The 132,992-nt window shown below is 46.0% G+C and overlaps 1 protein-coding gene and 1 long non-coding RNA gene across 2 annotated transcripts; one reads left to right on the top strand and one right to left on the bottom strand.

Moving 5' to 3' along the window:
- Window positions 1-12,525: 12,525 nt before the first annotated feature.
- Iqgap1 (IQ motif containing GTPase activating protein 1) lies at window positions 12,526-105,329 on the bottom strand. Its single transcript, XM_021168910.2, has 38 exons — window positions 105,167-105,329; window positions 101,832-101,931; window positions 71,381-71,537; window positions 69,982-70,059; window positions 68,312-68,388; window positions 65,531-65,598; window positions 64,076-64,189; window positions 62,815-62,993; window positions 61,020-61,104; window positions 60,255-60,418; window positions 59,067-59,151; window positions 55,183-55,346; window positions 54,862-55,022; window positions 54,308-54,432; window positions 51,689-51,852; window positions 46,906-46,996; window positions 46,581-46,748; window positions 45,826-45,968; window positions 42,639-42,809; window positions 41,846-41,929; window positions 41,684-41,755; window positions 41,523-41,592; window positions 40,966-41,174; window positions 38,760-38,915; window positions 37,950-38,113; window positions 36,454-36,678; window positions 32,606-32,746; window positions 32,433-32,517; window positions 31,226-31,458; window positions 29,816-29,948; window positions 28,589-28,691; window positions 27,815-27,950; window positions 27,439-27,526; window positions 25,712-25,924; window positions 24,867-25,033; window positions 21,829-21,951; window positions 17,876-17,984; window positions 12,526-14,856 (listed from the first exon to the last, which is right to left on the bottom strand). Exons 1-38 carry the CDS (start codon window positions 105,219-105,221, stop codon window positions 14,743-14,745), a joined length of 4,974 nt encoding a protein of 1,657 aa, XP_021024569.1. The 5' UTR covers window positions 105,222-105,329; the 3' UTR covers window positions 12,526-14,742.
- Window positions 54,933-61,359, top strand: LOC110299258 (uncharacterized). The gene is made up of 3 exons (XR_002378442.3): window positions 54,933-54,996; window positions 59,525-59,615; window positions 61,095-61,359. It is a non-coding gene; the product is annotated as an uncharacterized LOC110299258 (long non-coding RNA).
- Window positions 105,330-132,992: the final 27,663 nt, after the last annotated feature.

Here is a 132,992-nt window from a genome sequence, read left to right as displayed (position 1 = left end):
AGTGCTCCCAACTGCTGAACCATCTCTCCAGCCCCCTTCTTTTTTTTTTTTCCCTTGCGTGTGTACACATGCATGGTTGCTCCTGTATATGTGGGTGTACAGTGTGTGGGCCTGTGGAGGTCAGAGGTCACCCAGGTCACCCAGTGTTTTCTTACCAGATAAACACTATCAACTGAGCTTCACGCCCAACCTTTCTGCCCTCCCCCCACCTCCGCTTTTGATAGTTGTTTCTTTTTCAACGATCTTATCTTCATCTGGTTACTTTGCAGTTTTGTTACTGTTTGCTAAGACACGGATCTTAGAATTTAGAGAAACTTAAATTTAAGGAGCTTGTGTACTTAAAAACATCTTTTAGCCAGGCGATGGTGGCTCACGCCTTTAATCCCAGCACTTGGGAGGCAGAGGTAGGTGGATTTCTGAGTTCGAGGCCAGTGTAGTCTACAAAGTGAGTTCCAGATCAGCCAGGGCTACACAGAAAAACCCTGTCTCGAAAAACCAAAAAACAAAAACACAACCATCTTTTAATCTAAAAATCTTGTTGTTTCAGACAGGATCTCCCACTGAGACCTGGAACTTTATGATTAGGCTCAGGGATCTGGCTGTCTCTGCTTCCAGCTCCAGAGCTGGTATTAGAAGCACAGGCTGGTACACGCTGCTCTGTTGCTGTTGAACAAGGGTACCGGGGACTGAGGCCAGGTGCTTCAAGCACTTAATGGACCAAGCTGTCTCTTTAACATCTGCATCTCTCTGCTTTTGGTCCAGATCCTCAGATCTTACACATAGACTCCAGTCAGGCAAGATAGCCCAGTGGGTAAAGGCACAGCCACCAAGCTTGACAACATGAGTGTAATCCCTGGGACTCACATGGCAGAAGGAGAGACCCGACTTTCCCAAGTTGAGCTCTTAGCTCCAAAGGCACATCCTGCACATACACTAAATTTAAAAAAAATTAAATTAAAGTAACTTCAGGTTAAGGAAAGGTCACTTTCCCACAGTTCAGTTCTCTGAGAAATCCCCACCTCCCTCTGGAAGTCTCAGTCCAGGAGGGGAACAGTTCCAGCTATACCATCTGCCTTCCTCATCTGTTCTTCTGAAAAGAACAGCTGCCACCAGTGAGCTGCCTCCCTCCGCTGTCCCCTTCCCACTAACAGAACAGCCTCTCTGGCAGTGAAGGTGTGTGGCCACGTTCTGATTTCTTGAGAGCTGAAGATGCAGAGTTGACCTTTTATAGATGTTATTATTTAATTCACATCAGGCTGCCCTTTCTGTGAGTCTGCCATTGCCTCTAGAGCTGGCTGCCACCATCGAGCTATGTGTATATCTGTAACAGTGTGTCTCTGTAACAGTGTGTATCTGTAACAATGTGTATCTCTAACAATGTGTATCTCTAACAATGTGGTTTTCTCCTGCAACAAAGGGCGGTTGAGTAAGTTTATCAAGCAAGCTTTCTTTTCCCCCAGGGCTGGGGATTGCAAGGCTAGGGCCTTGTCTGTGGTAGGTCAATACTCTACCACAAGTATATATTTTTTATATTTTCATATCAAAATTATTTTCTAGGAAGCAAAAGACAAAATTCAAGAAGAAAGGCTATACTTATTGTTTTGATGATGGTGATGATATGATAATGATGATGATATGATGATGTGTATCTCTGTATGTGTTTGTGCATGTAAGTGTTTGGGGAGGCCAGAAGAGGGCATCAGATCCCCGTGGCTGAAGTGACAGGTGGTTGTGGAGCTGCCCAATGTAAGTATAGGAAACTGAATTCTGTTCTTTCACAAGAGCAAAATGCTCCTAACCACTAAGCCATCTCCCAATCTCCCAAAGGCTATTTTACAGTTTGTTTAAGACAGGCTCTCATTTATCCTGCTGACAGCTCATGAGGTTTTGGAAAGAGTTAGAAAGCTAGAACTGTGGGGACAGAGAAGTCCGAGGAATGCTGAGCTGCGTGGGTGCAGTGGGCCTCAGGACAGTTCGAGTTCAGCTTCCCTCCCATTTTAATTGTTGTTGGTTTTATTCCTTATTTATTTACCTTAGCTAGAGGACAACTTTATTAAAGTTTGAGGGAAAACTGAAGGGTCTGCATGCTGTAAATGCGGGCAGCTGTTGGGAGGAGGGGTGTGGAAAAGAGGAAGAGAGCCGTGCCTTTGAGTTAGTGGCAAAGAAAGCAGGTAGGTTATCAATGGAGGTCAGTGAGCAGCTGCTGGGAAGCAATAGGGTGGTCTTTGGAGAAAGTGAGAAAGCCTAGAGTGCAACAGGATTGGTAAGGATTTGGGCAGGTATTCAAAGAAGAAAAAGAGAGAGGGGGAAGGGGGGGGAGAGAAAGCAAAGTTTGGGAACTAGAGGGATGGTTCAGTCCAGAGCATGCTCTGCCCTTGCATAGGGTGATAGTTCAGTTCGCAGGCCCCAGGTCAGACACCTGTCTGTCACTCCAGCTCCGGAGGATCCCACGCTCTCTTCTGACATCCTCAGGCAACTGAACACACGCATATATCCCGCCACCACTCCTCCTGCCCCTGCCCACAGATGCACATGCATACACATAGTTAAGGATAAAAAAAGGTCTTCCTAAAAATATCAGAGCCTCTTATGCATTCAACTTCTGTGTAGAGTGGTGGAGCGTTGTGCTTCCCAGCCTGCTCTGCAATAGATGGGAGAAATGCTAGCTGGGCAAGAATCCGGGCCCATTGTTCCTCCTACAAGGGCCAGCAATAGTTCTAATTCCCAAACATGCCTAGCACCCAAATCTTTCCATCCCAGCGCCCAGTGCAGGCCACCAAACCTCTCCCTAACTGAGACCTTAATTGGTCCACTTGTGTATCCTTCAGGAAACAGGTGCCTTACTCAAGCGGAGTAATTTGCTGAGAAGTCAATTAGGAGGCAAGGAGGAGCTCAGAGATACCATAGCTTCCCCGGGGGCTAGTTACAGCAAACAGCTGAGCCCAAGGGTCCTTGGGAGAGATTGTTTACTGCCCTGGGGAGAAGTTAGTGATTGGAAAAGCTGCCTGATAGGCGCCCTGGATAGAAAGGAGCCAGTTCAATGTGACCCGGCAGGACAAATTCTGTCCGCTCCGTAATGTGTCCCATTGGTCAAGCTCAGAAGCTCCAGGGGGAAAGTGGTGGGTGTCCAAGTACAGCCTGTGAGGGTGGCTTCCCAAGGCTCAAGAGAGGAAAGGTTGGGATCTGGATCCCAGAGCTACAGATAACCTGGAACAACTGCTCTCCAATCTAACTTCCCAGCCAGCATCCTCTCCCCCCTCCCCAACTAAAATCAGTCTCTGAGCTTTTCCTGTGCTTTGAACTCCTCCGTTGCTCCCCATCACCCTCAGAAGGGACTCCGTGTGCAGCACTAGCTCTGGAGAGATTTGTCTGCACGTCTTCCAACTCTGCATTCGCTCACCAGCAGACAGAGTTGGCCGCCCAGGGGAACCAGCTACAGGGAAGGTTCAGGAGAGTCTCAGGAGAGATGGGGCTGCGGAGGCAGAGAGGGCTGGTGAAAGCTAGGTGACATGAAGGTCAGCGGGAGCTGTACTTCTCAGAGGTGTAAACCCCCCACCCCCAACCCGACCCAGACCAAACCTACAGATGCTGTTTCCTGGTCAAGGTTCCCTGTTTTTCTTTCTTGAGCTACATCTATATAAAAATGTTTTTGATGAACTCACCAAGTGTTTTTCTTCTTAAAGTTGTTCCCCCTATTGGAACAGCTTAGAACTGGGTGTGCTGGCTCATGCCTGTAATCCTGCTGCTGGAGCCTAAGGAAGACTAGAATTCAAGGTCATCCCCCAATACGTAGTGAGTCCCTGGCCAGCCAAGGCTACAAGAGAGTGTCTTACCCCCACCTGCCCCTGCCCCAAATATATATATATATATATATATATATATATATATATATATATATATGTAGATATATATATGTGTGTATGTGTGTGTGTGTATTTATATATTCCAGATATTCCAGGAGTTTATAATGATACTTTGGATTTTAGACAGGGTCTTATTAGCCTGATCCTCGCATCAGCCTCCTAGACTCCTAGAACTGAGCACAGGCTTATGATAGTGCACTGCTGTATTCAGATATGTTCATGATGATTTATTGTTGTTCTGCTTTTGAGACAGGGCCTTACGTGCCCTAGCCCTCATACATACGTTTTTCAAATTTTTCATATATACAAGTGTAGAGAACACTCAAGTGTCATAGCACATGTGTGAAAATCAGGGGAGTTAGCCCTCCCCCCCTTTCTACCAGGTGGGTACCGAGTGTCAAACTTATTATCAGGGTGGTAGCAGGCACCTTTACACACCTGGCCATCTCGAAAGCCTTTATTTTAACCTTCCAGTTTTCCTGCCTTCTCTTCCCACATGCTATGATCACAGATATGTGCTATGGTGTCTGGTTTATGCAGTTCTGAGGGCTACACACATGCTAGGAAGCACTGTACCAAATGAGCTACATTTCAGCCCGTTCGTAATGATTTCATTTTACTAAAAAAGCTCATTAGTCACTCTGTGTGTGTGTGTGTGTGTGTGTGTGTGTGTGTACACGTGTGTATGCGTGCACGTGTGTATGTACAAGGATGATGGTACCTGAGGAGGACAGAGAGGCATCATATCCTCTCATTAGTTACTTTTAAAAGATGCTGATGGGGGAAGGTCTAGAGAGATGGCTCAGTGATTAAGAGCCTTTGCTTTTCTTCCAGAGGACCAGAGCTTGGCTCCTGTAATCCATATCAGTGACTCACAACCATCTGTGAGTCCAGCATCTCCAGGAGAGCTAATGGACTCTCCTGGCCTGCTCAAGCATCCTCCAGTGTGTGTGCCTTGCACATGTGTACATACACTTACACACACAGGCACAGGTACATAAATAAAAATAAAAAGCCAGGGAAGGTCAAAGTGGCAGAGGCAGGTGGATCTCTGAATTCAAGACCAAGCCAGCCAGGGTAGCACAGTAACACCACCACCACGAGGGAAAAAAAAATGTTAACTGATATTGTTAACTCCTGATAAGAAATCTAGTCAGCCAGTGTCTTGGCACACACCTTTAACCCAGCACTTAGGAGGCAGAGGCAGGCAGATTCTGTGAGTTCAAGGACAGCCTGGTCTACAAAGTGAATGTCAGGACATGCAGGGCTACATAGTAAGACCCTGTCTTAAAACAAAACAAGAACAAAACCCAACTAAACAGAAACCTATGCAGTCAGTCACTTCTTGGTCTTTTGGCTAAGATGATGTGAAAAAATGGAGCCAGTCCTAGTGGCTGCTCAGTCTTGTGGCTGCTCAGTCTTTGTGGCTGCTCGGTCCTCCTGTGGAGCTCTTCTCTCACTGTGCCATGGATCACACCCAGGGCCTCACAGGGGTAAGCGACTGCTCTTCCACTGAGGTCCACAAAGCTGCAACTCTCCTGGGAAACTTCATGACGACTGAGTCAAGCTGGCAACACCCGAATCCAACGCCCAGTGTTTCTGTTACCAGAAGATAAGCTCTGGTGTGCCCAGGGGAATTCTCAAAGATTCTTGCCAGAAGGTTGAAATTGAGTGGCACACAGAGGTGCTATAAAAGACCCATGATGGGATTCTATATCGAGGTCCACCCACCATCAGATATGTGTGAAGAAAAGAACCTAATCACAGAATTCATAGAGGGGGACCTCAGAAGCTTATGGAATTAGATGTGAGGGGGATCTATTTTGGCAAATATACAAGTACATAGACGTTATAAAATGAATGAGAGCGGGGAAGTTTAAACACTGTGTGTGTGTTGTATGCATTTGTTAGTGTAGGTATGTACATATGCCCGTGTGTGTGTGTGTGTGCGTGTATTGTATGTATTTGTTAATGTGTGTGTGCTGTATTTATTGGTGTGTGTTGCATGTATTTGTTAGTGTGGGTATGTACATATGTCCTGTGTGTGTGTTGTATGCATTTGTATGTTGTATATATTTGTTAGCGTGTATATGTTGTATGTATTTGTTAGTGTGTATGTATTGTATGTATTTGTTAGTGTGTGTGTGTGGTGTATGTATTTGTTAGGGTGGGTGTATGCTCATACCCATGGAGACCAGAAGTCAACATAAGGTTGTCTCCCCTCATTTGCTCTCCACCTTTTATTCTTTGAGACAGTCTCTCACTGAACTTTTCAGTCCATTGATTCAGCTAATTGTCTGGGGTTACGGGCACATCCTGCCATGCCTGGGTCCAGGGATCTGAACCCAATGCTCCTGCTTGCTTGGCAGGCACTCTACCAGCTGGGCCATCTCCTCAGACCATGTCTAGTGTTCGTTACTCTAGGTCTGATGATGCTGTAGGGATTCTTGCTTACTTTTGTTCAGTCTCTTCCTTATCAGTAAGAGCTGCTGATAGCTTGCTGTGGGGAGTTGTCCCGATGAAGTCCAAGGTGGTGAGCAGCACCCTGGGGCTCTGCCCACGAGATGCCAGGAGCACTCCTCGTAGACAGCCAGATTTGTCAAATATCTGCTGGAAAGTAAGACTGTTCCTGTTGAGAATCTGTGTCAGAGATACATCCTAAATATTTATATATCACGACTGCCAAAATCACCATGGGGATGGGGCTACCTGAAACTAGTTTGACATGACCAGGTACTGACAGCGTTTGAGGCCAGGTGGTGGACATATGGGAATTCATTAAATGGTTCCTTCTTGTACATTCATAGTTTTCCATAATCAAGTTTCAAAGATGTAATGCAGAATTTTGTGAGGATTACTGTTGCTGTGGTGAGACACCATGACTGAAGCAAGTCAGGGAAGAAAGGGTTTATTTGGCTTACCCTTCCACTTCACAGTTTATCGTCAAAAAGGAAGTCAGGACAGGAACTCAAGCAGGGTAGAAACCTGGAGGCAGGAGCCGATGCAGAAGCCATGGGGGTGGAGGTGGGGTGGGTGCGGCTCACTGGCTTGCTCTCCATGGCTTGCTAAACCAGGATCTCTAGGCCAGGAGTAGCACCACCCACAATGGGCTGGGCCCTTCCACATCAATTACTAATAAAGAAAGTCCACAAGTTTGCCTACAGCCTGATTTTATAGAAGCATTTTCTCAATTGAAGCCCCCTCTTCTGGGGACTCTATCTTGTGTCAAGTTGACAGAAGACCAGCCAGCACTAGAATATTGTTTCCATTTCCCAAAGCATCGATAGCATATTGGATTGTACAAGCTATCTTTAAGTCAAGAGTTATAATTATTATTATCTTGAGAATCTTGACAACCGCCCCCCCCCATGTATCTCCCAAGTCATCTCTAATATAATGACTGGATTATAAAACCTTTCCAAATCAGGTAATGTTATTTTGTACCAAACATTTTTCTGGGTAGAGGCAGAGTTGGGGGTAGAATCCAGGGCCTTGAGTATGTTGGGTAGCCAGCCTTCAGTAGAAACCTCCCCACCTTCCCAGCGGAACTGATGGGGCAGAACTGATGGGGCCGGGCTGGTGAGATGGCTCAGTGGGTAAGAGCACCCGACTGCTCTTCCGAAGGTCCAGAGTTCAAATCCCAGCAACCACATGGTGGCTCACAGCCATCTGTAACGAGATCTGGCGCCCTCTTCTGGAGTCTCTGAAGACAGATACAGTGTACTTACATATAATAAATAAATAAATCTTTAAAAAAAAAAAGAACTGATGGGGCCTAGGGTCCTAGAGAGGGGGCTTAGCCGTTAAGCACACTTGCTACATTCCTGACAGTGGTGAAGTGGTGATGTACACCTTTAGTCACAGCATGTGGGAAGCAGAGGCAGGCAGATCTCTGTGAATTGGAGGCCAGGCTGGTCTACAGAGAGAGTCCCTGGACACCCGGGGCTACAGGGAGAAACCGTCTCAAAAAACAAAGCAAAACAAACAAAAAAGAACTCTTGCAGAAGAGGTGGCAGTATTCATGTCCAGAGGTAACTCCAGCTTGAAGGGATAGATACCATGCCCTCTTCTGGTCTCCGTGGGTACTTGTGCACTCATGCATATAAATAAAAATATTTTCAAAAAACAATCTTTAAAAATTGGTGGAATGTAAGTAATCACATTATTTCTGTTATGAGCCACTGAGGTTTTTAAAAATAGAACTAAGGTGTCTTAGAGAACCTTCACTGACCTCAAGAAGTTAGTTCCAAATAGCTCTCAGAATTGTTAAAACTGTTTCCTTTGGGCTGGAGAGATGGCTCAGCCGTTAAGAGCACTGGCTGCTCTTCCTGAGTTCAGTTCCCAGCAACCACATGGTGGCTCACAACCATCCGTAATGGGATCTGATGCATAATGGGATCCTCTTCTGGTGTGTCTGAAGACAGCAACAATGTACTAACATACATAAATAAACCTTAAAAAAAACCAAAAGAACAAACCCCAGTCCTTTGGCTCTTGCCTGCCATTGTGATAAATATATATCACATCTCCCACACATTTCAGAGTCAAGTCGTCCCTGCCCGAGAAACAAAAGGACATTGTGTCAGTTCCCAGTGGATTTGGATGAAAACTGGTAACAAAGTGAGGTACAACTCCAAGCAGATGCTGGGGGTGGGGCTGGGGCTGGGGGTGGGGCAAGAGTACTCTGCTCAGCTATGGTGCTGAGTGACAGGCAACAAACAACCCTACCAGAGGGGGCTGAAGGTTTCTGCATCTGACGATTTGTACATTTAACTGGAATTCTGATTTGCTTTACAAGAGGGAGTTGGTTGACTCAGCCATAACTAAGAATAAAAATGTTATGTTACTGTGATCAAAAGATGCAGTAATAATTATGGTAATATGCAATGATTTCTCTGGCTGACTTAATAATTTTATGATTACACACACCCACACACTGTAATTTTGAAACCTTATTTATTTATGTGTGTTATGACACGGCACATACGTGAGGGGCAGAGCACAACTTTTGGAAGGTGGACTCTCCCTCTACCACGTGGGTCCTGAGGTGCAAATGAAGGCCATTAGGCTTGGTGGCAGGTGCCTGCTCCAGCTCAGCCATCTTGCCAACCCTGCTTTGTTGTCCTTACAAATAGCTGACCAAATAACTAAAAATAAGACATATTTTTAGTCAGGCATCACGGGCAGACCCCTAACTCTAGCTGCTTGAGTGACCGAGGCAAGCAGATACTAAGTCCAAAGTCTGCCCAGGCTATGGAACAAGTTCAAGGCTACTATGGTCAACTTAGTGGAAACTCTGCCTCAAAATAAAAACTGCTTAAATAAATAATAAAGAATGTTTGGTTTCTCTATCACATATATATACACACACATACATGTTTCGTTTTTTTTTTAAAAAAAGGTCTCACTATGTATTCCTGGCTGTCCTGGAATTCATGTAGATCGGGTTGACCTCGAACTCACAAAGATCTGCTTGCCTCTGCCTTCCAAGTGCTGGGATTAAAGGCTAAAGCCATACCTGGCAAATAAATAAGTTATTTTTAAAGGGCCAGAGATATAGTTCAATAGTAAGAGTGTTTGTCTACCATGCTCTGGGCCATTGGTTCACTCTCTAACATCATAAAAAATTATTAGGGGAAAAAAAAAACACTGTGAAAGATGCAGAACAGAAACAGGAGTCTAGAGCCACGGTGTCACTTGGTGGGAGAACGCTGGCACGGAGTTCTAGCCCCAGCATTGCAAACAAGAAAACAAAACCCATGATTTTCTTTCTTTTTTTTTTTTTTTTTTTTTTGGTTTTCGAGACAGGGTTTCTCTGTGTAGCCCTGGCTGTCCTGGAACTCACTTCATACACCATGCTGGCCTCGAACTCAGAAATCCTCCTGCCTCTGCCTCCCAAGTGCTGGGATTAAAGGCGTGCACCACCACTGCCTGGCTCAAAAACCCATAACTTTCAAGAGGAACAAAAGGGATTTAAACTCTCCCCAGAGTTCCATTTATTGCCTTTCAAACTGTATGATATGGTGGGACACATCTTTAATATCGTCATTGGAGAAGCAAAGGCAGGCAGAGCTCTGAGTTTCAGACCTGCCAGCACTCACAGTGAAACCCTGTATTAAGACAATAACAAAACACAACAAGCAAACAAACCCCAATGATACCTGTATACAGCAATTGTTACCTCAAAATCCACAACACACTGACAAAGCTCTATCACTGAGCTACACCCCAGCCCTCAGACTTTGCAATTTAAACATAAACACTTGGAAGTGAGCTGCGCATGGTGGCCAACATCTGTAATTCCATCGCCTTGTAGAGGTGGGGCAGATGATCTGAGTTCAAGCTGTCCTTGGTAATATGAATCCAATGCTAACTTGTGCTACTTGAGACCATCTAAAACCAACCAACAAAAACAAATCACCTGTCAAAGTTGAAATGAAAACGTGTGAAAGATAGAAGCTTTCCCAGATCTATTTAGGGTTAAGTTGGCAGCAGTGGGGTGGGGGTGAGGGGGGTGGGTTGATCCCCACCATTCCTGGGATGGCTCCTCTCAGCTGAGGGAGAGGGGAGACCTTCATTTTGACTAGTCAGCTCCATGGCAACTTCACTGACTGCATTTGGAATCACCTGGGAGACACAGCTCTTGTGTATGTCCCGTTTATTTCATGTGTGTGTTCTGCCCGCCTCTATGTCTGTATATCACATGCATGTCTCCTGCCCGTGGAGCCAGAAGAGGGCATTGGATCCCCCGGAACTGGAGCTACAGTTGGTTGTAAGCTGTTGTCTAGGTCCTGGGGATGGAACTCAGGTCCTTTGCATGAGCAACAAATGCTCTTAGGTGCTGAATTTGACTTTCCAGAGGGATTTAACTGATGCAAGACCCACCCTGGGGTCTGGCAGGACCTCCCTGTGGGCTGTGGTCCTGGACAAAAACAGACAGATGTCCCCTTCTCTCCTTCCTGGTTGGCACCACCAACTGTGCTGCTCCAGGCTGTCATGCCTTCTCTGCTATGGTGCAATGCACTCCACTGAGCCAAAATAAACCCTTCCTCTCTCTAGTTGCCTTTACTCAGGTCATTGCAGGGAGTGAAAGAGCATGCCTGCCAGCCCAATTCTACGTACTCAATGATTCCCCTTTTTAAATTCCCTTGTCTTCTTTGCAGAACAAAGTAGAGCCCAGCCTAACAGATGTCATAGTCCAATAACCAGCCAGTGCAGAGGCACCATGTGTTTCAGAATGAGAAAGCTGGGGCTCAGAGCAAGTGTGTGTCCCATAAGGCCCCCCGTCAGGAAAGCCATAGTCTGACCATGGCATTCTTCTTTGGGGGGTCACTGCAGCCACTCGCAGAAACCATCCCAGCTTGCTGCTTCCGCTTTCTGTAAGATTATTCTGTTTCTATCATATTGCCACTGGCTTCAGACATCTGGCTAGTGAACACACACAGTGAGATACTTGGAGACATGTATTCTTGTGTAAGGTGTGTGAGCATTGGTGTACATGTGTACCGGCACTCCTGTGAGGTCAGAGGGCTCAAAGGTGCCCGCCCTTGCCTTCTACCTTGGGACAGGGTCTTGTATTGCCTGGTATGCAGAGCTCACTGGCCCACTCGCCAGCTTTTGGGTCCTCTTGACCCCACATCCCATTTCACCATAGGAACACTGACTTATAGACATGTGCTACTGTGCCGAGTCTTATGTACATTCTGGGATTTGAACTCACGCTTGTGCCACGATGTTTCTTACATATTGAGACATTTCCCCAGCATCATTCCCAACTCCTTGTTTTTATTTCTTGCAATTGCTTACTTAACTTTTTCCATATCCAACTGACCCTAGTCACTTCTGGTGAGTTACATGTGACAGAAATCCCCCAAGAAACACTCCCCATGAACGCTTAACATCTGGTGGCAAATTTAAACCTTCATAGTCAATCAAAATTACATGGCAACAGTCTGTCCCTCACTACATTTTTCTTTTTTTGGGTTTTCAAGACAGGGCTTCTCTGTGCAGCCTTGGCTATCCTAGAACTCTGGAGAACACCCGGCCTCCAGCCCTGCCTGCCTCCCGAGTGCTGGGATTAAAGGCATGTGCCATCATGTCTGGCTTGTCACTGTATTTCTTATGTTGAGGCTACATTAAGCATAATACACTTTAAAAGGCTAAACACCATGTTAAAATGACTCACTAGTCCATAACTGGGGGCTGGAAAGATGGCTCAGCAATTAGAGCACTGACTGCTCCTCTAGTTGCTTTGAGTTCAATTCCCAGCAACTCCATGGTGGCTCACGGCCATGTACAATAGGATCTGATGCCCTCTTCTGACATGCACTGTATGAACACCCATATATGTAAAATAAATAAATCTTTAAAAAAAAAAACAAAAAACAAAAATGGCCCACAATCAGTGAGCTGTTAAACCCAACAACCTGAATTTGACCCCTGGACCTACATGGTGGGAGCAGAGCGCTGACTCCCAAATTGTCCTCTGACCTCCATATCCACACAATAAATAAAATGTGAAAGAGATAGTCTGTGATCCAAAGGCAGGCTTGGTTTGCTCTTCTTTTAAAAAGACTACAAAGGAGTGGGGGTGATTTAATCTTACTCTAGTTAACGCCGTCTAACAGGAACTAACAATAAAACCAAGAAAAATAAACACAAACAGGAACAAATGACCTTTTATTTCATACGAAGATACAAAGGCAATTGTATGTAGCAACGATCTGACGGCCAGTCCAAATTCTTGGGAGGAAGTAAATTCATAGTAAATGTCACTATGGCTGCTCAGAGGGAAGGGCAGAGGAGGTGAGAGCCAAGACAGAAATGGCTACAGCTAATAAATAATGTAAGCCCGGCACAACTTAGTGTGCCAGCCTGAGGCTCACCAGGTGACTCGGTGCTGCCTAAGCAGGGTCTCACAGCAGCCATGAAGATCTTCAAAGGGCATGTGGCACAGCTCTACTACATATTCACGGAAGGAGCATCCTTCCAGGGAACCGAGACATCGAAGGCACTATAACCTGGATTCATTACTGTCTTGCAGGAGGCCCCAGGACATTTGTGATGGCAGTCTTTTTAAGAAAACATACCTGAAAGCCAGGTATAATGGCTCACACCTTTAATCCCAGCACTAGGAGACAGATGCAGGCAGATCTCTGAGTTCTAGACCAGCGTGATCTACACAGAGTTCTGATCTCTGTGAGCTCTAGACCAGCGTGATCTACACAGAGTTCTAGGACAGCCAAGGCAACAGAGACCCCATCACCTCTGTCTTAAAAAAAAGAAAAAAAAAAGACTCACTTGATACCTCTGTTAACCTTGTTTTTGAGGTGATGATGGTTGTAACAGGATCTTTTTCTTTTTTTCCTTTTTCTTTCTCTTTTTTGGAGACAGGGTGGGGCTATGTAGCCCAGGCTGGCCGTGACTTAGTGATCTTTCTTCCTCAGCCTCTGAGGGCTGAGATTATAGGTGTTGACTACCATGCCAGACTTAGCATTTTCCTTTAACTTGAAAATGTTTTCTCAGAAAACTCTGTTCGAAAGCACAATGTCACGGTGGTGGCAGATCCTTTCTCGGCACCCACCGCTACCTGCGTCCACTCACTGAGACCTCTACCTAAACCTGCACATGTGGACACCACAGGAAGGACCCTTCTCCAAGACTTACATTTGTAATAGGGACATACCGCATGATCTGTCACCAATTAAAACAGCTTATTGGCCTTTTCTATACACCAGTAAACTCTGCAACGTTCATTTAATTTTTAAGTTTTATGCAAGAATACCAATGACATCACAGGCTCAGTAGCATGATTTAACCATCTTTTTGAATAAAGAGTTTTTTTTTTTTTTTTTTTTTTTTTTTTTAAGTTTATAACTTTTAATCCAAAGACAAAGGATTCCAAGTTCAGTGACTGGAGCTGAACTGTCTTTGTTAGTCAGAGCCTAAGGGTCCAGGTTTCTCAGGTTAAAAGCATGGCATGGATTGTCTCCTGTTGCTAAAATCAAGCAGGGTTACTCAGCAGCTCGGCAGATCGACCCTACTGTAGGCTAGAGAAAAGCTTCAAGAATTCAGATATACAGATTAACCCAATGAAAAAAAACAACCCTTTCTCAGAGTGTTCAAAAGCATTATATAAATCTTTAAAATTCCTATTACTCACATTTTAAGAAATAAATTTATACTTTGGTAAGGCACTCTTGGAATACAGTTTAGAAACAGTTACATTTTGAGCTGGGGAAGCTATCCTTTGTGGGAGGGATGGTAAGTGCCCCGCCCACTCAGTCTTTAAATGGCCTGCTCTGACCGTGGGTTCGCCTTCACCAGGAAGGGCTCTGCGCTAACGGTATTGTCCAGATTTATAGGAGAATTCAAAAGTAATTGCTCTTTTTCTCCTGAAGCTGCTTCATTTGAACAGAGAACAGTAACTTGGATTAGCTCTGCCCATCAGACGCCATCCTCTGACTGCGCTGATGGGTTGTACTTCTGGTGAATTTGATGTGCATGCTTGCTATCAACCTGACAGCTTTCACTTCTAAACGAGAATTTGAATTTCACCATTCTTATTGCTAAGTAAAACAAACACCAATGTCTACAAAGTAGTAATGACCACTTAGGAGGCTTTAACAGAAAGGGGTTGGGAGGGGATTCCACCCTTTCCTACATGATGAGAGAAAATGAGGGAGCAGGGTTGAGGGGAAGCCAGGCTTACGGCTTCACAAGGAGAAGGGAGAGGGCACTGACGTCCGTCAGAGGGAGTGTGAACTGAGGCGCCGCTGGACCAGGTCCTTGCTTCTAAGGAATAATGGAGGATCCTAGAAAGACAGCCGTGGGGTGCTGCCGTTTTGTTAGCTCTTCTGGGCGGCGGGCAAACGAGCCATCACTTCCCATAGAACTTTTTGTTGAGAAGGAAGATCAGGAGGTTGACGTTCACTTTGGCTCTATCAAATAATTTCATAACTGCAACTCCTTCATACTGTAGCTGCAGCAAGTCCTGTTTAAAAAACAAAGCAAAACAATTTCACCATCGAATCCAGAACAAGAAAAGGAAGGACCCCACGATCCAGGAGAGGCGAGGCAGGACTTCTGTGCCAGGTGTGAAATGGAGACACACTTCTCAGTGCGGAGCTTTACAGGGCACGACCGCCCTGGCGCCGGCTACCCTGGGTGCTGGAGCAACAGGGAGCCTACAACTTAGTCTTAGGGTATCGTTTAGTTTATAGTAAAAGATTCTAAACACAAAGGAAAATTAGGAGTTATGTTCAGTTAAAATACATTTAAAGCTTATTTCAAAAGTTACAACGGAAGGGGCCGCTGGAGCGGTGAGCAGGGCACGGGTGAGTGGGTGAAGAAGCATCCTCAAGAGGCAAAGGGGAGGGCGGAGAGGGGAGAGGGGAGGTGGGATGGGGTTTGTTGAGGGTAGCCGGGAAGGGGGATGATTTGAAATGTAAAGGGATGATTAATTAAAAAGAAGTTACGATGGCATTTCCCCATTGTTTCAGATGTAGGTTCGAGGTTTTAATACACATGGAAAAAGTAAAGGCATTTCAATTTATGAAATATGCCAATGAGAATGAGAAATGAAAATGAGAATGACCTGTAATGTCTCAGTACCTACCAGTTGCCCGCCCCCGCCCTGCCTCCACCCCTGGCACTTTTGCACAGGCTGACCGAATACTCCTGTCCCCATGGTGGGATGGCAGGTAGGTGCTGCCTGGCTCAGTTTCTACAGTGCTGAGATCAAACCCAGGGGTTTGTGCCTGCCAAACAAGCATTCTACCAACAGAACTACATCTCCAGCTCTGCAGTCTACTGGAGTCCTTTGTTTTCAGGAGACTGAACCCAGGGTCTCTTGTAAACTGAATATGACTCCAACTTCAACTTCGCATGAGAAAGGTTGTCTAATGTAAATGCAAGCAGAACAGGAGGAGCAGTCATCGGGCACCGAGCCTGTGTGTGGCCTCGGTTAGGCACCTTACACACTATCTTTTCAAGGCATTACAAAAACCTTATGAAGCATAATTATCTGAACTTTAGAGATGAGCTGCTGAGGCTCAAAGTGTTGGGTGGCAAGGCCATCAGGAAAGAGCTGGCTCTGGGGTGAGCAGGTATGATCGGCTGTTTTCTAATGTTCTCTGCAGTCCTGACGGCTTACGGCAGCACTGTCGTCGCTACCACTAAACTGGTGAGTGGTGATGAGGAAGGGCATGAAGGGACCGCAGTGTCCTCTCTGCCTAGCCTAACCCTAACCCCAGGCACCTATGAGGCAGACCAGTTCCTGAATCTGAGCAGCAGTGTACAGTCTCCTTAGCAGACTGGTTGGCCTGCACTGGCAGTGACACCAATGGAACAGGGACTGTATGCAGTTTGCTTAGTTATAGTGTGTGAAGAAATCCTTTCACAGTTACTGAGAGACTACTGGTTACCAACAGGGAGGTACAGATGACTAAGACATACTGTCTCAGGAGTTCCCAGTTTTGGGGGTGGCAGGGAAATGAGTCAGCTCGCACTGTCAACAGAGGATGTCTCAGGGCTGCTGAGTCAAGGGGAAGGGCCATCACTGTGGCTGCAGGGGGGCAGCGTGTGCCAGTGCTCACTGTTTCATGGAGGCAGGAGGCAGGTAGGGAGCAGAGGGAGGGAGGCTGATTCCACGAGGGGAGAGCATCCTGTGCAGAAGTCGGAACGCTTGCTCACAGACAGGCACCAGCCTGGTTTGCTAGACCACAGCAGTGGCAAGCAGGGCAGGGTGTGGTGAGACATGGAAGAGCAGTTTGGCAGTAGAGCATGTGTGAGGCTCAAAGTTTGATTCTCAGCATTGCAAAAGAAATGAGCCAACCAGGCTGAAGAGGTCACTCAGTGGGTTAGGAGCACTGACTGCTCTTCTAGAGGTCCTGAGTTCAATTCCCAGCAACCACATGGTGGCTCACAACCATCTGTAATAGGATCTGATGCCCTCTTCTGGTGTGTGTCTGAAGACAGCTACATACATAAATATATAAATCTTTAAAAAAAAAAAAAAAAGAAAAAGAAACCAACCAACAAAAACCGTAAGAGGCCTACTATGTGGTACACACATAGTTGGGTCTGGACACCGCTCATGAATCCTTTCAATTGTCTGATTATTTCTGGCTTTGGATTTTGAAGATCGCTTTCACTATACAGGCTGGCCTGGAATTACAATGAAGTCCAGGCTGGCCTCAAACTCTGAATTCTCTTGCCTCTGTCTCCTGAGAGCTGGATTACTGGTGCGTGTCACCATCCTTATTGGGTACATTTTTTAAAGTGCAAAAATAGATATTTAGGCAGTTAGGCATGGTGGCACATATCTATAATCCCAGCAATTGGGAGAAACAGGGGAATCACGTGTTCAAGACCAGACTCAACTACATAGTGGATTTGAGGATAGTTTGGGCTACGTAAGATTCCTCCCACTCCCCAAAATCAGGTATTTGGGATTGGAAATTGAGCTCAGTGGGAAACAGCCTGCCTAGCAAGCACAAGTGCTGAGGGTCAAACCTAAGCACCAGAAAAAAAAAAAAAAAAGAAACTTAAAAAAAAAAAATAGGGATAGTTACGTTATAAAATTGCTACAGAGTTAATTTTGAATTTAAAATGTGACTCAGAATTACAAAGAGGCAATGTATTCACAAATTTTTAGTAATATTCCTAACAAAAGGTATCCATATCAAATACAAATGAAAACAGAGAGATTTCAAGTACAGAGCAGCAAAGAACCTCTTACTGCTAACACTGGTGGTCAGGCACCTCCTTCAAGGCCAGGCACCAGCTCATCAGGGCGCAGGGAGTGAAGGTTCAGGTACCAGTGCACTCTAACACACGCACCAGATGACTCTCAGAGGACACAGACCACACCCAACTCCCCAAACCCTTGGCTTCTCCCAACTAGGCACCTGCCGAGCTCTCTGAATACACAAAGCTCTCCCCAAAGGCTTTCTCTTATCTCTTCTCCCACCTCATCGGAGAGCGTCAGGCCCGAGCCTGTGCACACCCACCTGATAGTGCAACATGAAAGTCTCCATCTGAACTCCCATGAACTTGGCCTTTACTTCAAAGTCTCCAACTTCTTCTGTTGGACCAATTTCGAAGATAACATTTTTAAATCTGTTGAAACACAACACCGTATGTGTGAGCTTTGAGTTTTTAGGTAATGAGATTCTGAGATGGGGGAGGGGGCACTAGGGGTGCCTGGAAGAAGGTTCTGGATCTAAGTTCGCCTGGAGCGGCAGTGCCATTGGCAAAGCATCCTGCTGTGGTGTCTGCTTTGACGCCTGGAGAGAGAAATGGTCACCCCTCCCTGAAGCACTTGCAATTTGTTCCAAGAGGGCCCATGAGAAGGCCACCAAAGCCTGAAATGGTGAGACCAGATGGCCCCGCCCTGAAGCAGCAAGTCAAAAGTCAGTGAGAAAAGGAGCAGGGTGTGGTGGTGCACACCTGCCATCCCAGCACTCAGGAGGCAGAGGCAGAGGCAGAGGCAGGGAGATCCCTGTGTCTTGAGACCAGCCTGGTCTACAGAGTGAGTTCCAGGATACTCAGGGCTACACAGAGAAACCCAGTTCTTGGGGAGGGGGAGGGTGTTTGAGGATTGTGAGAGATGAGTGAGGAAGCAGAGGGGGTCAGCAAGGTTGCTTTACTGGACTGAGAATGTATGTACTTAAGGATGAAGGAAGCCACACAGCACCAACAATAAGTATGATTATGCTGCTCCCCAGGAGAACAGAGCAATCACGCCATATCTCCAGAGCTGTGGCCCACTACAGACAGTGGAGAACGAGTTAGGGTGCCCAAGAGGTCTCCAAGGGGATAAAGGAGCGCTCACAGAATCTGTGCTCAGAAACGGGCTGGTTTCACCTTACCTGCTTGGAACGCCTCCTTCCTAAGGATAATTGCTTTGTGCAGTAATTAGTGTGAATGCACTTGGTTAGTCTTTTAGTTTCTATGCCCATAGCAGCAAATGAGAGAGAAGAGATGCAAACAGAGGGGCAGGGGAAGATTCGTGGGAAATGATGACAGACAGACGGGAAGAATCCAGGTCAGAGACTAGGGGACTGCAAATGTCAGAACAACCACACAAACCAAACACCACAACAGAATCAGTCGAAAAACTGACCGGGGGGGTGGGTGGGGGGATCACAAGCCATACTCAAATCACACCAAAATCAAACCTGCCAAAAACACAACCCCTCAATCAGAAACCTAAGAAACATAAACTTAAAAAAAAAAAAAAAGAGTATGTGTTTGTGTGTGTGTGTGTAGTCTGCGTGTGTGAGCATGTGTTTATATGGAGGCCAGAATCAGGCATCGGACCCCCCGGAGCTGGAGTTACAGATGATTGTCAGCTGTCTGGCCTGGGTGCTCTTAGTCACTGAGCATCTCTCCAGCCCTTATGGAGGTATTTTATACAATCATGGCTGGCAGGGAGCGGTAGCTTGGGCTCTTACCCACATTCACCAGTCCTGCTGGAACTATGGCAACAATGTATCAGAACGATTTGCAACCACAATGACAAACAGTACTGCAGAGCCTGTACAGCCAGAACGTGAGTTACCACGTGGCCCTCCCTCCACCCCACTTGTGGGCACACACAGGAAGAAAGCAGGCACGCAGGGAGAGGTCCACACCTGTTTGGTACAGCACTGCTCACAATAGCTTCGAGTCGGAAACAGCACCTGCCCATCAATGCATGAAGGGCTGAACAAAATGTGGTACACACAGACAATAGAATATTATTCAGCCTTAAAAATGAAGGAAATCCTGTCATGTGGTAAAATCTCTAGGACATTATGTTAAGTGAATGGCCAAGCCAGTGACAATAGATAAAAAGTCCACAGCTTCACTTATGTGAGGTAACTAATGCAGTCAGATGCAAGGCCCATAAAGAGCATGGTGGCTGCCGGAGGCTTTAAAAACCACTCTTGGATTAGAAATTCAACCGTAGGCATTTACTATTTTAAAAAGCAATCATGGCCCAGAGTGGCAGTGTATGCCTGTAATCCTAGCACAGAGAAGGCTCAGGGAAGAGGATATGAGTTGAAGGTCAGCTTGGGCTACACAGTGAGGCCTCATCACCACCACCACAAACCAAAAGCTGAGCGTGATGCTGTGTGCCTGTAGCCCTAGCTTTGCAGAAGACTGAGGGGAAGATAAGTTGAGGCCACATCAACCTAAGCAGCAGAGCCAGGCACTATCTCAAAAAAAAAAAAAAAAAAAAAAAAAAAAAAAAAAAAAAAAAGATGGCCCTCATTCAACTACTGCAAGCACTGGCTGACATATAAGTGTCATCACAGTTACAATAACATAGTCAAAAAGTAAAATTAAGAGTTTTAAGCCGGGCAGTGGTGGCGCACACCTTTAATCCTAGCACTTGGAAGGCAGAGGCAGGCAGATTTCTGAGTTCCACACCAGCCTGGTCTACAGAGTGAGCTCCAGGACAGCCAGGGCTACACAGAGAAACCCTGTCTCGAAAAACAAAACGAGAGAGAGAGAGAAAGAGAGAGAGAGAGAGAGAGAGAGAGAGAGAGAGAGAGAGAGAGAGAGAGAGAGAGAGAGAGAGAGAGAGAGAGAGATCTAAACCAGGTCAACATAGGAAATGTGTAATTATTATAAGAGACTTTTTAAATAATAGATATAATGTCTATTGCCCATAAATGAGGAAAAGAAATTCATTCTCAGGTGGCAAAGTCTTAGGGAATAAAGGCTCCTGTCCTCAACCCTGATAACCCGAGTTCTATCCCCGGGACCCATATGTCGGGAAGAGATAACCAACCCCGGCACCCAACCCCACGGATATATCACGGCACATGCGTGTGCACACATATAAAATAGATGCAATTTTAAAAAAGACATTTTCAGGGCTGGAGAGATGGCTCAGTGGTTAAGAGAACCGACTGCTCTTCCGAAGGTCCTGAGTTCAAATCCCAGCAACCACATGGTGGCTCACAACCACCTGTAATGTGATCTGATGCCCTCTTCTGGTGTGTCTGAAGATAGCTACAATGTACTTACATATAATAAATAAATAAATATATTTTTTTAATTTATTTATTTCATTTATATGAGTACACTGTAGTCTGTCTTCAGACACTCCAGAAGAGGGCATCGGATTCCATTACAGATGGTTGTGAGCCACCATGTGGTTGCTGGGAATTGAACTCAGGACCTCTCCAAGCGCAAGCAGTCATTGCTCTTATCCTCTGAGCCATCTCTCCAGCCCAAATAAATAAATCTTAAAAAAAAAAAAAAAAAAAAGACATTTTCAGCTGGGTGGTGGTGGCTCGTGCCTTTAATCCCAGGACTCAGAACTTTGTAAAATGTCACTCTGCACATTAAAAAACATATTTATATATAAATGTATAAAATACATAAAAGAGCCACCTAGAAAGAGAAATAAGAAAAATGAGATAATGATGTGATAAATTCAAATTTTAAAACCAGCTTCTAGAACAAAGTCAAAATGGACATATGAGAGGACACGGCTCTGCAGGTGAAGTCCACTCTGCTCAAGCATGAGGACCTCAGATCAGATGCCCAACATCCATGTAAACATCTGGGCACAGCAATGCAAGCCTGCAATCACAGCAGGGAGTGAGGCTGGTGAGCACTGGTAGACCCCAGGAGCTCGCTGGCCAGCCAGCCTAGCAGAACAGATGAGCTCCAGGTTCAGTGAGAGGCCGTGCCCTGAAAACAACGCAGTGGGAAGAGGAACAGCACGCCCAACAATGGTACACTTACACACAGACACTAGCACATGTGTGCACACACGATAAGGTGGAGTGTGAAGAGGAAAAGAGCACTTGACACTGGTCACCTGGCTTCATGTTCTCTCTCTCTCACACACACACACACACTCTCTCTCTCTCTCTCTCTCACACACACACACACACACACACACACACACACACACACACACACACAGAAACATTACGTAACATACAAAGCAGGCACTCACTGGTTTGCCTGAAGGTCTTCAATCTCCAGAAGGACGCCCTTCTCATGCAGCCTCGCTGCTGTGTACTTCAGAGAAATCTTTTTGCTTTTCTTGCCTTTCATTTCCCTAGGCTTTTTGGAGACCCTGTGAAAGGTAAAAACCACATTATGACAGTGTCTCTAAGTGATTAACTACTACAAGCCTTAGGCATCATGGGAGTGAAGTCAGAAACTCACACACAAGCATTCACGACACAACAATTCTAAAATGGCCGACGAACATGAGGACTGGCCCTAGCAACCTCCGCAAAACTGGGCAACATCATTAATTTACTTCCACCTTTATTTTAAATTATAGTGGAGAACAAGGCTATGCCAGCTTCAGAGTGTCTGTGCTTCCGTTGTTTGGAACCAAACCCCTAACAACCCCATGTGAGGGAGGGGCCAGGGAGAAGGCTCAGAGGGTAGAAGCACTTGCTACACAGCCAAATGATCCATGATTGATTTCCCAGAGCCCACGTAAAAAGCTGGACACGATGCTGTGCAACAGTGAGATGGGGAGGGACAGGCAGACGGCTGAAGAAACCTGTTGGCCAGTGAGTGGGGAGGATGCAGGGGAGAGGGAGAGGTAGAGGGAGAGAGAGAGGGAAAGGGAGAGAGAAAGAGAGACCCCACCTCTGCAAGGTGGAAGAAGAGCCTTAGAGCCTTGATTTCCAAAAGAAGCTCAAGCTCTCTGAGCGCCACACATGTGCAGTGACTCAAGCATGTACATGACATAGTCGTGCACACAAACACAGATACAGAGTAAAAACAAAAATGAATACTGTGAGCAGGAGTCATGAGGATCAGGTGCTCAGAGCCAGCCTTGGCTACATGGTGATTTCACCAGCCTAGTGAACTACATGAGACTCCCTCCAACACTTAAATAAATAGGGTCAGGAGGGTAATTGCACAGGCTTTTGGTCCTGGAATGGGATTCAGAGGCAGGTCTTGTAGGACAAAGACACTTCACATGCACAACTTGTAAAAGCTGAGGCAAAGCACAGGAGCGGTTGGGAAGATTAGGAAAAAGACAGGGATGTTAATGGGCATCAGGGACATCAAAGCTGGACGCTTGCTAAGAAAAGTAACCATGGGGAGAAGATGGGCCTCCACAGGGTGTCAGGGAAGTGGGCAGGGTGTGAGTGGGGGTGGTCCTCAGCAAAGACAACTGAAGACTGAAAGTGACAGACAACTTCTGTCGCCCATGCACTTCCAGTTTACTCTCAGAAAACGCCTACATTGGCAGAGCAGCACATCTTTAAGAAGCTGGTGCAGACATTTTAAGTAAAAATTTGAGATTTGTTATTTTGTGTGTGTAAGTGCTTTGTCTGCCTGTATGTGTGGACACCAGATGCATGTGTGGTGCCTGCGTAGGCATCAGAGTCCCTGGGATTTCAGTTACAGACAGCTGTGTGCCTCCACATGGGTGCTGACAATTGAAGCTAGTCGCCTTGGAAAAGCAGCCACGGCTTTTAACCACTGTGCCACTCTCCAATTCCATCCTTCGGTTTTGGTTTTTGTTTTGTTTGGTTTTGCTTTGCTTTGTTTTTAAAGATTAAACAAACATTCCTCAATATGACACAGTATTCAGCCATTCAAAGTGAAGACCTACTATGTCTGCCTAGAAGACCTAAATGTCAACGGGGGTAAGGAGGACAGCTAGACCTTGGTCTCTAAATGAAGTTAGGGCATCTTGGAGAGATCCTCACTCTAGGCCTGAGCAGAGCAAACTACAAATTAAACCTGACACAGCATTCATCAGAAAGCCAGAAAGCACAAAAGGCAGACCCAACAAGGACGAACATGCTAAAGGCTCTAGGGTTGTAGGGGACCACCTCTACATACTAGCCCCATCTCCCCCAGGAGGATGCGCATGTGTGAGCTAGAGGGTCGGGGTGCAGGAAACACAATTTAAATTCCAGAGAATCCATGGGAAGTGCTCAAGGGTGTCTTGTTCCTTCAACCATTCTGAGGTTTGAAATTTCTAAAAAGAAAAGGGTGGGAGTTTGCAGTTTCTTCCCTGTAAAATGCAGGCTCAGGTTTGTGACCAGCACAGGAAAGCCTTTCCTGGAGCCTGTGATCTTGCCTACAGGCATCGGGAGCCTAAACATTTATAAAATCTTTCAGAGGTTGGTCGGTTTGGAGACCGGCCTGACACATGCTGGAATTACAGGTGTGCACCATCATGCTTAGTGAGAGATTTGGAAGCCAAGTTAGATGGTCCCCTTCCATGATTCACTGACATCTAGACTAAACCAATACTTTACAACAAGTACTTAGAAATAAGCGTCTCCAAGCCCCTTCCCATCTCCCCACATCACACCAACAAATGGAGCCAGGCAATTGTGCAGACAACAGAAGCAAAACCAAGAAGTGATGCAGCAGGTAGGTCCTGGGTGCTGTAGTTCAGTGGCAGCCAAGTGTGGCGGCGACACATACCTTTAATCCCAGCACCTGGGAGACAGGGGCAGGAGGATATCTGAGTTTGAGCCCAGCCTAGTCTACAGATTGAGTTCCTGACCAGTCAGAAGACAGTGAGAGCTTATCTCAAAAAAGAAAAGAGAAAAATCCAACCTCAAGCCAGCAACATGACTTTGCCAGTAAAGCCCTTGCCTCAAGAGCCTGGAGACCAGAGTTCAGGTCCTGGGAGCCGGAGCAGACAGATGGACCAACCCTGGAGTTGTCCTTTGACATCTACACAAACTCCCTCCCCTCCCCTCCCCTCCCCACATTAGCAACAGGACATTTGTTTTGCTTTGTTTTTTCGAGACAGGGTTTCTCTGTGTAGCCCTGGCTGTCCTGGAACTCACTCTGTAGACCAGGCTGGCCTCAAACTCAGAGATCCACCTGCCTCTGCCTCCCAAGTGTTGGGATCAAAGGCATGTGCCACCACTCCCCGGTAGCAACAGGACATTTAATAAAAACTAAAACACTTGTCTCGTTGTCACGTTAGAAGCTGTTTCTAATTCTCTTCATCCTCTAATTCCCACCCTGGAATAATGAAAAACAAAGACTCACTTGCCCTTGCTGGCCAAGTTGTCCAAGCAGGTCTTGATGTAGCTCTTGTAGTAGTCCACCTGCTCTCCGTAAAAGGTGGCCTTAGAGTTCAGCGCCGAGTACGTCTGCTGCAGTTTTACCAATTCAGCTTTCCTCCTCTGCCTGTATCTCCGCTGGTTCCGGATATCCTTGAGGCACAACCACGAAAATTAGGAAAAAGATGACAGGCAGCCTGTGCCTCTTGAACCATCGCTGTTCATGAACACTACAACATATCTGGGCTGAACTCAAACATGCCAGCTGTTCTTAACACGCAGCGACCTGATCTCAAAACCTAAAAGAGGTGCCAATCGCATCGGCCTATATCCACTAGCAACAGGGAAGTATGTACCCTGATTTTTGTGTGCTTAGACTCTACTTACAAAGCTGGTCTAGACCTCATAAACACTCTTTCCTGAGAGGGGAGGAAGAAAGAGCCAAGTTCCTTAGTGCAAGAGCATTACCCCAGTCAAATTAGAACCCTGAGCCCTGGCTTGGGGTGAGGCATACGAATCTAGTTGGTCATGCAACGACCAACTTTATATATTCCAGAGCAATCATAAAAAGGGTCTGGAGGATTCTTTAAGAGCAATTAAAAATCCAGACACCAGAAACTCTAGTGAATGAAGGCTGTCTCCCCATTAATTTAGACACATAAAAAAGTCCACCCCAGAGGCGAAGTCCTGGTGTGAGAGTCAGGGGCCGAATCTTGGAGTTCCTAAAGCATCTGTAAATGAGGCCAGGCCACCACTGCTCACAGGTGTTGCACCAGGCCACCACTGCTCACAGGTGCTGCACCAGGCCACCACTGCTCACAGGTGCTGCACCTTGGCAATGTCGTTGATGAGTTCCTGGTATCTGTTCTTTGGGTCCACCGTCCCAAGCTCCGTTAGCTTCTTTAGGCCAGTCTGGATCTTCTCTTTCTTCTCCTGGAGGCTGAGGTTGTTATCCTCCTTCATGGGTTTTGATTTTTTCATCTTGTCAGGGGTTTTGGCATCTCGGATAGCCCGTCTCTGCATGGCCCTCTGATGTTCAGCTTCCTACAGGTGGAAAACAACAACAAAAGCTGTGTTTGTCGGTTCACCACGGAGCCCTGAACTTAGACTTACGCAGCATATCTGCACACAGATATTTCTGCAGACATTTCCTCCCTCTACCAATGCCGGACAAAGAACAGCATGAAAGGAGATATGTCATTCCCCCAACAGAGCACATCTGTGGCTCCAGATGCTCAGCCTCCCTGACACTAGGTATTGTCAGGAGAGGATGCTGAGCTACAATGTCCTTTGTCTTTATCTTCCCTAGCTTTTCAGGATGTTGAAGCCCTTATTACTTTATTCTAAATGTGGCGCAATACAACTACACAAATTAATGTATCAGCCATGTCCAGTAAACCCTCGCTAATTCCTCCCAACAGGCCGCCTGAGCTGAAGCAGGCTCTTGCTGCCCTCTGTTCCCAAGCAGCTACAAACACTGGTTAGCAACAAGGGACCCTTCCTCAGACTCCGCCATCCTTCCTCAGACTCTGCCACCCTTCCTCAGACTCCGCCACCCTTCCTCAGACTCTGCTATCCGTCCTCAGACTCCGCCATCCTTCCTTACCCTTTCCCTTTCCCCTACTTTTTATAAAAACACTGAGATAAAGTCTTGCTGGATAGCGCAGGCTGGCCTTGAATGTGGCAATCCTCCTGCTTCAACCTCCTAAGGAGCTAGGATTCTATCACATACTGCTAGGCCCACAGGTTCTTCTTTAACAACTTCAGCTCTGGAGTCCTCCTTAATCCCATTCTCAGCTCTGCTGTTCTCAGACTCCTTCCTCGCCCTCCCAGACTCAGGCTGAGCTCTCTCAGTGCATCCCTGCTTCCCCAGCCCCACTGTTCTTGTGGGCTCTCTTGGTTTCCATCACACTCGAATCCGTCAGGCCTTTAAGTGTGTGGCTTGGCCTCTGCTTCTTTTGTTGTGACTTCCTGACACACAGCTTCTCACTGTGTAGCCCTAGCTGGCCTGGAACTAGCTAGGTATCACAGAGATATTTGCTGGGATCAAAGGCATGCCCACCATACCCAGCAACTTCTGGCATTTTAATAATCAATACTATAGTTAATTTCTAATGGCCCTATCTATGATTTCAGATATATGTATCATTATTTTCCTAACTGGAATTTAAGAGTGGAGCCACATCCTGCACTTGTATATACACAACCAAGGTACTACATCTAATTACAACTGCAAAACACTCATTAAATTACCAGACGGATTCTGCCCCAGATTAAATTCTTGTTCATTTTATACTCATTTTCCCTCCCCTCCTCCCTCCCCATTTCTCTTCTGTTTGAAGGGAAAGGGGCTGTCGTGCCCTGAATGCACCATCTGGATTTAGGAGTCACCAACTTCCCAGACAAATGAGCCCTAATTATTACTGTCCCGAGGTTAGACCCATGCTCACGCTAGGGTCTAATCCCTTCCCTGTCCCACTGACCCCCATCCAGGAACACATCTGTCACAGAAAAGCTTATCATGTTTAGGAAGATGAGTGTGAAGCCTTCATTTGTACCTGTTCATTGGTGGCTGGGGTTTCTAGGATTTCAGTCAAGGTCTCTCCCGGCTGGAACCGGATGACATCCACAATTAAACGCTTTGTACTGTAACGAGATGGGAATGTGTTTCAACATGGCGCTATGCTCTATCTCCCGGTGGGGTCTAAGCAGCAGCTGAAGCACCCTTAACCCACAGGTGCTTTTCCACAGGGGTGCTGCACAAGGAGCAGGGACCCACAATGGAGCGGGGGCAGGGGAGAATTCCCAAGATTGTGACTGTACAATACCAGCAAACTAAGTCCAAGCGCCGTGCAGGGTGCTGCGGACTGTGATGGGCAAGGGAGGCCCAGCAAATACGGTTTCAAGGCACTCCCTTCTCCCTTCAGTACTCACTTCAGTAAGATGGTCCGAGCGTCCATCTCTGCATTCTCGTCACCAGGCACGTCAAACTTGTTGGTCAACGTGAGAGACACTTCCGTCTTAGCCAGAGCCTCCTTGTTGGGGTCGTTTGAATTGCCACAGCTTTCTCCTGCAGTTTTGGGAGTGTAGAAAGAATCAATGCAATAAACACTTTGGAGGGAAAATAATACAAATAAATATGATTCAGGCCCAGTATGATTCTTGATAAACCAACACACTTAGTGTGGCAAGCAGTTTTTACTGAGAAGTAAAAGCCACTATGCCAAATGGTTAAGGAAAAGGCTCCATAATACAGTAACTTCATAAATGTGGGGGAAATCATTTTGCAGACACGGTGATGCACAGCTCTCATCCCTGATCTCGGGAAGCTGAGACTGGTAGATCTCTGGGAATCTGAAGCCAGCCTGGTCTTTTAGTGAGTTCCAGGCCAGATACGACTATAAAGTGAGACACACACCTCCACCCAACTCTGACCCCCATATCAAAAAAAAAAAAAAAAATTCAACAATATAACATCAAAATTCTCTATCAAACTAGTCTTTCTTTAGGAAATGCACACTTTCACATTAAACACGCTGACGTTTGTCTTTGCCCTGGAAACGCCTCCCCTGGACGCCGCTCCTCCCAGATGGGGCCTATGCTGGTTTGTTTCCTACACTGTGTCTAGAATTTGCTCCAGGGCAAAATCAGAGATACAATGACAATAGTCCTCCTCTCAGCTTTTCAGGGGCTAGTTAAGATCGTTACCTATAAGGGACTCAATGGTGGGCACCTCCCCAAGGTCGTCCAGAAGTTCGTGGATGGGGTCGTTATGCTCTGGAGCAATGGCATCCTGATGGTCCAACAGGAGCTGCAACGAACCAGTGATTGGTCTCACATTCACCCTCAACCCTCTGTCCCCACCAGCATCTGCCCAAAAGACACCAAACAACGAAACTGCCACATCCAGAGGACAAACAAGCTAACCTAGTAAACAGCGTGAGGCCCTGAGCAGCACACTGGGCTTCACAGAACCAACCGCGTGTGTTGTAAAACTCCTGACCTGGTCAAAAAAGATCCAATGCTCCCCATGTAAGAAAGCATGGGACGCAAACTAAACTCATCACTGCACCCAGCAAGCACCAATTCAACGATACTCAATTGCTCAGTGATATACGGGATTTTCTCAGTGTCCCAGGGACATAGGTCACTTTGGCTAGCAGTTTTGTTTTTTCCCAGTGCTGGGTTTTAAACTCTGCCAACGTGCAGTATCTTCTTACTCAGGAAAAGCACCCAGAGCCACACTGCCATTATCTTCCTGCCACTCAACAAAGCCCCAGGCATGCTACGATCCCAGGTAATGTCTTCAGAGGGGACAGGACATGAAATGCCATCAAACATGTACATACATCATCATATATGTAATTCTTGATCTACATGTCCCAAAAGGGAGAAGGAAACTGTTTAAAAAGTCTATACAGAGAGCTTCCAAAAGAAAAATCCACAGGCAGAGAGGAAGAAGCTGGTGTTCTAGGTCATGTGGCAGGAGTAAGGCGAATGGCTGGTGTAAGAGAGAAGAGCATTTCACCAAGCCACTACGTCTGTGCTCACAATGCACTTTGGGAATCCACTCCTAGGGATCGTGGGTCAGGATACCTGTCACAGGGCTGGCAAGCATCACTTCTCAGTGTCAGTGTGGATGATTCTGAGGCAGGAGACTTAGGAGTAATTTGCAGAGCAGTAGATATTTTGAGTATGAAGCAGGGCTGGGGTACAGCTCAGGGGCAGAGCACTTAGTGCACAGTAGGCCCTGGATTTGAGTCCCAGCACCACCAAAGAGCAGCAGAGCAAAGGAAGAGAAAAAGCCAAGGCGCTGTGGTGTCAGTTAAGATCACAGCAAGGCGAGATGCCTGGCCATCCATCAGAGAGGAGGCAGGTGCCAGGGAGTCATTAGGGCAGAGGGATGCAGCTAAGCAATTAAGGGGAAGCACTTACAGTGTGGGTGTTGATGATTTCGCCAATGGAGATGTAGATAACTGGCTTAGTGAGGGTGACGAGGTCAGAGTACTCATCCACGTTAAATTTATCCTGCAGCTCTGGGACGTCACAGGCCGCTTGGAAAAACCGCCTGAAAGTAAACACCAGCAGGTGGCATTGGCAGGGCAGCTGAGGAAAGGGCACACAGTCCCCTCCAGTACTGTGTTCAGACAAACCAGCCACGACAGTGGGAGTCTAAAAAAGTGGCATGTGTTTGTTGTTCAATTCCTGCCCGGCAGCCTGGGGATGCTGAGACAGTTCTCTTGCCAGCTCTGCTTCCACCCACAACAAGCATTCAAGCACAACTTCAAATGGCCCTCACACACCTGTGCGCTTCACCTCTAAGGAACTGCTCCAGGCACTACATTCAAAAGTAAGTGTTAATTTCCAAATATCAAAAGCACTCTGCAGTTCTTCTCTTGATTATAGTGAGCACGGGCTTAATGCACAGACGCTCCTTTTATATCAAATACTACTCTCTATTGCAAATGAGAATCTTCCTGATGCACGCACCCACACACACGCGCACACACACACCACACTCATTCTCTCTCTCACACACACACCACACTCATACTATCTCTCTCTTTCACACACACACCACACTCATACTCTCTCTCACACACACACCACACTCATACTATCTCTCTCTCTCTCTCACACACACACACACATGCTCTCTCTCTCTCACACACACACACCACACTCATACTCTCTCTCTCTCACACACACACACCACACTCATATTCTCTCTCTCTCACACACACACCACACTCATTCTCTCTCTTACACACACCCACCACACTCATACTCTCTCTCTCACACACACACACCACACTCATACTCTCTCACACACACACCCACCACACTCATACTCTCTCTCTCTCTCACACACACACACCACACTCATACTCTCTCTCACACACATAACACACTCACACTCTCTCTCTCACACACACACACACCACACTCATACTCTCTCTTTCACACACACACCACACTCATACTCTCTCTCTCTCTCTCACACACACACACACACACACACACCACACTCATACTCTCTCTCTCATACACACAGCAACTCATACTCTCTCTCTCTCACACACACACACCACACTCATACTCTCTCTCTCACACACACACACCAGACTCATTCTCTCTCTCTCTCACACACACACACCACACTCATACTCTCTCTCTCTCTCTCTCTCTCTCTCTCTCTCTCTCTCACACACACACACACACACACACACACGCATACACACACTCACATCCTGCAACTCAGGAGTTGGGGAAGTGAGGGAGAAGGTTAACCACTCAGATGAAAACACACCTACAGACCCTTGAGTCGTCTACTCTATCCCTTACCTGAACTTCTGGTAGGACTGCGAGAGATACTCATTAATGATGCTTAAGTGGGCATTATCGCCCAGAAACATCTTGTTGGACGCCGCGTGCTGGAGCATCTTGGCAATGGAGCCCAAGTTTCTGCGCTGGTCTGTGGTGAGCTGGCCCCCTGCTGACAGGTCAATGATGTCGAAGGCATCGGGAGCGACGATGGCTGGGTTCATGTATCGGTAGTAAAGCAGATTACCGATAATCTGAAATAGAAGCGCGGCATTGAAGAGCGGCCCACTGAGCAAGCCACACGAGGCTCTGCTAGCAATGAAAATGAGAAGATGTAATCCTGTGAGGAAGGTAAACCAAGAGCATACAGCAACATGCCACATGCACACATATACCTCAAGACCTAAAACTCCAAACAAACTGGGGGATGTGTGTAGGGGGAAAGAGAACTGAAAACTAGCACCAGAGATGAAAAAAGGGAGAGATTTAGAACATGTAAGTAGCACTGTAAGGTGTGTGATCCAACACTCCAGGACACCTTCAGTTCATATGTTACGGCAGCAGCTCAGGCTGATGTCAACCACCTCTGTGGGGTTTGTAGGTGGGTTTTTTGGAAGCCATGGAGCACAGGGAAAGTAAGTCCTTAAATGAGCTAGTGTCTATCTGTTTAACCCCCACGGCCCACATGCCACGTTCATGCCTGTGAAATGAGATTCACTCAGCACACATGTCTTCCACAGGGGAACAAAAGGACAATCATGGAATCTCCCCTAGAGTTCCAGAAAAAAAGAAAATGAATTCACCTGGACAGAAAGTCTAGAATCGAGGCCTCACTGTAGGAAAGCACAGAACTAGGAGAGAGAAGAGAGAAGCGTTCAGATTTAAAAGGTAAAAACACAAGTAGAAGGGAGTACAGCCAAGTAAGAAGAGTTAGCAGGGAAACCGCAGCAGAGCGCTGCGCTCGCTGCTATTCACCTGGCCACCAGCAGAGGGAGCAATGCTCCAGAGAAAAGAGGACTCTGGAAAACTTCCCACTTCCTATACTTAGTGTACACAGTGCCTTTAAAGATGAAGATGAACAGTAACTATCTGGTTAGAAGGCACTGTCTTCTAGTTACAGCTGCTCGTGAGGCTCACAGTGGAGGACACTCAGGTACTTCCTGCTGGTCTGTGGTCACTGGGCATCTGACAGCAGAGGGCAGGCACCCGGCAGCTCTCAGAGTCTTACCTTCAGCAGCTCGTCCTCACCAGCGTCAGGGAACTTCTCGTGCAGCGAATCCTTCAGCACTTTGGCAATGAAGCGCATCCCATAACTGTGGGACGGACAAAATGGAGCGAGGTCAGGCCACAGAGTACGCCACCAACCAGGCTTTATTTGGGGTCACAACTGATGGCACTCACGGGATTTTGTCCACAGAGCTGACGATGGCCGAGAGGAATTTGTCTGTCACGGCCCTCATGTTCCTGATGGAGTTGTCTAATCTCGTCTTCACTTCTTCATGCGACAAGGCTTGTTCAGGGGTCACATCATAGGGCAGTTTGCTGAGAAAACAGAAATGACCCCCAACAATGTTAGACCAATAGTTTGAGGCAGGAGCTTGTCTTTTATAAATAGAAGGATCCAGGAAGCTTAGCTAACTTAGGCTCCTGTGCACAGGCTGTGACCTGGATGTCTTGTATCATGTGTCACACCCTGATAAGCACTTAGCAACAAAACGTACAGAAGCCATCATACCTTCTCCTGAGTCTCTCACAGCAGCAGAGGCTATGAGCAGGTAGGTAACCATAAACATACTTTATGGGCTAGAGGTTAGCTCAGTGATATAGCACTTGCCTGGCATACCCGTGACCCCAGGTTAACCCCCCAGCAATGCTTACAAATAGTGAGCTGATCAGAACTGCTGCAGGTCAGAGGAGCTGCCCCTACTCAGCCTGGAGAAAGAAAGGAAGGCGCCCAACCCCAAGAGAGCAGAGGTGAGGGGTCTTCTGCAGAAGGTGCGGTGTTATATACACAGGAGGAACAGAAGGAAGAGAAACAGGAGTGAAAAAGCTAACAGGGATCAGGCCCTGGAGGATACTATATACACTAAGTCTGGACTTGCTCAGAAGCCGCAAGCAGCCACTGAAAGGTAAAAGTTCTGGGGCACAGAGATGCCTCACAGGTAAAGGTGTTGCTATGCAAGCCTGGAAACCTGAGTTTTATGCCCAGACCTCACGGAAACGGGGACAGAGGACCAGCTTCACAAAGTAATCCTCTGACCTCCACGGGCTCCCTTATCTTCCCCCGGACTCCCCAACACAGCCACAAACACACAAAAAGGCATACAGACACACACATTTTAAGGAGAAAGACCACTCAGGCTCATCGTAAAAAAATAAAGATGGACAGACAGACACAGATGAGAGACGTGGGAAAGCAGCGTCCCAGCTTGACCCAGAAATGATGAGTATGAACAGAGACAAGGGTGCAGCCATGCAGACCAGGAACACCCACAGGCACTGAAGACACAGCACAGCCAATGACATGGCACCTTTGGATGTCAGGGGAGACAGCCAGACGCAGAACTGAAGCACTGGGCTTCAGACGAGGCTGGGGTATAGGCCAGTGGACAGACTGTCTGTCTAGCACACACTGAGCCCTGGGTTTAATCCCAACAGCACATAAATCAGGCTCTACAGTTCATGCTTGGGAGGTGGAGGTGTGGGATCGGGAGTTCAAAGTCAGCTTCAGCTACATAGGGTATTTAAGGCCAGCCTGGAATACAGAAAGACTTGTCTAAAAGAAAAGGAGAGGGAGAGACAGACAGACAGACAGACACCGACTGGCTGAGATTGGCATAAGAATGGCAGATGTGGCCGGGCGTGGTGGCGCACGCCTTTAATCCCAGCACTCGGGAGGCAGAGGCAGGCGGATTTCTGAGTTCGAGGCCAGCCTGGTCTACAAAGTGAGCTCCAGGACAGCCAGAGCTATAAAGAGAAACCCTGTCTCAAAAAACCAAAAAAAAAAAAAAAAAAAAAGAATGGCAGATGTGCTACAACATGGGCCTATACTTAACAGGAAGGAAATAAAGACAAGGAGCTGAAAGACAAGGGAGAAGGCTTCTGGTATTCTCGCAGCTAACAAAGGAGTAATGATTACTGTATAATCCAAGTGCTCCCTAAATATAAACCAGGTGACCTAATAAGAGGGACAGAGGGAGATTTAGTACGCAGAAGGGAGTAGAGGCAACCAGGGAGGCAGAGATTACAATCACATGGCCACAAGTCAGTCAGGGCCAAAGGCCACCAGAAATTGAAGAAGCCAAGGAATGGATAGATGTTGCTTGCTGGCATCTTGATTGAGCCCAGTGATTTCTATTTCAAGAATTCTGATAGATTAAATTTCATCTGCTTCAACTACCAGTGAGTGGCAGGTTGGGTTTGGTCACTATGGCAAGCCAAGATAAGCAGGCAGGGCATGACTGTCATGGCATGCTGACTGAGTTCCAGGACAGCATTTGTAATTTACAATAAAGCACTGTGTTGGGAGGCTAAGTAGACGGGAAAGGCTGGGACCCATGATGCTTACATGCTGGTGGCTTCACACACCTCATAGGCACCGGTACTGAAAAAGCATTCAATTTCCATTTTATGGAAAACAGGAAACACTAGTTTCTTACAGACACCAACAAGAAAAAAAAATACTGAACTGGCCAGTACGATTCTGATTTGTAAATGACCAACTGACTCATTGATAATCTAAGAAAATCACTTAGTGACCCTGAGCTGTGTTCATGAGGCTGCTATCTAAGCATGGCCTGGGTGACATGCCCAGCTTCCCAGACAGTCAAAGGTGAAGTGAGGAGAGGCAGCCGGGAGAGCTGAGAGCTTAGCTGAGTGGTTCAATTCCCAGCATGAGAAAAGTTTCATGATGCCCAGAAAAAAATCAGAATGCCAATGACAGACTGGCAGAACACTGAACTCAACGGCGTGCCTTAATGCCACAGAAGGCTTTGTGGCTCACCTGCGGTGACACATTTTTGGTTTGGTATGGTTTGGTTGTCTCACTCTGCAGCTAACTCTGAGTCTATCTGCCTCATCCTCCACAGGGCTGGCTCTGCACGCAGGCGCCACCATGCCAGGCTTGCAGGTCAAATGGCAAGTGGTGTGAAGAGCTACCCCACCCAGCACCAGTGAGCTCGATGCCATTTAACCCGTCCCAGCTGCGCACATCTTGTCTCTGGTCCTCCCCCACCTGAGTAAAAGCAGCGGCTCAGCTCTCTGCACTTGCCTTTCTCAGCTTTGCCCAGATGTGATGGACAAGCCTTTGCTCTGTATCTGTCTGTGGTGGACAGAGTTTACCCTGGCACATTCATCTCCCGTAACTAACACATTCATTTGACTTAGCTTTACCCAGGCACAGATCACCACTCACCCCCACGCCCTTCCCTCCCAATCCCATCTGCACAGCCTCGGCCCTCACTGTTCAACTGCTCCAGTTACAGCCAGATCCTTTCCATTTGTTAGGCCCTCAGCGGCAGGGCGGTCAGTCACTCACACTCCGCACCTAGCACTTACCTTCTCATCCTCTAGGTCCAGCTAAAAGAGGTCCCACCTCTGCAGACGGTTCTCCCTAACCACCTGCCAGCATTAGCGCTCTCCTGTACTCTGGTAGATACCTTATAAAAAGTTTTAAAAACCTTTTCTTGTAACTTTTATTTACCTGTTTGTCTCTGTTCCCTAGTAAGCTATGAAGGGGTAAGGGGAGAAGTCTGTTTCATTCACTATGATGATGATGTTGATGGTGAGAGGTGTGCGGCACAAAGCACACGTGGGGCTGGTTCTCTCCATGTTCACATGGACTTGAGATGAAATTCACTTCTCCAGAATCATACAGGAAGAAGAGCCTTACCCACTGTGCTACGCTATCCATGCCTCATTCACTGTTAGGTTTTATCCTACATGCATTTGCGAAACAGGGGGATTATCAACTTAACTACTTACAGCATAGTTCTCAAAGGGAAAGTGCACGCGCGCGCGCGCGCACATGTGTATTTTCTTTGTAGTCTATGCTAGCCTGGAATTCACTATGTAGCTAAGACTGACCGTTCTGCCTCTAGAACCCAAGTGCTGAGATTGTGAACATGTGCCACGATGCCTGACAGGAAACGTTATTTGAACGATCATTACTTTGCAAATCAGAAGGAACTGCTTTTTAAAAACAGATATGAAAACAGCAAACACAGAAGAAAGGGGCTGTGATCACCAACCTCGCCTCTCCGGTCTGCGACTCCATCTGATTAACCCAAGACTTGTAAATATCCACAGGGTCGGTTTTGATGTTGAGAGACTTGTCATCCATAATTTCCTTCACAACAGGGGCCAAGATCTGCCGGAGGGCATTCTGGCCCCGGGCACCACGGTTGAAACTTACAACCATCTTAATAACCGTAGGGTTTCCTGTCACGATTTCTTGAATCTGATCCACCTTTGACCTATGAGATGCCAAACACAAATAACATTTAAACTAACCTCAGGATCTATCGACCTATAGATGTTCTTATGGAAACAGGTCAAGTCTTCCTCTGGAAGCATTTCCCAGCATTCCCAGAACCTTCTGGTAGCTGCCCACTCAGGTGCAAGAGTCATGGCCAGAGCTCCACATCGGGACCAGTACTGTCACATTGTTTCTCTGAGATAGTCTATGTTGCTGAGGCTGGCCTCAAACTCCTAATCTTCCTGCCTCTGTCATTGCCTCCTGACAATACTTGTTGTTTCGTTTGAGACAGGGTCTCTGATTTTCTTGCCTTGGCCTCCTGAATGCTGAGATTACAGCCACCATACCAGCCCACTCTTTCTTTTTAAAATTATGTATAGTTATTTAATCTAGAATAGAATGCATGCGAGGGTCAGAGAATGAGTCAGTTCTTTCTACCATGTGGTCTGAGGACTGAACTCAGGTCATCAGGCTGGGTAGCAAGCACTTTATACCCACTGAGCCATCTTGCCAGCCACTCCCGGCTCTCTCTCAAGAGTCATTCATGACTGTAATAACTATGCTATAGTAGTAACTGCTGAGACTTAGCTACTGTCTAGTTTAGTTCAGCTGCAAGATTAAAAGGTCTTTCATGCCTCTAAATGATGGGAAACTAAACAGGGACGGACAGGTGACTACACTGGACACAGTAATGCTTTGTGTGGTGGTGTGACTACGTTTGGCCTACGGAGTGGCACTATTAGGAGGAGTGGCCTTGCTGGAGGACGGGTGTCACTGTGGGGCTGGACTTTGAGACCCTCATCCTAGCTGTCTGGAAGTCAATCTTCTCTTGTTCGCCTTCAGAACAAGATGTAGAACTCTCAGCTCCTCCAACACCATGCCTGCCGGGACACTGCCACACTTTCTGCCATGATAATGGACAGAGCCTCAGAATCAGTAAGCCAGCCCCAATTAAATGTTGTTCTTTTTAAGAATTGCCTTGGCCACGGTGCCTCCTCACAGCAATGGAACCCTAACTAAGACACCGTGGTGTGAAGCCCTGTTCTGGGCATTAACCCCGCTAACTATCAGCCTCCTGCCCGCCCTCGAGAATGCTGGGACTTCAGGGCTGCACGGCCATGGCAGGAGGTTAACAATGCTTGACACTAGCTACTAAATACGTTAAAAACAGTATTTCTCATAAATTGAGACCAAGGAAAGGCAAAGGTTGTCTGCGTCTGAACTGTGAGCATCTCTGGTGACAGGCCCACCCGCCCTCCCTCGTCATACTTGATCTCCTCCTGCAGTGCCGTCTGGAAGAGCCGCAGCAGCAGGTACTCCTCCCGCTGGTTGGATGCGTAGTTGTACAGCGTGAAGATCACTGAGTCCATGAACTTGGTGGACTTGTTCTGTGGCATCTGAAAGATCAGCTTGGCCAGATAGGTAGGGTTGGTCTGAAAAGAAGCCAACACATCAGGAACTTCTAGACTTGCTTTTTCATTCATGCTTTCTTAAATATTAATTTTGGTTTTTTTTCTTTTTTTTTTAATTTTTAATATTTTTATTACATATTTTCCTCAATTACATTTCCAATGCTATCCCAAAAGTCCCCCATAGCGCCCCCCAAAATATTAATTTTGAAAGTATAATTTTATTATTTCTCCCTTCTGATTCCTCCCACAATGCCTCCTATATACCCACCCTTGCACTCTCAAACTCACGGTCTCTTTTTCTTTAATTGTTGATATATAAATACATAGTTACAACCTGCTCAGTCTGTATAGTGTAACGTGTGTGTGTGTGTGTGTGTGTGTGTGTGTGTGTGTGTATCTTCAGGCTGACCGTTTGGTAGTGGATAACTAGTTAGTCCACTCTCCCCTGGGGAAGGCGGTTTCTCCTGCTCTCAGCATTCCTAGTTGCCTGTAGCTCTTTGGCTAGGGTCGAGGCCTCCTGAACTTACCCCTCCCAAGCTCATGCTTTGTAAAACTTCAAGGATTGCAATTTACAGAAGGAAAACAAGACAGCCCCTCACATATCCCTCAGTGGAAACCAGGTAAGTAAGTGAACCAGGTTGTACACGAGCCACCCAGGAGCACTTGCCTGCAGGAGATAAAAGAGATGCTGATAGGCCTCCAGCTTCTCCCTCTTCTCTTTGCTCAAAGCCTTGAGCCCGCCCTTCTGCTTGTTTATCATCATCATGTCCGACAGCTGTTCCTTATTTTTTTTGGTAAGTTTTTTACTATGGGAAACCACATCCTAGAAACAAAAACCAACATGTTGATCAAAAGGCTGACGGAGCAGAGACCACGGGCGCCGTGAGGAAGCACTTGTGCACCTGTCCAGCTGCATGCACCACGCTGGCCCATCCCACCACACGGCCGATTTCATCCTGTTTCCCACAACACAAGCTCCTACTGCCACCCGCCTGTGTGAAGAACCCAAGCCATGGATTTCCCCATGGGATAGGAGGGAAAATGTCCATGTAATTGGAAAGTCAATTTCTAGGAGTTGATCTTAAAATCATGACTCTTTAAAAAAAAAAAAAGGGGGGGGGGGCTCCTGTCCTTATGCTGGCCTTCAACTTACTCTGTGGCTAAAGGTGACCTTGAACGTCTTCCTGCTTCCACTTCCCAAGGGCAAGGACTGAAGGCATGTAACACCATGCATGCCTAGTTTATGCAGTCTGTGAGGGGAAACCCACAGCTTCAAGCATGCCACCAACTAAGGGCATACATATCTTAAGGGACAGGCCTACAGCTCAGGGGCAGAGTGCCCAACCAGCATGCCCAATACCCTGGCTTCAGGTCTAACAACACAATAAACAAACACATAAACATACTCTTTAGCTGTGCATGATGGCACTCGTCTGTAATCCTAGTTACTCAAGAGGCCAAGAAAAAGGGTTACCGGGTTGTCCAATGTGGACAACGGATGAAGATACTGTCACTAAGTAAAATTTACACAAAGCTGGGTAGGAAGCAACTAGAGGGCAGTTGGATATGTAGCTCAGCCTCGTATGTGTGAAGCGTTGGGTCAATTTCCCACACTGCCAAGAATGAAGGAAACAAAAGAACAACCAAGGTTTACAAACAAACAAACAAACAAGGCTGGTGGGGGCTGGAAAGATGGCTCAGCGCTTAAGAGCATTGGCTGTCCTTCCAGAGGACCTGAGTTCAAATCCAAGCACCCACATGGCAGCTCACAATCATCTGTGATTCCAGTTCCAGGAGATCTGACACGCTCTTCAGGCCTTCTTGGGCACTAGGCACGCATGTGGTGCATAGATAGATAAGCAGGCAAAACATAGACATATAAACTAATAAATAACGGGGTGGGGGAGGCTGGTGAGAAAGCTCAATAGGTAATGGTGCTTGCTGCCAAGGCCGGCAACCAGGCCGATATCATATGTTAGACGGGAACAAGCTGTAACTTGTTCTGTGACATCTACACTTGTCCAACCCCCAGATAAATTAAATAATTAATAAATAGCCTAAACTCGAAATATCTAAAGTTTAAAGCCCTAAAGGACAAAATCACACAGAACAAAATTCTGGAAACAATGTCAGCTGGGCAGAGTGGTGAGTCTGCAGTCCTAGCCATGTGGATAGGACGGTTAGCAGTTAGAGAACTTGTCGTAAACAAACCAGTCCTCAGTATAGTTGGACATCACTGGGATGCTATTTATAATAAAAGCATAGATAATAGGCAGACAAATGAAATGATTCATTGAACCAAAACATCTGGAAATGGAGTCTTAGTCTCTAAGTAGGCAAAAAAAGAACAGAAAATGATAGTTGGTGGAATTAAAAAAGGGTTATCTAAAAAAAAAAAAAATATATATATATATATATATATATATATATATATATATATATATATAAGTCAGCCACCACACTCCCTGTTAGACAAGGCTGGACTCCACACTCCCTGTTAGACAAGGCTGGACTCCACACTCCCTGTTAGACAAGGCTGGACTCCACACTCCCTGCTAGACAAGGCTGGACTCCACACTCCCTGCTAGACAAGGCTGGACTCCACACTCCCTGCTAGACAAGGCTGGACTGCACACTCCCTGCTAGACAAGGCTGGACTCCACACTCCCTGTTAGACAAGGCTGGACTCCACACTCCCTGTTAGACAAGGCTGGACTGCACACTCCCTGCTAGACAAGGCTGGACTGCACACTCCCTGTTAGACAAGGCTGGACTGCACACTCCCTGTTAGATAAGGCTGGACTGCACACTCCCTGTTAGATAAGGCTGGACTGCACCCTCTGCTGGGAAGAGGGAGGCAGCCCAGTACACACCTGCAGTGTGATCTTGTTCTTCACCAGCAGTCCGATTTTGATATCCATGAGGTTGAGGTCATTCTCCAGCTGCTGGTTGGAACGGATGAGGGTGATGACCTCCTCGCGCATCTTCATAAGATCAAGTTCCTCCTGGAAGTCCTGATCACTTTGGTCCAGGAGGTGGACAAACTTTCGGACCACAATCATAGGCGGGTCCTCAGCATTGACTGACAAAGAAAATATGGATCACTGAGTTACCAGGAACATTCTAAGTCTGAGAAGGGTCAGTACTGTCTCAAAGCTCTAGTGACACACGAGATATTAATGCTTAGGTTTGAACGTGCTCAGACAACCGTCAAGTGCAGTCCGTAGTCGGGTTATTGCTGTTACCACAGGGGCTACATCGGCAAGCAGCAAGACAACTAGCCACGTGTTAGCAAGGGGGCTTAATCACAAGTGGCTCCCTTCCCAAGCCTTGCCTTCAGGACAACCAAAGAGATCCGTGGAGTGCGCCCAGGACCTGAGGGCTCCCAAGCACTGCCTCAGCTCTTCACCGCTGAGCCATGGCTACTCACTGAGAGTCTTGTAGTCATCACGAGCTTTGTTGGCCCGAATGAAAGCCTGGATTTTGATAATGTCATTTATCTAAGGGACAAAGAAGAAATTCTTTACTCAATTTGGCCATCGCATACACAGAAGATGCCACCTGAGCAGCCTGCTGTCCTAGGCTACTTACATGGTCTCGGAAATACTGTAGGCGATCTCTGTAGCGCTTTCGAGCTTGATGCATCCTGGCAAGGGACTGAATCTGTGGAAAAGGGATCCTGGAACTTAGAGCGGCCTTTTTAACACGTCAGGCTTGTACCCCACATGGACAAACCCTGCTGGGCTACCATACCTTCACAACTTCGTCTTTATGGGAGTGCAGGTAAGCCAGCCGATCTTGATATGCCTTCTTCTGTTTGTATCCTCTCCACTGTGACTAAAGGCACCGCACAGTATACATGGCATTATTTTCAAAGAATCGGTGAAAGTTAAAACAAACAAACAAAACCCTCAGCTTGCTATTCTCCAAGCACAATTTCCTGATGACGCTGTAGGAAGAGACCACACCTCCCTGAGATCACAGCCGCCATGTTCTACTTCCCTGACATTGATACAACAGCACACAGTTTTGTCTGGGAGCTTTGGTGCTGGGGACCTAATGTCTGGCCTTGTGTACACTCTGCATGTGCTCTGCACTGAGCTGTATTCCTAGCCCACACTTGTCACATCTTAAAGAGAGTCACATCGATTCACTTATTTGTCACCCTTACTTTTATAGGTGAGGGAGATACACAGTAGTGTACCACATTTCACAGATAAGGAAACGTAAGAGACCCACAGTGTCTAGCAGCAATGGAGCCAAATTCCTAATTCAATTTTTCCATTACTGTTACTGAAGCGCTATTGTTTTATCTACTGTGACTAGACTATATCACTATCATATGCACTACAGAGGTGAAGGCACAATCCACAGACGTGGTGCTCACTAATGCTTCTTGCTACCAAAGCACAGTAATGTAACGTCACAAACAGGAGGTTACTGCCCCCATATGAGAGAAGAGGTCACAGAAACACACTCACACATTCAGTTTTAGAGTGACAGTTTATTCCTCCTGTTCTAGAGGCCCGCTCGCTGTAGGAAGTACCTGAATGCAGGTGATAGCGGGGATCTGTTTCTTCAGAAAGTTCATCCGGGATCGGAATTCCTGTCGAATGAGGTACCCGCGGCAGCAGGCTTGCAGCTTGGTGATCAAGCCTTCGTTGGCCAGCCAAAGCTGCTCTCGGTTATATGCAGCGGTCACTCCAGAGATGGAGCTCTGAAAAAGCATTTGGTCACATTCAGGGACAAGAGAAGAGACACAGAGCATCACCTAAGCCCACTGCTGCCTCCACTCTCCATCCACCTATGGCCAAGTAGTCAGCTGAGGATTGGGCATGAAGACCTCAGGTGTGGGTCCCAGGGTCAGGCTGACTCACTAATAACTAAGTAATTAGAAGCTAGGCCTTTAATTCATTCCTCATTCCTGTATCCATGACCCCCATCCACACTGGCACAAAGCACTAGTGAAAAACCTACAAGTAAAGTATGCAGGATGCCCCCCAACGCACACTGCTCAGCAGCCCAGGGGGCTTCGACTGTTACGACAGATGATGAAAACTTTTGAATAGAGGAATAAAATCATCAAATTTATTTTTAAAAACAGCACTGGGCTGGAGAGATGGCTCAGAGGTTAGGAGCACTGACTGCTCTTCCAGAAGTCTTGAGTTCAATTTCCAGTAACCACATGGTGATTTACTACATCTACCCTGGGATCTGATACCCTCTTCTGGCATGCAGGTATACATACAGATAAAAAATTCATATACATAAATAAATCTTACAAAAAAAAAAGCATGGTTGGTAGAACAGCTAACAGACTAGAGAAACAGTTGTCTTCATGTGTGCCATCCCCCAACACACAAACACCTCCCCTCTCACGTGCGCGCGCTTGCACACACACACACACACACACACACAGAGTTATTTTTATTTTGTTTTTGAGATGGGGTCTTGGTATGTGGCCTGAGCTAGCTTTTATCTCTTATCATTCTGCTTCAAACTCCCAAGTACCACAATTACAGGTTATATATATTTTATATATAGGTTATATGTGTAGGTTATAGGATTATATATGCATATGCGGACATGTGCACACACAAGCACAATGGGAAAGAATCTGCAGGCGAGTAGAACGAGGTGAGTTAGAATGCTACTACTGTGACCCCAGTAAGAGGGGCTGGGCTTGACTGAGGCAGCAGCTCAGCTGCGAGGTGGTTTAGGAAGGTCCATGTACCCGATTACCTGCCAAAGCGCCCGTTCTTTCTTTCCTTAGTATTAGAGACTTTTTTGGGGCCCTAGCATGCACACCAAAATCTCGGTATGCTAAGTGCTTTGGAAAGCTCACAAGGGGGAGCTGAGAGCATGTCCTGTTGCTCTCCCTTTTCTCTCTGCTTCCCTCTGGTGGGCAGCACTCCAAGCTGTTCTTGAGGATGTTCTAATGAGGGAGCACCAAGCCTGCAGGCTCCTGGAGCTCTGATGTCCTGAGGCCACCATAACCTCCCTGAACGGCTGAGGTCCATAGTGTCACCAGCCCCTTTTAACCCCTTATTTCAGTTTCTATTCTTCTGCCTCACTGTCTGAAGTATCTGGGCTTCTAGATGGAAGGTCACCTTCTTGGTGTGGGGAAGGTCTAAATATGGCGGTATGGATCAAGGGTCACAACACAGGGTCACAGGTTCAAATGAGACCATGGTGGTGTTGGACTTGGTGCCTGACAGTGTCCTCTCTAATCACCCCATAAGGTGAAGGAGTGACAGAGGGCTGATGGCCAAGGGAGAAGCAGAGACAAGGCAGCAGGAGAGATTCTGAGGGGCATCAGAGGCAGAGGTCTGCAGACAACTGCAGGGTTTGCAGAGACTTCCTAAAGGCATCTGACAATGCAGAGACTGTGCCAGATACCAAGGCAGGCATTTTCACTAAAGATGCCAGGCTTCCCCCTGGGAGCTAACAAGTAGATGGCAACAGAGAGTGTCCTGGGGCAGACTAACTTGCAAGGCACTTAGACAGGGTGTGAATGCGGGCTAGGTCAAATCAGATGAACCTTATGGGCTTTGCCTTCTCTTTTCTTTTTTAGAAGACAGGGTCTGTCTGTCTGTCTCCCTGGATGTTCTAGAACTCACTATGTAGACCAGCTGGTCTCAAATGCACCGAGTTTTGCCTGTTTCTGCCTCCACAGAGCTGGGATTGAAGATGTGAACTGTCATGGTTGGTTGGCTTCCTTTTCTTCTTTATTTCTGGGTAAGGAAGACATGACCTGGATGTGGGCCAATACTCACAAGCAGTCCTTAGAGTCTCAGCAGCAACACTGCCTGGGAACTTGTTAGAAATGTGGCCTCCCAAGCTCTGCCTTAGACCCTCAGGATCAACTCCCACACCCAGCACTTTAAATCTGGGTTAAGTATAATAACACAAACTGTGAGACTCGCAGGAACCAGAGAGGAAGGTAACAGACATTAGGCAATAACATGCCGGTGAGAGACTTCCCTCCTGAGGGCACTTGAAGGGTGCCTGTCCCATACGATGACAAGTGCAGAGTCGGGTATGGGGGGGTGAAGTACTTGCCAGTCACTGGCTTTGGAGGAGTAAGAGATTAGGTCGTGTGTTAAAGTCAGGGAGGACCATCACTCCCGTCTTGTACATCAGTTCAGGACCCACATGTAAAGCGCTGTCTAGGCCTGGCTGTGCCTAAGGAGGTCCTCAGCCCAGCACTGGTCCCTCCCTCACTGAGGTCCCTTCAGCTGCACCCCCACCAGACAGCCGCATGTGTATCTTTCCACACAAGGTCCTGGCTTTTCCATCCTCAGTGACTTTCCCCTCTCCGTCCCAAACATTCTTTCCTCTTTACTCACCTGTTTAAAATGTCTCTTGGTTTGCCTTCCTCCAGGACAGCATTAAACTTTCCCTAACATGACAGACAGTACTGTGCTAGAGCCCCATCTCTGCCTGCACTCATTGGCTCTGTTCTCGGCCTGATGTTTCCCCAACAATGAAAGGCCAGGAGGCAGAGCCATGGAGAACCACAGAGTGAAACTCACTGAGTTGTACAACTGACATGTTTTCCATTTCAGACTTCATCACCTCCCAACCACTAAAACATGATTACTTCCAAATTACTCATTGCACAGTCTACATTGGAGTCCAGGACTACCAGCCACAAGTACCTCTCCTCTGAACCAAGAGTAACCCTGAGGCACTTTCTCTCAGACTTTCTTGTGTGAAGAAAGGTGGCCTACCTGGATCTCCTCTCGAGAAAGCTGCACAGAATTCTGCACAAAGTCTGGGGGCTCAGCCCATCCTCCTGCTTGCGTCTCCAGATTGTGGTAGTAATGGTAGCCGCCTTTCACCCAGTGCTTCACCCACTTGCTGTTATTATCTCCTGTTGTTGGCAGAAAACAGAGGGGGAAAGACAGTAACCCAGAGCCACACCCCCACACTGATCACTCTGGTCAGCTTTGAGAACCTACACACTTTCCAAAACCCGTTCCTTGGATCCAACAGTAAAGGAACATCTCGTGTGTCCCCCGAGCCTTGGCTGAGTAATGTCTGGTCTATGTCATGCATGTCATATCGCCTAGGAGGGTCCATCACAGAACCAGTCATACTATTCTTACAATTCCTCTGTCTAAATCCTGCAGTCAGAACACTGTCCAGAAAAGACGGCCATGCACCCTTCAGCACTACCGTTCAGGAATGAGAGAGCTACAACACCTTCTCTGCTGTGAACTTCTGTCAGCCGTCCACAGACTCAGACAGTCAGAGCTGCTGACATCCTAGGAAATGCGAACAGCCAAGTATCTCGGATCCTTTCCGAGCTCTCAATAAAACTGGTCTAATTCACGCAGCTATCTACAAGCGTTCAGAGTTTAGGACTATTTCCTGCAAAGGGAGCCTAAATACTGTTTATCCACACTGCGTATCTTGGCCTACATCTGTCTCCTCATATGCTCAAGAGCTTAGCTCATGGACATATGCACCCCCCATGACCCACCTGCTGCTAGTCTCTTCTTCTTGGCTTCAGCAAGGTCACTCTGGTACGTTTCCCCACATTCGGGGATCACTCCATATAAGCCAACATCGGGAGAACGTAGGGCACTCAGGGTTCTGCCAACATCACCACTGTCTACTGCTTCATTGATGGCAGAGATTCCTAAGGCAACTGTCTCGGAAGAGAGTTATTAATGGAGCAATTTAGGAGCTGTCTGTGTTCACATGACTTCACCCAGCATACCTACTGGCCACCTACCCTGCCCAGGACCTGTTGACCTCACCCTCCACCCACACATGAGCCAGACAACGGACACATGGATACTTACACCTCTGTGCCTCTTGGGTGTCTTTGTTGGACTGCCAGATTCCACCTTGAATTTCATCCAACCATAACACAGCTGACTCATCCTGTGTTTCCTACATATGATTGAAAGCAAAACAATACGAAAGCCATGGTGAACATCAGGGTATGTGTGATGAGGGCCTTCTGGGACTCAGCTACAGAAGAAAAAGCTCCACAGATGAGCTGTGAATTAAGTGAATGAAAAGAGCCAGGCATCAAATACCCTGTCCTAAAGTTAAACAGGAAATGGCTCCAATGTAAGCAATGGATGAATGAATGAAGGCGAATCAAACTGTTCAGGAAGCTGACAGCCGTGGAAGGCGCAGGAGCAGGTACACTGGGAAGGGACTCAGGAACTTGTACCATATGACAAAGGCCAGAGTATGTGTATTAATACACAAGGTCCAGAAAGCCTCCTTTGCCCTTCCTTGAAACACACACAGAGGCAGCTCAAATTCTCCAATACAGCTAACGCTTATGTCTTATGTAACCGGATCCTTTTCGTTCTCAGATTTAAAACCTGGAGTTACTGCCACTGAAAGAGTTCTTTTTTGTTTGTTTTGCTTTGTTTTTTGAGACAAGGTTTCTCTGTGTAGCCTAGGCTGTCCTGGAACTCACTCTGTAGACACGGCTGTCCTCAAACTCAGAGATCCACCTGCCTCTGCCTCTGCCTCCCAAAAGTTGGGATTAAAAGTGTATGCCACCATGCCCTGCTTAAGCCTTTCATTTTAAATCATTTGCTGGAAACTAAACACACATGTGCACACACAGGATTCTAATGAATGGTCACCAGATAGCCAGAAAAGCTGTGCAGTCTGAGCGGACTCCTGTGTCAGAGGTGATGGAGCAGAACTGGCTTGTTTCACTCTTGCTATAGTTTATTTTTCCTTAAGCTAACATATAAGGGTTCAATATAGGATTCTTTTTTTTTTTAAATATTTTTTTATTACGTATTTTCCTCAATTACATTTCCAATGCTATCCCAAAAGCCCCCCATACCCTCCCCCCTACTTCCCTACCCACCCATTCCCATTTTTTGGCCCTGGCGTTCCCCTGTACTGGGGCATATAAAGTTTGCATGTCCAATGGGCCTCTCTTTCTAGTGATGGCCGACTAGGCCATCTTTTGATCAATATAGGATTCTAATGCATATACCATTTTATTATTCAACTCCACCCTCCCTGATTCCCCCTTTGCTGGTCTCTTGTCTCCCCTCAAATATTTTTCCTTATGTGTTCATGTTACATATACTGAAGATGGGGAATGGCCACACACAATTCCGAGTCCTCAAAGTACTGTAAATGCTAACATCAACTGCAGGGTGAAGCCACAATGAGGCAGCCACAGGCTGTGACTCCAAGAGCTGAGAAGTCAGAGGCAACAGGGCAGATGGTCCTAGTCTGCAAGAGAAGCTGCCCACAAACGCTACCGACCAAAGCAAAGGCACTTCTGTGGGCTGGAATCCAGCCATTGCGGGTTCACTGCTAGGCTGATCTCACATGGATTCCAAGAAGAATCAGCTATCAGCAGAGCTGGGAGGCCGAGGGAGAGCCTTCCCCTGCAGGGGAAGAGAGCTCTGAAAGTTCTGATTATTCACAGTCCTGTCCCCCACTGCCCTATGGAGGGTAAAACAAAGAGCTACGGTTAACCTTTTTTCCTTTCGCACATAATCCTCACACATAAGGACCAAACAATGGAGCTAAGGTATGAAAGGCAAGAGAATGAATAGAAATTGGTCTGGCATGTGCTATACCTAGTTCCTGTTGGCTACACACAAGCGTGTGTACACAGATAGATGGGAAGAGAGTTTTAAAAGTCACACATGTACATAACAGTAAAGCGATGCTCACTTTGGCCATTCAGATTCTCCTACCCAGGGACTGGTGATTCATTCTTACAAAGTGCTCCAAAGGCACCAACTTCAAGTAAGGAAAGAAATGAAATGCAAACTCCGGACTTCTAAGAAACTTCTCACTAAAAATGCTGGCTAAAAATAGCATGGATTAGCTTTTCTAAACTGACAAGTCCCAAGGAAGGTTTGCAACAGAGCTGACACAAAGGCATTTCCCACTGAGTGAGAAAGAACGTGCTGCTCCATCTTCCCACAACCTATTCAGTGCTCCCTGGGAGGTCACCAGTGCTCCCCGCCCCCCATCCCTTATTCTCATTGGATGACCAGGGCCTTCCCCAGCTGTTTAGCATCACTGATGCTTGCGGTGATAATGTACAGTCTCACCACCACCACCACCACCACCACTAACCAAAAACACTGAGAAGGCAAATCTGGAGAAGAGGTGTGAGCTGTGAGACCCTTGCCCTGGATAGGAACCAAGAGGGCCACACCTGGTACAGGTGGAGTGCAGAGACTCTTCTATAAGTGATTGTGAACACAGGGGAAACAATGACACACGTTTTATAATGATGAATCATATGGCCTGCAAATTATATTCCAATAAAATTGAAAGCTCTAAGCTCCAGTGTCTGACCAAGCCTGGAGAGAAAGCTGCACAGCTGTAAATAGCCTGCCTACTGAGCGGAAAGCACAAAGGCCCCTCAGCAGGGCAGGGAGGCTTTACAGGGTCTAGGGATTCAAGGACACCTGTCCAATTGTTAGCAAATCACAAGCTGATTAGGGAGATTTTCCTGCATGTACATGACAAAGACAGTTCACAGAATTCAGCCATGAACAGCTGCGCACCTGCAATCTCACTGAAGCAAGCCCCCATCTCAACAAAAACCCTAGAACACCAAACAAGTGATGCTTGAGGGCAGGAATCTGATTTCTGCAGTTAACACATTATCAGTAGAATGTTTCGTTGCCAAATAAAACACACAGCAACAACAAAAATAAGGCATGCAGGGACTGGACAGACATACAAACCCACCAGACGACAGATACTACCACTGAAGTGCCTCAAGCTGAACTTGTGGGCAAAGACTCGGATCAGCTATTCTATATATGTTAAAGAATTAGTGGGGATTTCGGCAGGCCCTAAAGTATGACAACATTACCTAGCAGCATCAACAGAGAGAAACCACACTCTTAAACACAGAAAGTACAATAACTCAAGCAGATTTGATTGTGTAGGAGGAGGGAAAAAGTCAACTTGAAGACAGGTCAGTTCTGATGCTCTAGTGGGAAAGTTAACAAGAAAAAGGGAGAGAGAAGTGAGTATTGCAACAGGGTGGCAAGGTAATGCCAAGCCAGCAGGGCTCCTTCAAAGGGACGGATACTTGCCAGTGACAAAGGATGCACAACAAAATAAGGGCCCAGGAGACATGGCTTCTCTGGTAAACTCCTCTAAGCCCCGGGATCACCACAGACACAAAGGTAGCACCGAGAGAACTGCACATGATATACTTTATGTGGGGTTTTGATGGTTTTCGACTTTTGAGACAGGGTCTCATGGAGCCCAAGCTAGCCTTGAACTAACTGTGTAGCTGAGAGCAAGCATGAATTCCTGATGTGGTTTCTCCTTGGCAGAGCTGGGGCTCAGGCATGTGCCACCACACCCAGCTACAGACTAAATTTAAAGTATAATTTTGTGCTTGCTAAATTTAGAATTCAATAACTATTTTTAATGCTATTCCCTAGATGGTTTGTAGGACTTGGAAGCTAACAAATGCCTAAAAAAAGACAATTCTACCCGAAGTGCAGTGTGCGCGCCAGGATGTTCCTCCAGGCTCCCTGTAGCCACCTTACCCCTTTTCTCCTTTCCACAGCAAATGAAATGCTTCAAATGCCACCACTCACAGGCTACAACTTGGACAAAGTTAAATGAAGCCAATCACAAAGGTCAATACATCATATGAAGTGTTCTGAATTCAAAATCCATAGAACAGGAGACTGATGGTTGCCCAGGGCTGGGGGAGACTGAGCAATGAGGGACCCCTAACAGGTACAGGGTTCTTCTGTGGATGGTAACACCCTAAGAGTGACTGTGAGAGTTTCACAATTCTAGCACTATACTGGAAACCACTGACGTGCATTTTAAAATGGTGAGTTATATGGTATAAGAATTATATCTCTGTTTTGATTTTTATGTATAAAATGAGTACACTGTAGCTATCCTATCTTCTCACATATCAGAAGAGGGCGTCAGATGTCATTACAGATGGTTGTGAGCCACCATGTGGTTGCTGGGAATTGTACTCAGGACCTCTGGAAGAGCAGCCAGTGTTCTTAACCCCTGAGCCATCTCTCCAGCCCCGTGAATTATATCTTAATAAAAGTATTGTAAAGCAAGAGTTATGGTTTTCTCCATTAAAGTTCAGCTTCTATGTTCTTCCTCTGACCCACTAATGGCTGTCCTTAATCTATACATGACTGGTTTTTGGTTTTGTTTGAGGTGTAGGGGAGGAGACGCACTGCCTTATGCATGCCAGGCAAGCTCTCCATCACTGAGCAGCACCGTCTGTGGATGAATGTCACTAGCATGTTAGAGAAAGGAGGCCTGCCACAGCAATGCACAGTGTATGGATGCACTTAAATACAGGGCCAAAGTCAACTATAGTGTCTAACTGCAATAGTGGGGGCCACCAAATGGGGAGTGAATGGGTATGGACAGGGGGGACATGAGTGAGAGTCTTGGGTGCTGATAACTCTTGCTATACAATGTAGACGTCAATCACCCAGGTACATTTGCTTCTGAAAGTTTATGTAACTGAATACTTTGTCTGACTTGTTCAGGATCTTATATTTCAATTAACCCGAACAACTTCAGCAAGGATGGGGGGTGGAGAGCTAGAGGTGGGGGGTAGCTCACCTGGGCCTTTTCTCTCTTTGCTCTGATCAGCGTGTCTTGATAGTGCTGTGCCACTTCTGCAAGGACGCCCTCGAGCTTGGCTGCAGGGATCTGCAGGGCCTGCAGAGTCTTCTGAGCGTCCCCTTCATCCAGGGCTTCATTAATCAAGCCGATGGCCAGAATCCCTAAGGACACAAAGACAAGAGGCTATGTTGTAGTTAGAAATTTTGGGGAGAAAAAAAAAATCAATCCTAGAGTCTCAGCTACTCGGGAGGTTGGCAAAAGAGAATCATATGGGCCACAAGTTCAAGATCAGCAAAAAACACGCTAACTCCGTGAACTCACCTGAGAGCAATCATGACTCAAACTACAATTAAGCAGCACTGTATTTTTTTTTTTTAAAGATTTATTTATTATATGTAAGTACACTGTAGCTGTCTTCAGACACTCCAGAAGGGGGCGCCAGATCTCGCTACGGATTGTTGTGAACCACCATGCGGTTGCTGGGAATTGAATTTAGGACCTTCAGAAGAGCAGTCAGTGCTCTTTTGTTTTGTTTTGTTTTTTGTTTTTGAGACAGGGTTTCTCTGTATAGCCCTGGCTGTCCTGGAACTCACTTTGTAGACCAGGCTGGCCTCGAACTCAGAAATCTGCCTGCCTCTGCCTCTGCCTCCCGAGTGCTGGGATTAAAGGTGTGCGCCACCAAGCCCGGCTCAGTCAGTGCTCTTAACCACTGAGCCATTTCTCCAGCCCCAAGCAGCACTGTATTTCAAAAGATAATATTTGAATTTAATTAAACAAATTTAATATTTGTTTAATCTATACTCCCTCACCCTATCCATTCCTACAGGAGCGTGGGTTCTTCTGTTTCATTTTTAAAGCGTTAAAGTGGTGGGGATTTTTTAGTTTCGGTCACTCTGTAAAGCTCAGGTCGGCTTTTGCCCAGGACTCCTGGGTGCTGACACCGGGAGCCTGGGCCACCTCATGCTGAGGAAGGGATGAGGGAGATGAACCTGGCTTCACAGCTTTCAGAAACCTTCAGATGCGCAGTCAAAGTCATCCATCATTCTTAGTGAATGAAGCGGGAGGTGTGGAGACTCCTCCCCAGGATTACACAACAGATGAAGGGCAGAGTGAAGACCTAAGCCCAGGATTTCCCATTCCTCTCTGATCTCTTCCCACAAATCAGTAAGCGTTTCTCACAGGAGATTCAACTTAGACTTGGAAACACCGGCTCGGGCAGCGAGGCTCCTTTGGGGAGGACTGTGCTGTGCTGTGTATTTGGCTGGTCTCTGCCTGGTTTCTGAAGGGAACCCTGAAGAGCATGTCATTTATGGTGCCTCCCACCACCCCTGAACGGGTGCCAACGGAAGCATCCTATGGTGGGCCTCAGGACAGTTTCAGGCAGGGCTGACCACACAGGATCTAAAAAGTCAAGTAGCTTCAGCCGGGCCTCCTGACTGCCAGACCTGTGGTCAGTAATCAGCCAATCATGTGTAGGTAATGGAGTCAACTCTGGCTACCCAAAGCTCAGGTGAGTCCCCGACCAGTGATTATCTTCAGGAGGGTGACACAGGGAGGAGAGGCCACAGCAGATTTGCATTCAGAACCCTCCCTGGCTTTCAACTTTGCCTCCTTTATAATCACACTGTAATCCTGAGTCTCACATGATTGTGAGTCCTATGAGCCTTTTTAAAGCCATTAAACCCGAGGCAGCAGAGGGAATCCTCAACTTTGCAGAAGAGAGGCCTAGTTTGAACAGGCAGCTGGTGTCTGACCACAAGTGGACTTGTGGAAGACTGTGCCCTCAACCTGTACGAGATGTCACAATTCAGGCAGTTTTTATTAGCACTCTTGTTATATACTATGTAGTTACATGCTATATAGTTAACTCTTATAGCTATAACAGATCATGCTTGATTCACCTCCCCCAATTTTTTATTTGTTTTTGTTCTTTGTAGCTCTGTGACCTGGAACTCACTGTATAGACAAGGCTGGCCTTGAACTGAGCAATCCACCTAGAGACTGCCTCCTGAGTGCTAGGATTAAAGGTATTCACCCCCACTACTGGTCCAAAATTTATGTATTGGACACACAGCCAATAATAAGTGTACTGAAAACAGTACCCAACCTTAGCTGGTTGAGTTTTATATAATTATACAAACATGTGTAAATATATAAACATTTGTATTTCAATATTTCATTCAAAAGCCCTTGTAGTAGTATTTAGAACCAGCTTTTGTGTGTGTGTGTGTGTGTGTTGTGTGTATATGTGTGTGTGTGTGTGTGTGTATGTGTTTGTGTGTGAGAGCACTGTGTGCCTCTGCCTGCTGCAGGTAGGTGTTATGTGCAGATATGTGGACATGCACTCAGGTCAGAAGCTGACGTCAGGTTTCCCCCAGTCACTAGGCTGGCTGGCTGATGAGCATCTAGGGAGTGTCTTGTCTCTTGCCTCCATTCTCCCCAGTGCTGGGGTGACAGATGTTTGTTGCCACACCCAATCTTTACCTGGGTGGTGGAGATCTGCACTCTTGTCTTCATGCCTAGGGGGCAGGCACTTTACTGACCGAGCCATCTTCCCTGCCCCAAACCACACCATCTCAACAGTAACGTATCTGAGGGGACATGACGGTTACTCACGCTCATGCTCCTCATGGACCACCAGGTTCACATGGTCCACACACGCCTGGATGTCATTCCATGTAATAAATGCATTATTCTCGGCATGTGCCTGAGCCTTCAGCTTCATCAGCTCATCGAGATACCTGCCCCAGCCCAAATCAAAAAAGACAGGGTGAAAAAAAACAAGCCCTTCAGAATGACTATTCAAGGAATAAATGTTCTAGAATATGGGAAGTATTTGATATAAGTTCTGGGACTGCAGAGTGACCTTAAAATGTAAACACACAAGGAAACCACTTAGTCTCTAAGTTCTAGAAGACCAACTCTAAAAGCAGGGGACTCATCCAAAGACAGACAGACAAGAGGGCCGAGCTGAGAGGAACATAGTGGTAAAGTACTCTTCAATAAGCATGAAGAGGCCTGGGTTCCAACCCAGCACCAACAAAAACCAAATGTCATGGCGTCTGTCATGTCCTGACATTATGAAGTCACAGTATGAAGACACAAAGCCTGGAGTGAAAATTGGTATAGACACGAGGTCAGAGGTAGTAGCAGCCATGCAGTGGCCCCACCTTTGACAGTTTTCTTCCTCGATGTTGGTAAGGCCCGTAACTGAGCTGCTCAGCTGCTTCCACACTGTGGTCATGTCTCCTGACTCCAGCGCCCTGTTGATGAGGGCCACGGATGACAGCATCTCCACAGCAACAGTGAGTTCAGGATGGGTGAGGCTATGCTGTGGGGATGGGAGGAGAGAACAGTGAGGAAGGACTCTCCTCGACACCAAGGGAAAGCTGAGTTTCTGGAGAAAGCTTCTCCTAGGCCCATGGAGATGTGGGTATTAAATTCACTTCCACCCCATCCTGCTCCAAACAATGCAGGCTCAGTTCACTTACCTCAGGGCTCTGCTGCTGCAGGGTGGCCAACTCCTTCTGATAGAGATCGGCTGCAAACGGATACACCTGGGGCAGCTGGGCTTCAGGATTCATTAGCTCCAACACGGTCTTCTCAGCGATGCCCTTCTGGATGGCAGCGTTGATTGCTGCCACTGCTGCCAACCCTGAGGGAAAACAGGTCAGCGTGCATTAGCCTTAGAGCCCTGGGCAGAAACAGTGCCTTGTTTGGTTTTTGAGACAGGGTCTCACTATGTAGCTCTGGGTGCCCTAGAACTATGTAGATCAGGCTGGCCTTGAACTCACAGAGATCTACCTACCTCTATCTCTCTAGTGCTGGGATTAAATGGGTGCACAACCATGCCTGGCTGCTTTTTAAAAAAGATTTATTTCTATGTTATGTGTATGATGTTTGGTTATGTGTGTGTGTGTGTGTACTTGGTGTCCATGGAGACCAGAAGTGGGTGTCAGGTCCCCTAGAACTGGAGTTACAGATGGCTGTAAGCCTGTAACTACCATGGGAGTGCTGGGAACAGAACCTGGTCCTCTACAGAGCAATAAGTGCCTTCAACCCCAGGGCTAGCAACACCACACACCAACCCCTCACAACCTGCTTTAAAAGGATTGTGGAATATATGTGTATATGCATGTTCACATGTATGTAGATGCATGTGGCAGGACACGTGTGGAGGCCTTTGATATTGGGTGCCTTGACCACTCTCTGCCTTATACACTGAGGCAGGGTCCCCGCTTGTTTCAGGCTTGTCTGCCCATCCATCTTGTCAACTATGCACTGGAATTACAGGGCAGCTGTCATGCCCACTGTGCTTTTACACAGATTCTAGGATTAGAACCCTGGTCCTCAAGCTTGAGCAAGGAACGTCTGGCCTGCTGAACATCTCGCTAGAAACCCACACTCCCACTTACCACCCCAGCCCCCCCCCCAAAAAAAAAAAAAAACACTTGTGTGGCCCTAGTCTGCCTTTATTCACAAACTCTCCTACCTCAGGAGTTGCTGGAATTATAGGTATGGGGCACCAGATCTGGCTAGGAGGTACCAACTTTTATAGACTAAAGCTCCAGTCTGTACCTACAGTATCCGTCATGATGCTTGCTGTGGAACTTATCTCTAAAACCCTCATTGAAGATGGCAGTGGCAGCCTGCAGTGGGGGTGGGGTACAGTAGCAGCAGCAGGGGCATGGACTCCAGTAGGAGCAGAACAGGGTCTTGTTGGTCAGGGATGAAGCCAGGCCCAAAGCTGAGCCCACACAGAGTGCAGAAAGCCAGAGAATGGCTTTACTGCTGAGCAGTAGCTGCAGAGGCCATGGAGTGGACACAGGCCTCTTGCAGGGTTGCACCAAGCTTGTGGCTGAACTGAAGATCTAGAGAGCCAAGCACCCACATTTCAAACCACCTACCCTAAGGATTCTTGTTTGCCCAACTCTGAGCCTATGGACTGGACTCTATGAACAAGGATCCTCCCCTAACTTCAATACACAGAGCCCACAGGCAGCACAGGAGGCCGTACAGACCAGCAGGCCATCATGCCAGGTACCCTGTGCCAGCTGGCTATCACCCAATATCTGCTCTCAGGCAAGTGACTGATTTACCTGGCACCTAATTTCAAGCTAGACTGTGCCGGACTAGCACTGTCTGGTCTGTGGTTGAAAGGCAGCTTTAGGAGCCCGAGGTGACCTCATGGGCCAGAGAGAGTAGGCACTGAATCACATGTATTTAAATAGATATCTTCATACAGTGCTTGGGTTTCCTGTAGGCTGATTCTGCCATCTAGGCTACAGGCATTAAGGATCTGTTTACCTATAAACCAACAGTCACCCCTACCTGTCTGTCTCCTGTGCTGATAAAGAGCTGGCACCTCTGCCACACTTTATATGAGAGCTTTTCCAGTTTGCAAACAATGTCTATGTCTTGCTAGTGCTAGACTGTGCCAGCAATATGCACTCAGATAGCAGGGCCAAGTTCAGGAAAACATCTGCCCCACTGCTAGAGGCAGTTCCTCCTGTCTTCCTCTTCCTCATTCCGAGAAGCCAAACCCCCAGGTTTTGAAAATTACTTAATTTCAGGGTTGTCTGCACCTTTGGTTCCCTAAAATTTTTGCCCTCTGTGCAGGACTGACTTCAGTGCCCACAGGCCAGGCCCTCAGCCTCCCTGAATTGCCCAGGATCTCCAGCTGAGCATGCTCAAGGGAAGGGCCACTTCTGCAGTGGACTGCACCCTTTGTTTTCCTGCAGTCCTCAGTAGTAAGAGATAAAACCTGGTGTTTTGTGCTAAGAGGAAAACTCATAGCTTTGAGTGCCTCCAAAAATAAACTGGAGAGAGCACACACTAGCAGCTTAACAGCACACCTCAAAGCTCTAGAACAAAAAGAAGCAAATACACCCAAGAGGAGTAGATGGCAGGAAATAAACTCAGGGCTGAAATCAACCAAGTAGGAACAAAAAGAACTATACAAAGAATCAACAAAACCAGGAGCTGGTTCTTTGAGAAAAATCGAAAAACCAATCAATCTATCTTTCTCTCTTTCTTTCTCTCTCTCTCCTTCCTTCCTTCCTTCCTTCCTTCCTTCCTTCCTTCCTCTCTCTCTCTCTCTCTCTCCCTCCCTTCCTCATATTCTTTGGGGTTTTTGTTTTGTTTTATTGTTTTTTTAAAAATTTTCGAGATAGGGTTTCTCTGTGTTCCCCTGACTGTCCTGGAACTCACTCTATAGACCAGGCTGGCCTCGAACACAGAAATTCGCCTGCCTCTGCCTCCCAAGTGCTGGAATTAAAGGCATGCCCCACCATGCCTGGCTCTTTGTTTTTTTATCAAATATAGTCTAACAGGAATCAAACTGAAAAAGGAAACTTCAGTTGAGAAACTGTCTCCATCAGATTGTGTAGTAGGCAAAAGATCATTGAGTATTTTCTTGACTGATGATTAACATTGCAAGTGCCAGCCCTGAACAGATGGAATAAGAAATCAGTCTGCACAAGATAGTCATTCTATTCCTTCATGACATCTTCAGTGCCTGCCTCCAAGTTCATGTTTGAGTTCCTGTCCTGACTACCATTCATAATGTACTGTAAGATATAAGATGAAATAAACTTTCCTTTTCAAACAAAACAAAACGAACAAACCAACTAACCCCTGGCACTTCTAGAGCCAGACCTGGGAACAGCGCAGCCCAGGAGCAGAAGTGCTGCAGGACAGTGCTGCATTCGGGGGAGAGCACATCACTCATCACAGGGCTCATGGGAGAGGCAGGGCCATGTCGCCAATCAGTCACAGCTTACACCTCTGCACCCCACTTCCCTGGCTACCTTGACATGTGCTTGCTCTTAGCCCTTCAGTAAAAGCCAGCTTGGGTCTAGAAAATACACTTCCCTCTTCACTCCATTGTCAGTCTGCACTCCTGGTCATGTGTGCTTCCACTACCCCAGCTAAACAGTCCTTCCTTTCCCAGGAGCCTTCTAGTAAGGCCACCTTCAACTGCATCTCAACGCAGCCAAACAGGCACCAGAATTCTCAGGAGCCCCTGCTTGGAACTCACTGTTCCCTTGCAGCACTGTCTGCCCCAATTCCTTTCTCCTATGATCAGGGGTGCTCTTTCCTCTTCCACAGCCTAAAACTTACCACCCTTTAATGCTGCCTTCTCCAGATACTTCCCTAACTACCCAAAAGGGTTTATCAGCCATAGTGAATGTGCCCAGACCCTAGATCTGCTTTTAAAACCAGAAGAATGCTATTGCCACCAAAAACACTGAGTTTTGCATCATGACTAGTAGGCTCAGGTGGCAGGTGACATAACTTCAGACCCTTTAATGACATAAAGCCACAACTGCCCTCCCATGAACACTTCTGTTGCCCGGAGCTATGGGTCTCTTACGTCGTTGGTACTGCTGGGCAGCACTGTTGGCAGCATCCACTCCGGCCTGTACCTCCTCCTTCTGCAGGGGGTCAGTCTGGCCACTCTGAGGAAAGCAAAGGATATTGATGAGATGGCTGTTCATGCGTAGGCCTCTAGGCCTGAATGAAAGTCCTCTTCCCAGCAGTCACAAGGGACAAAGAAACTAAGCAAGCTCCAGGCTTAATGCAGCCAAACTGAATAGAGCCCAAAGCCCTTGCCAAATCTGGGGTAGAGTGGCTATTGATATGCCTGTGTATATGTGTGTGTGTGTGTGTGTGTGTGTAGCCCTAAAATGTTTTATAGATAAATATTTATGGACTCACAAAGGCATTAATGTGGCTTACCACATTGTACATTCCCACCAATGTATGCTGGGAATTTGTAAAATGTATACTTGTCTTTACGTAGTAGACAAAACCTTTTCTATTTGTTCCCAGAGGAAAGCCTACAAGTCTAATCCCACAAGATCCAACCTTGAAGCACCTAAAGTATTCTCCAGTGTCAGGCAAGGGACACTACTGGTGTGGGGTAATATTTTTTTTTCATCATTAAAGCACCTTTATTGTGATTACATTTTTTTAAATCTAATCTTTTTATTTTTATTTTTAAATTTTTTTAATTAGGTATTTTCTTCATTTACATTTCAAATGCTATCCCAAAAGTCCCCCAGACCCTCCCCACCCCCACTCCCCTACCTACCCACTCCCACTTCTTGACCCTGGCGTTCCCCTGTACTGAGGCATATAAAGTTTGCAAGACATGGGGTAATATTTTTAAAGTAGAATTTCCTGAAGTAAAAATGGAAAAACTTAAGGTTGCCTATAGAGGTTTTCCTTGGAGGAGGACTGGGAATAAGCAATAGAGAGAGGAGGCACTGTGCATCTTCAAAGAGTATTCACCCATCTCCAGGGAAATGCGGCTTTAGAGAGTGTACATGCTAGCTGAGATTAAAAGCACCACCAGCCCTCGGGACAGCAGAGAATCGAGGGCCACACACCTGGAGGGATAGATAGGATGGAAGTGAGGCCCAGACACTTGTGGGAACAGCATGAAAGTAAGGACTAGATACCAGGGCGGACACGGGATGGAAGCCAGGAACACAGACACCTGGAGGACAGCACAGAACCAAGAAGGCCAGGAAGCCCACAGCTCCACCCGCATGCCCACCTGTCTCTTTTGCTGCAGATCACTCTGTAGCTGCTTCAAGTACCAGTCGCTGTTCTGGGTCTGCAGCCCTCGGAGGCCCAGAGCCAGTGACTGCAGAGCCTTGAGCAGGGTCACTGCACAGCCCTGCTCTAAAGCCAGGCTGATGTTGGCCAGGGCAGAAGATGCTGAGGGGAGAGCAAAGGGTTAAAAACATCTGACAGTAACACAGCAGCCTCAAGAATCTTCCTTCCCCCAGACAACCTCAGCTCCAGACTGCGCACCAAACAGCCCCAGTCCCAGAGCTGCCATGGCTCAGCAGCTCAAGAGCCTAGAGTCAGAGAACCTGAATGGCATTAAGTGGAGAATCTCCAAGCCCACTGGTCCTTAGGCTAAGTCCTGCCACATTCCAGGCCTACTTAGACGCTTCCAGCTGTGAATGGCTTGGCACCAAGATGGCCCCGCTAAACCAGACATATGCAATGCCTACAATACTCAAAATACCGTCTTTTCCAATGATGCTTCCAAACTGTGAAAAGGACACAGAACAGAGGGTCTCCTGTGACAATTTACAGCTTTGGAAAATTTTGCTTAGAAATAAAAAAATCTTTTAACTTTGCACTCTGGAGTTTCCTCACTAACGGCCTTAGGGGTTAAAAAAAAAAAAAAAAGAACTTCCTTGGGCTGGGGTGTAAGTCAGTGGTCCAGTGCTTGCCCCTAGCACCACAAAGAAAGAAAATTCAGGTATCTTTAGAACCAGCTACTCTCCTGCCTTGGGGCCATACTTACTGTTGACTTTGTTTACATTCCCTTGGATTTCAGCTTGCGTGAGCAGCTCCTCATAAACGTCCCTTTCTCTGTCAGAGTTTTCCGTCTGAGGATGAGGAAGAACGGTAGAGATGAGCCCGGGTCTCTGAAGAGCCCAGAGAAGTGTGTGTGCTTCCTCCCACCCCACCAACATGACAAAACCAAGAACAAGTCTAAGTATGGAGTCCAGATCTTCTGTAAGTGGCAAAGTTACACAACAATCCCTAAAAACACAAGACCCGGGTCCACTTGGTACAAACAGTCATGGGTTCCTGCAGAGTGGAGCCAGGAGCCAGGAGGCAGGAGGCAGGAAGGAAGCCCCTGGAGGATCCACCCTGCCTACTAAGGTCAGAGGGCTGAGCTACATCCTTGCCATAAAGCAGAGGCCTTTTGTGGGTACCAGGGCTAAATAAAGGTGTGTGGAGTCTTTGTTCATTTATTACTGTTGTATACAGGTATGATGGAGGGGCGGGTGTGGTGTGCAAGTGGCAGCCTGAGAACACTCCTGTTCCTTTAACACTCCTCTCGCCTTACCCCCACCCCCACATCCCCACCCCCAAGACAGGGTTTCTCTGTGTAGCCCTGGCTGTCCTGGAACTCACTCTGTAGACCAGGCTGGCCCCAAACTCAAGAGATCCACCTGCCTCTACCTCCCAAGTACGCCACCACTGCCCGGCTCCTCTCACCTTTGACATGGGTTCTAGTGATTCTGTGATTGCCTGCTGAGTCATCTCACCAGCCCTTGCTTTTGTTTTGAAACAGTCTCACTCTGAAACCCTGGCTGTCCTGGAGCATACTCTGTAGACCGGGCTGGGCTCAAGCTCACAGAGACCCTCTGCCTCTGCCTCCCCAGTGCTGGAATCAATGGTATGCACCATAGAGGTTTTGTTTTTTGAGACAGAGTCTCATCTGTGATTCAGGCTGGCCTGCAGTTACTGGCTGGAATCATTCTGCTAACTTCCACATACTTATGACAATAGTAAAAATACATTTCACCCCAGAGAAGAAAATAGAGAAGGACCATAGCAATATCATATCATCTTTCAAAAGAACACTATTCAAATTGATGCTAAATGACCACATACAAGTGTGAAATGGCCAAAAAAAAGTTCAATGCCAGAAGACTATGTACTAAGGAATTTCATTTATGGAATTTTACCTTCTGAAAAAGGTAAAATGTAGTGAGAAAGAGAACAGACTAGGGCCTGGCGTGCTGGCGCATGCCTTTAAATCTCCACACTCGGGAGGCAGAGACCGGCAGATCTCTGAGTTCAAGGCCAGCCATGGCTACACAGAGAAACCCTGTCTCGTAAAAAGAAAACAGACGGGTAATTTCCTGGAGTTGGGGTGGGGAGGCAGACTGGTCTCAGCTGTACACTCAAAATGGGCCAACTGTACTGCACATACACCTCAGTAAGATGGATTTAAAATGCAGATTTACCAAACATGGAAGAACATAAGTCAATTAAAAAGACATTGCAGCTGGGCGTGGTGGCGCATGCCTTTAATCCTAGCATGCGGGAGGCAGAAGCAGGTGGATTTCTGAGTTTGAGGCCAGCCTGGTCTACAAAGTGAGTGCCAGGACAGCCAGGCTACACAGAGAAACCCTGTCTCGAAAAACAAAAAACAAACAAACAAACAAATGACAGGGGGTTGCGGGGAGGGTATGGGGGACTTTTGGGATAGCATTGGAAATGTAAATGATGAAAATACCTAATTTAAAAAAAAAAGAGAATGGGACAACTAAAAAAAAAAAAAAAAGACATTGCATTTGTACCCTGTTTTTAGCGTTTGTCATCTTGTCCTGCTTGGCCTGGTAAAGCACATCTTGGTACGTGGGAGCCAGGCCTTCTTCAAGATTGACGAGCATGGCATTGGGGTTTTTTAGAGCCGTAAAAGTGTCAGCTGCAACTCTGCGATCAATAGCTTCATTAATAGCAATAACAGCAGCATGTACTAAAAAACAAAGAAACTGAATCAAGACACAACTTACTGTAACTATAGATGGTAATAGGTGCACACTATACAGACAAAATGATATTGCAACCAGCTGCCACCGACATAGTAGACCCCTTGCCCAGGGCTGGAGCGACAGCCAGCTGGCCCTCCATCCACCATCTCCTCTTTTGCACACAGCAAATTTTCACCATGCTGAATATTCAGAATATACCCTGGCCAAGTATATTTGGTATGAAAAAATGTTCACCCTGAATTACATAGTAAATACCATAAGAGAAAGATCCCCAAAAGGCACCAAAATGTGGGGCCGGTGAGATGGCTCAGTGGGTAAAAGCACCCGACTGCTCTACCGAAGGTCCGAAGTTCAAATCCCAGCAACCACATGGTGGCTCACAACCATCCGTAATGAGATCTGACTCCCTCCTCTTCTGGAGTGTCTGAAGACAGCTATAGTGTACTTATATATAATAAAAATAAATAAATCTTTAATAAAAATGGATAATCTATTTCCAAACAACCATAGCACAGGCTAGCACAGGGTCTACACTATTCATAGATCAAAGCTTGTTAGCAAAGCTGCTCGTGCTGTGCCCGACCCCAGCACAGTATATCTGTTGGTATTCTATATGGACTCCTCCCCACAGTTACCTGGCAACAGCCAGGTATGCTCCTCCCCACAGTTACCTGGCAACAGCCAAGGAGGCCTGGCCCACTATAAAAGGGGCTGCTTGCCCCCTCCTTGCTCTTGCCTCTCTTGTCTCTTGCTTCCCGCTTGCCCTCTCCCTCCCCATTCCCTTCCCGCTCTCTCTGGGTGGTCAGTCTACTCTCTCCTTCTCTCTGCCTTTCTCTGCCTCTTCTACTCTACTCCCCTCCCCACGCCCTGAATAAACTCTACTCTATGCTATACAGTCATCGTGTGGCTGGTCCCTCAGGGGGGAGGGATGCCTTGGCACAGGCCTGAGGAGGCATCCCTTTCCCCCACACCCCCATAGGGCATACTCTTATATTTCTCTTTTTATGATCACAACAATAGCCAGCTTGAGAACGCCCAAATCAGCCAAGCAAAGCTTCCCGCTTACGCGCAGCTTCATCCACTGAGAGCTCGTTAGCCAGGATGCCCCCGATCTTGCTGAAGGCAGGCATCTGGATCCCGTACTTCTCCAGCTCGATCTTCATGTTGTTGATTTCTTCTTCTGCAGAAAAGGATGAAGACCTGCTCAAGCAACTTAAGCACCTTTTCATAACTCAAGGCACAAAATGGCCTCTGCCTCTAACTAAGGGTTAAGGAACTACCCTGGGGAAGCACTTAGTACCTGCTAGACGACATGCCATCAATAAACATCTGCTCACTACTATTACCAATACCATCAAACAACTACAAGGCAGAAAAGACCCAGGGGCCATAGTGTTTAAGAACTGCTACTTCCAGCCCTCCCTACAGTAATCTGCAGATGAACTGAGGCTTTAAGGGGAACTCAGTCTCTGCTATCCAAATCAGTAGCTGCTACTCAATTTCCTTTCCTAGGCAGAAAGCCAAATGATAAAGGAGGCTCTGACCTGAGTCTAGTAAATGAGTTTCCTGGAAGGAAAAATATTATAGATATAATACTACCAATTTCAAACTCCAAGGCCGAAAAAATAAGCAGCAGTTGAGAGATCTGACCCCTACTCCTGACCAGTGCTACCACTGTCCATTCTCTCCCCTGGCCCCCATCTCTTCAAGTACCTGTCCATAGCAAACACACAAAACTACAGCTTGGATTGTGGCTTATCCTACAAGGCCCATGACAGAGACTCAGTCCACACTGTGGTGTTCTGAGAGGTACAGAACCCTTTAAGAGGTGGGTCTAAGTGGGAAGTCATGGGAAGTGGGTGTCATGGGAAACACCATTCTTGGGAAGGATTACGGTTACTGGTTCTCAGAGAAGGCCTGACCCGCCGAGTTTTCTGGTTCTAGTCTTACAATACAGTACCGGTGCACACACTTCCACCAGGCTGTCTGCTATCAGTCCCTCACTGTCTGACTCTCCATTTCCAGTCTCCAAAGCTTCTCTCTATAAGGCATTTTATCACTTACGACACACAGGAACTACGGACCAAACAAGCTTAGACTTTAACATAAACTAAACGTGTTTCTGAGTCACCTCACTCTCCAGTTTCGCCCCTTAATTCTTCCCCAACAGGTGCTAGTTATAAAGCATTTTTTTAAAACAACCTGTATACGTTTAACGTTAGCCCCACATACTACCATTTTACATCTTAGATGTCACTATTCTCAAATAGCTGACACACATACAAAAGTACTTATAAAAACATTAAATCCACCAGCCGTCCCCACATAGCGAAAGAGCAGTTTGCAATTCCCAGCCCTCTGCTCTTCCCACCACACTGACAAGGGCAGATCATTCATGTTCCTCCCACCTTCCGTGTAGAGTATTTCCTAGAGCCCTTCTCCTTTAAGACAGACACTGTTGAACGTTCCAGGCGATTACCGAATGAGTCATACATTTTCCACAAGCCTCTGAACTCCTTACCTGTGAAATCAACCTTTCCATACAGGTCTTGAATCTGAGGAGCCAGGCCCAGTTTGAACAGGTACAAACTAGAGGACAACAAGGAGCAAAGAGTGAGGCCTCGTGCCACAGCAGCTGGAGCTCAGGTGGAGGGGTGAGGCTGGGAAGAGGGGCCCCTCACCGGGACTGTTACCCCAGCATACTTTTGTGTCACAGTGAGAGGCACAATAGGATGAAAGATTTCCCTTAGACTGGAATTTCGTGTCCCAGTTGTGGCCCAAAGTTAACGTATGCTGAGACATAGATGTTAATATAACATGGTATTCACACCAGGGAGTCCTTCGCACTCGTAAGTTTTAGGTAATAAGACATTTTAAACAAGCCTCATGAAAATGACTCAGACAGTGACTCTTGCTTCAGTGAGAATTCCTGTCACTGCCACAGAAGCTCAACGCAGGTTAATTAAGAGTTTAAAATAAAGTGCGTGCTATTTTATCTTTGCTCTTTAGAGAGTAACAAGACTCTAGACTCCATGAAGGCAAAGGCAAACCTCACCCACCCACCGCTGAGAGAGAAATGCCCGTAAGCCTGTGTTGTTGGGTTGGTCCTGGTGCTCAGGCAGATCAGAATCATTGAATAGAAGACATCAGACGACATTACAGACAGTGACTCAGCAAGACACAGAAACAAACACACCACATCAGAAGGGGCCGCTGCTCTGGCCTGGCATCTCCCCACCACACCTGAAGTCAACCCCTAGGGCCCACATGGTGGAAGAACTGACTGACTCCTATAAGTTGTGCCCTGAACCTGACCTGCACACCCTTGTGCACATATAAAATAAAATAATTTTCAAATAAATTTAAAAAGTGCAACAGGGTCATCCACAGTTTTGCAGCTAATCTATAAATCCAGGTATCTTCCAAAATATCCATACCTATAGATATTCTAGATAATCTCAGTTAATTCTTACCAGGTTTTAGCAACAAATGAACTCACACTAACTTAAACTCAATTTTCACAACATGAAGGGCTTTTAGTTTTCTTAATGTAAGGTAAGGACTATGGGCCTATTTAACACCAAAATCAGTGGGGTTTTATTTCGGTTTCCTTTGTGGTGGTGGTGGGGTCTCACTCTGCAGTCCTAGCTGGCCTGGAACTTCACTATGTAGCCGAGGATGACCTAGAACACGGATCCTTCTAACTCCAGGCTAGCATCAGGGCTCAGAAGGCTCCTGAGAAAGGAAAGCACACACACCACAGAGAACGGAACGTCAGCCACACAACAACTGAGTACCACCCCGATGGGGCAACCACCTTTGGAACAGAGCCAGAGCATAGCTCAGTGACAGCGCACTTGCCTGCCACCGGCCAGGTGTGGGTAAGACTCCAGCACTACATCAAGTTGGGGGAGAAAGGGTCCTGTGTTACTGCTGGTCCAAAGGAAGAGGGCATCCCACACAGTCCCACACAGCCCACAGTGAGGTGGGACTCTGTCCTGAGAGCTGTTGTTGAGGTCCTGAGTGGTTAACAGCCTCTTCCTGCATACGGCCAAGGGCTGCCAACTTACCTTTCAGGAAAAACACCAAGTGGGAGGAAAGAAACCATGAATCCCAAGCCAGAACACTCTGCCCTGCCTGTGCTTCCTAAGCAAAGACTGCATATGCAAGAGCAGTGGAGAACAATGGCAGACTTCCTCCCTTTGTTCTGATCCCATCGCTAGGAAGGCACAGGAACTCCTCATCTGTGTATTTCAAAGAATTGAGGGCTTGGGACCCAGGCTACATCAGAGGCTACAGAAGGAGCACAGAGGAATTCTGCCAGCTTAGCCTCTGTGCTTGCCAAGTTCAGACAGCCACTGTAGGCATGGCCTTCACAAGGTTATCACCAGACAGACCTCAGCACACCAAGCCAATCACAATGCCAAGAATTAATCAGGCCTTGGCTCAGACACAAGCATTTGAATTCATTATGCTCTTAACACAGAGATGTACTAGCCACCTGCAGTCGCTCTTCTGCACACTCACAATGATGCTGGTGATACCAAGGTTCCAACCCAAGTTTCATAAAAGCACTGAGATGGGGCAGCTCGGTGGAATGGGCCTGGGCTTGACTTGAGATAGAGGCTTTTACAGGTCCCTGCTATCCTTTTCACTTGTAAAATTAACATCGAGGCTAATAGCAAGCGGAATCCAAGCAAACAAATCTCACCCTCAAGTCCCACTTCCTCCCCAACCTTCCCCAGTCCTAGAGCCAGGAAGGAATCTGATAACACATTATACCACCATTCCCAACTACCCAAGCGTTTATCTTCCTCTCCCCTACCCTCTCTTCAGACACAGCACTGCCTCCTGCTAATTCAGTACCCTGCTGGCTCTAAGAAGTGGGAACTTGCAATTAAGTCATTTTCCATGAAATTATGCTTTACCTCCTATCATATTTGTGTTGGTATAAAAATTACTTGTTGAATAAACAAATAACAATGGAAGGTCCCAGCTGGCTGAATGGATAAAGGACACCACACCCTGATTAAGATGCAGAGTTCAGAGAGGTGCCAGATAAAAAAATGAAAGCTTATACCGTGTTTCTGCAACAATAATATATTACGGGAATAAACAAATCCCTTCTCTCTGCTCCCTAGAAAAACACAGGTGTTTCGGTAAGGATAATAGCCTTCTATTCCGTTTGAAAATCCTCGAGTTGATATAAAACCCCTTTCATTCTTACAGCACAGACAAAAAATACACACTGGACTGCGCAGTTATCCTTAGGTGACTTATTTTGCTAAGAAGCCCTGGTTACCTGAGGGCGTGGATACAGTAGATGCATCTTGGCATGTTCTTCCGGTCATAGATATCTGTGGTTTCTGGGTAAAAAATCTAGGAAGAAATCAAAGAAGTAGACTGAATGGATTGGTTAGAAGACTCTGGAAAGGAATAAAGACCTTTACTAAGACAGACCAGACCTCAGGAAAAGATCTTCCTGAGCACAGCAGTAACACCAACGTTTGCAGGAGAGTGAGGAGAGAGCCTAAAGCTCTCTGCAAGGCAGAGAATACATCCCAGAAATTAACAGAAACAAGGTAGTTAAGTAGGGTGAAATCAGACGATTGCTATCATGTCCAAAGCCACACCAGTGGGACAAGGATGGAGCCTGGCTTTGGAGAGAAGGATAAAAGCAGAGCTTTGAGCGCACAGGAGGCAGGAGCCAGGCTATGCTGACTCACTAGAAAAGGAAGCTGGAGAAGCAGGCTACAAAGTTGTTGTGATGGTGGATGGATAAAAGGCATTTCAGATGAATGGAGAAAGTTTGGGGAGGGACTGGATGAAGGGTCTAGGGTATCTCCAAACTTCAGAGACTAAGCTCAAGGCTTGCCTGGATGCATAGTAAGCTGAAGGGCAGCCTGGGCAACCCAGTGAGACTGTCTGAAAACATCAACCAGTGCAGGCTGAGGACACAGCTCAAGGGTAGAGTACTTGCCTAGCTGCCATTAAGGCCTGGGCTCTTCTCTAGTGACACCATAAAACAAAACAAAACAACAAAAAACCCTAGCAACTGCAAACATAAACACACTCTAAATACCATCCAGAGGACACTAAATTGTCATCACTCATAGGTGACAACACTGTATGAAAGGCAGGAAGTCACAGGTTCACAGTGTAGTAATTTACACTAGCGTGCATTTTACATTACAGAAAACAGGAACAGGAGGTATAGGTGCACAGAAAGGCCAGGTAACCATAGCAACTTGGTGCAATGCATTTCCTGACATTTGTGGGACAGAAATCTCAAAAGCACCCTTGACAGAGAAGAGCAGCCCAGCAGCTTGTTCTGAGGAAGTGGGGATGAAAGCTGGCCTCTCACACAGACGAAGATCCACATCTGAGTCAGCGCAGCAGACCCACGTGTAACCAAGACATGAGCACTCACTCCGATAAGCACCAGAGTCTGGTCACTGTGCCATCTAGTCACTGTGCGACACTCCACAGCTCACCTGTACCCTTGTTCTTTTTCAGTTCCAAAAACCTGGGCTCCACAGGGAATAAGAGAATAAGAATAAGAGAATAAAGGAATAAGAGAATAAAAACCACCACCCAATCCCATCACAGCAATGAAAAGTACTTCCTTACCAAGGAAAAAGAACAACTATATATAGTCTTTCCCTGAATCAAACTGAAAAGAACCCCTATCAGTAAGAAGGAGCAGGCCAAAATTAGCCAGCATGGTGCTGCGTACCTATAAACCCAGCACTCTGGAAGCTGAGGCAGGAGCATTGTGAGTTCCAACCAGCCTAGAGTACAGCTTGCGCTTGAGCTACTATCTCAACAACAACAAAGAGAGGCATAATGGGAGGGAAGGATGAACAGAAGGAAGGACAGACAGATCACTGACTGCTTTGCAGAATGACTTTGCAGATTGAATGAGAGCCATTATGCCAATTGGCAGCAGCACGGGTGGGTACCGCAGCTTACCTTAGGCAACCCAATCTCATCCATGGCATTCAGCCACTGAATCACATTATCCGTGTGTCTGAAGTGGAGGCCGGTAGCCTGGAAACAAGAACAAGAGCATCCGCTGTTGGCAAGAGCTATGTGCTGTGAGTTGCTACACCATTCCCTCCCTTAAGCATCACTACACTCCCATCTCAGTGCGCTCTGCCCTCCTCTCACTTAGAGATGGCCTGGAGAACCTCCCTCAGCAGCGTGCTTATAGCTTGGTGTCTGAAATCACATTACCCGAGACTCTGTTCTCAGGCGTGAACATCTGCTGGTGACAGTTGGCAAGCCATTCAGCCTTGCAGTCTGAGTCACTTCATCTATAGTGGTTTCATATATCTGCCGTGAGCCTGACGAGAAGGTGCACACACAAACCATGGAGGCTAGTGTGGGGTTTGAGCAGATAGTCCCCAGCTAACAGTGCAAAGAGGTGACTGTAACGTGATGAGGGTCCTAAGGTCATCAATGACTGATCCACTGACTAAGTTCGTAGCTGATTGGCCCAATGGGGTGGGAGTGGGTCACTCGTTCAGTGTCCTGTTCCCCTAGTCCCCTCACTCCTCAGCCACATGAGGCGAGTCTTGTGAGCTTTGCTCCCTGCTATAGCCAAGAAAGACTGGCACAAAATGACCACAAACCCCAGGGAACTGTGGGCCACATTAATCGTTCTTACTCTGATTTTTCTCATTTCAGATGATTAATACATGGTGATTTTGGCTACGGACATGAATTTAAACATAAAACATAAAAAGCATTTTCACAGTATGTAGCTTTAGCTCGTGTGGCTTTCGGCTCAGTGCTCAGTCCTGAAAGTCAGCTCTTTTCACTCTGGCTATGCAATCCTCCACTGTCTTTCAAACTAATCCAGGGGCAAGTTCCTGTCAGGGGCTCTAGAGATGGGAAGTCTGGTCCTTCTCAACATCCCAGCCATCCTCTTCCTCTTCCCGGATGGCCACAGATTCAGTCCGTCACTCGCTTAAGCTTTCTGACATTAAGGCTCTTTCTCATTTTATCTTGAACTCCCCCAGCATTGCAGGAGGAATTTTCCCAAAGTCACCACAGCTACACTTCAGTGCCTAGTTCTCTGTGACAATGGTAATTCCCCCAGTCACTTCCTCTACTTTCTAAGAATGAAAATATAAATCATCCAGGGCTGAGAAATTAATTAATTAACGTGCTACCAGAACCACTCAGCTGACAGCATCTCCACGGTGCTCACTCTGTGCTACTCTGTACTCTGGGCTTCTTAAGGGCAGTGCTTTGTTTGGAACCGGCACACACCTTGCATGGACTTCTCCACAGATGCCGCACAGAACACGCGTGCTAACCCTCTCACGCTCACAGTTATATTCTAAGCACCAAGCAAAGGACTCACCTTGTATCTGGTCTGCTCTCGATCGTAGATTTTCTTCAGGGACACCACTTTGGGAGAGAAGAAGTTCCCTAGCTTGGCAAGGTAGACTCCGTTTCTAAGGCCCTCCTCTAGCTCTGTGGTAGGCGGCAGGTCCTCCCCTAGGCATGCTTCCATCCACCTGCACAGGAGAAAAGGATGGTCAGAAACCCTTTGTGGACTTCAGTTTCTATTCTCCTGAACCAAATGTAAGACTGCTCTTGAACACATTCAGCACAGACAGGCTTCCAGCTGCGGCTGGGACCTTAAGCAGAGGACGAAAGCCACCTTCTTCACCGGCATGGGGCCGCTCCATGAACCTCAAATTCTGCCTCTAAGTCCTTGTTACCTCTTAGCAAGGCTGGGAGGATCCATCTGCAACTGAAGCCACTGTCTCAACCACTTACTGGCTGTCACTGGTGGCTTTTTCAGGTGGTGACCTTCTAGGCTCAGGCACTAAGGTTGCTTGTAACAGTCAATCAGCTAAAATACTGAAGGAGGAAACTCCCAAGGAAAAAGAAAATAACAAGCTTTCTCTTAAATAACAAATTTTCTTTCCCGATTTCCCCTTTCCCTCTTTTCCCTTTTTTTTTTTTTTTTTTTTTAAATAATGAATTATTTTTAAGTGGCTTCTTGGAGAAAGGAAAGACATGGCTACAGAAAGGGAAATGGAAACTTTTCCACTGGAACCTAATCTCAAGAGTTTAGGAAGTGGGAGCCAAACACAAATTTCTTTCTTTCTTTTTTTTTTAAAGATTTATTTATTTTATGTATGTGAGTACACTGTAGCTGTCAGACACACTAGAAGAGGGCATAAGGTCTCATTACAGATGGCTGTGAGCCACTATGTGGTTGCTGGGAATTGAACTCAGGATCTATGGAAGGACAGTCAGTGCTCTTAACCACTGAGCCATCTCTCCAGCCCCAAACACAAATTTCTAACAGAAATGCAGATAACTAAAATTGTTCATAGTAATGATTTTTAACCTCTTTTCATTTTTTAACACATGAAATAAATACACATGTAAGTAAATGTGTGCATGTCTGTGTGTGTGTGCATGTGTGTGCATGTCTGTGTGAGTGTATGTGTGTGTGTGTGTGTGTGTATGTGCATGTGTGTGTGTGTGTGTGTGTGTGTGTATAAGCACAAGCCCTGGTGCTTGAGTAGATGTCAAGAGACAACTTGCTGGAGTCTGTTCTCTCCTTCCACGGTGTGCCCCCACCCCCACCACCCTGGACTGAATTCAGATTATCACACTTTCATGCACTTGTTGTCATGCCATCTCGACAGCCCTTTAACCACTTTTTGCCCGAGTCTCTTGAATCTCCAAGGGAAGCTATAGAGTGCACATTCCAAATGTTCATATACTGAAATTCTCCATATAACCTCAGAGCTTTCATTGACTTTATGAACCGGGAGTAAGAACTCATAGCTTAACATTATTCCCTCAAGTTATGACGGCTAGCATTATCCTCATTCTCTTGTCCATACTGGGAAGAAATCTAAACATCAGATGCTGCTTGATCTGCTGGACCAAAGTCAGAGATGTGTGAAAAGTCAAGTGAAAAAGGTCCCGGTACAGCGGGTGAAAGTAAAAAGAAGCTTTATAAAGTGTGTCAGCACAAGAATTTTTATTTTGTTGTTTTGGTTGGAGGTTTTTGTTTTGTTGGAGTCCAGGGTCCTGCTAGCTTCAATTCTTAAGCTCAAACAATCCTTCTGCCTCAGTCACCAGAGTACTCAAGACTATTGGAACCCATTGAGACTGTACCCATAAATATTGACCTTAAGAGTCAAAGGGGGATAGGAATGTAGTTCGGTGGAACAGCACATAATAGACCTAATAGGCTCTAGGTCCTAAGTTCAATGCCCAGTTCCTCCTCAGCACTAAAAGACTAAGATGTCTTAGTAGGCTGCTCTTCCGGAAGACCCGGGTTCCATTCCTAACACACATGGCAGCTTATAATTACAACCATGTGTAACTCCAGCCCCAGGGGACCAAAAGGGGATCCAAAACCCCCTTTCTGACCGCCATGGACACTAGGCACATAAACGGCGGACACACATGCATGCAGGCAAGTACTCATGCACATGAAAAACACATAAGACAACACTCCTTTTGTCCCCTCAAATACTATAGACCAGTCAGTCAGTTTTATTTTCAGATCAAGTCTCTTTTAGCACACCACACACTGTCTGACATACAGTAGGCAGTTAAGTAAAGGCTGAATGGACACCTGGATAGACCGGAGAACCTCTGCTCGTCTCCCATACACAATGACAACCTTTTCTTCTGACTCTCCTTTCAACTGTCATAGTAAAGAAGAGAGGCAAGTTTTCCAGAAGAATCGTAAGGGTAACTAAATTAGCCACCAATCTGCCAGGGCTACAAAATTCAAACTCTCTTCTCTAAGAACCATAGGGAAAGAAAGGAAAGGAAAGGAAAGGAAAGGAAAGGAAAGGAAAGGAAAGGGAAGGGAAAGGGGAAAGGGGAAAGGGGAAAGGGGAAAGGGGAAAGGGGAAAGGGGAAAGGGGAAAGGGGAAAGGGGAAAGGGGAAAGGGGAAAGGGGAAAGGGGAAAGGGGAAAGGGGAAAGGGGAAAGGGGAAAGGGGAAAGGGGAAAGGGGAAAGGGGAAAGGGGAAAGGGGAAAGGGGAAAGGGGAAAGGGGAAAGGGGAAAGGGGAAAGGGGAAAGGGGAAAGGGGAAAGGGGAAAGGGGAAAGGGGAAAGGGGAAAGGGGAAAGGGGAAAGGGGAAAGGAAAGGGGAAAGGAAAGGGGAAAGGAAAGGGGAAAGGAAAGGGGAAAGGAAAGGGGAAAGGAAAGGAAAGGAGAAAGAGGAAAGAGGAAAGAGGAAAGAGGAAAGAGGAAAGGAAAGGAAGACAGGCAGGCTGCTGCGGGACAGAAAGAGCAGTCACCAAAGGGCATGCCACATCATTTTCTTTCTAAGAGTTTACTGCTAAAAAGAAAATGGATGGCCAGTTGTGTTGGCACACACCTCTGATCCCAAACTTGGGAAGCAGAGGCAGGTGGATCTCTGTGAGTTCTTGATCAGCCTGGTCTACATACTGAGTTTCAGGACAGCCAAGGCTATGTAGAGAGACCCTGTCTCAGAAACCAGTGTGGGGGAGTGGAGGGTGAACAGGATCATTCTGACAAACAGCTGCTGGCACGCCCAGCTCTCAGGGGACCTTCTAACTTGGGTTCTCATTAACAGGAACAAGCCTCACAACAACAGCTAAAGTCAAAAGCAGCAGCACACAATAGACAAAAAAAAAAAAAAAATATTTACTCTTTGCTTGATATGATGTCAATCCATAGGGCAGACTGTGGACAATAGCATAATGGACTCATGTGGCCAAGTGAGAGGGAGACAGTTCGTTCCCTTAGGTGACTGATTAGATCTTCCTCCTCTCTGAAGTTACTAGACCAGATTGAAAGTAAAAGACGGGACTGACTCAGGTGATCCCTATAATCTTTTGTCTCTGCCCTCCATAGTCCAATAGCTATAAAGCAGTCCTCATTAATGCCTACACTTACAAGTTCCCTGCAGTAAGGTAGGATACAGCACCCCAGACCAGAGCTAGAAAAACCAACTGTGATTTGGTGGCCAGATAGTAGAGGCAGAAGTCAGAATAGAAAGAGAGGAAAATGCAGGCACTGCTTCCAAACACCCCACATACGACAACCACCGCATGTCCGCTCACCTTCGAGTCAGCTATTCCTCAATGGTTTGTTTCTGAGAATAAAATAAATCAGATTTGGGAAAAGTGGGATTCTGTGCATCTTAGTTTGCTTTTTATTGCTGTGATAAAACATAACCAGAAGCAGCTTGGGGAGGAAGGGTTCATTTTACCACCACTGAGAGAAAGCAGGGCGAGAACTCAGACCCGGAACCTGGAAACGGGATGTGGAGCAGAGGCCGTCTAGGAGTGCTGCTCACTGGATTGCTCCTTATGGCTTGCTTGCCCTGTTTTCTTATAGTACCTAGGACCATCAGCCTAAGGGTTACACCACCCACAGTGTGCTGGGCCCTCTCACACCAATCGTCAACCAAGAAAATGTACCACAGGCTTGCCCACAGACTAATCTGGTGGGGGCATTTTCTCAGTTCAGGTTTTCTCTTCCAAAATGACTGGAACTTCTGTCAAGCTGACATAAAACCAGCCAGCATACTGTATTACTCCAATTATGAATGTTAAGTACAGTGTCTTGATATTATGACTGACTGAATGAACGATTGATCGATTGACTGACTAACAGAACTGATTGATTAGTGGGTTGATAACTGATTGATTGATTGATTGATTGATTGACTGACCAACAGAATCTCTAACAAAGCCCAGGCTCCCGACTGGCCTCAAACACAGGCTCTCCCTGCCTCTGCCTCTAATACACTACAGCCACAAGAGTACAGTGTACCAGACCCTGCTATGCTATTGTAACTTTTATATTCAACCTCTAGACTCAAATTCTAAAAACAGCAAACCCCTTATCAGTCCTCCATAGCTCACAGGAAATCTCTTCTTCTGCCATCACACCAGAGTCCTAAAGTCTGAGGGCCACGAGTGTGGCTCAGCACAGATCCCTTTGATTTTGTTCTCTGGGTTGTTTGGTTTTGAACATAAAACATTAGAGTATATCACTCAACATTTTCCAAAACTGTATGACTATTCTCCATGTTATTATGTAGTTTCTCAGGACTTTTAAGTTAAATAAGGAGCCCACCAAAGGGTTGGTCACTTTTATTAGTATTTATGTTTATAAATATATAAACATTTCTAACCATTAAACAATACTGCACAGTATTAGAATTGATTCTGAGGAGGAAAGAACTTTAGAAAGATAGAACACATATTCAGAATGTGTCAAGCCCAGGGTTTAATCTCTAGCAAAACCAAAAGGATAATTTAAACATTGAAATGGGAAATAGTTTTTAATATTTTGTTGTTGTTCATGATGATGTTTTTATTTTTCGAGACAGGGTTTATCCATGTAGCCCCGGTTGTCCTGGAACTCTCTGAGACCAGGCTGGGCTCAAACTCACAGAGATCTGACTGCCTCTGCCTCCCAAGAACTGGGATTAAAGCCATGTGCCACCACTGCTCCTTTCAGTTGTTGTATGTGTATGCTGTTTTACCTGCCTGTATGTACAGGCACCATGTGTGTGCTGGGTATCCACACAGATCAGAAGAAGGCATGGGATAGAGTCTGGAATTGGGGTTACAGATGGTTGTAAGCTGCCATGTAGGTGCTGGAAACTGACCCAGGATTCATTGCAAGAACACCAACCGCTCTTAACCACTGAGCCATCTCTCCTGCCCTCACATATATAAACAAGAGCACCAACCGCTCTTAACCACTGAGCCATCTCTCCTGCCCTCACATATATAAACAAGTATTTTTGGTTGCCCAAGAGGCTGCTCCAAGGTTGTACCTTATTTGCACAATCTCTCATGTACAAATTATGGGTGACTTATCCAAGGTCACTGCTACTAAGTGGCAAAGATGGACCCACTCTTGGTTTGCAACTCTTCTCACAGGGCACCACTGTTGCTGTTGCCATGCGTCAGGACCCAGCAGAACTGGGTACCACAGGGGTCTAACCAGAGGGAAGTGTCAGAAATCCCATGCAGGGGAAGGCTGGGAATGCCCCAGGACTGTCTCCTTAACACTGGGTCAGACAGTTCAGCTCAACAGCAGACCCAGCCATAACTCTCAACTCAGACACGAACTCTCTTATAAAATACAGCAGTTAGAGTTGGCAAGAGGGTAGAGTGGGTAAAGGCACTTTGCCACCAAACCTGACAACCTCTGTTTGATCCCCAGGACACGGTGGAAGAACCACTCTCAAAAGCTACCCTCTGACCTACACACATACACACACACACACACACACACACACACACACTCTTACTTATGGCACATGCACCCTTCCCCCAAATAAATACATGAATAAATACATGTAATATTACTTTTAATTTAAGCATTTTAATTTGTCCTTATAAATGCACTTAAGATACATTTAAAAGTTAGTATCTGTGTCTCAGCAGTTGAGGGTTTGCATAGCATGCTTATTGCCCTACATTCAATCTCCAGCACTGTGAAACATAGATAAATAAATGGGGAATAAATAAATGATTAAAAAAATAATCAATGCATAAAAGATAATTTATCAGCCAATGCAAAATTTTCTCCCTAACCCCAGTGATGCCGCCTCAAACAGTGTTCCCCAAACAGCTCAAGTGAAGCATGAGAGGCACTGCCACACACAGAGATCAAAAACATTGGAGGGAAAGCATTTCCTCTGTGGACAGGGTAGCCATAAAGCTTTTCTGACACCAGCACCACCAGCTTTTTGCAGGCCACTCAGGCTGCCTTCTGGAACATGACAGAGGATGAGGGCATCATGTGACCAGCATCACCTGGGAACCTAGAAAGATTCACACTTAACAAGACACCCAGCACCTGACCAACCAGTCCTCCTCCTCTTCGTTTTTGTTTTAAGTCAGAGTCTCATTGTGTGGCCAAGGTCGGTCTCAAACCTGTGGTCCTCCTCAGTGCTAGGATCACATGGTGGTTTAAAGAGACCTGTGCCATGGCACTCTGCTCTTCATTTGCTAACAGAGGATGGTAGCAAAAACCTCCAAATAGGTTTGTTGTTAAGAATTCAGTAAGATTATGACTGGAGTCTAGCACAGTGCTTGGCAGATGATTAAAGACGTCTGTGCCTTTTCCTCCTGTGAGTCACACTCGCTACTTGATACTTCCGTTAAGTACAATGATTCCAGTTCCGTCAAGTATTCCCGTAAAAAGAATAATAATAGCGCATACCCATAGAGCGTTCTGGATGATGACACAGTATATATAAGTGCTAGGAATATCGGCTGGCACAGAGAAGGCACTCAAAATGCCTCCTGCCATCAACAGGCGTGTGGGGCCTGCTCCTCGGGACCCTCAACATCCTTCTCACCCATCTCTGAACATTCTCCAACTGAACACAAGACCTACAGCCACAAGGAGAGAGCCTCTGAGTGTGTCCGTGAGGGAATTTTCCAATTGGGTTAGCTAGGATGAGAAGACCCATCCTACTGTGAGCAGTACCACTTCATAGGATACGTCCCAGGCTGATCAAAATGAGACAGCCAGCTGAGCACCAGGGGACATCATTCCACTCACTGAGCTTGCAATGTGACCTCAAACTCCTGTTGCCATGACGGGCTGCACCCTCGAACTATAAACTAAAATAGAACCCTCCTTCCAGGCATGGTGGCACACATCTGTAATCCCAGTACTCAGGATGTACAATGAAATTGAACTCGGTGAGTTCTAGGCCAGCCAGAGCTACAAATGAAACCTTGTCTTTAAAAGAAAAAAAAAAAAAAAAAACAGAACAGAAAGTTTATTTTTTTTTCCTTAAGTTCAGAGAATGTCATACCAAGTGATGACTAAGAATATCCTACATGTGATCAGGATTCAGCCACAGATACAGCTTAGTGACAACATTGTTATTTTTATAGAAAGTAGAGTTCCTCCTCTCACAAAGGGTATAAATATTCATTATTTTCTCCTCAAACTACTTGCATATAACCTAAATGGGAAATATATTCAAAGTTCTATCTATCTGGAACTACTTCACAGAGCATTAGACTGAAAGGCTTGTTGTCAATATAAAACAAAAAACAAAAACAAAAACAAACAAACAAAAATCTAACACCATGTGGCAGCTCCGAAACTAAATGTATGCATCGCCTCATGTGATCTTTGCATCAACCTCAGGAAGCCAAGTAGCTTGGCCTCGCTTCACAAACTGGACGGAAAGTTACCCAAGAGCACCGCTGGGCAGCTCGCGCTTGACCATGATTCGAAGTTCACAGTTTTCTTTAAGCCGGTCTTTCTTTCTATTATGCATGTGGTTATTTGGCATGCATGTCTGTGCACTGTGTCTGTAGTGTCTGTGGAGGCCAGAAGAGGGTAATCATCAGACCCTCTGGGACTAGAGTTCCCTACAGTGGTGAGCCACCATGCCGATGCTGGGATTCAAACCCACGTCCTCTGGAAGAACAACTTGAACTTAACTGCTGAAGATGTCCACAGCCCTACCCCACAACATACCCCTTCCTTCCGGGACAGCAACAGGTACAACCTACTGAACACTCACCCACACAAGCTCAAGCTCTAGAACTGGGCTTCCTCAAGCCAGCAGCAGCCCAGTTCCTGACCTCACGCCCTCAGAGAGAAGCCACACGAGGGTGAGACCTTGGTAACTGCTGCTGATATAATTAGTAGGAAAACTGAGCGCTTGTGTAATTACAAGATGATTTTTAAAAAATTCTTTATGAGGGTGCATGTTGAGACAGGGTCCAAGCTGGCTTCAAACTCCCAATCCTCCCATCTCTGCCTCTTAAATTCAGGAATTATAAGTAAGTATACTATGCCCAAAACAACTTTTGACCACACTTTGCAATTAATATGAAAACCAAGGTTGATCTAGAGATTTAAATGTGTACATACATATATGTGTGAAGTTATATAATCTTAAAGAGGAAAAGAGTTTACAAACAAGAGGACACAGGCAGACATCAGAGGGAAGGAGATGAGGTGAGATGACTCAGGGGTAAAGGCACATGGCCACAGGCATGATGGCTGGAGTTCAATGCCCCAAACCCTCATGGTGGAAGAAGAGAGGCAACTTCCCCAGCTGTCCCTCCACTGAGCAGATGGCGCATGCGCACCCAGACACCCACATGCACACTAAAATAAAAGAAATCATTTCCTACTCTCTACCTAGGTGTAATGATGCTGGCCTACAGATTCCAGGCTTACAGAACAAGCTGAGGGCAGCCTCAAAAAACAAAAAATAAATAAGCAAAGCAGGGCAGTATAGCACATGTCTGTAACCCTCACTACAACCCCGTACTCAGGAGATGAGGGGACCAGTCAGCCTGGGGTACACACCAAGACCTTGTCTCTAAAAAGGACAAAAGCAAAGAAAACCACTTCCGACCACCAACCGCCCAAATACCCCACAACAAACATGGTGGCCCAGGCCTTTTTCCTCTAGGCTCAAGGCCATTCTGGTTGAAATGGTGAATTCCAGGCCAGCCACAGCTCCATAGCCAAGACCTGGTCCAAAAAAAAAAAAAAAAAAAATCCAACAACAACAAAAATAAACTGGAGAGGTAAAATTGAAACATAGAACAATTTCCTGGATTTATACATATATTTTAAACACTTAAAATGACAAATATTTCCCTAAAAATGAGCTAGAAACACAAGCAGGCAACTTATAAAATAAATAGAAATAGCCAGTGCTCACATAAAAATGTTCAGTCTTACTGGTCATCCATGAAATGCAAATTAAGGTAACAATATCACCATCTGCCAGACTGCCAAATAGTAAAAATAATAACTTATTCACTCTGTGGGAAAATCCCACATTATCACACAGTCCCAGAAAGAAACAAAACAAAACAAAAAATCTGGCACCATAAACCATCTATAGCAACTTACAGAAACTTCTATAAAAGGAAAGAGAAAAGGTTTTATTTTTTTAAAAAATGACTTGGGGACTTGTGGCATGGATGACTAAATAGATCCATGAAGCCACACCGAGACAGGGAGACAAGAGGATGACAAGTGCATGTTGGGCCTGAAATGTCAATGGGACAGCCACCCAGAGTGACATCCTGCAAGCACCTGGAAACCCAAGCGGATGTGAGGTCATCTACAAGCCTAGGGACAAGGTAAAGACAAATACAACGGGGAGAGAGCCAAGGACGGGACCTTCTGAGGGTGGGGAGTCCCTGCCAAAAGACGAGAAATCAGGAGGGGATCATGTGGTGGCAATCAAATAAGAGAAACACTCCAGGAATCCGGCTATCATCACCGCCGTCAGACGCTGTAAAAAAGCAGAGAGAACAGAAAATGAAAAACTCCTCCAGGGCCTCTGTAGAGGACTCTGGAGCAGGAGTCAGCTCGCAGTGAACAGAAAGGTGGGAAATCCTGGAGCGGCGGTGGCAAAGGCCAACTGGCAATGGCAAGCGGCAGATCGTTTTCAAGTTAAAGCAGAGAAGGGTTTGCCAGCCACAGCCAGGATTCGAGCTTAAAAACAAATTAACCAAACAACCAACCCAGAGAAGACCCTCATACAGGACTGAACCCTCAGATACTACAGAGAAATGGGAAGGCCCACATCCAGGATAAGGACTCTTTTCTGATCCAAAGGGGCTGGACTCAGACAAAAGCACCAGCAGGACCATCTCCGGGGAAGGTACTCTGTCTGGTTCACCTGTCCAGAGACTCAGGACACCGCTGTAGAAAGGACACAAGTCCAAAACCATAACAGAATCGAGTCATAATCCCAGCACTATTGAGGCAAAGGCAGGAGGATTTCTGAGTTCAAGGGCAACCTGGGCTACACAGAGACCCTGGGGAGAGGAAGGGAGAAGAGGGAGAGAACAAAAGAGGGAGGAGGGGAAGGAGAGAGATGAGAGGGGAGAGAAGGGGGAGGATAGAGTAAATTAGCTCAGCTGGCCTTCCTGAGACCCTGTGATGGAAACCTAGCTGCCTTCACCGGGACTGCCTTTTAGGTGAAGGCTGCTGGCCTGCCACCTGGACAGACACTATCATGGCGAGTGTCTAAGATGTCGCTTCCATAGATCACTATGTATGAGTTGATAAGAGACATGACAAACAGAAAGGGGGAGTGCAAGAAGAAGTGGGGAAGGAGTGGGGATCAGTCCAGGATGGGGGGAAATCCAGGGCCAGGGTTGTGTGTGTTCAGTTCTTGTGAGGAAGATGTAGGCATGCCTACAAGAAAAGAACAAAGATGGAGGACTCAATAAAGAAAGCAGGCCTGGGAAGAGTGGAGGTGGCAACAGCTGAGATAGGAACATGCCCTACCCTACCTGAGCAAAGAGGGAAGGAAGGAAGAGTAAGCAAGAATAACACGATCTCTGACCCCACTGGACTTCCGTTTCCTGTCTGTAACAAGGACAGGAGCAACACCTAACACCTCCTAAAGTTGGTGTGAAGAGTGGGAGGTCATACACACCAAGAGCTAGGAGGTAGTTAGTTAGCTATATATCCGTGTGTGTGTGTGTGTGTGTGTGTGTGTGTGTGTGTGTGTGTGGTAATAAGTCAGTTAGCTATATATCCGTGTTGGGGGGGTGGGGGAGAGGGATAAGTAAATTAGCAGCTGGGCGTGGTGGTGCACACCTGTAATCCCAGCACTCCGAAGGCAGAGGCAGGAGGATTTCTGAGTTCAAGGCCAGCCTGGTCTACCGAGTGAGTTCCAGGACAGCCAGGGCTACACAGAGAAACCCTGTCTCTAAAAACAACAAAACAAAAAAGTAAGTTAGCTATATATCCGTGTGTGGGGTGTGTGTGTGTGTGTGTGTGTGTGTGTGTGTGTGAGAGAGAGAGAGAGAGAATATGTAAGACTGCTCAATTCCCAGAAATAAATCTTCTAGAGGCGGAGCTCCTTGGTTACATAATACTCGTCTACCTGGTCCTACTGATAACATTTTTCAGTTCTTGGCCCTACCCATTCTGCCACCAGGGAAACAAAGCAGTGCCTATCCCAGAACTCTACAGCAGCAAGGCTAAAACAAGCCCAGACCAAGAGCATACATATGCAGAAAAGCATCAGGGTGGGAATCTGAATTAGGGGTCGGTGAAGAGGAAACCAGTGGAACAAGTTCTGCAGAGCACATGACTTCAGTGGTTTCCCGGCTCTGTGCAATACAGAAGGGGAACCGACCAATGCCGGAACTGGCTGCCCCAACCGCTGAGAATCAGTTCCTCCAGGAGCAGAAACTCAAGCTGCCACACCCATCCTGCCCAGTGGAACTCCAGGCCAGGATTACCCTATGCTAGAAACCTCCCAAATACGGTCAGCTAGCCCTACACTGGGGATTCCTTAAAGAAACCCTCACACGCAACCCCTGGGTGTGCGAGCGGCCTGAGTGTGTGCCAGGTACAGGCCAGGGAGAAAACCAGCAAGCCTAAGACAGCAAGCACTGTGTGTCACAGGAGGCTCCCTGGGCAGCCCACTTCCCAGGGAAAGCCTTTGGGATTGAGAGGACCAGACAAGGGGTTTGATAGGAAGAAACAGGTCAGGCTGAAGGAGACAAAGAAAATGTGCAAACTCTTTGGGTATTTGAAACAGGAATGAAGAGATAAGTTTGATTTAAAAATGGGTGTGGTGTCAAACACCTGTAATTCCAGCACTGGGAGGTAGGGAAAAAGGGCATAGGGAAAAAGGGCTCCGGAGTCCAAGGTCACCCTTAGCTACAAGCCAAACTACCTGAGCCAGTCTAAAAAAAAAAAAAAAAAGACTTTGAACTTTGATTTTAAAAGATTATTCTGAGCAGTAGGAATAAAAAGAAGGAGCCTGCAGAGGAGAAGGCATGAGATGAAAGAAAATTCTACAGTAGAGAGGGGAAAACACAAAGGCTTGTTTCCAGGCTAACGAGCAAAATGAGAACTCTGGATAGCATCTATATTTTTTTGTTTGTTTTTCGAGACAGGGTTTCTCTGTGTAGCCTTGGCTGTCCTGGAACTCTGTAGACCTGGAACTGTCCTGGAACTTTGTAGACCAGGCTGGCCTCAAACTCAGAAATCCGCCTGCCTCTGCCTCCCAAGTGCTGGTGTTAAAGGCATGCCCCACCACTGCCCAGCGAGCAAATGATTTTATTAAGAGCTGGATCAGAAAAGGTGTCTCTCATAGCAACGGGTCCTCTGTCCGACTGGGTTGGTAAAAACTAACAATTCACTGAATATTACAAATGAATTTTATGTCATCTAAGTTATGTAATCCAAGTCTACAAATCTTTTTTTTTCATTGAATTTATTTGTTTCTGTGTGTGCCACAGAGTATGTGCAGAGGTCAGAGGACAACTTGCAAGAGGAGGTTCCAGGGACTGAACTCAAGCGTCCGGCTTAGAGGCAAAGCAAGTCAAGCACCTTTACCCACTGAGCCAACTTTCAGAATGTTTCATTTTAAATAATTAAAAAAACAAAAACAAAAAAGGAAACTGAATGAAACCTAGACAATAGCTAAGTGTCAGCAACTCTAGATCAGTTATTGTAGCTGTGACCCGGGGCTCAGCGGGAGGGCGCTTACCTAGAGTCACCCCAAGAACTCTTCCCAGAAAGGAAGAGTGGATACAGAGGACAAGCAGCTCCTATTGGAGAGAGAAACAGGCTCCTAATTCTTAATGAGAACAGTATTTCTGAGACCCCTGGGAATAAGGTAATATATATATACCTTAGAATATAGAGTAATACACACCAAAAATTTTAATTTTCAAATCTATGACTTGGTAACAACAATTAGGAGGATGGATAACTATGGATTTTTTTAAAAAGATTTTTATTTATATGAGTACATTGTAGCTGTCTTCAGACACACCAGAAAAGTGCATCTGATCCCATTACAGATGGTTGTGAGCCACCATGTGGTTGCTGGGATTTGAACTCAGGACCTTTGGAAGAGCAGGCAGTGTTCTTAACCTCTGAACCATCTCTCCAGCCCAACTATGAATCTTATTATGGACACAGCTCTTCCCTCTAAGGTTTGTAACAGTTGAGGAAGAGAGAGGGGTGTGAAGGGCTCTAAGAAAGCTACAGAGAGGAGCCCTAAACTCAGCACTCCCTTGGTGTCCAGAGAACTCTGGAGTTCATGTTCACAGAAAGGAAACATTTTTCACACACAGTTCAAAATCCAGAATCTGGAAAAAAGAAAGAAAGAAAGAAAGAAAGAAAGAAAGAAAGAAAGAAAGAAAGCCCTCAGTTAAAAGGAAGAGGGCGTGGCATGGGGAACAGACACAAGGCTCACTCAGCACAGTGAGACAAGAAAGCTCCCCTGGACACAGAGCCAAGGTCATTGCTGATCTTGGCAAGAAGGATCAGTGAGAAGAGAAAGGCCCGCCAGCTGCAGCCTCTGGATTTGGGATGAAGAGGACACAGGAAGACAATCACCAGGAGAGGCCAGCGCTTAGGGAAAGAACAGGAAGGGAGCCCAAGACGGCACAGGAAATCTGCTGGGGGACAGATTTTGAGGAATTTTACGGAGAAGCCATGATACAGGAAGCTAGAGATGGAGATGCCCGCCAAGATTAAAGGTTTGTCGACACTTCCTGGTCAGCCTCGCCCATCCCTGCCAATTCCAAGGAAGCCTCAAAGTCACCTTCCCCACGATCACAAATAGCACCATCCAACTTCTAAACTGTCCTGTACCTAGAGTTCCTACATCTGCACCTACTAGAGCCAGAGCTTGCTTACACAAAGGCAGCCCCCCTTTGTCTCTGAGTCAAAGTGCTCTAACTATCGGAAGATCTCTCCATGTCTTAAGGAACATACTACCCCTGACCAAATGATAAGAAACAAACGAATTAGACCCAGAAAATTACAGCTCACTCATGACACCATACCGCTAAGCCCCCACAGCGCCTACGCTGCACACTGCACTCTGAACTGAGCCATGGCTCTGAGCACCTGGTTACTGAGCAGCACTGTGGTCAGAGGTGCAACTGGAAGCCAAAAGGGAAGGGGAGGGGTACCAAAAATATGGACGCCATGTTTTCCTGCTCTTCTTCACAATCTTGGCCTTTCTTTCTTTCAAAACCCCACCACCAAATGACGTCCCTGTTATCTAAACTTTTACACAGAAACTGTTTGCATCATCCCACAGCCACCACATGTGGCCTTGTGACAGTCAGGCCTTTTATTCTTCCTTGTTGGGTAACTTTTCAATGCTTATGTCTTGTCTGTCCAATTAATATGGAGGCCTCTTTTTAACACAGATGTACTGCTTTTAAGTGTATGCGGATCTGTACACATACGTGCAGGGACAGACTGCCCTCCAGCTGGAGTTTCACGAGGAGCTGGGAACAGAACTGTTAGAGCAGCAGCTAACTGCTGAGCCAGCTCTGCCGCTCTGTATGGAAGACTCCTGAAGGAACAGAACTGTTAGAGCAGCAGCTAACTGCTGAGCCAGCTCTGCCGCTCTGTATGGAAGACTCCTGAAGGCAAGGCCGGCTTAGTGTTTCACAGCTCTCGGAACTATGAACAAACTGTCGTGAACGATGCAAGTGTTCAAAAGTGCTTTTCACTTGTTTTAAGTCAATAAAACATTTTTTCTCATCCTCTTTCCACATCAGAAAAAAAAAAAAAAACAGGCAGCGAAATATCATGTCATTCAAAACAATTACTAATAAAACAAAAAATAAAACTTATCTTTAAATAACTTCAGAAACAGGGGCTAGAGAGATGGCTCAGCTGTGAAGAGCTGAATCCAGGTCCCAGCACCCACACGGCAGCTTCCAACTGTCTATAGTGGGATCTATGCTCTCTCCTTGTGCACACGGGCACGCAGACAAAACATCCATGTACGTACGATCTATAGAGAAGTGAATCTTTAATAACTGCAGAAATGCATTAGAGCGCAGGAAGAAGCTTCCCTGGAACTGCGGATCTGTGCTTGAAAGTCTCCTACATCGTGGGCTCCCACGGTGGCTCCGACTTTGTGCATGTGCTCTTAGAAAGGGTCCATCTGCGCATGCTTGCACATGCGTGTGAAGGCCAGAGGTCAACCTCAAACATCATCCCTTGGGTGCTGTCCTGTCCACCCCTCATGATTTGTTTTTAATTTGTAATTATTGTATGTATGTGTATCCCAGGTCACACTGCGCATGGGAGGTCTGGGGCAGCTCTCTCCTTCCACCTTTACAGTGGTTCCAAGGGTCACATCCAGGTCACCAGACTTAATAATGGTTAACAAGTATCTCTGATGTCATTTGCTTTTCCTACTAATGCTGCTTCTCTTTTACTCTGCAGTTAGTCCTTTTCTACCACAATGTAAACCATTATCCTAATACACTGTGGTAACCTGGTGGATTTTAAATACAGAGTTTGTTGTGTTAACCACTTCCCTGGCAGTCCAAATTTGACTGGCACATCACTTGTGAGAAGAGGCCCTAAAGAGCTTCCTTTGCGTTAAAATCCAGCAGCTAAAGCTGAGAGGGATACAGATGGCTCATACCTGTAATTCCTGAACTTGGAAGATAGAGGAAAGAGGATCAGGAGTTCAAGGTCATCCTCTAGGTGTACAACAAGTCTGAGGCCAGCCTGGGCTACATACGATCCTATCTCAAAAAACCAAAGGAACAAACAAGCCGGGGCTGGGAACGCAGCTCAGTTGGTTCGACTGCTGGTCTGACACGCATGAAGCCCTGCTTAGATCTCAAGCACTGGAGAGACAGTGACAGAAAAACCAGAAGGCCAAGGTCACCCATCCTCAGCTGCACAAACACGGAAGACTGATGTGAGCTACACAGACAGATCTCAAAAGCAAAACCAAACAAAACCAATCTCTTTTTCTGAGCCAGACTTTGCAAGTTCACCCTTTTTAACCATAAGCAATATAGTGTTTTTGGTTTGTTATACTCGCTATGATGTACAACCACTATTACAATATAATCCCAGAAACTTTCATTACCCCAAAAGAAACCTATATCCCTCCAGCAGCCATGCCCCTCTAAGGGCCCTTTTAAATCTGGTTTACTCAGGCAGCTATAAATCATCTTAATTACACTGCAATCTAATTCATATTTATCCAATCTCTCTGCAAAGTATCACAAGACACACACACTTGCAAATGCCTTGCTACACTCAAGACATTACATGTTTTTCTGACTCACCAATGTGGTGACCCTGTTCAAGAGGAGAGGTTTCTGCAGCATGGCTCTCCAAAGGAGTCCGCAGCGAGGAGCCAGGGTGGCTCCTAGCATCATGTCACTCTGGTCTTACTAAGTCCTCGGAAGACGGTACATCTGATGATGTAGCCTGGAATTTTGCCACTCCTGTATTTTGTCAGAAATTAGTTCACTAGATCAGAATTTGTGATATGCTTTCTTTTCGTTTGAAATAATTAGGATTAGTACATTTATGTACTATGTACTAATGTACATTTGCAATGCTAAATCTTAAAACTCGCAGCTCTGTCCTTTACAGTGCCTCAAGAAGCTGGGCGTACCGCACACACCTGTAGTTCCACTGCTTAGGTGGTACAAGTAGGAGAACCAGGAGTAGCCTTGGCTACATGAGATCATCTAATTGACAAAAACAATGTCCTAACAGCCCAGCGATTATATTTAGCCAAACAGTGAAAGTCTTTCATTTAGACCCTGTCTGTGTCTCTCTCTGTCTCTCTCTGTCTGTCTGTCTGTCTCTCTCACTCTCTCTCTTGAACACAAACACACTAAATTTAAGATCTCAACTCAGATACTAAAGATATATATATATATATATATATATATATATATATATATATATATAGCACATTCCTCTGCCTATTTATTAAGACAGCTATTAGTGATGCACAAAATTGAAGATATTATCCAAAAGTCTGAACAAGAACAGAATAAAATACACATGTTGGATATGTTGGGATCAAAGGCGGGTGCACACTGTTGATCTCAGCATTCAGGAGGCAGAGGCAGGTGAATCTCTGAGTGCAAGGCTAACCTGGTCCACACAGTGAGTTAGTTTTAGGCCACCCAGGGCTACATAGTGAGACCAAGCCTCAAACAAAACAAAATAAATAAGATATAAGATATCTACCCAAGTCCTCATGCCAAAATCCTAAATGAATCAAAGAGTTAAATGAAATGTTAAAACTCTACATATATGTGTGTACACATATGTACACATGTCCAGTTTTATCACTTACATGTTACATGTGTGTATGTATATGTATTATATATATTCATATTTAATATATTATAATACAGATGTAAATATTAAGTGGTGCTACATATACATGTATATAAATATTTTAAAACACTATTAGGCAGTGGCTGGCCTGGAAGTAAAGCCGAGCAGAATACTTGCCGAGCATCGTCGAGGCCCTGCGTTCAAGCTCCACTACTGAAGGGAGAAGGGGAGAAAACCATAGGGAGCATTTTTAAGACTTAGTTTTGGGTAATTTTTAGTTGTGTGTATGTATGAGTATGTAATGAACCTGTTTAGCAGGATATGCTCTTAAAGAGAGGTGTGTGCTCCCTCTTTGGCTGTCAGACTACTGAAAGAATGGACCCCAAGAAACTGGAGAGTTCTCAGGACTCCTGCTAAGAGAGGAGACAATGCCACCCTGGAGGCATCCACATGTTTCCAGGAAAAATATTTGGCCCCCTCAGATGATCCTGCAGGAGGCTTGGAGCTGAGATGGTGGGCTGGACCACATCTTATTGGACTGCTTAGTTATGTATCTTGCTTCCTACCTTTAGGGCAGTCCCTTTGAGGACGGACTTTAGGAACCATGGTGCTAGCTTTCTTTGTCTCCCTTCCCAACATGGCTACATTGAATAACGTCCCCCTCCTTTTTTTTTTCTTTTTGCTATTATTTTGCCTTCATTAATTGCCTTCATTAATTGTGAAGTACATGTGCTCACACATGTGTGCACACATGGGCAAGATCATTACAGGCATCTAAGAGGACAAAGGAGTCATGCCCAGGAAAGTAGAATTAAGACAACTATGAGCCACCCAGTATGGGTGCCAGGAATCAAATTCAGGTCCTATGGAAGAACAATTAGTGCTCTTAACTGTTTAGCCATCTCTCCAAACTCAAATGATTTTCTATAATTTCATATATACTAGGGCTGTATGAAAATGGCCTGAAGAGGACTTCAGAAGCTAAAATATAAGATTAATAAATTCAAACATGTCTTAAGATGCTATTACTATAAACACCTTACAAAAAATAAAAGTGTAAAGGGTAACGTGGAATAAATATTTATAATACATATGGCATACACAGGGGGCAATGCTAACAGCCATCTAACTGGAAAAGATGGCACAGGGTGGGAGAACAGGACCGAGGAGACAGGTGGGCTCTTTCTTCTCTGGATCTCCCATGCCCTCTGATTATGCACCACAGCCATGCATGCTCTGGTTTTGAATTAGAAAAGAAAAGTTCAATCTGGGCCATAACTATACTTTTTGAAAAATTACCTTTCACAATAATACCAGAATCCCCTTCTACTTTCTCTCCTCAAAAATCTCACCAATCTTGGCGCCTGGTGTCTCCCCAGGCCCTCAGCAGCTGCCCCAACAGCAGCACAGCCCTGGGCTAGCAGCTGCCTCTCCAGTGTTCCTCTGCTTTTCGTTATGATTTCCAGTGAGTCAACAGGAAAGCATTCTCAGTAAAGAAGAAATAGAGGCCTTCAGACAAGTCCTTCCTCCACCCACACCCCCCAAACACAGCTCTTGCCAAAACGATGTAAGGCAATTTCCAATCCAACTTGCCACTCCCGTCTGCATGAGGTCACTATTTAGCAAAGGACAGTCTGGTGGGACAAAAGCTAAACCCAAAGGCAGAGACCAGGTTAGGACGTAGGAAAAAAACGGTGAGGAATAGCCCAACAATCCAGTTAAAAGCACAAATATGTGACGAAATGGGTGTGGTGGACCATGCCTGTAAACCCAACCTAGTCCTGAACCACAGCAAGACTAAAACCAGAAGCTAGCCCAGACGACTTAAGCAGACCCTGCTTCAAACTGTCTTTTCTAATCACTGGGGTTTGGGGTGTGCTTTAGCAGCAGGTAATCTGCCCAGCATGTGTGAGACTCTCAGTTCAGTTCTCAATATCTAAAACAAACCAAAAGACAAACTGGACATTAGAGGGTGGATGAGACTTTAATGAGCAGACACAGCTCCAGTCCTCGGCCATGTGACAGCTGACACCAGTTGTCTGGAACCTCGACCTTACTGCTGCCCCTTCCATGTCTGCAGAGGTCAGGAGCACTGGCAATAGTTGGTGCGACACACACCTAGGCCTGAGTTACGCAGACAGTTAAGTAGCCTTGGAACCCGTGTTTTGAATTCCATGCCTTCGTCACAGTGAGGTTCCATTTAAGTGTCATCATCATTCAGTGTACTTAGTGATAGTGACAACTGTTGTTGGTATTTATACAGATACCAGCCACATCGAAGCAGTGAAGGCATGTGGTACAGAGCAAGGGCTTCGGAGTTCTGGTAAACTGCAAATCCACTACATGAGGGATTAGCTTCTCTGAGCTCTGCTGTCTTATCTGCTGAATGAACATAACAAGCCCCTCCCGGGGCATCCAGAGAGCTAACTAGGTCAGTGTGTAAAGTGCTCAGTGCACTGCAGACACAGAGAAAGGGCTCATGAAATGGTACAGATGACCACAAGGGAGAGGAGAGCAAGCAAGAGGAAGTCACTGACTTTGGGACACACGGGGAGAATTTCGTATTGTTGCAAATGGCAGGGGATCTGGGTTTCATGGGATCTTGTTTTCTTTTAGCTGTCTTACACAAAATGAATTAAATTTCATATATATAATATAATGCCTGGTAGAAATAACCAATTCTATCCAAAAAAATGTTTCCTGAAAATTAAAATTTAAGTAAATATTTACATTTCTTTTTTTTTTTTTTGGTTTTTTGAGACAGGGTTTCTCTGTGTAGCCCTGGCTGTCCTGGAACTCACTTTGTAGACCAGGCTGGCCTCGAACTCAGAAATCCGCCTGCCTCTGCCTCGCGAGTGCTGGGATTAAAGGCCCGAGTGCTGGGATTAAAGGCGTGCGCCACCACGCCCGGCTCCAATATTTACATTTCAAATTAAATCATTAGCCAGATCCTTCATTTATATGTTTACATTTTTGTATTAAAAACACTGCCAAGCCACTATAAGGTTCCTTCTAAAACTAAAGTGAAGAAGCAGGGCTGTGATTAATTTGATCAGGTAGCCCCTGGCCCTTGGCATTCAGCTAGTATTTCACACTCAGCCTCCTCAAAGATATGGTCTCTAAGCAACAGAGTCCCAAATTAAACAAACAGCAGAGTGATATGAATCACTTCCTGAAGGTCTCATATTGCCTACCAGCACTTTATTTACACAAATACTTGTCACAGGGTTATTTTAGGCAACTCCAATTAGAAGCAACCAGAGGTCCATCTAATATCACATCATTTACTAGTACTCAAAACTGGCCCTGCTATCTACCAACAGGTATCCCCAAACCAGTACACAGTGAAGCAGAAGAAATTATACAGAATCAGAAACAGATCACCCAGCAAGACCAGGAAATGAAATTCCTAGAATAAGCTAACTCAAGACTTCAAATACATTTTCACCATTTTGTCTCCCTGGGGTTTAAAATACATGAGCACAATTACTGCTTTGATCTCTAAATCCAGGAGAAATATATACCAAATTAGGTCAAATGAACAGGCTGCTTAGCTCTCAAAGACTTTCTCAATCTTGACTGGTCAACAGTCTGTACACTCAGCCGCCGGGTTAACACTGGTGTGTGGTCACGTCCACCTCCACACTGTCTGTAAGGAGAACTGTAAAATGTCAAACCCACGTCTCCCATGAGCCTGCTTTTCTCCACCTCTGGGGGGGACTGCTATGTACCCCTCTGCTCTTCATGAACTAATGAAGGCCCTCTCAACTACTAACAAGAAGAATAGAAAGACTTTACAGGTCAAAATGAATGTTCTAAGAAGTCAGACAACAGAACCAGAGAGAACTAAACCAAGCCAGCAGCAAACAGACAGCAGAGCACACAGCTAGGATGACCACTGCAGATGATTTACGCCACAACTTGGTTGCTATGACTTTACATAAACAAATGAAATGAAGAGAAGCCATAAAGAGATTGTGCAGCTCACCCTCAAGACAGAACTAATGAATCAGAAGCAATTATTAAAGGTAAAATGGATAATTTCCTAGAGCTAAAATAAACAAAAAGATATTGCAAGAAGGGACCAGCCAGGAGAAGGGCAGAGGGCACGTGGAAAAACAAAATATAATGACACATCTGCAGGAAGATGACAACAGACAATGACCCCATTACCGTGTGTGCTAACTTGAAAATTAATTTTAAGAAATAAAAGAGAGGGCAACACTTGGTATGTAAACAAATAAAATAAATTTTAAAAAAGAAATAAAAAGGGGAGGTGGAAAGCTTTTAAGATATATTATAAATGAAAAAGAGTCTGACTGAGGACTGACTTGGAAGTAAGGTGCCTGTCTCTCACACATACACATCTAAAAGAGGCCCACTGAAAAGTCCACATTACAGACAAAACTGCTAACACAATGCCAATCAGAAAGGAACAAAAAGTCTATAAAAGTAAAAAAATAAACAAGTCACAGTTCTTGAGAAGGAGCCAAAATAAAACTGCTGCAGTTTCTCAGTAAGAAAGGACAAAGCAAGTGAAGTGCTGGGCAGTCGAGAGAAGTCCTTAACTCACCATGACAGGCAAGTCCAGAGCTAGGCCAGGTCTCACACACACACACACACACACGCACCCACATCTCTGCAAGGGGGAGGGGGGGGAGGTTCTGAAACACCATGATGTTTAAAGAAAATCTTAAGTAAAGTTATTAAATCACAGAGAAGTTAGCAGGCCGAGTATACCTGTGATCAGAGCACAGGGAAGCAGAGCAGGAAGGCGTTCACTACAAACTGAAGAGCTGAGTCAAACCCAGAACCTAAGGGAAAAGCCAGGCATAGCAGCAGCTTGTAATCTCAGGGCTAGCCTTACTTGACACAACCTCAGGACAATGAGACCTTGTCTCAAAAAGAGTGGATATTTGCCTGAGGAATTGACACCTGGAGTTGTCTCCTGGCTTCCACATCTATGAGCATATGTGCACTCTCACCCACAAAAACATGTGCATACACTCACGTACACACACATGTACGTGCACACAGACACACTACCGGAGAGCTTACAAAAGTTAACCTAAAGATAAGTAGACGACATAGAAGATAAGCAGACAACAACAGAAAATCTGGATATAAAAATAAAACTATAGACAAAAACGTAGCAAAATGTTCAGCTTAGTAGCCAATAGTCAAAGCAATGTTTTAAATTGGCATAAATCTAAATAAATTTTATATAGATGTTAAAAACAGTGAGAAATTTTGGAATTTGTGGTGCTGGAGAGATGGCTCAATGGCTCTTAGAAAGGACATGCGTTCAGTTCCCAGCTCCTACACAGGAGGCTCACAAGTACCTACAAGTTCAGCTCCAGGAGGTTCAACTCCCTCATCTGACCTCCCCACCACGCATGTGCACATGTCTAAAAAAATAAACTGAGGATCTGGTGAGATGGCTCAGTGGGTAAGAGCACCTGACTGCTCTTCCGAAGGTCCAGAGTTCAAATCCCAGCAACCACATGGTGGCTCACAACCATCCACAACTAGATCTGGCGCCCTCTTCTGGAGTGTCTGAAGACAGCTACAGTGTACTTATATATAATAAATAAATCTTTAAAAAAAAAATAAATAAGTAAACTGAATCTTTTTAAAATGTTGAACTTATGATACAGCTACCTAAAACTATGCACTCAACACAGCGCATCCCTCAATGCCGGCCGTCCCTTATTGCTATCTTAGTGTAAAGGGACGCTAGATACAGCAGAACAGTAGTCAATAAAAGGGCAGCCTCCTTACTCCCTCCACCTCCACTCTTCTCTGTGATTGAGTTTCCTCTCCAAAAATTACTTAAGTCTCCAGTGGAAACGAAGGCTCTCAACCTTACAGGAGTGTCTAACTTCCACCACTGTGATAAGATTGTGCCCGAATGTGTTGGGCCACATTCATAGCAACCTAGGCTACATACTTGGTAGAACGTGCTTAACGTGTCTTATCCCTCCATCCTTACATCTCCCTTTGGCCACAGATCAGGTTAAAGAATGTATCCACTGGGCCTGACATGATGGTTCAGAGGCTCCTGCAGATGTGGGTTTAAAATTCCCAGCACCCACATGCAAGTATGGGCAGGCAAAACCCTCATGTAAAAGAAACTAAAAGAAGTAAATCTCTTAAAAATGCATTTGTTGAGTGTTTTCTGTATCTCTCGGGGCTACTACTTGACTCCCATAGCAACCCTGTAAGTTTTTTCCCTCTGCAGAGTCACGCAGCTCACTGCCTGGGGTTCAACAGCTTGTAAAGCCGGAATCAAAGCCTATACCTGCTCAAACTCAATCCCAATATTTTCCAGTTCACCCAAGCAGCTCAACATTCTTCTCCATGGCCCAGTTACCTCAACAGCCAAGACTCCAAGGAGTTTCAGGCTTTCTCAGTGTGCTTTATGCACTTGTGAGTAACATGGGGGCAGCTGTGGCTTTCTTAGCAGTGTCAGTAACTACTAACTAGGTACTGGACTGCTATACCACCATACCAGAGACTTTTAAAATTGTTTCACTTTGCTCTGGTTTGGTTGGTTGGTTGGTTGGTTTGGTTTTTTTTTTTTTTTTTTTTTTTGAGGCAGGTCTCACTTTGAAGCCCATGCTGATCTCAAATTCTTAATCTTCCTGCCTCAGTCTCCAAATCCTGAGGTTAGGTAAGCGTGCACAACCCCACAAGCCTTCTGTGTTGTTTTGTTTAGACAGAACCTAGCTAGTAGTCTAGGCTGCCCTCAAACTCAGGATCTTCCTGCCTCAGCCTCCCTGAGGGCTCAGGTCACATGCCACCCGGCTCCATATTTCTCTGAGTCTCCTGTGGCTCACGCTGGAGATGATGGTGCTGACAGTGACTCTTATTCCTAATCCTCCCAAAGGCTGGAGTTACAACTCCAGCTACCCAGACAGCTTCACAGTTTGTATTTTTTTTCCAATTTGTGTGTGTGTGTGTATGCATATGCATATTTCTCTTTATGTATGTATACACATATGGGGCCACATGCACATATGTATTTGTGAACATGGAAGCCTAAGGTTTGTCACAGGAATCATCATCCGACATCACTCTTCTACCTTATTCATTGAGGCAGGGTCTCTCAATCAAACCCAGAGCTTGAGAAGATGGCTAGTGTTCGACTGTTTTCTGGGGCTGGAATTACAGACAGGCCATACCCACCTGGCATTTTTCTGAGGATCTGAACTTAAGTGTTCTTTAATCCCTGTAACCATTAAACCATTCTCCAGCCCCAGCTTCACCTTTTTTTTTAAGAAGACAAAGTCTCTTTATTGCCCTGGCTGGCCTGGATTTCACTGTGTAGACTAGGCTGGCCTCAAACTCAAAGATTTGCCTATCTGTTCCTCCTGCATCCATCCCCAGTGCTAGGACTGAAGCCTGTGACACATCACCTGCCTCAGTTTCACATCTGTAAAGTTTACAATGGACTCTGGTAAAAGTGGCAGACAGTTATACTAGGAAAGAAAACTCACATTAGTAGCGCTGTTGCTATGTGAGTCGCTGTGAATAGCACTGTTACTATGTGAGTAGCGCTGTTGCTGTATGCGTAGCACTGTTACTATGTAAGTAGTGCTGTTGCTGTATGAGTAACACTGTTACTGTGAGTAGCACTGGTACCCTGTGAGTAACACTGTTACTGTAACACTGTTACTGTGAGTAGCGCTGTTACCCTGTGAGTAGCGCTGTTACTGTGAGCAGTGCTGTTATTGTGAGTAACACTGTTACTGTGAGTAGCACTGTTGCTGTATGAGTAACACTGTTACTGTGAGTAGCGCTGTTACCCTGTAACACTGTTACTGTGAGTAACACTGTTACTGTGAGTAGCACTGTTGCCCTGTGAGTAACACTGTTACCCTGTGAGTAACACTGTTACTGTGAGTAGCACAACTGCTTCTTCCTTCACCCTTAAGCTGAACTTCTCCATCTTAGAATTCCAAAAGCTGGTAGGCATGCTGGTTTTCCTAGGGACCTTGCCTATACACTTAGGGATTTTGCCTAAATTAAATATCCTAACTTCTGTTTTCAAAATCAGAGTCTGACCTGGGAAATATCCAGATGTTTCTGGAATTCTAATACCATTCTGGAGAGGCATCTCAAAAGGCCAAACCCAGAAAATGTTCTATGCCAACAGCAAAGATGTACACACAAAAGGGAATCTGTTTTCAAAAGCTGTTTTCTTTCCAAAATACCTCTCCAGTTTCCCTCAAGTGAAGTAAAGGGCTTCCAGTTAATGCTAAGCTCTTGTTAATATCATGTAGTCTCGGACAATCTCCAACCAGCCACAGCCTGTACTTGCCTTTCTATAGGGGGAGTTGGGGGAGTGTCCTCACCCTGTAAGCTAGGCTGTGGGTGCTCAGGAAGAAGGTAGCCCAGGGAAGACTCAAAGGGATCCACCAGAAAGGCCCGGAAAGACATGACTAAATCGATGACTGATGAGTATAGAATGAACTGTGTGACCGTTACCCTAACTGACGCTTCCTTTGCCTGCAGTGCCCCTCATGCTCTCCGACTCCTCTGGTTTACCCAGTACATTCTCTCTTGCCTCCTCCTCTTTTTCTCCCTAAGCCACCTTTGATTCTTCTCTGTTACATTCTCAAGACCCGAGTACCTACATACCTCACAGGTCAATGCCACCTCCGTCAACAGATGAAATGGCATCCCTTTCTCATACAGCTACTCCTTAGCTAAAATAAACGTCAAGCCCAATCGGAAGAACCATAAATACACACATAAATAAGTAAGGAAATAAGTGTAAGCGCTAAAGAGCATCCCTTGACAGCCTTTGCTCTGCTATATCTTGGCATCCTAAAATATTTTATTAGAGCATCAGTTTAATTTCCATACTGAAGCCACTTTTCAAACAATAAAGCAGAAATCTCTACATTAGAGTCTCACCCATTCCCAGTATATAGTTTTCTAAAACTCACACTTAATGTCCTCACTTAACCTTCTGGGAAACTACGAACACAAACCCATACCTGCAGCATCCTCTACTCTCTCTACACACAGACACACAGATACACAACAGTCTCCATGCATTCAGTCTCGTTCTCTAAACTCCTCATTTCCCCAAGAACAAACTCTGTGAAAGGTACAGGAGAAAGAGAGCCTCAGGATACACAATAGCGCCTCTGTACTAAAGGTAGAGCCTCCAGCAGGAGGGGCAGAGGTGTTATAAATAGAAGTACGAGGGAGCCTTTCTCCCCTGGATCTCTCTCATCTTTATTCCTGGCCTCCAAGTTGATGTAAACTCCAGACCTTGGGGCTCCTCCAACTTGGGAGGAAATAGGACCAGGCCAATCCAACAAGGCCACCTGGGCTTTTGCTTGAGGGAAAATGAGCCCCGGGAGCACACAGACACCACCCAGCTGCCCAGGTGAGGCACGGGGCAGGGAGAGGATCCTGGCTGATGCGGACTGGCTGGCAGGCATCATGTTAGGCGACGGTAGAAATACTACTCCCACCATATAACATTGCCAGGTTTCTCCACTCTCTCTAGTCACAACTTAGATACTTCCATAACTGATTTTCTAATCAGAGGTGGCTGTTGAATGTTTGGGGGGGGGGCAGGGAGAACAGTACAGAATCCAAATTTGATACCATTTACTCCCCAAAATAAACCAGGCAACATTTCCACATTGCCAGAATATAACAAGGCAATACACAGCTATTATGCCCAGAGCTTTAAGTAAAGAAGGAAGTAAATAAGAATATCATAAACATCTTTACTGCCTAATGTAAACAACCAAGTGAAAAATCCTTCAGGGACTAGTGGTCTCTCGATAGGTTGTATAATCGGGCTACTTTTCTATCCCGGAAAACTCGCCTGTCAGGAAGGACATGCTCTAACGTACTACAAATAAAATGTTGCCAGCACTGCACCCGAAAAGAAAGTGTTAAGAGCATCATTAACTCCCTAAGAGGTTAGAGTCTAAAACCATTCAAAGAAAATTTAAACGTGTTAAAAGTACGAATATCCTACTTCTCAACTAGGGTAAGAAAGCCGATCTCAACCACTTAAGGCATTTGAAATATTTAGGTATGAAGCTGGGGTATGGCTCAGCGGTAGGACACTTACTGAAGTGTTCAGCAGTAAAACCCAGATTATCCGCATTTGTAAAAACTTTCGCAAGAGATTCTAATGCACATACCACATACCCAGTTGAGGACCACTGCGCAAACAATGAACATTCCTTAGCCAGGAAACTATGGGAAACTATGCCAGGTGTGGTGGCAGACAACCTTGGCACCAGGCTCATGGCTCTGTCATCCTCAGCTACATTGTGAACTCCAGGCCAGCCTGGGCTACATGACCCCTCCCCCTAAAAGAGAAGCTACAAGTAGGCTAAGAAAGCTCAGGCCTTGGTTTCCTCACTGAAATGAGGTGGCTAGTCGGGACAGAAGTTGACTTTGTGTTAGGAATGGAGCCCTGCACAAGGCTCAAAACCTCAAGCACTTCTGGAAAAGTAAAACTCTTATAGGTAGGAGAAGGACTCAGCAAGCTGATGTCTTCCTTCTCATTCCTGATGGCTCAGGGGAGCACACAAGATGGCTTCTGAGACCAGCTGCAGCTTACAAATTCCTTGACCTTCCACAAGGAGAAGTTCACAATTTAAGTGGCAGAGGACTTAGTGTTTGTATCCCCTTACAAACTTCCTAGGAGAAAATGTCCCTTTTCTCACAGTACCTTCTTCTCTTGCTCCCTGCAATTCCATTTGCCATCACGTGGGGAAAGCAGCTCGGAGGGGCAGCAACTGCTCTGTATGCCTCATCCCTGGGCACTACCAAAACCATCGTACTAAGCTTCCATTTCGAAGACAAGTGTCAGCTGGGCAGTGCTGGTACACAACTTTCATCCCAGCACTCAGGAGTCGGAAGCAGGTGGATCTCTGAGTTCGAAGGCAGCCTGGTCTACAAAGTGAGTTCTAGGACAGCCAAGGCTTCACAGAGAAACCCTGTCTTGAAAAAAAAAAAAAGAGAGAGAGAGAGAGAGAAGGATACGGGAGGAAGAAAGAAGAGGAAGAGGAGAAAGGAGAAGGAAAAAGAGGAGGAAAAAGAGGAGGAAAAAGAGGAAGAGGAAGTAGGAAGAGGAGGAGGTGGTGGCAGTGGTGGTGACAGCTGGGGAAGACTAGTGTCATTATCGATAATCCTCACCTACCTTACCACTAATATCTTTCTCTGACTTTCTGAAAAGGCTTTAAACTCAGAGAGGCAGCTGAGATTCAAGAAGACAAATAGGGGACAGAAAAGATGGCTCTGGAGTTAAGAGCCAGGTCCCATTCTAGCACCTAGGAACTCCTAGGTGGCCCACAATCTCCTTCAACTCCAGTTCCAGGGAAGCCGCTACTTCAGTCTTATAAAGAGTCCAGGGTGGGGCACCGAGGGGACCATATCGGGGCAGTTTTTGTCATTTTTAGAGAAAGGGGAGCTCTGAAGCTTCCTGGGCTCAGGAGCTCGTTTTTATTGCCAACTTTCCTCGCAAGCTCTTGACAATCAAATCAAATCTCCACTCTTTTAATCATCTGAAACATCCCTGGTTTTCACTAAACCTGGATGACAATTATCTCCCATTATTCTTCAGTGTACACGACCTATAATTGTGTTTATCTGCTCTGGAACCTTGCAAAGAAATGTAAGCAACACAACAAAAGGAACCACTGATAGCAAACTGACACCCTAAAATTAAGATCACAAGGTCTTGAGATATCTGAAGAAGATAAACAGCAGCTGAGTGTCCTCTTCATAAAGAATGCAGAGGAGATGGGTGTGGCGGCGCATGCCTGTAATCTCAGCACTTGGGAGGTGCTGGTGGGAGGACCAGAGAAGCCTCAGCAACAGAATGAGTTTGAGGCCAGCCTAGGGCTGAGATCCCATCTCAAAAAAAAAAAAAAAATGTGTGGCAGCATTGAGTTTGCTGAAAGGCCTCGCCATGCTGCCGGTGGACAGATCTATAGCTACGGCACGACCCTCGTAAGAAGGTTCTGCAGTGTTCTTCTGGCACTGGGTGTCTCCCAGGACCTTGAGCACTCAACAAGTACTTTACCACTCAGGTGTATCCTCAGCCCCTTTCAGATCCACCCTTATCAGCCCCCTAAACCAAATACCCACTCCATGAGTCACCAGGAGATGGGGCTCAATACACAAACCAAAACCTGTAAAGAATTAGGAACCATTGAGAAGATCAAGAACATCAAACCCTAACTTAAAGTGTTATTTCTGACAGCTGGCAGTACCCAAAACAACCACTATAAACAGAAAGGCTGAAAAACACAACTGTGGAAATCTTTTCAGCAGGCACAAGTGTTCGACACAGTGTTTCATCATAACCCACCATGGCCCACTTGTTCCCATGAATAAACACTCTACACTTATCCTACCTACTTACCCTCTCAGCTGCCAGCCTCCAACACTCTTACCTAAAACATAATGCACACAGAGAGCTACCTGTGGAGGCTGGGTAGACGGCTCGGCAGTTAGGAACACTTGCTGCTCTTTCAGAGTACCAGAGCTGGGCTGCCAGCACCCACATCAGGTGACTGTTAACTCCAGCCCCAGGAAGATCTAACGCCTTCTAACCTTCACTGGCAGCCGTACATGGATACCAAAAAACATACACAGAAATAACAACAACTCTTTTAAAGGCACAGCACATCAGCTCCTTCTCCCAGTCCACTCTCCAATTAGTCCCTCTGTACCTCTTAGCTTCTTCCAAATGACAAAGGTACTCATAGGCCACGTTCTGCCGTCTCCGCTCATCCATCTCCTCTGCAGTGAGCCTCTCATTATCCAGGACAGCTACAACAAAAAGGAAAGAGTGTAAACACCAAGCTCTGTAACTTCCCTCAGCAATAAATGAGGGCCACAGCCATCAAATTGCTGCTAGTCACCTAGAAAGGCAGGCTAACAGGCGGATATATGGGTAGCCAGGGGCACTACAAATGATTTTCCTAAAAACAAACCATATGGTTTCAACTACATTCATCTTACCATACACACACACACACACACATATATATATTATATATTATATATGTGGGGGGTGGTGGTGGTAAGGGGTCGTCGTAGAGACATGTCAGCAGTTAAGAGCACTTGTTGACCTGGGTTTCTAACACCTATAGGCTGCTCACAAGCATCTGTAATTCTAGTTCAAGGGGATCCAATGCCCTGTTTCTGACCTCCCAGGACACCAGGTATGTATGTCCTGCACATACATACATGCATGCACTCATACATATAAAATCATTTCTTTATGTACATATGGGAAAGAGGCCACTAGTTAGCTAGCTGCCCATGCCCCGATGGACAGTCAAGACACTCATACACACAGGGGCAGCACTAGCTGCACTTAGTGTTTTTTTTGTTTTTTTTTTTTATTTTAGAGAGCCTAGGGGCTGGAGAGATGGCTCAGCAGTTAAGAGGATTGGCTGTTCTTACAGAGGACCTACGTTCAATTCCCAGCACCCACACCACAGGAAGGCTCATGAGTTATAACTCCAGATTCAGAGAATCAGACATTCTCTTCTGGGCTCTGCAGGTACCAGGTACACACATGGTGCACAGACATTATGCAAGCCGGTTAATCACCCAAACACATAAAAGAATTTCCTTAAAGAAAAAGATCCAGGTGTGATAACACAAGCATTTGGAAGGCAGAGGCAGGCAGATTTCTGAGTCCAGGGCCAGACTGTCTTAAACAATAAGTTCAGGTCAGCCAGAATTATACAGTGAGATACAGTTTCAGATAAATCATTGGAGGGGAGAGATAGGAGATAGATATGATCACATTTCATTTTTTATATTATGAAATTCTCAAGGAGTGGACTCAGTGGTCATGAGCACTGACTGCTCTTGCAGAGGTCCTGACTTCAGTTCCCAGCAACCACATGGTGGCTCACAGCTATCTATAATGGGATCTGATGCCCTCTTCTGGTGTGTCTGAAGACAGCTACAGTGTACTCACATACATAAAATAAATGAATAAATAAATAAATCTTAAAAACAAAACAAAACAAAACCCACATGCTATGTGGGCCTGGCAAGATGGCTCAGTGGGTAAGAGCACTGACTGCTCTTCCGAAGGTTCTGAGTTCAAATCCCAGCAACAACATGGTGGCTCACAACCACCCATAATGAGATCTTCTGGTGCGTCTGAAGACAGCTACAGTGTACTTATTTATAATAATAAATAAATCTTTGGGCCTGAGTGAGAGGGGTTGATCAGAGCGAGCAGAGGTCCTAAAAACTCAATTCCCAACAACCACATGAAGGCTCACAACCATCTGTACAGCTACAGTGTACTCATATACATAAAATAAATAAATAAGTCTTTAAAAAAGAAATTCTCCACTCGGGAGGCAGAGGCAGGCGGATTTCTGAGTTCGAGGCCAGCCTGGTCTACAAAGTGAGCTCCAGGAGAGCCAGGGCTACACATAGAAACCCTGTCTCGAAAAACCAAAAAAAAAAAAAAAAAAAAGAAATTCTCAAGGAACCAAAATTTTAAGTGTTTTAAATATATATGTACTACATTTTCTTGTAGCTTCAAGAGGTATCAACTATAGTCTATCCTTGTTGGTCACACTCTCCCCTCTCTTCATAACCAAAGCTCCTGGACTACACAGTTTACACACATGCTCCTACTCTAGCCCAGACCCATCCTGTGATCACCACTATTTGACAGCTGAGGACACTGAGGCTGGAAGAACTCAGCGGGAGGGCTAATCAAGGGCATTTGCAGCCCACCTGACTCCAGGGCCTGTGGACTTTACCTTGTAGCCATCTGCCTTCTCCACTGTCCTCCCAAGGGATAACTTCTTGGGAAGGCAATCAAAGATATTCTCACTCTAGCCTGGGCTACTTCAGGAAATCCTTTTTACTTTTCTCCTCTCCCTTTCAATTCCACCTCTGCACTTCGATGCCAATCGGTCCACGTACAGTAACCCTATATTCTCCAATACCATATTTAGTTTGTGTCTGCCCTCTCAAAGTCATGTCTTGCTCACCCTGCCCCACACTGCATCCTCCAAGCCTCTGTTTAAAAGTCAGCACCTGCGTTCCCATGGCCTTGTTAACTCCCTTCTCTTCACCCCCATTACTCTTTATACCCAGGTAGAGTTAGTTCATGCATCGTTTATCTTTATTGCACCTTATTGGTTTTTTTCTTGGAGCCGAGGACTTGCACTTGCTAAGCAAGCACTCTACCACTGGGCTAAATTCCCAACCCCTCATCTAATTATCAATCCTCTGTACACCTGTCTTTCTCTGACAGGCTTTGAAGGCACGGTTTGATCTTTTTCATCCCTAATTTCACAAACGTGGCACACATTATAACACTATCCAATGCATAACTGGATGTGTTAAAGTATCCTTTAAGAAAGTACTTTTCCCAAAACATAAAAATCTAAACCTGAGCCTCAAAGGGACCCTCGGTAACTACTATCCCACGTACAGCTGGTTAGTTTACTAATGTTGCAGGGATAGTCACAGAAAATGAGGAAGTGGGGGGAGCCGGTTTGGGTGTGCTTATGTTTTAATTTTACTTTTGAAATGCTAAAGAAAGAACCCAGCAGCAGAAAGCATAAGCTGCTTGCCTAAAACTGCACCTCGCAGCCAGCCTGAGGCTGCGCGGGTCTGCGCCCTGGGTCACCCTCGCAGGCAGCAATCCCGGCAGCACCTTCCCACCACGCCCGAGCAGAACCCCTGGGTCCAGTGCCCAGGACACGCCCTGCACAGTCAGTTCTCCTGCCACCTCACCCTAGGCCGTCTTCCCCAATCTCAGTAGAACTAACCGGTGGAGGAGCTGGGTGGGGCTCCCCTGCCGCAGCGCCTAGCGAAGACTGAGGCCTCCAGGTTTCTACCCGCCGCCTCCGGAGCTCGAGAAGGCTCGGGCGCCAACCTTGCTACCAGCCATACAGCCAGCTGCTCTTCCGGGTCCGTGCGGTCCCAAGCCACCCCGCGCACCCGCCCGGCTGAGCCCCTGGGAAAACTCGAGCTTGGTCCCTCGCCCGCGCACCCCCAAGCCCCGGGCACTCACAGCCATAGTGCGGCCGGACCACACCCAGGCCATCAACCTCCTCCGCGGCGGACATGGCGGCCGAGTCCAGGTCTCCGGTGAGGAAGCGCAGAGACCTTGAAGACGCGGGCGACCGTAGCAGCAGTAACTCCTGCCCAGTGCGCGGGCTGTCGCTGTCCTCAGAGCCCCGCCCCGCGCCATCGGCCCCACCCTGCAGGTCCCGCCCCGCAGGTCCCGCCCTTGAGTCCACGCCCAGCTGCGCTCCCCCGAGCGAGCGGAAGGGGCGTGGTCGGTATTACAGGACCCGCCCCTGCCCGCTTCGATCTCCACTTGCGGAAGCGAGGAGGCGGGGTGCTGAAGCGAGTCCCTAGGCCGGCTTGGTCCGTTGTCCCGACACTCCTCCGCCGTCGCCCTATCTGCGGCTCTGACTGAAAGGCCGCCAATGTCTACAGCTTGAAATCCAAACGTTTTTAGGCGCCTGACAGCTGAGTTAACCCCCTCTGCACCGCGGCTCCTTCAAGGAGCCGTTGCAAGTGGCCCAGAGTGTTATTATTGGAAGCAAGTAGGACCCACTGTCAGGAAAGACTCCCACTCCTACTCTCTGCTACATTCTGTCAATCTGGCCTCTGTTCTCCCCAGCAGTGCTAAAGTATAAAACTGCTCAATCTCTTAAACTGGGAGATGACGATGCTCACGTTATCAGCTCTTTACAATCTGTACTCTTCGCAAGATCTTGGGGGGGGGGGGTATCTTGACCCTATTAAGGATGCCTCTTCTCTTTACCCTTGTGATCTTTTAAAGTGCCAGTATTCAACCGAACTCTATTCTGAACCAGCCTGGATTACAGAGTGAGACACTGCCTCAAAAACAAAAAACAAAAAACACAAAAAAAAAACAAAACAAAAAAACAATAATAAAGTAAAAGTCCCATTCTCAGGACTCTTCCCCTCACTATAAACAGTTGATGGCTTCTACTTACAATCCGGACCATCTAGAAGCCCCTCAGTAGTTCCAAACTATCTAACGTGCATTTTTGGACCTCTCACAGACACTAAAAGCTGTCAACCGTTGATCCTGTTCCTGCCCCACTCTCTGGAAATGTTCCATCACCAGTCACACACACACACCCCAGGTTCCTCGCCTCACCTCTATTTCTGAAGCATCTAGTTTTGTTTCTGTCCCAGCCTGTGATAACACTGTTTTGATCATCATAATCTCTATTCTCACTTGTGCCAACCAGATCATCATGATTGCCAGCATGCTCTTTCCAAAGTACGGAGTTCTTTGGGAAGGGGGACAAGTCTCACTATGTAGTTCTGGCTGTCCTGGAACCCACTAAATAGGCAAGGCTACCCTTGAAGATCCACCTGTCTCTTCCTCCTGATTGCTGGAACTAAAAGCATGTGCCACCACACCCAGCTTCCGAGTTCTTGTCATAGATGTATTTTTTCCTGTTACTCCCTTCACGGTGCAGTTTGTGTACTTTCCCATGCCAGGTGGGCATCTTTACAACCCAATTCCAGGCTCTTTGTTCCAGCCATTTTCAATTTACTAGCTCTTTCCTTACAAACTTTCTTCTTAGTTGGGCATGTTGAGGCACGACTTTAATCCCAGCACTCAGGAGACAATAGCAGACAGATCTCTGTGAGTTCAAGGCCAGCCTGGTCTACATAATGAGTTCCAGGACAGCCAGAACTGTGTAGAGAGTGTGTCTGTGTGTCAAGATAAATAAATGAAGAATTAAGAACTTTATATGGTGCTTAGGATACAGCCCATGCCCTGACATGCCCTAGTCAAGCCCTCTGCCACTAAGCTACACCCATAGCCCTGAGCTCCTAAAGGAAGAAGATAATTTACAATCTATAAGCAACTGCACTACACCAGTCATCTTAGTACTCTTGGGGCAGAGGCAGAAGTCCTCACTGCAAGTTCGAAACCTGGGGTAGGCAGGTGTGTTCAAGATTCTGTCTATAAAGAAGCAGGAAAGAGAAAGCATACAAGAGGGCCAAAAATAAACTGAGAGGCAAAACACTTGCCTCGCATGCATGAGGCCCTAGTTCTATCTATGTACGTATGTGTGCCTTGTGGTTACCTGGCATCTGAGGTCAGTGGAAGGTAGGAGATCCCCTCAAATTGGAGTTACAGTTGGTTGTCACCTACCATGTGGGTACTGGGAATCAAACCCAGGTCCCCTTATCGGTTCTTAACTCCAGCCCCAGTGTATGGTGCTTTGTCTATGCATGTGTCTCTGTTCCATGTGCATTCCTGGTGCCCTCAGATGCCAGAGGAAGGGATTAAATCCCCTGGGACTGGAGTTACAGCCATTTGTAACCCATCTGGGCACTGGGAATCAAACCCCAGTCCTGTGGGAGAGCAGCCACTGCTCTCTCTCCGTCTCTGAGGCATCTATCCAGACAGCACCAGTAGCTTTTTGAAAATCAAACAATTTGGGTTACACTCAGTAACTTGGCTACTTTTGTATCTTCAAGCATTTAAAAGAATGTCTACAAAACTATATTTGATTTTCTTTTTAATTCATCCAATTATCTAATGGCAAGTAGAGAACTACCTGTAGGTTAATAATAAAGGGGTCACATGGGACAAGGAGACAGGTGTCTTCCTATGTTAGGATGAAGGTTTTTTGTGTGTGTACAGCTCCAGGTGTGTAATTCGTGAGGTTCAAAAGAGGGCAGTCCAGGTCCTATGCTATACAAGTCTAGGTTAATAGGAGCCATCTTGAATGTGAGAATTAGTCCTGCCATCTCTGCTATAAAAATTAGAGCAATTCTGGTCTAAAGTCACTGAGCACAGGGTTGAAGCTCTTTAGGGCCACTCCAGCCTGGCCTGCCTTCGATTGTGAATTCCAGCCTGGGATTTGTAGAGAGACAGATACAAAGTCTATGGTAATGGTTCCTTGGGAGAAAGAGGCAGGAGGATCAGGAGTGACATGTAATTATTTCAGCTCATCTTTTTACCTTATTAGTATATGAGCCCATAGGTGGGTTGCCCTTGAACTATAAATGCCAATTAAGAATAGAGAATACAGAACTGGATATTAGAGTTGATAGCCCCTGGTCTTAGAATGGCTCTAATCACCACTCAGCATGGAGGTACATATACATTAATCATAGCACATGGGAGGGCTAACACAGGAGAATAGCAAATTTGAAGCCAGCTTGAGTCACATAGTAAGAACTTGTTGCAACACAAAGTAACAAATGAAGAGATTCTTTTCAATTTTTTGATGCTGTAAAAGATACAGGCTCAATAGAAACCAGACTTCAAATTTTAAGTTGTCATTTTCTTCCTTGGGCTAGAGATAGTGGGCAGATGTCGTGCTGAGGGGTAGCATCCGTACTCTGGGCAGGGAGATTAAGCTGTGGCACCTGCACATTTTTCAGCTCACTGTATTTTCAACTTGTGTGGGTTGTCTGAGACATGCCACCATACGCAGAAGAGAATCTACAGTTCTTTAGTAGGAAGCTGGGTGAGCAAGAGACATCAGGATTCTGATGTTTAAATGAAGATAAATTCTGAACTCACAAGCAAATTATGATACAGTTTTTGCTTTAAAATATAAAGACATCCAACGGCAGCAATACACACCTATAACCCCAGTCCTTGGGAGGAAGAGGCAGGAGGATCAGGAGCTCAAGGCTAGCCGTTGATACATACTGAGTTTGAAGCCAGCCTGGGCTACCTCAGACTCTTTCTAAGAAGAAGAAAGAAGGAGGAGGAGGAGGAGGAGGAGGAGAGAGAGAGAGAGAGAGAAAGAGAAAGAGAGAAAGAAAGAACAGTCAGGAATAGTGACATGCATCTGTATAGCCCTGATCTCAGTAGGCTAAGACAGAAGAATAATAGGTCCAAGAACCTCTCTTGGTCAGAAGGGAGAGATTCGGCGATGAATGGTGTGCTTGTCTTTCATGCCTAGGGGCAGAGACAGGCAGACAGCTATGAAGTCCAGGGCAGCCTGGTCTACATAGAGAGTTCTAGACAAACCAGAGCTACATGATGTGATCCTGTCTCAAAAAAGAAAAGAGAAGCACCCAGGACAATATATTAACAGTGGACTCTCTAGGTAGTGAGGTTTACTGGACTTGTGGAACTTGTTTGTTTACGTCTCTATGTTCTCTACAGTGAAATACTAGAAATACAATATCACAGTGAGCACAAACACAAAGAAAGTTCTTTACATACCAAATCAATCCATAAGTAGGCATCAAACGGCAAAATAATGAGCTATCTGGTCATTTTAGGAACTCATATGGGTTCATGACCTCAAGAGATCTATAAGCTGATGGGAGTGGGCAATATTAACACAATGGCTAGAGATAAGCACCCATGACAGGGGTTTCCCTTGGCCTGTGTACTGGCTAGTTTTGTGTCAACTTGACACAGCTGGAGTTATCACAGAGAAAGGAGCTTCAGTTGAGGAAATGCCTCCATGAGATCTAACTGTAAGGCATTTTCTCAATTAGTGATCAAGGGGAAAGGCCCCTGTGGGTGGGACCATCTCTGGGCTGGTAGTCTTGGTTCTATAAGAGAGCAGACTGAGCAAGCCAGGAGAAGCAAGCCAGTAATGAACATCCCTCCATGGCCTCTGCATCAGCTCCTGCTTTCTGACCTGCTTGAGTTCCAATCCTGACTTCCTTGGAACAGCAATGTGGAAGTGTAAGCTGAATAAACCCTTTCCTCTCCAACTTGTTTCTTGGTCATGATGTTTGTGCAGGAATAGAAACCCTGACTAAGATAGCCTGGAATAACCTTAGCTTCTCATCTGCCTGGGGCATTCCCACTTAATGTCCCAGACCCAAATGGGATGTTGCTGCCTTCCTTCAGTCACTTTCTTACTGGGTTCCCAATAACACTTCAGAAATCATACATCCCCAAAGTTAAATGGAAAGCTGCTCACGTGTATGTGCTTCTGAGAGCAAGGGAGGTGGAGAATCAGCACAAAGCAAACAGACGGAAGCCAACTAGCTAAGCACCGCATGAAAAAAAAGCACACAGAGAAGAAACCTATCATTGCTTAAAAATGGGTGACATCAGAGATGGAATGTGGCTCAGTTGATAGAGAGTATACTAGAACCCTGTGTTTAGTCCCCAGGAACTTGATAAACTGGGCATGGTGGTTCACGCCTATAATCCTAGTGCTCAGGAGATAAAGGCAGGAGGATTGCCGTGAGTTTGAGGCCAATCTGGGCTACATAGCAAAACTCTGTCTCCAAAGAAGAATAGGAATAGGAGTGGGAATGGGAGTGGGAAGAAGAAGATGGTGGCAGAGAAAGAGGAGGAAGAAGAGGAGGAGGAGAAGGAGGAAGAAAGGAAGCAGCCACGTACTTGGATTTTGATAGAAAACTAATATAAGTTCCCAGGGACATTTTGGATATTTGAAGAGGAGTCTGAGGTGGCTCCTAAATAGCACTGTCAAGTAAACTAATGAGAAAAGCTTGTATAAATAAAAACTATGAGCTAGCTGAGCACCTTGCTTCTTTCTGACAGGTTAGAGGTAGCCCATAATAATCTGGTTACACAGGCAGAGTTCATTTCTTTGTCCTGTTCACTGAACACCCTGGATAACCTAATTCTAGAGGTGGAAGGAAGAGAGCTGCACCTACCAAGTGACAGGACACCACCACAAAGGCTTCCTTCGAGCTCCGCCATTGGTCTTTGTTGACATCTCAACTAAAAACATCAGAAAGAGGGAGAGACAAATTGTGTTGGTTAATATTGGGGGAAGGAGTAGTTTTGAAACAGCCTTTCTCTCTGTAGCCCTAGAACTCTCTCTCTCTGTAGACTAGGCTAGCCTCAAACTCAGAGGTCCACCTGCCTCTGCCTCTAGAGTGCTGGGATCAAATGTGCTCTGTGATGGTTAATCTTAACTGCCAATTTGATTGGCTCTGGACTCAACTAAAAAATACTTTGAGAAGGTCTATAGGATATTTCCATGAAGGACAACTGAGGAAGAAAGCCCACCCAGGGTGGGCAGGACCTCCCAGGATGGTCCACCTCCAGGGAAGTTCCAGAAAAGGTGTCAATTGTTTGATCTCCTTTGTCTGGTCAAAGCCACTGTCCCTGCCATTAGCACGCAGCTGCCTCAGCCTCCCAATGCAGACTGAAGACCAGGGCTGTCCAGGAGTCACCCAGGAAGTCAGCACCATTTAGGACTACTGAGGCATCCATCTGTGCAGACTGAGCAGCTGCGGTGTTTTCAGGCTCCCCGCCCTCCAACCGTGCAGGTAGAATCACATAAAACGAATCAATGCACCTGCCTTGTTATAGACATCTGTTCTACCAGTTCTGTTCTCTAGGGAACCCTAACACTCAAAAGAGTGGGGAAAAGGGAAGTAATTAGAGCCAGAGATAGCACAGTTCAATGCAGAGCAGGTTCTGAGACAAGATTGCCCCCGCAGGTCTCCAGGGATGACAATGAATTATAAGTATCAATAGCTAACTCATAGCACTGGCCTTCTAGATGCAGTTTTTTTCTGTAACACGACATTGTTCTGGTAGTTCTGGCCACCAAATCCAGGATCTCATACACATCAAACATGCACTATATGCCCAGCCATTTAGGTCCTCTTATGAGTATTTGATATGCACCATCTCATTTTTTTTAAAGATTTATTTATTTATTATATGTAAGTACACTGTAGCTGTCTTCAGACACACCAGAAGAGGGCATCAGATCTCATTTCGGGTGGTTGTGAGCCACCATGTGGTTGATTTGAACTCAGGACCTTCGGAAGAGCAGTCGGGTGCTCTTACCCACTGAGCCATCTCACCAGCCCACCATCTCATTTTTTACAAAGAAATTTTTATTTAGTGTATGTCTCTGTGTATGTGGTGTGTGTCTGTATGGCTGTGTGTGCTCTAACGTGTGTGTGTGTGTGTGTGTGTGTGTGTGTGTAGAATTCTGCAATTCAAGGAACCGAGATCTGTCTTAACTCCTTTTCTGAAGATTAAATATGAATACTGCCAGAATTTAAACTGCACTTGGCCCAAAGCCTCCAAGAATGAGCTCTGTTCTCCACGGATACACTGTGTCTTTCCAGGCAGCAGTCACCTTACAAGTCCTGTTGACAGATCTGTGAAGCCTCAGCAAAGAATATGATGGTCACAAGCCAGGTGTGGCGGTGCAGGCCTTATTCCCAGGATTGTCACAAATTTGAGGCAGTTGTCTATACAGTGAGTTCCAGACCACCAGGGTCCGATAGTGAGCCCCTGTCTCAAACAGACAGAAGATGTAGTAGCCACAGATGGTCAAAGTACTCTCAAGGAACTTTCCAATTTTGTGACAGAGATCTGGGACTAAAGCTAAGGTAAGCTGGTGTTGTGCTGTGTTGTGTTGCAGTTTTGGTGATGGTACTCTTTTGCTGTTTTGTTTTGTTTTGCTTTGCTTTGCTTTGCTTTGCTGGTTTTGGTTTTGGTCTTTTTGTTTGTTTATTTGTTTTTTGTTTGGTTTGGTTTGTTTGTTTGGTTGGTTGGTTGGTTAGTTAGTTTGGTTTTTTGAGACAGAGTTTTTGAGACAGAACTGTGGACCAGTCCTGGCTGTCCTGGAACTCACTTTGTAGACCAGGCTGGCCTCAAACTCAGAGAGCTCTGCCTGCTTCTACCTCCTGAGACTGGGATTAAAGGTGTGTGCCACCATGCCAGGAACTTTGCTGTTATTATTTGCTGTATAGTGTGTGTGTGTGTGTGTGTGTGTGTGTGTACTTATACATACATGAGGAGGTCAGAGGACAACTTCCCGGAATCGATCACTTCTTTCCTTCTACCACATCCTAGACTTGGTAACAAGCACCTTTTCTTGCTCCAGCGTTTCACATCTCTGCTTCATTTTGTTTTTCAGGTTTATTTGTTTGTAACAGGGTTTAACTATGTAGCCTTGGCTGGCCTAGGACTCTCTTTGTCGACCAAACTGGTCTCAAACTGTGCCAATCCTCCTGCCTCTACTTCCTGAGTGCTGGGATTACAGGTGTATATACCACCACATCTCAGTAAAAACTTTTTACTAGGTCATATAAAGAGGTTTTCTAGAAATGTTGCTTGATTAAGGTTTTCAGGCAGTGGTTCTCAACCTTCCTAAAGCAACAACCCTTTAATCCACATGCTGTGGTGACCCCCAACCATAAAATTATTTTTATTGCTACTTCATAACTGTAATTTTGCTACTGTTATGAGTTGTGATGTAAATATCTGAAATGCCAGGTATTTGATATTCAACCCTGAAAGAGGTTGAGACTCACAGGTTGAGAACTGCTGGGGGGAGACAAGAGAGAGACAGAGACAGAGAGAGAGACAGAGAGACAGAGAGTTATGGAAGGGAAGTTAACAAAGCCAGGATGTCAGGAGGGTACATGTGGGTGTGACCATGTGAATGTGGCCCTTCTGACTGCCTGGCTGTCCTCACTCCAGTCTTCTCCAGGAGCAGAAGCCACACAATGTTTCCTAAAGTCAAAGTGGACTCTGGAAGCATGCCGTGCCCCTGGGAGAATGTCATCTCCTCTCTTTTTTATGTACCTTGGGCTGCTGGATGATGGGGGATGCTCTGGATGAGAGGCACTAGAGTGCTTTTCTCCTTTGATACTCCTTGTTCTCAGGGACTGATATTGGCTAAACTAGGTACTGATGGGCATGGCAGCACATGCACAGAATCCCAGTGACTGAGAGGTGGAGGTAGGAGAATCAGAAGTTCAAGGCTAGTCTCAACTACATAGCAAGTTCAAAACTAGCCTGTGTTACATAAGATCCTCTCCTAGTCTTTCATGATGCTGTGAAAAACACTGACCAAGCAGAGGGAGAAACAGCTCCGCAGGCTGCTCCTGCAGAGGACCCAAGTTCCATTCCCAGCTCTCACATAGGCCAACTCCCAACTGCCCCTAACCCCAGCTCTAGGGAGGTCCTGCTCCTCTAACCTCCATGGGCAACTGCACTGACATTCACAAATGCATGTCATGTGCCTCACGGGCACACCACACACACACACACACACACACCACACACACACACACACACACACACTATTTAAAAAAATTTTTTTTTAAATCTTGGAAAAAGAAAAGTAACAACAAAAACAGAAAAAGGAAAACATATTGACCAAAACCAATTTGAAAAGGAAAGGGTTCATTTCATCTTATGACTGGAGTTCATCATCAAGAGAAGCCAAGCAGGACCGCACAGCAGGAGCCTACAGGCAGAACTGGTTTGTAAAGCAGAAAGGGAATGCTGCTTTAGAGTGATCGCTCTCCATAGCTTGCTCAGCTTGCTTGTTATTGCTGTTGTTGGTTTGTTTGTTTGTTTTTTAGTTTATTATTTTTTTTATACAGCCCATGACCACCTGCCCAGGGGTGTCACTGCCCACAGTAGTTGAGCCCTCCCACATTAATCATTAATCAAGAAAATAACCCCCAGACCTGCCAATAGGCCAATCTGATGGAGGCTGTTCCTCAATTGAGGTTCCCTCTTCCCAGGTGTCTCCAGTTTGTGTGTCAAGTTGACAATAAATTAACCAGCACAGACCCTTTGCCAGAAAACAAAACAAAACAAAACAAAACAAAACAAAACAAAACAAAACAAAAAAAACAGGTCCATTGGAGCAGAATAGTGGGTAAGACCCCCTCCTCGAGCCTAACAATCTGAGTTCAATCCTGAAATCTACATAAAGGTGAAAGAGAAATGTTGTCCTTGGACCACCACACATGTGCATGCCCACACACAATAATAACAAGCTAACACTTAAAGCCCTTTGAAAGCAGACAAGCTAGCAGTGGCACACCTTGAATGCCAGAATTTGGGAGGCAGCTCCATGCTGGGCTGAGGCTTTCTATCAGACTGTCTCAGCTCAGGGCCCGGAGACGGCTGAGTGGTTAAAAGCACAAGTCGCCTTTGCAGAGGCTCCAGGTTTGGTTGCTAGCACCCACATGGTGACTCACAACCATCCATGACTACAGTCTCGGGGGATCGGATGCTCCCTTCAATCTCTGAGAGCATCATCGGGCATACATGTATACATGGTATACAAATATACATACCATGATATGCAGAACGCTCATGCACATAACATTCTTAAATTTCTTTGAGATAGGCAGAGTCTGACCATTAGCCTTGGCAGGCCTGGAATTCACTCTGTAGCCCAGGCTGGCCTCGTACTCATACAGATCCACCTGCCTCTCCTAGAGTGCTGGGATGTTAGGCCCTACTAAAATTTTAAATCTTAAAATAAAAAATCCTTTTTTAGCTGTACCTCTGTCTCTCCCAACCAGTTTATGTGGTCCTCTTCAAGATAGTTGTCACATTTATATCTGCGTCTCTAGGAGCCTGGCCTGGGCCTACATGTGACAGATGAGTTATGGGCTTCTATTGAGTTAAGGTTGATAAAGAGCCACAGAGTGGAGTTGGGCAAGCACTCGGTCTGACAGGCCTCGGCCTCCGTCAGAGCAGAATCTTCTGAGGCCTATGTTTAAAATGAAGGCCTGGCATTTACATGTTTCTCCTTTTCCTCAGTTGAATCCAATTCACCCAGACAGAAATAACAGATTTAGGGCAAAATTCCTGCACAGAAAATAAAAGCAAACTTCTGGCTTCCGGAGCCCTAGACAGCATCTTAAAGAATCTCAAAAGGAGCTGGCGGTGGTGGCACACATCCTTTAATCCCAGCACTCGGGAGGCAGAGGCGGGTGGGTCTCTGTGAGTGTGAAGTAGGACAGCCAAGGCTACACAAAGAAATCCTAGCTCAAACAGCCAAAGAGGAGGGGGACGGGTGTGTGTGTGTGTGACTCATTAGGGGCTGGGGAGAAGACTTACCAGGTAAACACACTTGTCACCAAGCCTGACAACCTGACTTCCGTCCCCAGGACCCACCATGAATTGGGCTTTCATTTCCACATGCATACTGTGGCATATATGAGGGATGCCAGCAAGTGCACATGTGGGAATGCACACACATATAGGAGCAAACACACACACAAATATCTAATGAAATAAATAAGTAGATCTAATTTAAAACTTTTTTTATGTAGAAAGAATCTGATAGGAACTAAAATAGCCGCCTATTTTATTATCCTGGCTGCAGAGCAAGGAGCCAAGCATTAGGAGTGAGACTTCATTATAAACCAAGAATCCAAGATGTAAGGCAGGAGGCAGGAAAGTCAGGCTGAGGCAGAACCTTTGAAACAGCCTTAAGTTCAACCTTAAAGTAAGCCGTGCCTAATGGTACTTGGTTATAATCCTAGCACTTGGAAGGAAGATGCAGGAGAATCAGAAGTTAAAAGCCTGTCTCAGCTATTGTGAGTTCAAGAACAGCCTGTTTAAAAAGTACATCAGGGGATGTAGCTGTTTACGGGGGAAGAGGGGGGAGTGGTTGCCAGCTGTAGAAGTAGAGGCAGGGTAATCCTAAATTTAATGTCATCTGTGGGTACATCAAGAGTTCAAGGCCAGCCTGGATACAACAGACCCTGTCTTAAATGAAATGTATTTTAGATTTTACAAGCAGAGATGAAATATGATTAGAGGAAAGAAAGAACCTAAACACACTCTCCACCCTGAAGACAAGAACTCAAATGAATGTAAAGCCAGATAAAATAACAATGAGTTCAGCCCAAGATGTAGAAAAGACCAATTACAGAGCTCAAAGAACATCCCATCTGTCAGGGATATTTTAAGTAGAGCAAAATACTTGTTGTTGCTTGCTTATTATTGATTTGCTTAGTTAGTATGATGTTGAGGGTTAAACCCAGGGTCTGTCACATTAATAGGGACTTGATAATGGTTCCTTAATGCACACAGAACTCTCCAAAGAGATACTATGAACAAGAAATAAACTTGTAAAAGTTTGATCTTCCTACTAATTAAGGAAATGTATGTTAGAGCCATAATAAGATATCACTTTGCGCACATCATATTTGATGGTCTGACAAAATCAAGGGTTCACTGATGTCTGCTGCTGAGAAAGGAACTCAATACAGCCACTTTGGTTGATAAATTGAAAATAATCTGATCAGTTACACACTTATGCTTTGCCCTCAGAACGCCATTCCCAGAGAAATGTTTACATAAGATGTACCATACAAAACATTCAAGAAAAACGTCTGTAACAATGACCCCTCCTGAAGTGACCTGAATGACAACAGGAAAATGAATAAACCACAGGGTACGTTCTGAATATTAATGCTGCAAAAATGAGTTAAAACATAAGGACTTACGTTAATGCAGACAGCCCTCTTCATACTGGTGCAGATAGCCCTCTTCCCACGTGACATTGAAATGGAAGAACCAGGAATCATGGTTCACACCTGAAATCCTAGTACATGAGAGTGTGAGGCAGGAGGATTATGGGAAGTTTGAGGCCAGCCTGAACTTTACAATGAGATCTATACCAGCCTGGGTTACAGGATGAGATTCTGTCTCAAACAAAATATTGATGGATAAAACACTCAGAATACTTAATTTGAAACCCATCAGAAAGGTTTAAATAAGTTACACAAACAAATGTTATAAGGTAAGTGAGAATTTCTATACAGTACACAAATGAAATACTTCCCCCCCCCCCCAGGAGAATGGAGAGAAGATTGAGATGTGACTTGGTGACAGAATACTTGCTTAGAATACACAAAGTTCTAGATTCAGTTACCAGCACTCGGAAGTCAGAATCTACAGTAGAATTCCCTGGCAGAGACTCTGCCTCAAAAAATAACATGAGATGCAATTGAAGATGATACCATACATTAATCTATGGCTTCCATGTGTACATGTGCACGCGAGTGCACGCACACACACACACACACACACACACACACACTGAAGCTTGAAATCCTTCTAGAGAGAAAACATTAAGAAACTGTCCTCAGGCTGTAGAGATGGCCCAGTAGTTAAGAGCACTGATTGTTCTTCTAGAAGACCTGGGTTCGAATCCCAGCACCACATGACAACTCATAACTGTCTGAAACTCCAGAATCCAATACCCTTACACGGACATACATACAGGCAAAAATCAACGTAATGAAAATAAAACTAAACTTTTTTTTTTTTTTTTTGGTTTTTCCGAGACAGGGTTTCTCTGTGTAGCCCTGGCTGTCCTGGAACTCACTTTGTAGACCAGGCTGTCTTCAAACTCAGAAATCCGCCTGCCTCTGCCTCCCGAGTGCTGGGATTAAAGGCGTGCACCACCACGCCCAGTTAAAACTGAATTTAAAAAAGAAAACTGTACTCAACACAAACTCTGTTCAGTAAACCATGTGTCTGTATTCTGCTTGTCAGAAAAAGGCAATTTTTGCCGCAAAAGCAGCAGCTTGCATTTAAATAGTAACCCGTGCGTTCTGAATGCTTTTGCTGGGGCTTATCACAGAGTCCTGTAACTTAAGTTTGATTTCATAATCACATGGCAGATGAAGAGAACTGACAACAAACTATTCTCTACCCTTCAGACGGGCACTGTGGTATCCCATCCCATGAGACGCACTCTTTCCTATCAGGATGGTCAGCCCAAGACCAGTATTATAAAAATGGCCCCCATCTTGTAAAACTTGTCTGTTTGCCGGGTCCCTGGATGCCAGACATTCCTGACACTTGACTCCATCCCACTCTTCCCCTTTGAAGGAGAAAAATGAGGACACAAAAATGAGGCTGCTTCTAGGTATGGGTTGAGGAGAAGGTTACTGTAGATAGGAGGGAGAAAACAGCCAGAGGCATCTTGAAGGGTCCGGACTGAACTGGACCATGAGAGGAGAGAAGGGGGTCAGGCAGCATGAGAGGAAGAGAAGAGAGAGGGAGCAAAGAGGGTACCTGGGAATCCAGAGACCAAAAAGACCATGTAGCCAAAATGGCTGGGAAAAGATAGGAATCAGAGAAGCTGTGGGTAGGGAAGGGAAAGCTCGGGGCCGGAGAGGTTCAGGGAAGGGATAGAATGAGAAGCACTGAGAGGAGCCATAACTTTGTAACAGGTATTGGTGATGTTGAGAGAGACTGGGGCTTGCCCTGGCTTTAATATGTTAAACAGGCACCCCAGTTAGCCATTTGTCCTGGGTTTCCTTGAGACCTAACACTCTTTATGCCCAGTATGATTAGCCAATCACATTAGATTGTGAGGTCCAGCTCCCACCAATAAATACAGTGTTAGGATAAAAATTAAGTGATGTTCCAACCCAGTGTGCTTGCTCACCTGGTCTGAGTGGTTATATACCCATTGGTAAGAGTAAATTGCCTTAATGAGTTACTTTCCTTGGTGGGTTTTTTTTTGTTGTTGTTGTTATTGTTTTGTTTTTTTGTTTTGTTTTTTCGAGACAGGGTTTCTCTGTATAGCCCTGGCTGTCCTGGAACTCACTTTGTAGACCAGGCTGGCCTCGAACTCAGAAATCTGCCTGCCTCTGCCTCCTGAGTGCTAGGACTAAAGGTGTGGGCCACCATGCCCGGCTTTGTGTTTCTTTTGTAAGACACTAGGAATATTCTTTTTTCAACAGTTTGTGGGGTCCCCTCCCATTTATTTTAGGGCTTGTCTGGGATTCCAAATCCATCTGGGAAAGTGTTCAGATCCCATCCCTTGGAGGAGACACATCAAATGGCCCCATTGCAGTGTCCTCAGGCAAATGACAGGGTGTATGTGTGTGAGTGTATTTTTTTTTTACATGTATAGGTGTTTTATCTACATGCGTGTTTATGTACCACTCACATGGATACTGCCCATGGAGACAAGAAAAAGGGATCATATTCCCTTACAACTGGAGTTACAAACTGTTGTAAGCTGCCACTTGGGTGCTGGCAATAGAAACCAGTCCTCTGAAAGAGCAGTCAATGCTGAGCCATCTCTCCAGCCCACAACTTTTAGAATCAGTAATGGGAATCCTTCCAGGATGAGACATTTCTTATAGGCTTGACTGACTTAGGCTCTCTTAAACTCTAATAAAATTGTCATTAGGCTTCCATTTGAATCCATTCTTAAATTATCTTCTTGGTGAGATTAAGAACTTCAAGAGAGGACCCCAGTTTCCCCTGTGTCATCAGGCAACCACAAAGGGACACCAGTAACAGCTTTGGTGCTGTGCACTCTGAACACAACATTGATCATCTTCGCCTGTCTTGTCTTGGGGCTATGTTGCTCTGTCTTCCTGTAAGGAGAAAACAAAACAAAACCAGAGTCTCTTTTTATTTTCTCTTTTTCCCTTCTCAGGCTCACTAACCATCTTGTGCAGGAAGCTAAATAATGCTAGATTTAATTCTGTATCTTCTCTCGATGGCAGGATTCTCACCTTCTTTCCCTCACTTGGGAGTCTCTGGATAGATAAGGGTTTGGGAAGGAGAGGAGTCAGTTCCAGCTGTACTTAGTTCCAACACTGCTTGAGGCTCTGGTTCCTGGAACCTGCTCCTCTACCTAATAAAAGCATCAGATAATGCTGTTAAGATTTTAAATCAGAATTAACTATTTTTTGTTGTTTATTTGTTTGTTTTTGTGAGAGAAGGTTTCTCTGTGTGCAGCTGTCCTGAAACTCACTCTATAGACCAAGCTGGGCTTGAACTCACAGAGATCTACCTGCCTCTACCTCCTGAGTGCTGGGAATAAAGGCATGAGCCATGACCGCCAGGCAAGGATTAACTACCTTTAACAAGTTGGTTTCTAAATTTCCACTACTATGGAGGTCACAGTTCTATCTGATCTCTGCTTATGCCATGCTGCAATGGGACAAAATGATCCCAAGGACACTTTCTCTTTACTTCCTAGAAAGGGGGATGACTGTCCACATTTAATCTGTGAGATGTGTGAATCCCACAGGCTCCTGTGCCCTGATGAGGGATGCAATCATTTTATGATCGAGCTGAGCCTACTAAGAGCAAGCGGTAACCACATGGCTTTGCCACCATCTTGGCTGGTGACTTATCAGTATGATGACGGGCATATGACCTCACTGCCTTCTTGGTTAATGCAATTTTACACGGCATAAACTGAAGTGGTAGCACCCCCCCTAGAACTTTCTAATACCATTGAGCCCTCAAGGAAATTACTAGAATTTCCTGCGCCACAGGCATTCACTCACGAATCCCAACAATTGTCTCCTTTTGGGTTTTACCTTCCTGGATGCTTTGTGGGATCATGGGAATGGGAGACCCACAGGAGACTCAAAAACAAACTTTATTGACAAGCGATAAGGTCAGTTCATTTTTATACCAAACTAAGGAGGTAATGCGCGGGATCTCCATGGTAGTTTTGTTGGTTCGTTTAAATCCTGACAAGTGTTGCTTGATGTATTTTCTGCTGTCTAGAGCAGACTTATCCGATGCTTCCAGCCCTGGATCTATCAACAGAACCTAACTCTTCCAGGCAGCCCCTGTGAATTTGCAGTGACCCATGGCTGAGACTTGGGAAGCACAGAACCAATCAGGACCCAAAGGAGAGATCGCCAGGTGCAGCTAACCATTAGGCAACTGCAATGGCCTGAGGCAAAGAGCTTGTTGGGGGAGAGGCTGGGTCTGAGCCTGTTCTTTCTGCCCCAGTCTCCAAGCTTGTTTTTCTCTGATGGAGATAAAATAGTCTTCCCTCTTCAAGACTCCTCTGCTCCCAAACAAACAAACAAACAAACAAAAAGCCAGGCGTGGTGGCGCTTGCCTTTAATCCCAGCACTCGGGAGGCAGAGGCAGAGGCAGGTGGATTTCTGAGTTCGAGCCTGGCTGGTCTACAGAGTGAGTTCCAGGACAGCCAGGGTTATACAGAGAAACCCTGTCTCGAAAAAACAAACAAACAAACAAACAAACAAAGACTCCTCTGCTCATGCTGGTTGTCTGCTCTTGTTTCTGTGCTGTGGAGTCCTGGGTACCCTTGGTTTGGTTTTCCTCTCTAGTTATAGTGACAGACAGGCTCAGAATTGAAAGAGCCGGCTGATGTCATTCTCTTTTAGGCTCTTGTAGATATTATTGTTTCTGTAGTCTCTAAATTACAAGTTAAAAAAGAGAGAGACTGTTGACAGGCAGTCCATGGAGAGGAATAAAAACATCTCTCCGTAGTATCTCCAGCAATGTGGTTTTAACAGGGCTTCCCAAATTGACTTCTGCTGGATCTTGTAAACATCATCAGTTCAATGAGGTTTTACTGAGCACTGTTGCTTCTCGATGCTATTTGTACTCATTCAAAACCAAAGCACACCTGAAAGGAACTATATATGTATGCATGTATGTATGTATGTATGTATATATATATATATATATATATAATTTTTATTTATTTATTTTTGAGACAGCAGCCTTGGCTGGTCTGGAGCTCACTATGTAGACCAAACTACCCTCCATCTACAGAGTGAGTTCCAGGACAGCCAGGGCTACACAGAGAAACCCTGTCTCAAAAAAACAAAACAAAACAAAAAAATCTGTCATCCGTTATGGCCCCTCCTAATTCCCTACCTCACTTGTAATACAAATATGACCTGCCTTTACTCCCAACTTGCCACTCTCCTCTCCTGAGGAGAGCTTTGGCTGCCACACTCAACACCACCATCCAGCTTGGAGAAACCAAATTGGTAGTCGTCCCAAGTGCATAATGGCAGCTATAGTTGCCTCCTCTGAGATGGGATGACAAGAACAAGAGGTACAATTTATGGATCTAAAATTCCTGAAAAAATCAAACCAAACCACACATTTCCCCCCTTACAGCCCAGTGGCTCTCTCCTCCTGCTGCCTGTGGATTTGGGTATAGAACTCTCAGCTACTTCCCCAGCACTGTGTCTGCCTGTGTGCCTCCAATCTCCCCACCATGATGAAAATGGATTAAACTTCTGAAACTAAAAGCAAGCCTGAGTTGAGTAGTTTCTTTAATAAAAGTTGCTGTGGTGATGGTGTCTCTCCACAGCAATAGAACTGTGACTGAGATGGTGTCCTCATTCTTGTTGGAGGACAGAGATGCCAGAAACATTTGGGGGCGCTGTCCTTTGATGTGATTCCGAACTGATTTTAGAGTTACCTCTCCAGAGTGGGGTGTTATAGGAGCAGCAAAAGCCCATTAGAGCAAACTCCCTCTGGCCAAGAGAATAGGATCAATAGCCCGGAAGAACATTTGACATTCAGGTGGAGCCAGGTCAAGCCAGTCCAAGGACTGTCCCTAGGATGGTGGGCTCATTGTAAGCCATGCAAACAAGACAGGTAGAGCACTGATCTGTTGCTTTAGGGCCCTCACCCAGGCCATCTCAAGACCACTCTCACCAAATAATCCCTTGTCCCTTGCCATCATTTACTGTTACTAGAGACTTCAGAAAGCCATCCAATGGTGGCTGAGATTGAAGAATGAATGTATACTGAAGCCTCAGTACAGGGGAATGCCAAGGCCAAGAAGTGGGAGTGGGTGGGTAGGGGAGTGGGGAGGGTATGGGGGGACTTTTGGGATAGCATTTGAAATGTAAGTGAAGAAAATACCTAATTAAAAAAGAAAAGGAAAGAAAATAAAATAAAATGTATACTGAAGAGAAGGAAATTGTGAAAAGCAGGCGTTCATATCACCGAGAGCCAGGATTCTGAAAACGGCCCCCCTTTGTGAAACTCACCTCTTCGCTCAGCTCCTTGATGCCAGACATTCCAGAGACTTGACTCCATCACACTCTTCCCCTTTGTGCTGGTTATGAATTAGCCAATCACATCAGGTTGTGAAGGAGAGCACCGATCAATGGGGTGAGACACTCACAACCCGTGTTAGGATTAAAACTAGGTGATCCTCCAAACCAACATGTTTGCTAACCCAGTGTGGGCCTTCTGTGCTTTTTTTTTTTTTCCTCTTCAAGTTTTTAAAGATGAGGTCTCACTATAGAGCCCTGGCTGGCCTAAATCTTTTATGTAGACCAGGTTAACCTCAAACTCATAAAGACCCACCTACCGTCTGCCTCCAGCATGCTGAGATTAAATGTGTGTGCCACTGTCAGGATAAAGGTGGGGGTTGCTTTTGGGGGACCCATGCAAAGGTGTACCGCTAAGGCAGATCTAGGGCAAGAGGTTTCGGGGTCTGGGGAGGCAAAGGGTTGTTTTAGAGTAGGGACATGAGAGAAAGATAGTTATTGATAGCACTGAGCGTCTCTCCAGCCCCACCCCCTCTCTGAGTTATTTTCACTTGTGTGTCTCATTGTGCAATAGCTAGGGACAGACTTTTCCAATGGTTTGGACTTTCTTTCTTCCTTCCTTTCTTTCTTTTTTTCAGCCGTCCCAATAAATACGTCAAAAAAATTAATTAAAAATACTTTTTTCGGGGCTAGTGAGATGGCTCAGTGGGTAAGAGCACCCGACTGCTCTTCCAAAGGTCCAGAGTTCAAATCCCAGCAACCACATGGTGGCTAACAACCATCCGTAACGAGATCTGGCGCCCTCTTCTGGAGTGTCTGAATACAGCTACAGTGTACTTACATATAATAAATAAATCTTTAAAAAAAATACTTTTTTCATTTTCTTATGTAATTATCGACTTTTGAGGATGTAGTGCCATTTTTCGTTGTTGCTTGTTTGTTTTGTTGAGACCAGGTCTTACTGCGTAGCATTGCTACCCTGGAACTCACAGACATCCCTCTACCTCTACCAGTTGTTTTTTGGTTGGTTGGTTTAAGTTTGTTTGTTTGTTGTTTTGGTTTTAATTTTATTTCTTTATGGATATGGATATTTTGCCTGCGTGTGTGTATCATACCGCTTATAGGTGTGGCGCTCACACAGGTCAGAAGAGGGCATCAGATCCCTGGACCTGGAGTTACAGATGGCTGTGAGCCACCATATGGGTGCTGAAAATTGAACCCAGGTCCTCTGCAAGAACAGTCAGGTCCCTTAACCACGGGACCACCTGTCCAGCCCTGGTTAGTTTAGTTTTTGAAACAGGGTCCTTATGTTGAGGTCTGGTCTATTGCTATGTATTGTGATGCTAACTACTGGCCCTGGTCGTCCAAGGGATGAGAGAATCGGCAGGTACACCAAGTGCTGCAATGAAAGCCTGCACCTTTGTTTAAAACTACTGGTTGAATAAAGATGCCTACAGCCTATAGCTGGGCAGAAGAGAGGCAGGCTGAGGTTCAATTCCCCAGTTTGGGGTCTGAGGCAGAGACTATGAGGGGAAAGGAGAGGTGTAGCAAGGAGAAGACAGCACAGGGTAGGTGAGTCATAAAAACGTGGCCATGAGGGCTGGCCAATTGGAGTTAAGAGCGGCCCAGATGGAACATGGCAAGTTATAACTTGGGGTTATAGCTACGGAAGTAGACACTAATAGCTTAGAGGGTAGATATCTGCAAGCTCTAGTGCTTTATAGGCGTCTCATAAATATAAAGGTTTTGTGTCTTTAATCTGGGAACTGAATGATCCAAGGTGGTGTAGAAACCCACAGTTGAGATGAAATATTTATTATAACCCACTATGCAGCCCCAGCTGGCCTGGAACTCACTATGTAGACCAGGCTGACCCTCAGCTGACAAATATCTGGAATTCCAGGTGCTCAGCATCACGCCTGGATGGACACAGGTAATGTAATTCTTGTTTATTCAGTTATATTTTCTAATAATTCTGAAAATGTGCGGTATAGCTCAGGATGTTTAAAAAAAAAAATGATGCATCAGGAAGGGAAGGAGAGCCGGGCGTGGTGGCGCACGCCTTTAATCCCAGCACTCGGGAGGCAGAGGCATGCGGATTTCTGAGTTCGAGGCCAACCTGGTCTACAAAGTGAGTTCCAGGACAGCCAGGGCTACACAGGGAAACCCTGTCTCGAAAAACCAAAAAAAAAAAAAAAAAAAAAAAAAGGAAGGGAAGGAGAGGAGGGAAAAAAAAGGGGGGGTGACTTCCTCAAAATCAAAAGGTCACATTTCTGTTTCCCTATCCTGCCTCGGAAGTGCACACGACCCTGGACAGGGAAAACGTAGGAAAGTAGCCGCCATGAAGGAATGTTCAGCTGCACAAGTATTCAGAGAAGTACAATGTGAGCAGCATGGAGTCCTCCTCTCTGTTAAATGAGCAAGGCTGTTTCTCACGGAGGAGGGAGTGGTGCAAGCAGGAGTCAGTTATTACTGCTGATAACATTATGAAGTGGTAGATCCACTTACAAGAATTGGCAGGAAGAACTAGAGCTGTAAAAATGTTCACACCCTGGGAAAAGAATCATTCTTTTCTGAAGGGGAAAAGAAATGATGTGCACATGAGGGTGGCTAATGGGAGGGCATTGCCTGTTCAGACAAGAGATCCAAGTGTAGAGGTTTGTAGACGGGTAAGCCTACAAACCTCTGGCCATGTATCTAACCGACTGGTAGAGAGTACGGGAGAGTTCATAGCACTTGAGGCTTGGGTTCAATTCCCGGCAGTACAGACATGGGAAAAGGTTGGGCGGCAGGAAGGTTTGGGTGTCTGTTCAGGGCCCAGGAACCTTGGATGACTCCCACTCGCTATAACTCAGTTTTATGCGGTCTGAGTAGAAAGGTCACAGTCTACGGGAGAATGTTTTGTTTTCCTATGTGTCACTGTGGTATTGGGCCTTTTATGACAGGGTCTCTCCCTTTTTTGTTTTTAATTACATTTTTATTTATTTTGTGTAGGGGTGAATGGGTGTGGACATGTGGGGTTTTCCCATGTCACAGAGCGCATGTAGAGGCCAGAGGAATGCTTGTAGCAGTCAGATCTCTGCTTCCCCATGTGAGTGCCAGGGATCAAACTGTAGTCACCATGTTCGGTGGCAAACACCTTCACCCACTGAGCCCTCTCACGGGCTCCATCCATCCTGTAATTCTGTTTACATTGTTACTCTGCCTTTCAAAAAAAAAGTTTGCCTGGGCTGGTGAGATGACTCAGTGGGTAAGAGCACCCGACTGCTCTTCCGAAGGTCCTGAGTTCAAATGCCAGCAACCACATGGTGGCTCACAACCATCCGTAATGAGATCTGACTCCCTCTTCTGGAGTGTCTGAAGACAGCTACAGTGTACTTACATATAATAAATAAATCTTAAAAAAAAAAAAAAAAGTTTGCCTATCTCTCATGACCTAGATCAATTCTTCCTTCCTCCCTTCCTTTTTCTTTCTTACAACTTTTATTTTGTGTGTATGAGTGTTTTGCCTACATGTATGTCTCTCTACCAGTTCCATGCCTGGTACCCACAGAGGCTAGAAGAGGGGGTCAGAGCCTCTGAAACTGGAATTACAAATGGTAAACCACGTGGGTCCTGAGAATCCAGGTCCTCTAGAAGAGCGACCGTGTGTTCTCTCTCTTTCTCTCTCTCTCTTTTGTTTTTTGGTTTTTCAAGACAGGGTTTCTCTGTATAGCCCTAGCTGTCCTGGAACTTACTCTGTAGACCAGACTGGCCTCGAACTTAGAAATCCACCTGCCTCTGCCTCCCAAGTGCTGGGATTAAAGACATGCGCCAACACTGTCTGGCTCACAGACCAGTGGTCTTAACTGCTGAGCCATTCCCCCTCCCTCCCTTCCTCCCTCCCTCCCTCCCTCTCTCTCCCTCTCTCCCTCTCTCTCCCTCTCTCCTCCTTTTCTTTTTCGAGAGGGTCTCTATAGCAATCCCCCTGCCTCCCAGGCATAAGCTACCACACCCAGCTTCTTCACATAGATACTAAGCACTGCGATCCGATCCGTAACTCACCTGAGGGAAGGAGTGTCATCCCTGCCATTGTGGTCATTGACTTTTATGGAGCAGATAGTGTTCCAGGTGCTGTACAGAGCTATGTGTGTCATCCTATCAACCGTCACCCAGCCCCATAAGGAAGGGACTGTGACTACCCTCATTTTACACTCGAGGAATTAAGGAAGGTCAAGTTACTTGCCCAAAGTCAAGCAGCTTTTAAATGTGGATCTCTTCCTTCTGTTCTCACAGCTGTAGGGTTCGGGGTAGGACTTGTGTGGAATGCTCTCCAGGTTCGCTGATATGAACCAAAAGGGAAAACTAAGCAGACCAGATGGAACGCTGTTTCTGTGGTTCAGATGATGGCCATGGGAGTGGAAAAGAAGAGCTGGAAACAAGACCCGGCTTGCCAGACAGACGGAGCTGAGATCTAGGGAGTAGGGCTGGGGGAGGGGACAGGGAGACCCATGGTATTCCCATTCTGTGGCTTTGCGTAAATCGGCATTTTTTTTTTTTAAATCTCAACAAGCAGAAGGTATTTTTACAATGGTTTAAACACACACAGTATAGAGGCAACTACTACAAGACTTGGCAGCAACAATATAAACTGAACAGGAGGAGGTCACAGAGAGAAAAGTCAGAGGAGTGTTCTGGGAGGGGAGGGGGGCTGAACTTACCGGATCTAAAATTCCTTAAAGATCAAATCAGACCACATGGCTTCCGCCTTACATTTATTTCTTCATTCGTTTGTTTGTTTAGCATCCTCTGAGGACAGTTTCGGAGGACTGCTTCTCTCCTTTCACCACGTGGAATTTAGGTTGTCAGGCTTGACGGTACCTTGTCAGGCAGCTATACCTGATGAGCCATCTTGTTGGCCCCAGGCCATGTTCTGAAGGATTCCAGTAGAGGCAAGGAAACACACACACAGACACACACACACCACACACAGACACACACACACATACACACACACACACACACACACACAACACACATACACACACACACACACACCACACACACATACACACCACACACACATACACACACACACACACACACATACACACCACACACACACACATATACACACACACACATACACACCACACACACACACAGATACACACAGATACACACCACACACACACACACACACACATATACACACACACACATACACACCACACAGATACACACCACACACACACATACACACACACATACACACACACACACACACACACACACACACACACGGTGTTCATAAAGATGAATGTGCATAGTATAGGCAAGGCCCTGGGTTGGGGCCTCACTCTTGGCAGAAGGGGTGAGTAGGAGCATGAATACAAACTTGTTGAGCCTGGTGTGATGGGTCAGACCTATAATCCTACTTCCAGGAAACTGAGGCAGAAGGATTGCCATAAGCCTGAGGTCAGCCTGAGCTGGAGCTAATACCCTGTCTCAACCAAGTGAAAGAAAATCTAATCACTTGAGAGGTAGAAACAGTAAGCTCAGGAGGGAAGGCCACCCTGGGCTACATAGTGAGCTTGAGACTAGCCTGGTATACATGAGTATACAACAAAGAACAACAACAAAAAAACAATCTTAAAGCCAGGCAGCGCTCAGGAAGAAGAGGCAGGCAGATCTGAGTTCGAGGCCAGCCTGGTCTACAGAGTGAGTTCCAGGACAGCCAGGGCTACACAATGAAACCCTGTTTCGAAAAAAAGAAATAAAATGAGAAGACTTTAGAGACACCAGTTCCAGGAGTGTGATAGGGTTAGAAATCCGTAAAGGGTCTGGACAAAAGCTCTGAGAATAAGCAAGTTGATTGGAAGTTTGGCAGAAAGGGAAAAGAAGGCAGAGTCTAGAAGAATGATTTCCTGTCAATGCCGGTTTGCTGAGCTGTCCCTAGTATTTACCATGACCAGCTATTAAAGACCTATATGCCAGGCACTGTCTTAATGCCCTCTGCTTCTCTCTGTGTAATAGGAGTTACACGTGCTTGCCAAGTCTACCTTTCCCAGTCCTAACCATGTCTCTGCTCCTGAATAGCTGATGGCCAAACCCTGTTCTTCAGAGTAGAGCATCCACACTCCATGGTGAGCAACCAAGCACATGGTAGTACCATCCTCGCTCCTTTCCAGCCTCATCTCATTCAATGCTTTTCTAGAATCGCACGGTCCTTGACTGAAAGCAGAAGCATTCATTCATTCACTCGCTCACTCATTCATTCACCCATCCAACAAGGATTTCTTTAGCACCCATTGTGACATAATGGAGATAGTAAATGGATTTTTCCTTTCATGGGATTTATCAAAGAACAAATAAACAGGAAATTGTGCAAGACATTTAAGGAGAACAGAAGAAAGGATGTCTCAGTGACTGCCAGGGGAAGAGGTCAAAGGCAGATGCAATTGCCAGGAATAATCTTGGTAAAGAGGTGAGTTTAAGCTAAACTGGCCTGAAAATAGCCTACCTATGTTTAGATCTGGTGAGGAGCATTCTGGACTGAGAGAGCATCACACATAGCCTTATTGTGACCAGTGGAGGAACACTCCAAGTGTGCTGCAGTACAGCGAAGGACAGGGATGAACGCAGGAGTGGTGGAGTAGCTGGTGTACCTGGCAGTACCTCTGCACTTGGGGGCAGGAGTTCAAGGTTATTCTTGGCTACCTACTGAGTTCAAGGCCATCCTGGATGGGCTCTTGAGATTGGTCTGAAGAAAAAAGGATAGGCGTGTGTGAGGTGCCACTGCCTCAAAGGCAGGGGAACCAGAGCTCAACCCTCAGCACACGTGTTTACAAATAAGTCAGACACATACCAGGAATCCTAGCACTGGGCGTCAGAGATGTGAAGGTTCCCTGGGGCTCGCTGACCGGGCAGTATGGCTGAGTCATACACTCCATAGTCAGCCATACACTACACACACACACACACACACACACATGGATACATGACAGGAAGGGTGGTGGGACAGGGGAAGAAAACGAGAAGGTGGGAGCTGCTGAAGAGGACAAGGAAGGGCCAAAACCTATGCAGAAGCTCCCTGCATAACACTGGCTCACATACAGAGAGAATCTGAGATTCTTTCAGCATCTAAAACCACAGGCATCTACTAGCATCATTATGCCTCGTCATGGCGACGAGACAGCTGGTGACTCATGCCTGAACGGCAATTCCCCGGGACAGAGTTTCCGTTGTATTAAGTCATTAAGTCTGTAACTACTTTCTTGCAAGTTCTGAACTCAGACACAGTAAAGTTGGGGAAAAAAACAAACATCAGCCAAGCTTAGGAAGAAACTAAAGGGAAGGAAGAAAATGGAGGTGGGACTGATGAGCTGACTCAGCCAGGAGACCTGAGTTCAAACCCCAGGTGCGACCCTACAAGCTGCTCTCTGCTCACGCACCCACACCAAAACAACGGAGCACTGGGCTTGTTCTGAGGATACTTTAAGGATCATGGTACTGCAGATTGAACTTAGACCTGTTACACATATGAAATGGGTGCTCCATCACTGAGCTGAGTCCTCAGCCTCTGTGTGTGTGTGTGTGTGTGTGTGTGTGTGTGTGTGTGTTTTGAGACAGGGTCTCACTGTGAAGCTGTAGGCTATTGTCATCACATCACATCCAGCTCCCAGTTTTGTTTTGTTTTAAATCTTAATCACGTATATGCATGTGGGTATGTGAACATGAGTGCAGGTGCCTGCAGAGGCCAGAACAGGGTATCGGATGCCCTGGAATGGGAGTTACAGGCAGCATGGATGCTGGAAAGCAAACTCAGGTCCTCTGGATAGAGCAGTATGTGCTCTGAATGACTGGGACATCTCTCCAGCTAGCTGCTTTTGTTTTGTTTGTAATGTATTGTTTTTATTTATTTATTTATTTTTTCGAGACAGGGTTTCTCTGTGTAGCCCTGGCTGTCCTGGAACTCACTCTATAGACCAGGCCTCCAACTCACAAATCTGCCTGCCTCTGCCTCCCAAGTGCTGGGATTAAAGGCATGCACCACCACTTCTTGGCAATTTTAAAATTCTGATGTCATTTTATGTGTGCAAGTGTGTTACCTGCATGTATGTCTGCATACCATGTTCACACTTGATTCCCACAGAGGCCGTTAGAGAGCATCGGATTCCCCGGGACTGGAATTACCAATAGATGTGAGCTATGGGATGGAAGCTCACGTTTCATCACACACTGGGGGTGAAGCCTTACTGTGGCTTCACTGTAGGCAGTTTTAGCCAGAGGTCAGACTTGATCAAACACGGAAGAACCCACACACGGGAGAGAGGCCTTTAAGTGTGGGTGTTCTGGAAGAGCTGCAGTTCTCTTAACCACTGAGCCGTCTGTCTCTTCAGTCTCTTACTTAATCTTTTCATTTGGAGACAGAGGGTGTGGGTGGAGGTGGATGAGAGGGTTGGGGGGATGAGGGGAGTGGGTAGGGAATCAAACCATAGAAACACATTTCATTGCTCTGGATTATAACGTTTTCCCAACTCAAACAAGCCTTAATAAAAATGATATCATTAAGTAGGTAAAAACTAATAAGAGAGTTTTAGGCGCGGATTTTGTTTTAACCCCATTTGCATACGCAGAGGCTACTTGCAGGAGTAATACGATTGATGGAGAGAGAATTATAGGAATCACTAGCCTCGCTTTTTAGAAATCCTGTTTCCCAGTCAAGTTCTTGTTCTGTGCAGGTGACCCTAAAGTCCCCATAGCTCCAAGGTGCTCTGACTAAGCGCCATTGTGAGAAGCATGCATCTGTGCGCTGATTTATTAATAGGAACATGACCACACCAGTGGGAGCCGGATTCTTCCCTGCCGTCATTTAGGCTAAAATAGAGCGCAGGTCAGAGGGTCAAAGAGAACTGAAACCAAGGGACCACCAATGAGGAGCAAGAGAATTGACTAAGAGGGTGAGCTACTACATCACACATCCGCATGACTCAGGGAAACCCCGGGGCTCCCTATTTGTGGACTCTGCAGACACGGCATTGAGGAGGTGGGCAAGCTGGCTCCATGTCCCCTAAGCCTTACACGGACTGGATCCTCAACCAAATGTGGGTTGTCCCTGTGGTTGCCTCCAGGAGAAAGGCACTGCTGAGGACAGAGCCAGCTGCAGGCAGTGCAAGTACCCACCTCAACTGGACTGGTTAACATCAGCTTTCAGCCAATCCAGAGCTTGGGCAGCTTGCGGTCCTCAGGTGATTCCTGGATGGAGTCTGTCAGCCAGGTGAAATCTGCTGGACAAATATAGACTTGGGAAAGAAGTTAAAATTGTCGAGCAATTGCAGAATCCC

Source organism: Mus caroli, unplaced genomic scaffold (genome assembly GCF_978045245.1).
Source record: "Mus caroli unplaced genomic scaffold, Mus_caroli_1 scaffold_8, whole genome shotgun sequence".
In the NCBI taxonomy this organism is placed as follows: Eukaryota; Metazoa; Chordata; class Mammalia; order Rodentia; family Muridae; genus Mus; species Mus caroli.
This window is presented reverse-complemented; position numbering and strand designations above follow the sequence as displayed.

Coding starts and splice junctions, on each gene's coding strand:
- Iqgap1 (XM_021168910.2), bottom strand. CDS start 105,221: ATGTCCGCCGCGGAGGAGGTTGATGGCCTGGGTGTGGTCCGGCCGCAC. Junction 55,347..59,066: donor TGCCCAGCAGTACCAACGAC/GTAAGAGACCCA, acceptor GTTTTCCCTCAG/GGTTGGCAGCAGTGGCAGCA. Junction 51,853..54,307: donor GGTCCATGAGGAGCATGAGC/GTGAGTAACCGT, acceptor TTGTGTCCTTAG/GGATTCTGGCCATCGGCTTG.